The sequence below is a fragment of the Camarhynchus parvulus genome, chromosome 1A (genome assembly GCF_901933205.1).
Source record: "Camarhynchus parvulus chromosome 1A, STF_HiC, whole genome shotgun sequence".
NCBI classification, from domain to species: domain Eukaryota; kingdom Metazoa; phylum Chordata; class Aves; order Passeriformes; family Thraupidae; genus Camarhynchus; species Camarhynchus parvulus.
The window spans coordinates 38,742,175-38,886,353 of NC_044586.1; the positions used below are offsets into that span (position 1 = coordinate 38,742,175).

Genomic DNA, 144,179 nt, shown 5'->3' on the forward strand with positions numbered 1-144,179 from the left:
CATTAAACACTGCATGTCTTGAGTTGTTTATTTCTGTTGACTTTATTTTTATTACACAGATGCAAATTCAAGTTAGAATTCATTCAAAATATCAAATACCTAACAAAATAGTTTTTAATCATTGCTGAAGTATGACTAAAGTACAGATGTATCATAATCCATTTGGTGAATATGCAGTGTAATTCAATATTCAGTATTTCTTCTACTTAACTCTGCACCGTGACCTCTGCGTAAATACATGACTGTCTTTTGTCTGTGGAAGTTGCTAGACACTTTTGCAGCACTCTATATGCTTTTGCACCCCAGTTGTTTGAAACACCTTTTCCAGAACAAAACTGGAAAAGGAGGCATCTGACAAATCTTTCCCCTAGAAAGGTTAGAAACCTATATTTGTTCAATTTTCTTAGCGTGCCTTGTCCTGACTGCATTGGGCAAATGGTTCTTACCAGCTCCAGGGTGCCCGAGTGACAAAACGATATACCTAGGCTTAATCTTTTTTCTTATTATGGAACAGTTATAGCTGTTGTACAGTTAAAGTTGAAGTTTACTTCCATTACAAGCCTGATCTACACCTCCCATCAACCACTTATCCCCAAAACAAGCCATTACCTCTGCAATTTCACATCATATCTCATGCAGAGTTGTATATTTCTATGAAGGCTAAAGAAAGAATACAGAAAAGGGCTCTTAAAGTTCCAAAGCTTGATTCTCTGCTGCCATGAACTAGTTTTAGTCATCATAAACAATGAATGTGTCATACAATGTGTATGTGTATATTTTATTAGAGGGATTACTACCACTGCTTATTGTCAGAATCCCTAATAAGTCCTGTCATAGGGCCCTATTTTCACTTTCTTATAGCTTTGATGAATGTTTACTGTCTTGAGATTTTATTTCAGCTTGATGTTTGTGTTTATGCATGAAGGTATGTGTAAAATATCAGCCAGCTCAATGCAGTTATTGAGAAGCAAGACAATTGCACAACAGATCACTCCTTTCTTCATGTAAACACCATGTTGTAGCTTATGAAAAGAAATATAAAAAAACTAAAAAATTCCAAAATGAGATATCAGTTGCTGGTTTAGCACAGGACAAAAAAATTTCTCAATAACACCCTGCCAGTTGGCACTGGCAGACAATAAACCTTATATTCCACTTGGCGAAGCTGGCATTAGATTTAAAAAGTCCCAAATACTTACCTGGAATTAAATTCGCTTCAATAAATATCCAAATTATTCAAAACATTTTAGTAGTTTTCTGTTTAATCTCACAGTTTTGTGGTATGATAAAAAGTGGCAGAAAAGTATATGTGCTACTCCCTCCCTATAGTATGCATTATCATTGTTAAACTACATTTTTCTATTATTTGATAAAATTATTATTTTAATTTGGTTAGGAACCAGTTGCGCTAATTTAAAAATGTAGTCCAATGTAAAAAAAAAAGTCCTTGAAATTCTTGTGTTTTTTTATCAAACAATTTGCTTTTGAAGAATAATCAAGACTTATATCTTGAACAAAAAAAATTCAATATCCATGTTAATAAGCTTTGCTTTTTTATAATGACAGGATCTAAATATAGAAGGGACAGAACAATATTAATTCTTGTCACATTTTAAAATGAATATGTAAAGATGTTAGACCAGTTCATTTGATCCTAGGTGCCTTACAACATTTTTTACTTCCTTCTGTAACTCATTAGACAGACCCTGTGGCATTTGAAGGTGTTTTTTGTATAGGAGTTTCACCATGTAACTGAAAGTTTTTCCCTGGAATAACCTTCTTTTATTTCACTAAGATATATCTGTAGAACTGGCTATCAGTTGTGACAAATTGATATTTTTTTCTTCTGGAACTCACTGACTTCCTTTGGATTAGGTGTATGAGAAGAGTAAATCTCATTTCCAGTCCTGACTTAAACTCAGTGCCAAAGAGCTTTTGCACTTAACCCTCTGTGTCACCTATCTTCTCATGAACAAAGTGAACATATGAATAAAACTCTCAGCTTTGTTCTTTAAAATCTATTCCATGTTGAGTTAGCAGAGATACCAACTTTTAGCTATTTAAGAAAGATGAAATATCTATAACCATCTTATTTTAGTAGCACATGTAGTTATTTTTCACTGAAGACTGAAATAAATTGCATGTTATCTTGTAGTACTAATGAAAACAAATAGCAGAAGTTATGTCTTCTGTTGTGCTTGCTATGGATATGTCATGCAAATTATCTAAAACAAGTCACAATACACACCAAAGAGGGTTCTTTATACAACTCAATATATGGTTTTGCTGCAGAAATCTAATTAATGTGATTGATAATAGTCACCATATTTATTGCATAGAACTGCTCTACTATGCTCTAGTGCATGAATTTTGGTTGCCATATTAATTATTAACTAGACTTCTTACTGATTCCTTTGAACTGTTCTATTTTACAATTGATGGTGTGAAAGGAGATGGTCTTATCTGAACAGAGATAAAATTGAGGGTCATAACTGTTTTAAAAACCATAAGGTGTAACAGACTGTGATCTTCTTGGGATGAGACCTCTCTCAAATAAATGTCAAACTGTAGTTCCTTGCCTGGAAAATTAAGAGACTTGACTTTTTCTTCATTAACTTTACCGTTCATGTGCATTAGAGTGGTGTGGTGTGTGTTTAATCTTTTTTTTTTTAATCTTAAGTCTTTATGTTTATTTAAGTTATATATTAAGAAATGTTTTACCTGAAAATTTCTTATTCCACTATTAAGCTGAATTGCAAGGATATAATAAAAGATGTGTGGGAGTATGGATCTTGATTTCTTTCAGTGCATTCAGAAATCAATGTGTCTTTCTCAAGTTTTAAACGTTTAAATTAATTCAGTATTTTCTTATAAATTGTAATTTTGGATAATTTACTGTCCTGCATTTTTCTTGCTATTTGTAGCAGATAGTCCAAGTAAAGCAGATTGGTGTGTGACATGGACATGTAAAAATCCAACAATAGCCTTAATTTATTTGACAGCATCTTCAAATAATCTACACATTTCCTTTCACAATATTCAGTACTTTAACGGTAGGGCCGCAGAAGCCTCTTGGGCAAAGGATTAATTTGCAACCTTGGAACAAAAAACCGCCTCTGTCTCTGTGTGTGTCAAGGCTATGCAGCTCTTTTGTTAACTGGGAAATTTTTACTGCAGTGTCTGTCTGCAGCAGTATACTTGCAGATGATTCTGCAGTGAAGGTGCATTCCTCTCCTTAGAGTACAGATCTGAAGGATTTGAAAGATTTTTTTCAGACTCTCCAGGAGGTGATAAAGAGAAGTTTTTAAAATATCTTTCTAAAACAGAACTCAGGGTGTTTATTTTTCACGGTTTGGGGGATCTCTCATGGTCTTTGGTAAGACATTTTCTCCAAGGGAAGCTGAAAAAGAAGGGGGTGATGTAGAGCCATCGAAGAATGACATAAATTCAGCTAGTTCCCTCTTTGGGCAGGGAGAACATATAGTGACTTTCTATTCTGGTCTTTTCTGTGAAAAATTGAACATTTCCCAGTGGGATCTGGGTCAAGATTTGTGTTTGTAATGCTTGAGGTTTTGACTTTGGTGTTTAGACAAGAATATTTCAGCAGTGTTTCGGAAAGGAAAATAAAAACAAGGCTGTCATTGATTTTGGTTTAGAGAAAGCTGTAGTTGCTGGCTTGAGAGCTATCCAAATGAATCATCTTGATGGGTCTACACAGGAAAGCAGTGTAAAGGGTAAAGAATAAATTAAAGGATATTCCTTTACATGTAGGATTTTTTTCCCGTATCTACAAAGCTGGAAACAACATATGAACTGCCCTAATTTTAACTGATTCTTAAGTTCCTGAAGGCATAAAATAGAGAGAATATATATGTATAGATAAATATAGGCATATATACATGGGTATATATTCATAAAGATGTTTGAAAATCTGTGAATATAGACTAATGTTAGCATCTCAGCTTTTTTTTAGGTATATAAACCACACCTTTTTCTATGATTCTTTTTTATTGCAGCTTTTATTTAAGTTTTCCATACCTATCTAACAAAAAGTACCTTTAAATTAATTCATTCAGCAGAGTTCAGCTACTCAGTGCCAGAGGAGATTGGTCCTAAAACATGATCCCAAAATAATGAGGGCTAGATTTAGCTGCCCTTTTGCTACTTTTTCTCTTTTCTCCTTTGGAAAAGAAGAAATGCTAATGCTGACTTAGTTTTTCCACACTTAAAAAATAGAAGACAGCTTCTATTAGTCAGTTCATAATGCCATGCACAAGAATGCACTAGAGATTGCTAGATTGCTGCTTGATCCATCTCTGGGACTGTCATGCTAATGCAACATGCAAGTGCTCTGATGAAGAGAAACATAGTGCCACAAATGGATTGAAAAGATACCCTCCAAAATCTCCCGATCTTTGGGTCCTCCAGTGTTTTTGTTTGAGAAAAACAGTGGCAAGGAAAAGCTCCCCAGCTGGGACAAGTCAACTGACAGCAGTATACAGAGCCACAGTAACAAATTGTGAGGACTATGAAGAACACAATTAGAATTTTCGTGACATACCTAGTTAAAATACTTGGAAAAGCATTATGCTGGAAACATAATGGGCTTGTATGACTTAGAAAAAATAACATCAGGGATGAGATTACTGCAGAAGCATCGTTACCTAGTAATATTATTTTCATGTAATTTTCTCAAATCCCTGTATTCTGTGCTGCTTAATATGGGTTTTAAATGGATGGCTGTCAAAATGAAGTATTTGGGAAAAAAAAATATCCAGGGTAGTACAACTTTTTTTTTTTTTCCTAGTTGTTTGAAAATGTTTGGGTGGCATTAATCTAGAAAAAGTGTGTGGGAATTGCCTGTTTTGGATAAAATTCTAAGCGAAGTAAGAGTTTTTCACATATGAGCTTCATATCTAAAGCCAGGGATTTCTTATTTTTCTTTTGTTGTGTCTACATTCTGTTGTTAAAAATATTTATATCACACTTCAAACTGATCAACGGAAAGCCATTTGTTGTTAAAAAAAATTTTCTCTATTCACAATATAAAGGTAATGTGATAACAGTAGTATCACATTCACAAGCATACAAGATGCCACTGAAATTCACTTGTTTTCTCTGGGGCTTCTTCACTTGTTTTCTCTGGGGCTTCTTCATCTTCCCTTTTAAAATGATATCAATTTATGCTAATATGTATCCTATCCTATCTATCTTAATGTCTTCCAGGACATTATCCTAATAAATATCTCCAAAATATTCACGGCAGTTATTTATATATAAAAGCCGTTTATTTATATGTAAATTTTGATTAACTTTAATTTTTGGTTTGAAAATGCTGATATCTCTCCAAGCAGTATTAAAAGTTGTGGAGCAAAATTGCAAAGTGCAGCTCCTGTGAGCACAGTGGTGGCACCATGGCACCATGAACAGCAGCACTTGCTGGGGGTCCCAGCGCAGGAGGGAGGAAAGCTGGTGCTGGCATGAGGTGCCCTGGCTGCTGCTTCCCTGGCCCTGCAGAGCTTCTGACATGGCCTAAGAGCCAGGGAGGAGCAAACTGGAAGCTGGAAAGGCTGTGAGTCAATTCTGAGCTCTTACATGACCGCCCCTGCCAGCAGCACACGAGTGTCTGTTGCCGCAGCTGAGGTTTGAAAATGCAAATTATCTGAAGTGCAATCTGTAATTATTATTTTTGTTGATAAGTAAAAGGACCTTACTGCATAGCTGTGACACATTCAATTTAGTATGACATTCTAGTTCTTGAATTATTTTGCAGTATTTTAACATCTATTTTTTAAAAAATTAACTAGTAATAATAGTTTAAAATATTATACATAGACTGTAAAGAGAAAGAATAACTTGATTTTTTTTTACAAGGCTTACAAATTATTCAATGTTCCCTGCCTTTGGTTGGATGGCTGAGGTTCCTTGAGCTTATCAAAGCAGAAGGTTTTTACCAAATAAGTAAAGAGGTGGTACCTAATTTGTACTATGCAGAGAATGGGAAGTGCTTGCACGAGGTGTGCTCTTGACTGTCCAGGGCTACTGAGAACATAAAATGTGTTGGAATATGTGTGTTTTAACTAAAAATTAGAAACTATTGTGTTTTGAATCAAAGGTAAATACTTTTGAATGTTTTAAACTTAAGATGGTTTTTGAATCAAAATACTCTTAAAAAATTAGGTTTTGAAGCAGATTTTTTAAAAAATATTTTGATTTATTCAAGTTGAATTCATTAATTGGTTGTGTATTTGCTTATTGGTTTCTCTGCAAAAAACCCCTGAACAACGCTCCTGTAAAGTTTCACGGAGCTGCAGCTCTGCTACAACACATTTTTTATCCTGTGTACAGCACATATAGCTGTCACCTTCCAAAGCTCATAGTAAGGATAGACCCAGTCTAAATAAAGTGATGAGGTTTTATAGCTGCCATTAATTTTTGTGAACCCTTTTTGCAGTTGAATGGCCAAATATTTATTTCTGTCTCGACATGTGCAGACAATCTTAATAAGCTGACCAGTACAGGATACTAAAGGATGTGTGAAAATGTGTTCTTCAGTCTGGGTTGTGTTATTGCCTTGGTTTATACAACTCCCCAGGGTCCTTAAGGTGAGAGAATAGATTGTTTAGTAACACACTAACAGGATTTGAAGTGTTTCACCTCTAGGACATTGATTTATGTCCCAGGCTAGGTTGGCACTGTCTGAGTGTAGTTGTCACCTGAGAGCTTTTGTTTGGCCTATGTGAAATGAAATGCTTAAATTCATAGTGGACAGATCCAAATCATGAAATTATCCTCTTGTTTTGTGCTAATTATGGCCTTTCAAATTTCAATAAAGAGACAAGGATTAAGTAGACATCAAAACTTCCCTCATATCCCTGGTGAGTAATCTTCGTTAAGGCACTTTGTCAGGTTATCCTTGACAGTCAGGTACTGCTGTCACCATGCCAAATACCCTTTAATCAGTAATGAAAAAACCTTCAAGAACAGAAAAACTCCAACACTACCTTAAAAAATCCATAGAAAATGTTCAAGATGAGAATTCCTACTGTTTAGAAAACTGCTATTCCTCAAAGACTTGGAGTCTAGCAATCTCAAACTCTCAGTCATCTGAAATGGTTGATTATCGTGTGTCTAATTTCAGTGAAGAAACAGGGAAAAGCTGCATGCATGAATCACATTTCTATTTTTATATCTACTGCACTACAGATGCAGAATAGTGTGTTCACTGACTAGAAGCAATTCATGCTGAAATATGGGGAAAGTTCTAATCCTAATTGACCAAGCATGATATTAAATACCAGAATAGTACCTGCCTGCTGAAGAAAGTGTGTGAGTCCTATAACTTAGTGGAATGAATATTAAAACTTTATTCTGGATTTGCTGTGGATGAACAAGGTTGGGGAGAAATTTGACTTAGATAGGAGATTTTTATATTGTTGTATTTTTTTGCCCCAGAAGTATGGTCAAACAGTCCAACACATGCCTGAGCAATGGGTGATTTCAAATGCCAGGGCATCCCCAAACAAAAGGATAATGATCCTTAAAGCCCAGCTGCTACAAGAGTAGGAAGCACCCAGGTCCACAAGGATGTGCAGCTTGAGGATACCCATAAGAGAATGTCTCCATGGGAGAACATAGCTCAGATCTTGTGTCTGAGGGCTTGGGAATGACTAACGTATCTTCCAGGAACGAGAAGATGCTTTGAAATACATTAAATCAGAGAGGAGACTCCTTGACTTTGGATTTCCAAAGCATCGTCTGACAAACACAGAATACTTTACATAATTAAAGGCTAATAAATTTATGTTATGTTATTTTATGTTATTTTATTTTTAAGGACTAGAGCATGGCTGCTCTAGTCCTTCCTTAATACCTTCTGGTAAATTAGATGCCAGCCTGCAGCCATGTAACTGCACAGTCCCCTTTGTTAGTGGAAAATTGGTAAGACTTGGTGTGAGATCCCATGGAAGAAGAAAATGGCTTTATTCCAAACAATGATTTCATTCACAGAATCACAGAATGTTTTGAGTTAGAAGGGATCTTCAATATATTATTTCAGTCCAGGGCACATCAACTTTGTCAGGCAAGAAGGCAAAATAGAGGAAAAGCTTAGAAAATACAGAGTTTTGATAGGTCTAACTTGAAATTTTATATGAGCCTGCTGTATGTGGAGAGGAATTCTTACATTATGAATAGTGAGCATTTACTGAATACATGTCTGGGTCAAAAAACTTAGCACTCTGCGAGGTGAATTGATTGCATATTTGGGACTTGGCAGACTTTCAGTACACATTGCTGACATTTTGTCACTAGAATGGGAGCAGAAGAACAACAATATTTTGCATTAAACCAGTAAGGAGATCTTCTCCATAAACTTAGAAAATCCTGGATTTTTTACAGTCATTTCTCTAGTTGATTCATTCTGCCAATTAAATCAAATTTCTAGATGCAGCTACACAATATTTGTCACCATCTCTTTTTATTATGTAAGCTACTACATTCATGATGGGTTCTTTGAAAGCAATTGTTTATTACCTTGTTTGTGTACTTTTTCTTCATGTTTTTAATTTGCCAAGTTAACCAATTGCCTCATTTTTATGAAAGCCAGCTTTTAGCATAGACTGGTTTGTTGGTATCATTAAATAAAAGACATTAAATGATTACTGCAGTTGTAGGGAGTCGTGTAGTGTCGTTTAAACCTTTAGTGAGTAAAACTTACACATATGCAAAATTTTTCTACTGAAATCTGTTACTAGCTTTGTCAGCTGGCACAGCAATATATAGAAAGAAAATAAACTAATTCTTTTGGAATAGTGCAGGGATAAAGTACACGGCATTATCTTCTGGGGAAAAAAAAAGCTGAAAGGGGAACGTCCTGTGGTTTGTGTTGCCCTTGATTTTCTTTTCCTTTCTGGTTTCTTCCAGGCTGAATGTGGAACGCTCAAGTGGTTGTTCATTGAAAAATGTCTTTCTGATCTTTTTGGCTATACAGTTTGTATAGATCCAAATGGATTTTTTCCCCCACAGATTTCCTTTTCTATAGGAGCTTTTCTCTTCTCATTCTCCCCTACCAAGAAATCTCTTTTTAGAGCCAATGGAGGAGGTGTCAAGGCCAAGTGGGGCCAGAAAAAATGGTTGCTGCAGCAACAAAATAAATTTGGCCAGGCATCTGGAGCTGCTGTGAATTGTGTTTCAGAAGCAGCTGGGCTGGGTGAGCTCCCCAGGGCCCTGGTTTGCAGAGGTGGGAGGCAGCTCAGTGCTGCTGCCACTCTTGTGGAGGTGCCTCCTTATGAGGCTGTGTCCTTCTTCCACCCAAGGTCTGGGCTGTCCTGGAGTGTTCTGGGAGGGAGCAATGGAGAAAAGCAAGGTTCAGGGCTGCAGACCTATGGCTGAATAAAAGCTGCCTATCTGCTGCCTATCTGCTGCTTGCTGAGCAGCAGGAGCTGCTCTGTGTGGGTATGTGAAGGGTGTAACACTAAATCTGAACCAGCATGTTCACTTCTTCATAGGGAAAGTTAGGAAATTTATCACTAGAACAACTCCAACCACAGCTTCTGGCTGCAGAGCCAGTGTAGAGCATGAGCAGGGATGGCTCTTGCCTCTTTGCAAAACAGGTGTTTTCTTTACTGAGCTTTTTGAAGGGAGACTTACCTATTTTTCAGGCAGAGAAAAGACCTTAATCTCCTTCTGGAGTTGTTGTCAGAGCATTTCCTGATTACACAGGGGTACCTTAGAATAACTGTTAATCATGTTCAGCTCTCAGGATGGGTTCTGAGCTGCTTTTGTCAGATTAAAGGCTAACAAGAAGATTGCTTTTTCCCTGAGCAGCTCATTGGACTTTGCTCATTGAGACTGTGACTGGCACTTCATTTGATATCCTTAAGCAAGCCTTTGAGTTACTGTCTGTAAGCATCTTTGGTTTCCTGGGCCAGTAGGCATAGGGGTGGCGATTGGACCTGATTCTGTGGCACTGCTGCTATGCCTGCAGCAGAGCCAGTGATGCTCCGACAGGCACAGTGGCTGCTCGTGCTGCTCTGGCCCTGCTCAGGCTGGAAATGAGTGGTTTTGTTGGGCAGACAATTACTGTAGGAGCTTCAGTTCCTTCTCTTGCTGGTAATCTCGGTTATCCATTTCAGTAAAGTGTTTGGACATGTATTAACTCAAGGAATAAGTGCCATCACTGGCCCTAGGAGGGAAGTCCCTGGCAGCAGCCCAGGCTGTGGGATTGTTGCTGGCTGGGGAGCAGCTCTCTGGGGCTCTGGTGGGCAGCTGAGCATGGGCAGCCCTGTGCCCTGGCCCCAAGGATGGCCAGTGGGCTTCTGGGCTGCACAAATAGAGGCACTAGTGGTAGATTGAAAGAAGGGATTCTTCTCCCTTACTCAGCCGTCATTGGACCTTGTCTCACTGAGCTCAGTTTTGGTACCCCAAAAGACAGACACAAACTGGAGTGTGTGCAGCAGAGGGCTCAAGATTTGAGCATTTGCGCTGTAAGGGGAGTCTGAAGGACTTACTGCCTCCTGGAGTCCTAACTAGAGTTTATTGATGCTTATATTGTGATTAATGAGGAGATGGAGACATGTTCTTTGGGAGGCTGAACAATAATGTGCGTGAGCTGAAAGAGGAGAGGTACAGAACAGAAGGAAAAGTTTGTTTTTTTTTTTTTTTTTTTTTTTACTGTCCAGCACAGTTGTGCTCTCTGTCCTTGGGGGTTTATTGGACTCAACAGGATACAGCTCTGAGCAGCCTGGTCACAGCTCAAAGGTGACCCTGCTTGAGCAGGTGGCTACAGTACAGACCTCCTGCCTCCTGATGTTGCTTCCAGCCTTTGCTGGTGGAAAAGAAGTGAACAAAGGAGACAAAGAGAGACCCTGTCCTTGTATATCCCATTTTTTTTGTGCAGACCACCAAGTATAGCTTTGACATAGTATTGCTATTGCTTCTGTCTTGTCCTATTCTGTAGTCTACCAGACCAATGCATTCCTGAGGGATTAACCCTGTGACTGGTTTTGTGAAAGTCCATTTCTCAGAGGATTACTGACATTCCAGAGGAAACCAGACACTAATGGACTAATATAAAACATGATGTGATTTTTTTTCTTGTACCTTTATCAGTGTGTATTGCAGCTCTCAGGTCAAAGAGCATGTCTGGCAGAGGCTGGTTGTTCTCATGCCTGAGACTGACAGTCTCTGCAGCTTTGAAACCACCAATGAATGTGGTGGCTTTTCTGTGCAAGAATTCACCTCCAACTCAGACTATGCTTTTGTTTTGTCATTGGAGGGAGAACCTGAATGTGTTGTATTTTATTCATAAGAAACATTTTTGTTCTTCAGTATATTCTTTTGCGCGCCTCCTTTTACCTGATCAAATACTTCTTAGCAGTTCCTTTAATGCTTATGTGTCATGGAACATTAGGCACCAAATAAGGGCTGTATCTAATAGTGCAGAATGAATGGTTCTCCTGCTGCAAGGCCTCACTTATCACTGTCATAAAAGAAGGAAAACAATGTAGCACAGTGGGCACTGGTTTTTGCTGCTTAGAGACATCAGTAGGGCACTTGAGGAGATCCTTGCAGCTGTGTCACAGGTGTTATGGACAACTATGTGAGCAACTGCAGCTCCTTCGGCAGGGAAACGTAAGTACAAGGCTTTGGCACCTGTATCCTTATGAAACCTCACCTGCTGTTGCTAGAGGCCAGGATGAAAACCAAGAGGCTAGGAAAGGAGGTGGCTTTATTTTTTATTACATAGAATTTGTCTGTTCAGGAGCCTTTTGGTTTTAATGAAAGGAAATCTCATCACATGTAGATTGCAGTTCTGAAATTCAGAAAACAAAGTAATAGGTTAAATTTATTTGGGCGGCTTTTAATTTAGTAAAGTTTTTCAACAATCTTAGGAAACACGTTATGCCATCACATGGATTTGCACTAGAGGATACTGAGTTTATTTGCTCGTGTTCCAGATGTCTAGCCTGTCGATAGCATTCTCTAGTTTTAACACTCAACATACAGAGCAGAGGAGAAAACCAGCTAAAACGGTAAGCTTGCATTTCAGTATGGAGACTGATTCAATTTTTTAGTGGTCAATTGACCACATTAACTCATAAGCAGCCAGCAACATCTACCTGTGTACTGTAGCTCTATTTCCTTCACATTGCTTTCATATTGTTTCAAATTAACTTAATTTGAAAAATGTTTTGTCAATAGACATCAAGTCAAGTGCAAATGGTTTTGCATACTTACCATTTTTTACTGAATTTAAGTAAATTTTATTAAAGGTTGCATAATTTTATCAATATCTGTGTTGGCAATTTTTTAATGTCTCCCTTCAATTAAAGATAAACTAGTCTGTTCTTAATGTAAGAAAACCTAGGATTCATTATATAAATCAACAACCATATTCCCTTATCTCAGCAAAAATGCTATTCTTAATTAAATGAAATTTCAGCAATTAAAGGGTTTGTTGGAATTGCTGCTTGCTTAGCCAGAAAGATTTTCACATGTTCACACATACACAGTTTATATATTCTGTCAGACTCTCTTTGAAAGATTTTACAATCTGAAGATGTGATATAGAATGGTCCTGTCTTTCTGAATTGTCTGTATTTGAAGTTGATCGCTTTGTAGGATTGGATTTTCAGAAAAACAGAGGTTAAAAAGCTCCATTTTAATTTATGTCTTAATTCTCCAAAGTACCAGTGTTAACCTGTCAATCTTTCACCAAACTTGTGATGTGAACTATAATAAAGAATGAATCTACTCTTTCTCAGAGTTTTTAAGTATAGAGCTCACAGTTTTTATGTAAGAGGTAAGGTTTGAAAATGTGGGAGCTGTTTGAACATCACCTGATCTTGGTGGAATTATGCAATCAGAAACCTGATATGAGATCCATATTGTTTAGTAATGCATTTTTAATATGAGGTTTTAATAAATAATAATAATAATTTAATAAATAAATGATAAATAATAAAGTTTTTAGAACAACCAAACTAAAGAAAAAATACTTAGTAAAAATTAATTAGGAGTACAACATCAATAATGTACAAGATAGAGTAGATCAAAGTAACTTTTGATTAAACCATTTTTAGTTGGAAAACATTGACAGAACTGAACTTGAACTGCTTCTGGGAGATCCTTTTTGATTAGTTTCCTGGCTTAAATTAGTTTTGAAAAAGTTTTAAAATTGTGGAAACAACCCATTTTGCCATTTTCCAAATGAAGATTTTAGTTTTTCTCAATTGAAACAATTGTTTTGAAACATGTATTGATTTTATAGTAACATCAGCAATGGAATGAGAATTTTAAACTTAATATCTTCTGTAGATAGCATTCTCAAGTTGCAAAAGTTTGGCCAATTTGACCTTTGTTTTCCTCTCAATGGGAAGGAGAAGTGGTTGAATATTTTTGTGTGCTGAGAAGTTACTGTCCTGTTGAGGAGATCTGTTCCAGCGCATGGGAAGGGATAGGATGTAACTACACTAAGGAATCTGCTGAGGACACAAGAGTAGAGCTTGAGGAATATCTGCCAAGGCAGATGGCCTTCCCACCCTGCTTGAGCCTTCCTGTATTAATGTTCCTAATTAATCTCTTGAGCAAGCATAGAGTGAATAGTCAACTGATGATGGGTAACGACCAAGGGAAAGAAAAAGAAAAATAAAAAGAAAGGTTTAGAGGGTCAAGGGCTGAAAAATGGGTTGAGTGAGTTCAAGAAAAAGGCATGGACCAGAGCATGTCTGCGAGAGCCCACTGCTTTCAGAAACATCTGCTGGTGATTTGCTCAGAGAGGTGTGCCAATAAAGGATGCTTACCATTATTTTCTTCCTTCTGCTGGTGTTGATGCCTAGGAAGCCAGAGCCAGGAGGACAAGGTGGTGTAATGAGATTGTAGGGCTTCAGTGAGAAAACATATGGAAAAGGTGAGGAGAACTATGTATCCAGAGTATCAGCAAGAGAGCCTGGAGGACCTGAAAAGGGACTGGTGACCTGGAGCTCTTGGGGCACACATGTTCCTCTCACTAGTGAAGGCACATGAATCAGGGATTGATGAACAGCTTCACAAATAACATGTCTCTGCCCACTGCCTTCAGAAGATTTGCCAGATGATGACCTGGCATGCTGTGGGAAGTGGTTTGACCACAGACTAGCCCGTCCAGGGAATAACAAGTACTCTGATAGTAGAGAGGGAAACAAAGTATGAACTTTGCTAAATCAATGTATTTAGGGAGATAAGAAGGGACAGAAATGCAGAAAGTTAGGAATCACCAAGTGAAGTAAGCTAGAGGATATGCCAGGAGACAAATGTTGCATATAAAAGTAAGGAACATAGAGAAGGTGAGGACACTGTAGTTGTGAAGAGAGATGAAAAATGAGAAATACAGGTATTTCAGGTAGGGTAGAGGCCTCTACTTACTTAAGTATAGAATAACTGAAAATAAGAACCAAAAGAAGCCTCCTAACCCAAACCCCAGCTCCAGTGAAAGGTCACTACTTAACCATGCATACTTGAATCATTTACTCTATTTCTGGTAGGTTTTCATGAGAATCATTTAGCATCATTTTAACAAGTATGCTATTGCCTCAGGGATATTATCCTTGGGGAAGCACGAAAAAACTACCTTCAGACGCTGGCTTTTGCTTGTCTTGCAGCAGCCTCCTAAATTATCTCTCCAAGTGAAAGTGAAATTAAATCAAAGAGATATCAAATTCCTTTACTGAAAATCTTGAGAAAAAAATACTTGTTCAATATAGTACCTGGAGAATTTGAGCTGTGTAAGTGATCTGAGTGAATAACTGAGAGAGCAAAGAGGATTATAACACCACAACGGGAGTGTAAGCGCCAAAACTGTTTAGAATGGTTTCTGCTCTGGCAGAGTATTACTGTTTGTTGCAAGATAAAAACTTTTTCTCCTTTCTGCTTTTTATTTTCTTTTGAGTATTTTGACTTTCTAGTTTTGATCTTTGTCGAATGAATTATTATAGGCTTTATAAAGAAATAGGGAGTATCAAGTTGCATTGTTATATATGCCAGAGAGATGGATCAATGGTTATTACAATTTCCAGATTTATTTGCATGCTTCCACTGACTCGGTCTTTGGAGGAACAGCAGATTAGCCCTTGATTACTGGGGGGTGAACAATTCACAGTGAATAATTTATTTGGCAAATTACTTATGACTTAGAATAATTTATTTAACTAAATGAATTCATTTGAGGTTGCACAGACTTTTTAGGTGAACAGCTTTCATTCTATAGATTATTCATAATTGGTTATGCAATTTCCATAATTACATAAGTTTGTATACTGAAAACAAGATAACAGATCTCAGTCTCTTTACCCTGACACAGATGCCCTGCTATGGTAGAGGCTTAGCAAAACTGGAAATCTGCAAGGATCTGTAAGAGTTCTGCAATTTGAGGCTAAATGACGCATTTTTCATTGACTTCTTGCTATTCCAGGTATGTATTTTTGCTAGCAAACATTGCTTATATCTGCTCAGCATGGAAAAATGGCTATTACAACTCTGAAACTATCTGTTTGATGCATTTGCTGCTCATCTGCAGATGCTTCAAGTACAATGTCTACTGCCAGTATTGAACAGATTTTCCAGTAGTTTTGGCAGCGGCTTGTAGTGAGTGAAGCAACAGGAGAGTGTTGGAGAGCATGGACAGCGTGAGGAAGAGGAGCACACAGAACAATATCTGAAATACTGTCTGTTACATGACTTTTATTTAAGACAAAAATATATGGAGGCAAGCCCAGACTGATGATTGAAAATAATGGTCTAGATCTGGAATGATTAGCAGTCTACAAAGTCTACTCTGAGGTTTATGGATCTCATCATGAAGTGAGATTCCACTATGAGTGTCCTTAGACAATTTAGCAGTATGTGCTAACACTGCCCAGAATTGCTACCATCTCGAGGTAGCAGCTAAAGTTCAGGTAGATAGACTTTAAGCTCGTGGAATGGATATATGTATACTGATGAAGAACCTAGTAATCTGCCTCTGGCTCAGGAATTTGGGGATCTGATAATGTGGGATTGCAGAATTATAAAGGTGCTGATAAAATTAATACTTATTTTTGCTTCTGCCCTAGACACCTGAGCCTGTTAACACAAAGAAATAATTTTCCATTGGACTAAAAAGTCCAGCTGATCACAGCAGAAGACCGAATGGTCTGATTTTTTTATTTTTTTCCCTTAATTTGTCTTTTTTTTTTTTTTTTTAAGGAATTCAGTGCTTTGCTTTGTGGATATTGAAGTTGTGTGATTATTGGTGCTGTCCTGGGAAACTCAGTTGATCTTTCAATCTTTCACTATCTTAATGAGTGGCTTTATTGTTACCCAGTTGGTTGAGGCAGGGTCATGATGTAGCTATTACCTGCATTGGGAGCAGCTGTACACTTTGGAGACTGCAAGGGAAATGGTGCTGTCTCTTGACAAAGAAGGGATTTACTGAACAATATTTCTGAGAACTATGGCTATCTGATGTCTGCTGAAAGCAAATAGTTTGCAGAGAAAGCCTTACTACACTTTGAAAAATTGTATTTGGAGACTTTCCAAGATTTACAAATGACCAATGAGATGCTGATCCAAAGTCTCCAGGGATATCTCATCAGACATATTATGTGTTCTTATTTTGGAAAAAAAAATGATACTTTAAAAAATTAAGTAAAATTTATTTCATTGATATTTCAGATTATTCAGAAATTAATGAATGAGTTCATGAGGGCTTCCTGGACTACATCATAAACTTCTAATAGACATAAATAGATGCAGTTGTCTTATGTAATCACTAGATGCCATTCCTTGATGTCACCCAAATATGATTGCAGCATGCTACAAAGCTGAATTTTTCTTTTCTTTTCTTTTATTGACTATCACTTTTAGTCCCAATATTAATACAGTGAAGACTTGATCATAAATAAAATAGAGTCTGCAGGGAAGGGTTGCAACAACATTAACAGTTAAATCATTACTATTTTTGAAATGACATCTTGAAATTAACAGAAGAAAATATTTTCTGATTTGATATAAAGCTGTGTTAAGTACTTGTGTGTGCTTTAGGGCAAAATAAACCCAAAAAATTCTTAAGGAAAACTCAACTTTTTTCCTTGTAAAGGGGAATTCAGTTTCTTCTGCTGTTGTGCACAATGTGATGATTTAAAGCCTAAAGGATTTTCTCCCTAAATCATCTATTCAAATTTGTATGATGGAAACATATTTAAATATAAAATTTTTCATCTTGCTTTTCATTTGAACTTTTAAATACTTTTTCAGGAAAGCAAGTGTCTCATTAGTCCTTTTTGGCATTCCACTATACTGATCTGCAAGCAGATGACCATCACCACCTTATCGTTCTTTTTTTAAAAAAACGAATAACATCTAATTACTTTTTAAACCCAATATACATCTAGTCTCATTGAATCTTACCACTTTTAAAATGTTATACAATAATTCCGTCCTCGTAATGTGTATTGGAATTTGTCCATTCTGTGGCTGGACTCTGTGATCTTAAATGTCATTCCAACATAAAGGATGCTATGACTTTTTGAAAATGTTCAATTTTCAGTGCAATATTTAAGTTACAGCACAATGATAGAATGGGAGATGGCATAGTTGACCCTTGGCTGTATTCGTACAATTCTCTTTACCCTTTACAGGTGTTGAGAAAGAGCCAAAGATGATCATGCTATGTTGCACAGTTTGGGATAAGAGATAATCTTCCTACTTGAAACTGTGTTTATTTTTAGAATGTTTTGTATAATTTTCTTACTTTAATAATGACTATTAAATAAAAATAATCAAAGGAGATTTCACATACTTTTAAATAATTTTAAATGAAAATTATTTTACATGGGATTTTATTTTCTTTCCTGGGGATTTTTTATGGCTTTTAACAGATTTTATGAAAGCTTTACTAGGTTTTTATTCTTTAAATTCAGATTTAAACCAAAAGCAAAAATTAAAATACTTTATTGCCTTAGAAACCTATGAAAATGTACTGCCTTAGAATAGGAAGAGAAAAAAATGTGACAAGAATTACAACTTTAAAAACAAATATCTACTAAAAAGTTTGAAATTAGCAGTTGGACAATCAGAAGCAGAATTGAATGCACAGGGCTGAAGACTTTCAGTTAACAGCAAAGTGCTGTCATATGCTCCATGCTTGACTGCCCCTGGAGAAAGGGAATGTCCAAAACACGTTTGAGATGTTGCTTATGCTGGGGCATGTTGCTTGGAGGGGTCTGCACAGGTTACTGACTATGTTTTGGGAAGTTCCCTGCATTCAGCAGTGCAGGATCTGAAAGCGCTACTGGGACAAAGCAGAACATTGAAATATAGTCATACAGTTTCCTTCAATCCATGACAAAACTTTCTAAATTTTCTTTGCTGCATTTCCTGCTTTTGCTTCCTCGTCCCTGACACCCTGTCCCCCCATGCCTGCCTCTCTGTGCTTCAGTGTAGTCTAGCCTTGTTTATCTGGGTGTTTGAGGAGTTCTCCTATTTTCATTCCTTATTTTTCTCTTTCATTCCGAAAATTGACCAGACACTGGGTGTTCTTGCTAACTTTGCTGCCGTATTTGTGGAAAAAAAGAGAAACAGAAAGGAAACAAGTCTCCTCCCTGTTCTGTTCCATGTAATAAAAAATATCCCCTTCCCCCCTTTTTTTTTGAGTGTATGCCCTCAGTCTCCACTGTCTACATAATTTTGAATGTAGCTCATGTGAGTTACTACTATTTCTTTCTGAACAAAAGTACCCTGAGGTGCATGTTTCCTTTTTATATTGAGAAAATGGAACAGTCAAGGTAATTGCTGGTTTGAAGGGTTTGGTTTGTATTTTGGACAATGTGTAGCTCCTGTGGTCTGAAAGCAGCAAAGGTGGTGCAACCGTAGGAAAGCAAAAGGAAGCTTGGACATTGATGCTGTTAAACAGAACAGTTCTTCCAGATTCCCTTTTTAGCTGGAAAGATTATCTGTTCTGGACTGAGTGCCAAGGTTAGTTTGCCCTGCAGTTGTTGGAGCACTACAGAATAATTTCTATTGCTAAAACTCCTGAATTTACTGTGAAGGAGCAGTCTTGTAGGAAGTGCTGAAGTGGGATATTTTCCTCATCACGACAATGGCAGGAGAGCAAGCTGACCGAGCTCAATTTGTTTATTGATTAGGATTATAAAGGCTGTGACCAAGCAGAGATATAAACTTGTACTTCCAATTTATCTTTCTTTTCTGGTGCTTCAGTGACTGAAACAGAGAAATCTCTGCATCTCCTTTTACAAATAACATTGATACCTTGTTAATAAAATGTAGCACTACAATTTCCAGCCTTCTTCAGCAGCTTATCTGAAAAGTAAAACCACAAAGTATAACATTCACAAATCATCCATGTTTGGTATCTGCTTGGCAAATTTGAGGTGGTTAATATAAAAGCACAAGATGTCGAAATCATCTGACAGTACAAAACGGAAAAACTAAACAATCGTGAAAAACTCTATAAGAATAATGGTCAGAGAAAGTTCAGCTAAATCTCTTGATATAAATTCTTTAGTTGTGGCATGCATGTTCATATTGTGCCAGTATACTCATATTAAAAATTACACTGAATTAAAGTCAAATCAGCATAGAACACCCTGAAGATAAGTCATAGAAACTAATATTAACCTGTGCTTCGGTTTGTTTTAGCAGATTACTAAACTGATTGCTTTAAGCAGATTTCATTAAGCAGATTTCTTGCATTTCACAAACAATTTATCTATTGTTAAGGTTTACTTCAGGTCATGAAAAAAAAAATTGAGTACCACTGCTTTGAGAATCTGAAATATTAAGATGGGTAGTAAATAGTCTTTTGGGTGGGTATTGAAGAAGATGATAATCTCATTATGGAGAGTTAATTTGGAAACTGACTGCTAGCACCTTGATAACATCCTAAATATCTAACACAAGAAGTGCACATGAAATTTTGGGACAAGGAAGAGAGACCTATAAATTATATGTTTTCAATAGCTAAGTGACCCATAAGCCAATAATAGTTAATAACAGATCTCCTGTGTAGCAGAATTGCCATTTTAGAAGATAATAGGTATATTTAAACTTTACCAGGCTTGACTTCTAGCAATATCCACCATGAATGAAGAGCCAGAGTTATGTTAAGAGTCCAGAGGGGAATAACTGCTGTCTGTGTCTCTTTTCCAGAGCTACTGTGGTCTATGCATATGCCATCCTTTTACATGTCCAGCATTTCCTTGGATTCTCATGCAGTGAAGGTGCCTCACTTTCTTAGTGATACCTTTTGATTTTTTTGATTCCATCTGGTACTGGAATCCTGTGACCCTCTGCTGGCTTGGCACTTTCTCCAGTAAGCTGTAGCTTGCAGCAGTATCCCGGGGAAAAAAATTGTGATATGCTTCCTGTTATAGAGGCCAGTGCCATGAACATTGCTGGTTTTAGAACTTAGCTAACTTAGCTAAAGGTAAAGCTTGTAAGCTGTTTTTCATTCTTTGGTCCTAAATTGGTACTTCTAGATATCCTGGGATTTGACCATGACATGTATCATGTATTTTTCTTTGGGTAAAGTTTAAAAGGCCTTCTGAACTATGATCTAACACCTCACCAGTGTTATAAAAAATAACTTATAAAAAATAATACTCTATAAACTGTGATTATTTCAGTGTGTAGAAACTGAAAGCAGACAGAACTTCTACCCACTGCCATTTAGGAAACCTCATATTTTGGTTTTAATTACCACAATCACAGCTTGTCCTGATGTCTTAAAAAGTCATTCTTGTGAAGTACTTTTTGAAGCTCTTAATTGTATAGAGCCACTTACATAAAGTTAAGATCCTTGCCAAATGAAGACTGCTGTTCCACAATGCACAGAACTGTAACAGAAAATCATTCTGAGATGGCAAATAAAAAGAAAGCAGAAATGAAAATTATTAAAAACATATTTAATCAACAACATACATATTTTTATGGAAAATTAGTTTGGTCAAAAATCAGAAAATCAGAAATGAATAAATCTATTTTCATCAAAATAACAGTAAATATTTGCAAATTATTTTTCACTTGTACTCTGAAGAGAGGTTTCTAAGAAGATTGTTCATCAAAACTAGTGATAAATAAAGCTGAAATGAGACATGAGAGAAGTTCTTCTCTTAGACTAATAAATAGTTACATGTTAGGAAAAATATAATAATTTTTTTTTTTTTTCAGTGGAAAAAGATTGGTGGAGTCCAGAAGAAACTGCTACGCCTATCTGTTCAAGATGTTCATAAATGATCTAGAAAAAGAGATGAATAGGGAGATGACAAATTGTGCTGATGCTACATTTTCAGTGAAGTAAAAATGCAAAGTAACTGATGAGATTTGTGAAAGATCTCAAAATATAAAGGGTTGGTGTGAGAAAGTGCCAGATGAAATTCAGTGTTGATAGTGATGCACATTGGAAGAAAAGCTAACTTTGCATTCCTAATGATGGGCTCTGAATTATTATTTCCACTCAAGGTAGAAATCTTGGAATTATAATAGATTGTTCTATGATAAAGTCAGCCCAGTGCTTAGAAATAGCCACTGATTCAACAGTGCACAAAAATGCCAAATACAATGGAAAGAAGTTCTGGAAAGGCATAGAGAACAAAGCAGGCAACATCATCATGGCATTGTACAAATGTCTGGCCTGTCTTCATTCTTGAGAATTGTCACGCTTCTAGGGTTCTAGTCCTAAAACCCATATAGCATATATAGTAGGATTAGACAAGATAAAGAGTATGTGACTCTTGAAAGGTGTGTAATGGCTTCCTTAAATGAAGAGTGACTTTCTGTGCCAGTGTACTTCAAACTCAAAAAGAGGCTTTAACCAGCTCTGTCTTGGAGTATTCAAAGCAGAGTTTATAATGGCATTGCCACGATGTGCTTTATTCTCTGTTGTTCCTTAGGTGTCATTGTTCACCATTGCCAAGGACAGGATGCTGAGTTATACAAATGTTTGGTCTGAGATCCTGCTTCTCCTTTTATTCTCCCTTTTTCCTATGGAGAGAAAGAAGAAGAAATATTTTCTTGTGATTTCATGTTCACTTGTTAACTAATAGTAGACTAGAATTTTGGGACTGAAGAAATGTTCTAAGCCTTTCTGTCTGTCTGTCTGTCATGTCTGCACAAGTATGACGCGGTAATATCACATACTAGGAACTGAAAGCCAATGAAGTGCCTAGATAATTTTATATTTTACTCAACTTCTTGAAGACACTTTGAAATGTTTAGGTTGGAAAAGACTCCTAAGATCACTGATCTAACATTAACCCAGCACTACCAAGTGCTCCACTCAACCACATCTCTAAGTGCCACATCTGCCCTTCCATTTTATTTGCCTCCATTTCACCATTTTATATATTAGTTTTGGTTTGGCCACTTCACACTTATCATTGCAATTTGCATTTGAGATTTCCATTCAATTGGAAGATTAAAAATAAAATATTATTGTAGAATTTGACTTGGGAAGAGAAGTCAGACTTAATTTTTTGAAAGCACACAGCAGTCTATTTTAGTGTTGGTAGAGAGTCATATGACATGAACAACATTGTGTTTATTTTGTATAAATTTTTAGATAAAAGTAAGACCACCTGTCACTAAATACAACTTAGGAAAATGAACAATTTAGTTGATGAGAGATTTCTGAAAAGTTGTTTGCAGTAGAGTCTTCTGATTAATGTTATTTATATGTACATACACTTTTGGAAATAAACTGTTTTGAAGTAAGTCTTTCTTGTTTTACAATGAGAAGATCCACACATGGAATTAATATGATGTAGTTAGTATCTCGTAAATAACCATATTTTCCTAGTTAATGTTTGTTTCTAGCTGTTGGAGTAACTGTTAAGCAATCCTGCACTTAACTTGATCAGTGGTATTCCATATAACTCCCTGTGTATGTCTTCTGTGTCCAGATCCATCTTAGCATTTTAAGTCTAAACCCCAAATTTAGAAATGAAAATGGTAAGCTTTAAATTTTATTGGTATAAAAGGCATCTCTGGAATAATATGGAGAGAAGATAATGAGGGAGACATGCATTGGTAGAGTGGAAAGTAAATAGAAATGACACGGCAGGACACAATGGAGATTGGTAGGAGTATTAATTCTTATATGGTATCTGTTAAAAATAAATCACAGATTTTTATGGAGGTTGCTATGGCATGCCTAAAGAGGGAAACATTTATCCTGTTTTGTTGAGCACCTAGCCTAAATCTGACAATGAATTCCATAGTTGGAAGAAATAGTGGATGAAAAGTGTCCTTTCCATTGCTTGTTGTCAATTTTCTATTTTAAAATTTCACGTAGATATCTGTAATTCCTTTACTGAAAGAGATAGTAAATGAAGATTCCCCAGATGGATAATCAGAGACTAAAGCAGAAAACACATAATGTTTAGATATTTCCAATGCCTGCAAATATGTTTTACAAAAGAAATCTAAAAAGCTCCATTGTACATTTTAACACTAAAAAAGTGGATTGTGAGAAAGATGAAGCTTAAAGAAACCAATGGAAGGAAGCAACAACATGGATAAAAATGCTTGCAGGTAAATTTGATACATTTAAATAAACTGTAAACTTAAGGGCGAATCGTACAATACTTTCAAAATACTGGAATCATGTTAAATAAGAATCAGAGAGAAACTGTTAGAACTCGCAGACTAGCATTCAAAGGAGGAAATAAATGTAAACTTGGCAGCTCAAATGTAAAACTGCAATGAAATGAGACAAAACTGTTTTGAGGGACAGCTTGCTGAGGGAAGCCTACAATTAAAAGACACTTCCCCTCACTCCCCCAACAGAAATGGGAAATTTGCAAGAAAATGCTGAAAATAGGGACATAAACAAAGGCATTGAGTATAATAAGGCCATTCTGCAGTAAATCTGATTGGTTGTGTGCATTTATGTATTATGCAGAAAAGGCTAGGAAAATAACTTCTTCAAAGTCATTGTTTATGGATGATCTATCTGAGGGACTTTCTCAAATTAATGTGTCAATAAAAGACATTTTTTAGCAGGTCAATAAAATTAATAGTAACAGTTCACCATTATCTGATAGTTTTCATCCAAGTGTTCTAAGGAATTTAAATATAAAACTGGTGGCCTGCTAATAGTAATAAGCAACCTACAATTTTGAATGAGTGGGAGGTGGAAAATATGATACTAGTGTTTGAAATGGGGGTTCTCAGGATGAGAATTACATACCAGTAAATTTGAAGTTTGCATTAAACAATTTGGTAGACATTATTATCAAGAGTAAAATTGGTGGATGCATAGATAGATTCAGTAATCACTAATATGGCTTGGAAACTAGAAGGATGTCATGAATCAAAAATCTAGAGTTCTTTGAATGTGTCAGTAAACATTGGCTAAAGAATGATATAATGATATAATCTAGTTAGAACTGTAAAAGAGATTATATTAAATTCCCCTAAAAAGGACCCATATTGCTGCCTTATTAAAAGACTACTAGATAGAAATCAATGATTTGTTCTTATAATGGAGTGTAGTTATGAAAAAATCCTGCAGAAGTCTGTGCTGAGCCTGGGCTGTTCAACATGCCCACAGATTTGAATATCACAGACTCATAAATTATTCAGAAAATGAGATGAGCATTATAGCAACAAAGTTTGCAGACAAAACAAAGTAATGCCTGGTATTTAAAATAGTCTGTGATGAGATTCTGATGGTACAATACTGGGTTACTGGGTAATAAAATGGCAAATGAAACTCAATGTCAATAAATACCAAGTGATGCATGCAGAGGAAATGGTCTTAACTGCACATACAGAATAATAACCTCAAAATTTCCATTGTTATTATCATTTAGCAATATTAGAATCACAGCATATATTTAATACATAATGTCACTTCAATGGTAAAGACTGAAAAGGAGAAGTGGGTGTTGAAAATGTAAAGGTAATGTTTTGAGAACAAACAGCAGAACTTCATTAAACTAATACAATTCCATGCTGCAGAGTTTTTTTGAATACTACATGCAAGGTAAACTCATTCCAGCACAGAAAGGTGTAGAAGAACTAGGAAGGGTACAGTGAATTTAGCCAGATATGAACCAGAGGCATGGAGCACCTGTGCTATTAGAAAAGACAATGTAATCTAGGACTATTTCCTTTGAAAAACAGGCGTGATGAAATGTGAAAAAAAGTACAAAATCATAATTCTCATTCTTTCTGATTGCACTATAACTAAGGAGCAGCATCTTAAGCAGTCTAAGATGAATAAATGGAAGTGCTTTTTCCTACAACTGAATAGTAAATTCTAAAATTTATCACGAAACGATATTTTGAAAGGCAAACACAGAGAGAGTTTCTGAAAGTGATGTAACCAAATTATGGAAAATAAGGCATTCATAGTTATTATTTCAATGGTGTTTGTACAGCATAACATCCATGAGTCCTTATATTGCTGACTGCTGTATGAGGAGTCGTGCTGTTTGAGCTCTGTCCTGGGTTGATGATTTTTAAATATAGGGCGGAGGTCAGAGAGCAGCTCTAACATTGACTTGTCTCAGAGTTTGCAAATGAACATGGAAGACCTCATTCTAAACAGCCTTTTGCACCCTTCCCCATACAGTCATCAGCACTTAGGCAAAGAGCATCTGATATAGTGCCCCTATTCCCTGGAAATGTTTTTTTCTTTGTGCTGGAAACAGGGATGTTTTAGGTACTGCTGAGCAGCGCTGTCACAGCACCAAGGCTTTGGGCCTCTCCTGCTGCTCAGTCAGTGAGCTGGCTAGAATGCACAGGAAGCTGGGAGGGGACACAGAGAGCTGACCCCAACTGACCAAAGGGATAATGCAGACCAGTATTGTGTTCAACAATAAAAGCTGGGGGAAAGACAGAACAAGGGAGGACATTCAAAGTGAAGGCATTTTTCTTCCTGAGTCACCATTATGTGATGGAGCTCTGCTTGCCTGAAGATGGCTGAGCACCTGCCTGACCAAGGGAAGTACTGGAATTTGATCCTTGTTTTGATTTGCTTGAATGCATGGCTTTTGCTTTACCTATTAAACTTCCTTTATCTCAACCCATGAGTTTCTGCCTTTTAGCCACCTGATTCTCTTATCCATCCTTCTGGAGGGAGAGTGACCTGGGTGGTGCTGAGCTGCTGGCTGGGGTTAAGCCATCACAGGCAGTTTTACAGTGTGGACTCGCAGGTAATGATGTCTCCTAACAGCAGTCTTGTGTCCAGTATCTTCTTTTATGTGACAATTTGCGTCATTTAGACACACTGTTCACTGTATAGGAATCCCTGCAATAATGAATACTTCTAGCATTGTGCAAATTATTTTTTAATGGTTCATTGTACTGAAGAGTGAACAAATTCATTTTAACAAAAAATATCTGACAGTATAGTATGGCTCCTGATTCAGCATGCAATTTGCAATTTTACTTCAGTGAACAGCATGTGTACAAGGCAAAGCTTTCTTGCCCATTGCAGAGATATCATGTACGTATTGTTTACTTATAGGGTAATATTAATATTTAATTAAGTGTGAAGCAGCGACAAAGCTGGGTAATTATGCTGAAAGGACAATGTTATTATCCAGGCTCAGCCCTCTTCTCCCTTTGAGGAAAGGAATGGAATAGAAAAATTGGAAAGTTTATAGGCTGTACTTTATCTACAAGGAATTTCCTCTGTGCTTGGACATTCTTTAAAGTTACCAAGGGACTTGGCCTTCAGTCTTCTTTGTGCAATGCTGAGGTACTTAATCTCCTGGTAAATGAACTAAATGGAGTAACAGAAACATTCCAGCTGCAGTGGCATGGAACTGTACTTAGGCTGGCTGCTCCATTGCTAACAATGTACAGGTCTATCACAAGTACTGGGATTTTTAGTTTCAGTTATATCAGTAAGACAGTAGGAAAGGTAATGATCTTTTCCTGAGTGCTCCTTCAGCAGTGCTAGGCTTTCACTATGTTACTTTTTAATTAGAGGAATAAAGGCTGAAATACATATTTGGAAATAAATGGCATTTAAAAGGGAAAGATTATGTTTAAAACCAGTTGCATTTAAATGAAAGGATTTACTTCTTTTATACTTAAATGTGTCCAAAGCATTGGCATTCTGGAGCTCTCCTGGGACGATATCTAAATTTGCAGGAGAAATGCTTCAGGTCATCATCACTATATGGTGTTCTGTCCATTAGAAGTCAAATATGCTGTCTGTGTCTATGTGCAGATAGTTAGGATAATTTGAATAGAAATTTTGTAAGGAAGATTATATGAAAAAGACTTCCCTGAATGTTATTTAGAATTACTCTTTTTGTTCTGTCACTGCATGCACTTTTTTAATGAGGGCATATAGTGATTGAACAAGAGGGAATGGCTTTAAACTGGCAAAGAATAGGTTTAGATTGGATATTAGGAAGAAATTCATTACTCTGAAGGTGATGAGACTATGCAATAGGTTGTCCAGAGAAGTGCTTTTGCTGCCCCTATAAGTGTTCAAAGTCAGGTTGGATGAGGCTTGGAGCAAACTGATGTATGAAAGGTGTCTGTGCCCAGGGCAGGGGGTTGGAACTAGATGATCTTGAAGGTTCCTTCCAACCCAAACCATTCTGTGATTCTGTGGCTTGTTTTTTCCTGATAATAATTTCAGAATAAATTTTTCAATTCACATACATTGGTGAAAAAAAAAAGCTTAACATCTGAAACCTAACTGAAATAAAAACTGCATCTGCATCTGTCAGGGCTACAAATTGTCATAAAATAATTAGGAACCAGGACTGATTTCCATGTGCTATTTTGCTTTGCTTCTGTGATGGAGTGAGAGGGAAAGTGAATTAATTGAATACTGTTCTTGAAAAAAACAGAATTGTTCATAGTAACAAATAAACCTCTTCTAGATAATGAAATCTGATGTATTTTTAAATTATAGTGTTATCTGAACCAAAAACTGGGAAGAGTATTACAAGAAGAGTAATACAGTATTACAGACTATTTTTCCTATTGGATTAGGTTCAGGTGTATATTCCTGGGTGGAGTGTCTCAGTCTCTAGAACTTAATGGTTGTGGCAATTTACTCCTCATGGATTTTGTCACAGAAGAATCAGTAATAATTACTTATTTAGGGATTAAGATTGACTATGTTCTTATAGAGAAAAATACATCCCTCTTCATTATCCTGAACATATTTGCAAAAATTAAAAAGTCAGCATTTAAACAAAGCAATGTGTAAGTCAGCAAAGTCTTCCTCTAGAAGTGTCTGGTTTGTGTCCCAAATGATATTTTCAGCTCCTGTAGACAGATCTTCTTGGACTGTGAGCATTTGTATTGGGATCATGATTATAGGAAATACAGCATTGTGTGCCAGGTTGCCTCCATCGATAGTCACGAGTAAAAGACAAGAGTCCTGGCTGGTCTGCATATTCTCCGAGTGTCCTTCAGATGGCAAGAGAGAAGGCTGACTATATAACTGATATAACTGAATTTCTGGGGACACTGGATTGTGTTCCCAAAGTTTTTTGTATGTAGAGGTTTTGACCTTCCAGGAGAGAATGGTCCAGACTAACTGAAATATTTGGATTTACTGGCCAGACCTAGGACTGATCCACATCCATTAAAGTTCCATTGCAGGGTTACTGTGGTACATAAAGAACGATACTAAAATGAGAATGTAATTTGTCCTGTAAGACCAAAATGTTGTCATAGGAGTTCTCAGAACTGTAAACTGAAATCTGACATAATGGACAAATTTCCATATTGTGTCTCATTATGGGCAGCTTCGATTTCTGTGCAACTGAAGTCTAGGCAGAAGTTACACTTTTGTTTACTTTTCAGGCTTCAAAGGTAAACATTTCACATATTGAACTGGAGATGGTGTGTTTTGGGCCTGTATCAACCTGTATGCATTTCTTTGCACTTAATTATTTAGGTAGTGTCTTTGATTATTTCTTTCCTGTAGTTTTAATGTTGCCATTTCATTCAAATTTCACTGAGTTTGGTACTTTCCTTCTTGATACTAGTTCTTACTTTTGACTGTTTCATTCCTAAGGCAGGAGCAGTGCATTAAATTATGTATTAAAATCAAGGATATTTGCTTTTTTTGAAGTAACTGTCAAAAGTGTTTTTCTGTGAAACCTTTTCATTTTTTATAACGTCTAGTTGGTTACAATTTTTGAGCCACAAGTCCAAAGTACCATTCTAGGCACGAAGAAAGGAGCTAAGGCATTCTTTTCACTAATTTGTTCTGCCTTTTTTTTTATAATGGCCCAGCTTTAGGCATCTGCTTATCTTTGTGCCCAATGTATATTTTCAGTGAAGCTGCTAGGAATAAGTTATTTAAATCTGTCTCATAGGTTGAAACTTTTATGACAGTTCCCTCAAATGTAGAAGAAACCAACTTCGGTATTGCTCCACTGAAATGCTGATGGATTTGACATGTCACAAATGTTGCCAACCTCTGCTGCCCAAATGGAGCAGGTACCACTTTGTGGAAGTTTAATAAATACTAGATGTTGATGAATTTTGACTTTGTAGATAATGAGCTTATACTGTTCTTGTGGTTAATAGATGGATGGAAGCACATATCACTCCACTGGAAATCCATACCTGCCAGTCTTGGAAACTGCAAGTCTTTTTCAGGAAAATTATGATATCCTATTCCCTCTAGATGTTCATATGTAAAGGCATGCCATAGTTATGATGGAATTGTTCTCTGGACATAGAGGTTGTGGCCATATTCTGGCAGCCATCAGGTCTTTGACAGGCTTATGCATGGCTGTTTGCTCTTAAAGGACCCAATGCATTCTGGACGTGTAATTGGCTATGAGGATATTCTACATTATTTTGTATACAGCTTTCAGTTTGAAAGAAAATTGCTATTGTAACTGCAAGGGAAGCTAGCCCGTAATAGCAGATGCTGTTACCAGGCAGTTAATTTGCAAAAGGCCAAGAATTAACAGTTTTGCTATTTATGTGGTACACTAATTTTTCTGCAAAAGGAAATCCGCATTGATGAATAATTTAAATCCCAGTCTCCCTGTGAGTCTATAATCACGTGCCCCACAGAGACTGGAGTACATTCTACTGTGAGCATTGTGCAAAAGATTAGTAGCTCTGTGGTGGCAGTGCTGCTGTAACAGTGTGAATTGCACTTTTAATTTGTCTTCCCATCTGACAGAGCATCTCATTATACTTACAAAATCTATTTTAAATTATACTTTTTAAATTCTCAGTTGAAGGATATTTACATAAAAAAGGTGAAGATTAAATAAATTGTTTTAAGTCGTATCAGCAAATCATTTTAATGAGAACATCCTTTCTTCTTGCATTTGGAAAAGAATGTGTATTTTATTCCCATCATGTTTAGTTCCAGTCAGTCAAACCCAGCAATGACTGGATCCAATTTTTTACATTACAGTCTAGATGTGAAATGTGTGATAAGCCCTACTTTGTGTCATAAAATTATGCAGGATCTCTAATAGCTAGCTATCTTGAGCTGAGAAGTATTTTATACAAAGTCTTACATAAGATGAAAACTTGTTTTTTTTTCCCATAAGTAGTACTGAGCTGAAAATTATTGCATTTTGTTAATCAGATTAAATTGTGAGGGAATATACACATAAGGTCCTTAGGCACACATTTTTAATAACAACATTACATTTCTTTCACTCCTTCTTTTTGCCCTATTTGCTCTTCCTTAACTACATTATTGAAATCTAGGAAGCATAATAGCTGATCTATTTAATGCCACATCATTATCTTCCCACAGCATAATGCATACTATTCATTCTCTCATATTATTCATTAATCCATTATATTTATTCTAGCCTAGCCTTTGTGTAACAATGTAAGGAATCAGACTTTTGCTGTACAAATGAATAATATTTTGCAGTATTCAAAGATCCCAATTTATATCAGTGACCTGCTAATTTGATGGTTCATTTGTTGGTAGGATTTCGTGTTATTTGGACGCCACTTGTTGTAGCTCTTGTTTATTTTTCTGGACATTTGCTGCTGGAGTTAGTCCTGTGCTGAGTGCGGTGGGAAAGCTGCGGCCATTTATATGTGGCTTCAGTGTGAATAGGACTGTACTTATGTGAAACAATTGTATTTAATACTTTCTCTTATAAAATATATGGGCCAGGTCCTTTGAGGTAAGGGGAGGTTTAGGAGGCTGTTGCAGTGCTCTTGGCTGCTGGCAATTGTTTTCCAGCAGAGTGCGGCTCTTGGGCTGTGGCTGCCACTGTCGCTGTGGCCGAGGGCTGCTGTGACTGGCTGGGGACACGAGCACCCCTTGCTGTGGCACAGAGCTCTGAGGTCACATCGGGGCAGACAGGCTGCTCCAATGCATGTCCCTAGCTGTATTCCTGTGCTTTGTGGGGCATGTCAAGAGGTGGTTTTACTGCTTTTAAGTTTCTTATTTTGTCTTTTTTGCACACAAGTTATTCTCAGATATTACAATTCTTAATGATTGGTGAGGCATGGGCTTTGGGTTCAGATCCAGATTTGAACTTCAAAGGCTGCTGGGAGATATTAGGACCTACAGTTCTAACTCATGTTACCTACTGTTGTTTTTGTACTTTTTATTTGCCAAGAAGAGTTCATGTAAACTCTTCGTTTTTATACCATTGTTCTAGATCACTTTTGATTTTGCAGCACCCATAGATTTAACTTGGAAATTAAAGTAGAAATTAATTTAAAAATTAATTTTTGTTATATGTCTATTTGACTTGTACAGCTGTAAATTGCCTACATTTAAAATTAATAAAAGAGTAGATATATAATGAAGGGGTAAATAATGTCCAGAATGGACACCAGGGTTAATTAAGATCTTGTGTCTCCCAGGACTTGAAGGTGTAGCCCCAGCTTCGCAGAAAATGGAACATGTGCTGGCTTGTAAATACTAAAATACTAAAACTTTTCCCAGTGCAGAGTTCCAGGCTAGAGAGCTCAACACCTTGCATATTTGGCCTCTAACTGCATACACGCTCATGAGCTGATATTTCATGTGCATACCAAACAGCAATTACACTTCATAAAGCTATGCAAGCATTTTGGAAAACAAGTCTCGCTACAGTGTTAAAATCAACTTTCACCATCTGTTTGGGAGAAGCAGTGGGCTGGTTTCTTGTGAACTTGGCAATTATATATGCTAAAATATAATAGTGGCAGGATACAATATTTGCCATACCTATTAAGAACAAAAGCTAAAAGCCAGCTAAGTAACACCAAACCTCAGACCAAGAGTCACCATCTGGCTACCAGGTTCATCAAAACTCTTGATACTAGTCAAACTCTCTCAACTGGAATACATTTTTAGTGATGAATTTTAAAGCAACAGGAGTTAAATTCTGATTAGAAAAGCAAAGTCCTTATTTCAAGGATTTAAAAAGCTGTAAAGCATATAAGCGTGTATATTATGGGGTCTTATATTCTGATAATTTTTCTGGCTTTTGTTTTTAGATTTTTTAAAATTATTTTTTGAGGACAACAAAAAATGCAGAAATTTTAGCAGTTCTCTAATTCTAGAGAGATTAAGGCCAGCACAAGAACATAGTAGACTACTGTTCCAGTTTTCAAAATAATGAAATCACAGCTTTTTCTGGGTGAAATATCATCTATGCTCTTTTCAGTAATAAAGGAAGCTAACAAACACAGAATACCTTTTAAGGGTATGTCAGGACTTCTGGTATTCTGGAAAATTATGTAAAAGAATAGAGTTTTTCTAAATCTCATTTGGGTGTTTAATTTCCAGAACCAGTGCCCTGGAGTATTCTATGAACAATAACTTAAGTGGAGAACTCTGCATGACAGAAGACTAGAGTGAACAAAATGCTCTCAAACAAACACACTTCAGTACCTGGCATAAGTGTGCAATTGGTGCTGCTCCTACCAGGAGGGGATAGTTGTCATAACTGTGAAAAGAGGAAATTGCAGCTGTTTAATACACTCTTGGTGGATAAGTCAAGAACTCCATTGAGTGGGTTTCATCTCATCCATCCCTGCTTTTCAAATTATTAATTCATATATACCTACTGGCATCACTCAAGCGATAATAATACATAGCATTTTCATTTTTAGTTAGTATTTGACAAATATAATACTTTGAGGAACAGGCCACAATAGAAAAAATTATGGTGAGACTTAAAGACTAACTTTTTTTTTCTTATACTGCCTGTAGATGAGTATTTCTGAATTACAGCCATCATGACAAATGTCCCATTTATCTTTTACCTCATGTAAAAGATTTTCATTATAGCTGAGCAAGGAATTGGTATTTGATGAGCTTAATCTGGCTGGCAGTGCACTGGAAATATATAGTGGTTTGTATTTATGGGAACAATACATATTGGAGAATTGCTTTCCCACTTCATTCCATTATTTGTTCATGTAAATACTTTGCACATCTTGCAGTTAATGAGATGACAAGCAGTTTGAGATGACTGCTAAACTTTGAGGTCATAGCATACAGTTTATGTTCATCAGCTGTATGCTATCTTAGGTGAAATACAATGGGAACATAGGATTGGATAAAGACATTGCTCTTACTGTGCAGAGAAGTGTCCTCTAGATACTTTCTTCCAACCTCATTTTAGTCCTCCTTTTTTCTGTTGAAGAAACATGAATTGCCACCAGCAAATAAAATATATTAGACTGGACATACAGGAGAAAGTCAGCCACTGGAAATACCTGAAGACAATATATTTACACATTCATGGCACTTCTTGTTTCCAGATTTATTTCTGAGATGTGAATTCATCCTCATTCCTGCCATTCACAGGAGATTTAGCAGCATTTGGGTTAGCCAGTGAAAACCAAACATGCATTGCTGTGATACCAGTAAAAGAGGAAGATGTATATGCTATTAACTATTACAAGAAACAGAAAAAAATCCAAACCAGAAGTCTTAATCAGAATTTTACTTCCATCTACCTTAGTAGCTTTTAGTTAAATATATGCATTTCTGTGGTAAGTAATTTTCATTATTTAGGCAGCATTTTTTAAACCACTAACACACCTTGACCTTGAAATTTCAATTTCATTTTTCTCTGAAATTTCCAAGTTTACGTAAGGAAATTATGGGAAAATTCCCCTTTCCAAAATTTGTGACTTACGTTATGCAAATGGTTTATATTCCTGGTTCAGCATTTATATTAATGAAACATGAACAATAGCAATATAAGTGAAATGATTATGCTTAATATAGCTATCCAGAATAAATTTCCATGCAGCATCTGTAAATAATTTGGAAAAGGGGGCATAAAATAAATATGTGACTCCACTGATTATTTCCAAATCAAAAATTTGGCAGTACTTGCCAAATCTGATTGTCTGGAAATTTAAGTTAATCTTTTTTCAAGTTCTTAAGGTTTTAATACATGAAAATGGATCCTTTTGTTTCATTGCCTTTAGAAACCCCATTTTCTGTGAAACTGCAAAAGATAATTACAATTGAAGTTCTTGTCTAATTATTGGACTTTGGGAGCTTTCAGAGAAACACTGAATATCAGAGACTCCAGAGAAGCACTGGGGAAAATGTTCTTCCTTCACTGTGCAGCTGAAATGGAGGCCCATTGCCAGCAGCTGCAACTGCAAATTATGCAAGGAGCAACATAAAACCAGAGAATTCCTGGTTTGAGGAAGTCCTTTCTTGAGTCAGTGCTGTAAGAAGAGCTTTCACCTTTAACGAGCAAGGATTTTGGGAAGAGCGAAGCAGATAGCTGTTAAAATGAAATAAAATTAACTGATGCAGGAGGAAATACACTTTGGCTTATATTGTATTTTGTTTCTCTTTAAATTTTGAGAGCAGTGGTGATTTTCCAAAATTAAAAGAATATATTATGAACTGCTGATCTCAGTATTGTACATATAGTCTCCTACAAGTCTGGCAAACTCATAATCATTTCCTTTAATGGTGATGGTACTGCAATAGCTATATTTGTGACTGAAATGATATGGAAATATTATTATACCATTTTTTCTTAGTAAGTAATATATGAACAGTATTATAACTGTACTCTTGCAAAATATAACATTCCCTTATTAAAATTTAGTCATAATTTCATTGAAATAGCATTCTAAACCTTTCTATCTCACCATTTATCTTTAGAAGTTTTGGTAATTTTCTAACATCTTTCATTTATGGCCATTCCTATGTCATACTAGCTAATTCTATTTCTTACCTAAAGACCCTTTTCTGGTCTTGTACATTTAGAGAGTAATGCTCTCTTATTAATGGAGTCTCATAAAATACAGCACTAAAAGGATCCTAGTTGACTGTACTACTCTTGTATGTTACCAAATTTAGATTATTACTGGCAGCAAATTAGACATTACTTGGTTGAGTTCCTATACAGTTCCAATTAATTATTATAAAATGAAGAATGAAAAGGAAAAAAACCAACCCACTCTTTAATCATGAATACTACAAACACTGACTGTAACCTCTTGCTTAGGAGCAAGTTGCATGAAATTCTGCATATCCTTGTCTCTAATACTGGTGCTGCTAATGTAATTGTTACGAAAGTATAATGACAGAGCTCTCTTTAATAATAATATGCAAATAAAAGTAAATAATTTTTGTTGTTCCACTAAGCATGCATAAGAATGCAAATGCAGAATTTGTTAGGAACATTTAAACCTGCTGTAAATATGGTAATATCTGAGTATTTTCTGAGCCAAGGCTGCATTAGGAAGAAAAATAATCTTTATTGAAATTTAGTTCACTCTTATAAACTTCTAATTCAAGGACATTTCACATTGTTAGGCTGGAATAAAAGGATCTTGATCTAATTATGAATAATGACATTTATATTTTATTGATAAAGTCAACAAAATTGTTCTTGGGCTCAGTTCTTTACACAAGTCCTGTCTGCCAGGGCAACATGAAGCCAGTGCCTTCCCTATGGGCTGGAAGATGTAGATGGTGAGCAGGGCAGGTCGTTGCTATCCAGTGTCTGTCCCACTGCCACTCAGTAATTTCTTAGGCTTTCCATTTTAGCATGTCATTTTCTGTATATTATTCACCTAAAAGTGTCAACCAGCTCAGCAGCGTCACTATCGGTAGCTTGGCTACCAGACTCAGGGAGAAACTGTCTATATTCTGATGGCTGAAAATGGCAGGTATGGAGCCAGTAAAGCATCCAGTTTGGCAGTTTTACAATCAGTTGTGCTTTTCTTAACAGTAGAGCTACTTGTAGATTAGGTAATACTTCCCGTGGAAAAAAAAAAGACAGAAAGGCTCTTGTTGTTAATTGCATTAAAAGATAAGGGTTTTGCTGTTTCACAAAAGGGAACAATTCACTGGGTAATTTGAAGTAATTTATTCTTCATTCTATGCTCTAAATTAGGGGGATGTACTGCAGGTAACTGTTCCCTGACTTTGGTACACAAGCTGTCTTTTCCCTATGCTGTGGTGTCACAGTAGGAATAATGGCCCTAAAATGCAGATCAGAACTTGTCTGAGGGCCTCCTGAGTGACAGGTCCCTTTCAACATGCCATTGAGGTTTTCTGAGGATCTGAAAAGCTTTTCAGATTAATCACAACCTAAAGGGCATCTTGTACAAGTATAAAATAATTATAATAATTATCTCCTTCCTCATGAGATTATAGGGTTGCATCTACATTAGCAAACAGTTTATCCCTGCAGAAGTGATTTTGTAGACCCAAACTGTTGTTGCTGAGGGCATGATGTCCACATGATATTAATTTAGTGGAGAAAGTTTTATTTGACAAGCCCTCATGCCCTGAAGGGAACACCCCTAAACTGTAGGAATGCATTAGATTCACTCTTGGGCTCATTTTTTGCTTAATTTTCATCTAAAAGGGATTAATTTGCTGTGAAACATTCCAGAATCATTCCATGATATGATACAGACCATAGCAAATGGAGAAAATTTGAAAAATTGTTTGAAAATCAAAGTCCAGCTCCAAATTGAAATGCAGATATAAGTGCCCCTTGTAAGAGTCCAAGGAACTAGAGGAACAAAACACTATTTATTGACTTGTTTTGTCATTAATTCTCCTGTTGTACACTACCTACAAGTCTCAAACTACATATCATGCAGCAGGAAGCTGGGTATAGAAATTTAAGAGGGGCGTTATGACTGGTTACTTAGTGAGCTCCTGGCCATAATAAAATGCCATTTCAAGGCAGGCATAGTACATGCCAAAGAGAGTGCATCATTTCTTGAGGTAGACTCACTTGGATGAAAATCAGGGTTGAAGCTCCATATGACTCTTACACAGCTGCTGTTACCTTCCAAAAGAGGATATTTGAAAAGGAGGTGGGAAAGAGATTTTATTTTTCAAGGAAAACTGGGAGCCATTTAGATACTTCAGCTATCATTAAGCAATGACCTAGCTTGAATTAATTCCTAGCAAGCCATCACAAGAATACCCTGAATTTTCTGTTTTCAGTATGAGCTGGTATTAATAATATCTTATTGTTTTAGAATATTGACAAGGAAGTAGAGACCGAGAGCATATTGGGTGATTCTAAAGACAGCATTAATTATTACAGTCTATGCAACAGATTAGGTAAAGTGCCAGGGCCAAAACCCCACTAGTATTTGATAAAGCCCTGTGCAGAGAGAAAAAACCCCATTTTTCATTTGTATGAGTAGAAAATTCATATTTTCTTCTATGTGGGCATACCTCTGCTGAGTACAAGACACTGTATCTGGATTACCTGCCAGACTTCACGTTCTACTCCCCAGCTGGTGGCTGAAGGTTGTTTGTGCCTTCCTTTAGCATCTCTCAGAGTAAAAAAGGTCTTCTTCTATGCATATCCTCAGGAATAGAGATTTGCATTGTGTACCAGATCCATATTTTGGAAAAGTCAGGTCTAACTTTGATCTCACTTTTTTTCTCTGAAGGTTGTGCCTGTGCTGGCTGTGACAAATGAGCATGGGTTAGGACTTGACATTAAAAGAGTGGAGGAACACATTCCAGCTGTGTTTCAACTAGTTTTACTCCCAGTTGACAATTCCCTGCTCTTCTTAGTGTGTTATGTCAACTGTTAGAACTATTTTTGGTCATTGCACAAGCAAGCTTCATATTTTTCTGTGATTTGAGCAACCTGTCATTTTTATTTACACTTGAACCCTTACTTTCAAGCGTGGCCCAAAATGTGTAGGAGTCAGGTATAAAACATAGATTAGGCTCAAACCTACAATTATTTGTCAGAAATGCTACAATGCCTATTGACAGATATAATTGCCATGAAAGTAGCAGGGTAGAGCTTAGTCAGAGTCCTGCTTCCCTGTTCATCTGCAGAGGTCTCTCATAGTGTTATCTGCCAGAAGAGTTCTTCAGGGAAAAAAAAAATAGAATTAACTTTCACTTGAATATTCATGCAATAGAATCTGAACATAAAAATTTCAGGTCTGACAAGATTGTGTAATATAATGATGGCCTCCATCTATACTCATATCCACGTAAGAATTCCAGAATTAGTCTTCCACTATTGATTGAAAGATTTTATGTTTAAGACAGTAGTCACTTTAAATAGATGTAATAACAACAGAGATTTTTAAATTCCTGTATCCAAACTTTCAAAATACATCTAATATATATAGTATATATAGAAGCTGTATAGATAACAGCTTCTTCTGTTATCTAAAAATATTTGCACTTGAAAGTACATAATTTTTAGGTTCTACATCTCTACATTTTCTACATATTTTCTGCATTTTCTTTGTTTCTGCTCTTGTGGGAAACAAGACTTCTTTATATCTTGACAATTGTTACGCTTGCCAGTTTTACATTTCCATGTTGTCATTGTTAAAAAACAGGATGACAATACAACAAAGATTTTAAATTTAAAACGTAAGTGGTACAAAAGAGAGTGAATTTTAAATAAAGTGAGGGAGCCTTAATTATGGAATACTCACTCATGCTCAACAGTTTGACTTTAGCTCACTAAAGTTAGTAAAAAAGTGGTTTTGGTACTGAATAATTCACCTGTGACTTTTTGGGTCAACTTAAATGTTTTGACACCGAGATGTCAATTATGCCTTGAAGATGTTAAAATAATAAGAAGGAATATTTGTCTTAATCTAATCTTCATCAGTGTGATTAGTTTTGGAGTGGAGCACAATGTGGGTTCAGGAAATTAGTGAGAACACTCACAGTTTTTTTTTTTTTACTGTGAAATGCTGAACTTGCTTATAGTTTTCTACTTGAAAAAACTTAGTTCTTGTGTTCCTGTACTAGAGTGCAAGAAAGGAATCGTCGTATTGACATAGAGACAAGACCCCAGAATCACTGAGCTGTGTCCTGATCCTGCCTGCTGGCAAGATACCATCTGATGAACTTCTTATGGATATGTTTTTTTTGCCTGCAATGTGTTTATTTCCTTTTGATTTCTCCGTTTCCCTTCAGCCTTTCCTTTGCTTCACAAGCCAAGCTCTTCAAAACTCCTCCTGTGGTAGAGACTTTATTCCTCTGACTGGAAGACAGTCCCCATATTTTTTGTGGATTCAGTTTCACTTTCATAAAGATGACTGGCCAGAATTGTGTAGATAATTCTGAATGATAGTTTAAGAAACTTCATACTTATCCTTCTGTGTCTTTATTAGAAATATATAAATTAATAATTTATAGGATTTGCCTTTTTTTACAGCCATCTTGTGTCATATTAATAATGATGTGCTCTTGATGATCAGCTTAAAGAAACAAATTGGTTTTACACATGTTGTTTCAGATGATAAGTTCCTAATTTACAGCACAAATGCTATTAATCCCCGATATTCCCTTTCTGTACTACATGCTGGTACTGCACCTGGATTCAATCCACCTTTCAATTCTTGTAATCCACAGCATCTTCTGCTTAATGTAGAAGTCCTGTAGTGACACTGTAGAAAATACTTTATCTAAAACTAGACAAATTATATCTACCTCATTTCTTTGTCTGGAAAATGAGTTATCAAAAAGAGCTGTCAAGTTAGTCTGGCATGAGCTACCTTTGGTAACACTGCTTCATTTTATCCTGTGTTCTATTTACTTCCCTGTCTTTAATTTGTCTTTTTCTTCAAAGCTTTCATAGCTCTTGCAAACTGAAGAGGTCACACTAATAGGCTTACACTTGCCCAGATCATTTTTGTCCTTGCTTTTAAATATGAGCACTTCAGTTCCCATTCTCACTAATATTTGATGCTTTCTTTGCCTTAGATTTGGAGGCTTATCTCTGCCACTGCATGGCCTTTATGAAATCACAGTACACCTAGTGATTCAGATCTTAGTGAGACATTTTGTTCAAAGCTCATTGCACAGTTATTTTTTTTTTCATGGTTAAGCTTTTGATTGGTTAGTGAGATATGAATAAAGAAAATTTAAATAACCATCTGCAGGAGGATCACATGTAAGATATAAGCAAATATTGCTGCCTTGATGATTAAGTGAATAGCTCATACCTTCTGCAACTTAAAGCTCCCTTAAGCATAGAAACAGGGAGAAAAATAGTTTAAAGTGGCATGATAATATCAGAGAAAATGATGAGAACTGGAGCCTAAGTACCCTCTAATACTGAGCACTTCATGGTCAGAGATTACTTCACAAAGCTGTTGGACATCATTGGGCAGCTTAAAGATGTTTTAATACTTTGGATGTTTAAATATTCCGTAATGTTTTATGCTAGTACTTAAAAAGTCAGTGAATGGAAAGTGTAGGTTTAAGGCTAGATTATTACTTTTTTATTTTCATAAATACATAGAAGCATAAAACCTAACCTCCCAAAAATTCATGGGATTTTCTTTCTCCATACTGAGTAACATGTCAGCATTGACATTCATCAGGTGAACATTTTTTTGCTGGTCCTCATGAAATGACCAAGAAAAAAATTTAGTCAGGTAAATACATCTGTATTGTTTGAGTTGAAGCTGGCTAGAAGGGCTGTGCATTTCTTGTTTACAATTTCTTTGCTTTCTTCATTGCTTTCAATTAGGTGTTGTATTGGAAAATTAATGAAGATGAAAATTACTATCAACTGTGTGTACAGAGAACTGGGGTTAATCTGGAATCAGGGGACATTAACATTGATAGCAGTTTAGAGGGAAGAACATTATCACAATCATACATAAGCTTTTGGAAGAAATAAGTTCTTTCCATCATCTCTCAATGTTTCTAGCTGGGAGATGGAATGCAGCTAGGTGCCTAAAGCATTTCATACCTCTGGCAATTTGAGCATTCATGCTTATCAGATTTTGGAAACAATAATATATATGTAAATTTCTCATCCAAGTGCTAAGAGACTGTTGGCAAATGTAATTACCTGTATGTGCATCTGTCTACAGTTTCCCTCTGCTGGGAAACTAATTGAAGTATGCAAAGAAGATTTTTTTTTTGTTTATTGCATGTTTTCATATATTCCGTAATTTTTATTTTTCAGATATTTGAGATATTTTCTTTTCTTGAAACTGTCTCTTATAAAAGCTCACTTGCTAATCTGTTTCCAAGAACTCATGTTGTGTACATACATTTCTGCATGTGCTTAAATTTAAGCATGTGCTTAAGTTACACTGATTTAAATAAAAGAAATAAATGAGCATACCTATCAATCATATGCTAAAGGACTTCTGTCAAGATTTAATTTGCCTCAGAGTCCTAAGTTTCAGCACAGTAGCCTTTCAAAAGTCCTCTTTATGGCATTAAATCCTCAAAATCTTCCGTCTGCTTCCACTGCTACACTTAACAAAGTAACAGTGACAAGACTGGTGTATCCATCTGCCCAGAGTGCTTTAACTATTTCTGAATGCTTCTTAGTAAGGGGGCTAAGCTCTCTATCACTACTTTTTCTGGCTATTGAAATATCCACACTGTTAAACAACTTTAAAAAACCAAAAAAAACAACAAACCCACCCCTTCTGCTTTGCATGCAGGGATTTCCCACATCTCCTGTGAGACACTGGTGTGCATTGCTAGGCTAAATGCCTCTTCCCTTTCTTTCATTGCCCATCTGGATCAAAGAAAGTGAGAACGTGTCCATGTCTATCCCCAGCTTCCTTTTGGAATCAGAGTGCCCTTTGTGTCTGTTACAGGCTGTGTTGTATGAAGCAGAAGGAAGATTGATTTTCACAAGCTACCATGTACCTGAAGTAATGAAAGTGGCAAATTGCTTGTTCCCTGAGCAAACATGACAGGAATGTCATAGAGGGAATTTATATATATGCAAATGCACAGGGGTCACATTGGTGTTATTTTTACAAAGCGACCTTATTCACCAGGGGGGCATTTTTAAATCTGCATTAGTCTACACTGTAAAGGCTGAATAAAACTGCAAATACCTGCATTGTGTGGGATGTAGCAACTAACACAACTAATAAATAATGTACGATTCAACACCGTAGAGAAGATAATTTAAATGGCTGCGTTATTTCTGTACAAGGGATGTGGGGTCTCAAGTGATTTCTACTACTCATTTAGGCTTTTTCTGAAATAGCAAATAAAATATTTGTCATAAAAACTAAACTAAAAGGATGTGGGACTAATTTTCTACCAGATTTTTGTCTCTTAAGGATTTTGTCAGGATTCAGTAGAAAAATAGGCTTATGTATCTCTTTGTGAACCCTTGCATTCACAGGGTCTGTGTATTTGCAAAAGGCAAATGAACTTTACTGACAGTGAAACTTCCCACATATGTAAAGCAGGAATGAATGAATTTTGAACAACTTCAAAAAAACTGTGAGAGTTTTTTTTGAGAATCTGTTTTATGTAAAGAAAAGAAAAACAAGGAACAACAGAGAAGAATGCTGTTACTCGTAGGAAACATGAAAATTTTATTTGTGTATAAGCTTTTAAAGGAAGAATAAAACCTATTTTTTTCCTTTTAGTTTTTACTCCTCAAAAACAAAGATAACATGAGTTTTTACTTCACCTAAAATCAGACAGCAAGGCAGTTTAGCACTGGTCATACAATATAAGGTAATTCCCATGTGATTCGCCTTTAATTCTGAACTGTTGGCAAGGTGGCTGACCTCAAGTCCCGAAACAAAGAAGGAAGAAAGTAGAATCACAAAATCTTATGGATGCTACATTGAAAATACACATCTGTGCATGGCATTTTCAGTACAGCTGAATGGTTGGAGCCCATCTACTCTTGAAAGTGGGCTGACAGCAAGGTGGAGCAGTGACAAGGGGAGCCTGTGCAACACAAGTGTATTCACAGTTTGCTGTTGTTGAGCCACAGAGGGCAGGGGGAGGGATTTCTGCTGATGTGGCCGCTTGTGAAACTCCTCTGCAGCGTCAGATACGGTTTCTCCCTGAGAAAAAGTCCTGCACTTTTTTTGTCACTAATCACTAAAACAGTCTATTCTTGAGTTCGTGATACCACACTGATGTTGGTCTCATGGAGTGTGCTTCAGGCAAAAGAAATCTTAGGGAGCAAAAGTAACAAATCCTATGAAGGAATCCTTGTGTTATGGTGTCAGTGAAGAGCTGGGCACAACAGAGCCATCTCACACTCAGCCACTGCCTGTTTGGATTACGTGGGTGACATATTTTTGTTATATTTTGAATGCATTCCTGAACCACAAAAGGAGCTATCTTTCTTTTTTCTTGCTTCAAAGCACATTGAAAAATGAACTCAAACACGGCAGACTTTCATGTCCTCTTTTGTGTGAAAGTGCAGAGAATTCCTTGGGTTTATTTCCAATATGTTAGGTTAGAAACTGAAGGAAATTCTTTGTTATACATAAAGCTCATGTGAAAAATTGATTTTCACGTGTAGGTTTTTCCTATTCTCTGTTTTGATCACATTTGGCTTATGTGGCATTATTGAAAGCTGGATGGATCACAGTGAGGGAGAGGTTCTGAAGAAAAGAAAATAAATAAAAGTATAAATGTCTCAAAAAGAAAACTATTCCGGTTAATATCAATGGTTTGTCTGTGGAGCTCTGCGTCACCTCTAGTAAAAGCAGACATCATTTCAGAGCTTATTTGTCCTACTTATCACAGCCAGTTATGTTAGTGTAATGACAGTACTGAAATGGACCCAGTTTTATTTCCTGGATGTGCTTACCCGACATAGATGAGGGTTGCAAGAGGCTAATAGTTATTTCAGAGCTGAGGTCAAATGCTACCTAGTCCCAGTGTCTTCTCAGTGCCCTATCATGGGCTGTTTTGTGAATCCATAACAAAATAACCAGCATCAGGGTTTCAGAGCCCAGGTGATAATGCGTGCAGTGAGATACTGAGCATATCTCATGGCCTCTCTGTCCCCTCCTTCTTTTGTAGCTCCTGACTCACTTTGTCAATAATGTGCCTCCATCCCAACCTCAGCTTCTTGGACTACAAACCCTTCAGTTTTTGTTTCTAGGGCTGTGTTGCTACAGTGTGGTCCTTGTGTGCAGTCCTAGCAGGACTTCTCCTAGCAGAAAGCTTCACATCTTTTTTGTGCTTATGCAGCCTTTTGCCTGTCCTTGGACTGACCAGTGGGAGTGACAATGCAACAATCACGGGTCTGGGTCTAGGGTTGCATAGCATAATTACTTTGAAAGTTAACATCATCTTCCAGCTTTTTCTATTTGAACAGCTGTATGTTATGAATGCTTTAACTGATCAGGGTTATTTTCTGTAGTTCTTCTGATGGCCTCTGAACTATGAGTCCCAAACTGCTCCTTGCACTGATTTTTCTGTTAATTATGTTTATTATGAAACTATGATTAGACACAGTTTAGATTTTAGTCCTTCTAAAGGTGAATACCACTAATAACTAGTGCAGAAAAATGTAATAGGCTTGTGGTGCAGAAAGTGATGAATAGTTTTTCTCATGACTGGGGAACCTAGCAATGGCAATGAGCCCAGATTTTCTGTGTCAAAGCTGAAACCCTTCCCTGGCTTTGCGGAAAACATTCTCAGTGCTAGCTTACCCCTTTTTGGTGTGCTCAGCTGTGTGCAGGGGTTTGCATCGTCACTCTGCCATGCATCCTGAGGGCTGCTGTTCTCAGGCAGGTTTTTTTCTGAGGTTTTTCTGAGGCTGGTTTTCTCTCTTTCCCCTGCCACTACTCTTTTTCCTGAGGCATTTGCATTTTCTGATGTACATTTGCTGCCAGACTCACAGCACAGTGAGGGAATCTGGCATCAGCAGAATACAGGGAGAAACTGTATTAGATTCAACCTTGCTTTAATGGTGCAAGTCCCACTGGGTTTTGAGCAATGTTATGTAGGTGAGGAAGAAATATTTGATTTTAATGAGAGATGACTTGGCACCAGCAGCATAACAGGTGCAGTATGAGAATCTAGAGTGAAAGAGTTAATTCATATTCTTTTCACAGAGATAGCTGTGAAAGAGCATATGCTGAATGTGCATTCTAGTCTCATTTTTTTTTTTCTTATTTACAGTGACACATAATGTATTTCCCTTTAGCTTTGAGTGCTTCATAAACCTGGAGCTGATGATGAATATGCAGTTTATACTCCAAAGGCACTGGAATCAGTGCAAGAAGGAAGACCTTAGAGTGGTTCACAGCACACTGTGATCTCTGCTGTGATTATTAATCAGTCAGGCTTTCAGGGGCACATGCAGCATCCTGGCTGCAGCCCTTGCTTACTCCTCTCTCCTTTTGCTTAATAAATGTGATATCTAAACCTCTGGGAAACACATAATAAATGTGTGACTTCTGTAAAAGAATGCTGAGTTCTGTTTGCTCTGAATTCATGTTTAAAAGGGTTTGGTGCACACTTCAGTGGGTTGTTAGTTTCAGTCTTGTTTTCTTACACACAGCCTGCTCATCAATCTCCTGGGGAGCAAGATTGGCAGTTCTGGGGGAGGTGGTCTGGTTTCAAGTCTGGAAGACATAAGTGGAGTTGTGGGGTGTGTGTTGCCTTATCAGCGTGTGGTGTTATACTGGAAAGAAATTTACTGAAAGGAGAGGAATTGTTTTGAAGAAGTGGAAAATGAGTTAGGACTTTCAACATATTACTGGTTAAATCTGTATTACAGCAGTCTGCATTTCAGAGTTGTGGTTGCCCAAGACAGCACTGTACACAAGCAGAGGAGAAGAGATGCACTTGAATTCCTTTGGGTTTCTAAGGAATACAATAGGAGACAAATGTGCAACCATAATGAAGCAATGCATTTCTAGGCATTACAATACAGCAACAATTTTGTCCAAGTGATCAAATTTTCAACTTTTCTAGCATAAATGGTTTGATATCATTGTAAATGGTTTTTATCATCATAAATGGTTTAATTATCATTGTTCTATTGAGCTATCAGCAGAAACATGACCATTGTGTAGAGCTGTTTCATAGCCAGCTCCCTAGGGTTCTTCCACTGGGAAGAAGTGAGAGAAGGACTCATTACTGTACCTCTTGCCACTCTCTGCACAACTGTAATCCTTAAGCACTAGAGCCTACATGCCTGAACTTGTCTTTTTGGCAGGTGGAGGGGTATTTGTCTTTGGAGGAGGTTACTGAGAAATAAGTCATGTGCTATCTTGTGCTTGAACCACTGTGGTGGCTTGTTGTCACAGTGAAAACATCACTGAGAAGATGAGGGGAGCTCTGTGCAATTTCCCTTGGTGCAGTAAATCAGATCTTTTCATTACCCAGAGGTAGTGAGGGAGAGGGTAGTGAATCTGCCCTGCTCTACTTCAGGTTTCCAAACCCCTCAAGTCTTCTTAACAGGATTTCTCTGCAGGAGGATTGAGACATGAACTGAAGGTTTATTCAGATCTGTTATTGCCTTGGGACTCGTTGCACTATCCAAAAAGAGCTGCAATCCCAAAAGTTAAAAACACCACTGTATGATCAGAGACAACTGCAGGACCATGACTGGCTGCAGACATAGCCGTGGAACTGCTCAGGTTGTCAAGACCTGCTCAGAGATGCATTGGTTCATCCTTCTGCCAGCTTTGGAGTCTGCTGTGGTTATGAACACTGTGCCCTGAGAGAAATTATGATGATGCTGAATTCTCCTGGTACTGACTGGAGTCGAGGAGTGCTGTCAGACCAGGGTGGGAGGTTGTGTTGCTACTTTATGTACCTCATTTAGAGCTCAGCAGAATTTAAGACTTATATGTATCTTTAAGAAATCTTAAGATAAATATTTAATTTTGTGTATTTTTGTTTTCAGGATGAATAAGAGATACTTACAGAAAGCAACAAAAGGAAAACTGCTAATAATAATATTTGTTGTAACGCTGTGGGGGAAATTAGCATCTGGGGCAAATCATCATAAAGGTAAGGAATTCTGTTCTGTTCTATCATGCTGTTGTGTCTGTGGCCTCCATCAACAAATTCAGAAAGTCTGGTCTATGCAACCTTTCCTCCTCATGCATATTTGTGTCTCCTGATACTGGTTCACTAATCAGTGAATTAGCATTTCACTAAATGCTAAAAAAGAGTAATTAAATTAAAAAAATTGTGAGAACATTTTGTCTCATGAAAATAGTTTTCAGCAGATATATATGATGCAAATGAATTCCTGGAAAGAAACAATTTTTAGTAGCTTATATGATGCTTCTGTGTGCAGTTATCTACCAAGATTAACTTCATGGGTAATGTATATTGAATGAGATTGTTTCATCATCAAAAAAAGAATGCGACTTTACAGTATTGTCTGGTTTCTATGCTTTGCTCTTAACACCTGAGCAGGAACTTTTTGTGACAATGTGAGATTTGTTTCCTCTTGGTCATTCCAGGCCTTAATATGTATGTATTCATACCAGCACAACATGTGATGGATTATTTAATTTTGTAAAAAGGTCTTTCTTTTGCATGTGTGTTTCTGTTAATCCTAACACAAGGATCAAGCTCTCCAGATTCACAAACAAGTGTCTTCTTACAGGCTAATAGGACTTGAAATGTGATCTGCAGTATAACAGGATTTTGGACTCCATTTCTCATTGTCATATAGCATCTATTGGCTGTTTATCTGCTTATACAAGATCAGAATGAGCTCTAACAACCTGGATAAAACAAGGATGGGACATGAACATTACCACAAGCTAAGAAGTTAAACCCAGAGGAAGGATTAAAAAAAATCCCAGTTAGTTAGTTTCTCTGGTTCCATGTACATTTTATGGTGTTCACTCTGATGAAAGGATTTTATGAGCAGGTATTTTTATATATCAAGGTGCTAGTTATTTTTCTGCTGTGTGAAGACACCTTTCTTCAAAATGACCCTCTGATTAAGGACTTCAGGATACAGAGACACTTATGCGAAGTGTTATACAAGTTGTAATTTGACTGCGGACAAAACAGAATCTGATGTGGTCCAGCAGGCCACCAAGTGGGCGTCATGCCAGAGAAGAACTGTGCTGATACCCTTTCCTCAGCCTTGTTCCCCCTCCAAACCAAAACACAGATTTCTGCTGTGGCTTCCCAGTTTAGTTGTCTATTGGAAAAGATCCATGATGTCCTTGCCTGCATTCAGAATTCTTTTGCTTTGATTATTTCTCTTTAAGCATCCAAAAAGCCAATATCCAGACCATTTTGATTCCATGTGCAAGGGCTGGTCGAGCTGTGTTTACTTCTGTGGAATTCAAATTTTGCCAAAGTATGCTTGCTGTACTTTTTGGAAAACTGATGAGTAAAACCTATCACCATGGATTACATAGAAACAAATTATAACCATAAGGACTATTTTGGGATTTAGAGCTTCATAATTGAGAAAAAAAAATCCACCACTAATTGTAACTTAGCTGTGTGAGAGGAACCCCATCAGAACTCTACATTGATTATCTGGGCAGTGTTTGTTGTTTAAACCTCAGCCTTAGAGCAGAGATAATTTAAGGAATATTTAATTTAATTTTTATAGATAGAAAAATGCATGGCCCCCCTTAAAAATGAGATTATTAGCTGTAGGGGCTTTATATTCCCGCAAGCTAACAACAAGCTTCTTCTTCTTTAATTTGTATCTTTTCATGTCTTTAACAAAATATATGAAGTTTTGGAAGAAAAAATAACAACGAGAAGCATGACTTGAGTATTTAATTTGGAAAAGCAGCTACTTTACCTGTTCAATTTATTTTGGAAAGAAAATATATTCAGAAATATTTTGGCTTGTGGATTTAGTAAATCAGCTGCACTCACTATACTGGGGATTTTTAGAAAAAGCAAAACTCAGAGTTATGCAGCTCAATTACCATTGATTTCCAAAGGTACTGGGAGTTTGAATTCCCATTGTGTCATAGAAAATCTTCCCCCTGCTCTCATGGCAAAAATGGACCTAAGGTATATTGAAGGAGAATTTGAAGCTGTTCACCTTTGCATGGAGTTTCCAAATACTGAGAAACATGAGGTTTTTTCAGCCCTAATTATCGCTAGCATCATTAATCTTCATTTATAGAAGTCCTTACTAACATATTGACATGACAAACCCTTAATGACTTTGAAGGAGCCCCTACAATTCCAAAAATCAATAATCTGCATTTTAAAAAAATCTTTACTTTCCTATTGACTTACTCATATTATTCACTAGTTGCACTAACTTTCAAACCCATCTCTTTTTCAGAAAGCTATTGTTAAAGAAAAGAAAAAGTACAAGAAGAAAAAGATCATCAGTGTGTGAAAAATTGTTTAATGAGCATTCTGCTCTCCAGGCAGACTTCAGGAGGAATATAAACAGATGACTCTGACAGGCTATGACTACACTTGTTGTGCTTATATCTGGGATATGGCAGAAATGAAAACTCCCAAGTCAGCAGCCAGAAAAATAGAGGCCAAGGCAGGGCATGGGAAACAAGGCTCTGAGGACCAATTGAGCAACAGGGTTACAAGCTGGGATTTCAGATTACATCTTTTCAGTGTGATGTGTGTGGGTGCCAAATCCACCCCTCTTTCTCTTGAGAAGTCTGGTTTGAAGAGATTTCTGCTCTCATTATCTTGACTGATGGCTGGATTTTCATCATTCTGGACAGTAAGTCCAAGAGCTAAGAATGTTAAACAGTGTTTAAAACAACACAAATCTTGCTCTTTTTTTTTTTTTTTTCTGCACACAGGAGTTCTTCAGTGTGATTCCTGGCTGTGCACATGCTTATATTCCATTTATCCTGTCTTCTGTAAAAAAAAAACCCAGTAACTTTGCTTTTTTTTTCCTTCATTTTGCTGGAACCTGGTACCATGGTGATGGGTGCCTTACCCAAACACGTGCACCTGAGAATCAGCTTGCAGCACCAGAAGCATTTGTGCTGCAGTAGCTACATATGAGGAGAGAGGCATATCAGTCTCCAAAAGGATGTTGTCAAGTGTATGAGTCGAAAAACTGATAAAGACTAATCCTGATCCTCCTACACATTGCTAGCCCTTGGAAAACAAACAAACCTGTACAAACATACAGTGTTTGCTGGCAGATGTGGCAGGCAGGCATCAGTTCAGCATCACTGCCTTTTTGCTATTTCTGTCATAGGGAGCATGAACTGATTTGATGACCATTGTATCACAGCCCATGTTTAAGGTGTCAAGTGTTGAACTGGTCCTTTTGAGAAAAAAATGTGCTGATACCCAATTACAAGCACTCCCTTCTAGAGAAGAGACTACTGTGGCACAAAATTTCTACTCTAAAATTAAAAACTCTTTCAAAATACATAAATCTATAAACTTTATCACTAAGGGTTTTTTAAATTGATAATGTAATAAAATATTCTAATTAAATGAAGAGTGCTTTTGAATCTAAGTATAGTTTAATATTTCTCAAAATTCAAAACAATAAGTTTAACATTAGTTTTAAATCCTGGAAAAAATAAGAAGTAACTTAAAAATATGGCTAATGATGAATGTTTACATGCCAGAAGGAATTTTTTACAGAACCAGAATCTACTAGGTAGATAAGTAATTGAATATTTTTTGACTTATCATGAAAAGACATGATAATTTATTTTGATTTTAAAAGAGTCACTCAGAAGCTGAACTATTATATAGATAAACTAGATCGTACGAGATGCAGAATTGCCGCTCCTACTTGTCTGTGAATTTGCACTACATTAGAAGTCTGAGGGAATGTCTTTCTACTCACAAGGAGAAAATGAATTTTGGTTTCTCCTTGCAGAGGAGGAGCTGTTCCAAAATCCAGCTGAATGAAGGAGCCCCTAAAGCTTGTGGTTAGGTCACCCTTCTTGGGTGGGTCTGCCTTCCTGAGCCCCCTTGCTGAGGCAGGAACACTGCTGGCGCCAGTGCTGTGAGGTAGCCTGTGCCACACGTGCCTGGAGTTTGGGAATGGGTATGACCATGAGAACCAAGAAACTACATTCCTGATGTTTAGAGACTCTGTCTAGGTAAGACTAGAGAATAGCCCTAATGGTTACATAGGAGGTCTCTGAAGTATTCAAACTTTCTGTAGAAACACCTTCATCATGAGATTATAGTGGTTTAGTATGGGTTTACATTTGTCCTTTCTGTTGAGGATTTTACACTGTGTAGAAGACAGCATTCATAATGCAGAAATAGAGGACATTTGTATTTAATGTAAAAACAGAAAGTGGTCTCAGTGCAGAGTACAGAAACCAGATATAAGACATTTCTTCTTCCACCTAAGTAACCACTAGAGAGCTGCATGCTCCCTCTTGTTTCCCTCGAATGGGCTGAGTGATCCTGATTGGAGGTGATGCCATTCTTTGGGGACAAAAGATACATGGTTTGAGTGAGCTACAGAGGGCACCAAATTCAGGTCTCCCATTTCCACTATGGGGGCTCTAATATAAGGGGTAAGCAGATGCAGTACTGTTTTTTCCTCAGTTTGCACTTCTTTGAAGTACCTGTGCTGTAACATTTGTTGAGGGGTCTGACCCTGCTGATAAATTCACCTTCTGGTTGTGTGGACCTGTCAGAGGACAGAAGAGTTGTTCTGCATATTCCCAGGTTCTTTACTGGAATAAGAAAATAATATGTCCAGTATTTAAATGAGGGAAGTCGTAGACATGAAGAGGAATTTGTGTGGATGCCTTAGGAGCTGCCAGGTGAGGCTGGAAACTGGTGGGTAGGGTCTGTCAAAATATTAGATGGACACATCCACTCATGTATTATTTTTCTGTCAGTCCTGCTTCATTGAAAAACTCTTTTGTGATATTCGCTGTCTCAAACATGGACCATCTTATCTCTTGTAGAAGTTTGGCCCAGAGATAAATTCTTTTAAATGAGAGCGCTTTGTGTGCAGCTTTCACTAACCTAATTCTAACTGTAATTAATGTTTAAATATAGAAACAAAGGAAGATGATAGTTATTTTAGCAGGCATCGGGAAGAGAGATATTAGATGTTCTTATCTAACTTGAGCCTGATTTGAGAGTTTCAGTCATCAGGATCAGAACCTAATCCAAAAATTGCCATTTCCTTGAAGATAAAATAGAACAGTCAGTCAAAAACTTTTGTATCAGTATCTGTCACTGCAATCTAAAATGTTAATACCGTATCTGTTAGAATTCAGGAGATAACGTTCCTTGGCCTTCTGCCAGGATCAAAAGGGAAGAAGAATCTCTTATTGCTAAGGTGCCAGTAGTTCTGGTGGTTCACTAGGACATGGGTGCAGAAATCATTGCAATAGCAGAGTTGTGCCTATTTCTTCCCTGTGCTGCCAGCTCCATCACAGCAAATGTCTGCCTCCATTTTTACCCCATTCCCACCATCACCTTGGCTGTGAATATTGTCTGTCCTTGAAGCAGCCATGGATGGACAAGTTCCAGCATTGCAATGATGCATCATGCATTTTCACTTATACTGATCATTAAAAATATTTCTATTTATATTAATTATTTATTATTCCTATTTATATTTGGCAAGTAGTATGGCTTCTTGAGGTTTTTCTGGGAAAAGGAAAAGGACAGGGTTTTTTTGGGCCTGGTCTTGTAACCCCTATGCCAAATTTTTACTAACTTGCCACAAGTAAGTACCCAGGGTAATTTTCTTAAATACAGTCAGATTTTTAAATTGTGGAGTAAAGAAGATGATGGCAAAAAAATATTCTTGTAAAAGTTGTAGAGTTGATTTTACAGTTTCAAATTTCAAACTTTTAATATTTTCATTTATAGTAATGCTATCTTCCTTTAGATAACTGTCTTACCTACTCTTACGCTTAGGAAAACAGAGTGATCACATTTGCATGCCGCAGTTTTTACTAAAATCATAAAAATAGTATGAAATAAATTGTTACGCAGTATACTCTCTTGAATCTGTTTATCAGAATTTTTATTTTTTTGTTAACTTTTTAAGTGCTTAATTAATGTAGCACATAGTAATGTATATTTTTGTTAACCTTTCCATATTTAAAATATTACTTTCTGGGCTTGCAGTTATATTCTGAATTTTTTGTTTGCCTAAATGTATATCGTGTCATAGAGAATGTCTTAAATAAAGATGTTAGATGCAGATGTGATCAGGAAGAAAGAGAAGTGAACTATTTAGTGAACTGGAGACACCTGTCGTACATCATGGAGCAGGATGCTGTGCCACAGCAAGCCATGGCATTGCTGCACTTGCTTGTGCCCACTCTCTAGACCCTTCCCTCTTTCTGAAAACAGTTTTACTCATTGAGTGTAGTGGCTACGCTGTCTATTAAGAGGCTCCTTCCCGTACAGATATATAATATAGGAGTTGTAAAACAGGACAATTGTTATAAAAATTTAAAGGTAAATATCAGATGAGTTTACACAAGTAAACCTTTGGAGGAAATGTCATTTTCTGTCTCTATAGAAATATTTAATTCTGGTAACAAAAGTCTACTGAGTTACTCTGAGAATGTGAATCCTTATGTGCAGGAAAGCTCTGCATGTACTTATGGCTGAAGTTTCCAGCCTTGGAATTGAACATGAGATGTAGAAACGGCAGTGTTTGGATCTTCTGATGGCTTTGGAGCCAATGGTTGGATTATCTTGAGATATATTGGATGGTCATGACAAGTTTATATCCAAGACCCTGAAATCAGCTTTCTGTGGTAGAGAAATCAAGCAGATTTTTCTCCACTAGTATGACAATTTAATTTTTTCCTGTCGTTTTTCCTTGAAGAAATATGTCTGGGACTATCCAACAAGAAAATAATTGAAAAGAAAATCTGATTAGTTTACAGTTTCCTTTACATTATATTTTCTCAAAATTTAACATTTTAAGATCATATAATTCTTATAAATCAAATATAATGAGTCAATATCGTGTTACAATTTCAGTCTGATCCTTAACAGTGTGTGTGTGGAACTAGATGATCTTTAAGGTCCCTTATACCACAAACCACACTTGTAAAATTGCTGTAATGGCAGGATCAGAACCAGTTCTATCTTCAAAGTCAACATCTGCTTTCCTGTATGGAGGACATATATATTGTAATGCCAGTATTAAGTTTTTTGCATTGTCCTTTAGACTTTCCAACACACATTCCATACAATCAGCAATGACTGTCCCATGTGTGTGCTGGTGCCTGCTGCATACCCCATAATCCAACTCAAAGGATTTCACATACTCAGATTGTTTGGTTGTGCCTGAAAAAGCATATCCCATGTAGGGATTATTTCTATAACATTCAGGGCATATGCTAATCTGATTTTGATTTGTATTAATTTTCTGCTGCTGATGTATAAAGACTGTGCCCTTCTCTCTTGACACTCTTCACTGAATTTACTCAACAACAGCGTTAGTAATTGCTTGTACAATGTCATATTTTAGAACAGCTGTTCTTTAGTCACACAGGTGCCAAGGAAACATTCAGAAGCAGTCAGCTGTTCTGGGAAGTATCCATAGAAAAATATTTTCTTTGTTTTGGTTTGCAGTTTATTTATGAGAAAGTTTATTTCTGAACAAAAAATTGAGTTGTGTTCACTGTGGGGCCGAGGGAATTTACTCTTTTAAGGTTCACTGGGGCAGTCTTCCTCTGCAATAGAGAGTTAGAATTATAAAAGGATAGAAATTTTTAGGTGAGAAAAGACCCTTGAGATTGGGAGTCCAGCCATAAAGGACTCAGTGCAAATCTGTAAAATTTGTAATCATTTTAGAAGACAATGTATATATGTATGCATATGTGTGTAAGAGGTATGAGAGACTTGGATGAAAGAGGAAAATGCAAGGTCATCAGTGCTGAAATAGCTTAGGCAGACCATTTTAGTTTTTTAAGTGCTTATAATTTATTTATGGGAGTTTCACAAAATAGTGATGATTTTCAAAACTAACTGAAAACTCAGGGAATTTTCCACAACATCTAGTTTTAGGCATCTCTTCTAGATTCTTTGAAACAGCCTTTAGAGCTCATTCCTTTTGAAAAGTGAGAACTCCAGCTCTAAGTGTAAGTGTGAATTCCTCCCTGAATGCCTATATCAAATAATTTACAAACTGTTGGACACCTTCTGGAACTTTTGGAATGTCTCTTAGCAGGAGGACTCGGTTTGGGTGTTTTTCCTTCATCTGCCTAAAAGCTCTTCCCCTCTATCAGGGTCATACTGTCTGAATAAAATTCTAAAGGTCTTATTTTATTTCTAATTTTCAAAAAGAGTCTCATTTTGCAGTTCAGAAGCCAGGGAAATCTGGTCTGTGACAGATTTATTTCGATCTGTGTATCATTCTGCATATGTCGTTCTATTGTTTAAAAAAAAAGTTTAGCAGTTAAACTTGGATTTTATATTTGTTCAATTTTTCCTTGTTGAGCAAAAATACACAGAATCAGAGAATTGTTGATATAGGAAGGGACCTCTGGAGATCATCTAAGTTCACCTGGAGCAGGTTACACAGGATAGTGTCCAGACAGGTCTTGAATGAGAAGGAGGCTCCACAATCTCTCTGCACAGCCTATTCCAATGGTCTGATTTAATTAAAACTTTTAGAGAGATGCTTCTGCCTGAATCAAGGTACAAATGAGATCATACCTTGAAGTCAATAGTATGGATTTTATTTAACAGTAAATATGAGGTAGAGACAGAGAGATAGAAAGAAATAGGAAAAGGTGGGGGAGCAGGGGGAGGGGTGTGAGAGAAAAATAGTGACAGAGGGACAGATTAAGTAGAAAATGTCACAATTCCGTGGTACCTGATGGTGCCATTGAGCCTCTTTGGTTTTCTTGGTGGTGAGGGTCCCCTAAAACAGAGTTCAGTGGATTAATACCTGTTCAGGCAAGGTGGGAACCCCCAGGTGACTCTCCTGGGGGAGCCAAGTTTGCCACTGTCTCTTGCAACAGACTTTGGATCTGTTGTGCCACTTTGATCATGTGTTGTCCCCTGGTGCAAAAAAATCCTTCGTAACAATGTTTAAGTCATTAACCCTAACACTTCAGTCTCTCACACACTCTCACTGGAAAGAAGTTTTTCATCAGATTCAGACTGAATTTCCTGTTTCAGTTTCTGTTTGTTGCCCCTTTTCCTGGCACTGGGCACCACTGAACAGTCTGGCCCCATCCACCTGGCAGCAGCCCTTAAGAAATTTGTGTGCATGCAGAGAAAGTCTGGAAGAACTGTTAAATTTGCAAAGAAATAGTGAAATTCTGACCATCCCTTTGGGAGTGTGAAAGTACCATGTAACTGTGGCCAAGAAAAACCCACTTCTCTACTTAGATGGGAGCAAACCCATGGCATGCTTACTGAGGGATGGGTGCTGGCATGGGGGTTCAGATGACAGGAAGCAGGAAAATCATAAAAGAGCAGTCTGCCTTGTGCAGCTCTCTTTTACAAGGCTGAGCAAGAATTCTGTCTATAACGATGAGGAGGCTGAGGCAGGAGCTGCCAAATCTGTCTTGTTCTTTTTTCCCCATAGATTTGTATAACTCTTGTACTCAAATTGTTCTCAGAAAGACTTAGAATTCCTTTCTGCAAAATACTTCTGGCTTCAATATCAAGTGCCCTTGAATGACTAAAGTATAAACCTGAATGTCTGTGTTATTTTGGGTGAATGCAGAGATGCAGAAAGGATATACACAATAAAAGTATTCTGTTAAGACCAACACAAATCTTGGGTGCATTGTGCCATTGTATTTTTAGGTGCAAGTTATTAGAATTGCTTCAGCTGAGTCTATGCTCCAGAGCTGTGTGTGAGAGGAGAGCTGCCTGAATTACTGGGAAGGTCAGAATTGTTCTGGATCCAGGTTTTGAACCCAAAGCTATGTATGTGTCTGATGAGTGGGGAGCGAGCATGAACCACTTCAGCCTGTAATTCTATCTCAGTGAACAGAACTGGTCACAGAAAAGACCAAAACCATCATTAGATTCCTTCAGTGAGCTGAAAGACTGAGGAAAAAGCAAAGTTTTAAAAATCAGACAGATAGCAGAAAGTATTGTACCTGTGAAAAACACAATGAAGGTATTTCTTATGTAAACTCTTACTTAAAACTTTGTTCAGTTTTGTTCTATTATGTAAATATGCTACTGATAGAAAAAAAATATTACTAGTGCTAAACTTTCATTTAAGATCCATTGGTATGTGTCAGATTAACTGCGGAAATTTTGTGAAATGGAACTCAGAAGGTATGCTAACTGCTACACACTGCAGTGTGGAAAGTAAATATATATCCAGTGAGTGAATATTAAGAAAAGAAGCATCTGGAAGAAATGGGAATTTTGGATTCTTAATTGCCTCATTCACCCCAGAACATCTGCCAGAGATATTAAGAGCAAAAACGACTATATCTGGGAGAAGATAAAAGTTTAAATAAGGAAGGAGGAAGAGTAATTTTGTGCCATCTTGGTACATTGCTGCACACTGTGCAAATGAAAGCTGTTTAAATAGCTTTTTCCCTGCTAGTTTTGGTTAAAAATTGTCTTAGGAGAGTTAAAATACTGTTTCCTCTGTCTGTGTTTATGTTTTAAAAACCTGTGAAAATCCAGAATATCTCAGTTATGAAAAGTAAATGGTCCATATTTTCTCCTTTACTGTAACAAAATATTGCATGCTAGAAAGGTGTGTTGCAGAAGACAAAGGGCATCCTAGGGAGGTTGTGCCCTGGAAACATATGAGAATAGAATTCACCTTTTATCCTCCTTAGGCCACTCCTGTTTCATCTATTAACCTTTTATCCTCCTTAGGCCACTCCTGTTTCATCTATTGTTTAGATGATTACCAGCCGTGGAAATATCTCCTGGGGGATTGCAGGAATGAAGTGAACTCAGGCCCTCTGGCTAATATTAGAGAAGAAGGTGGGATTGGACAAAAACCAGCTAAAAGTGGGGAAATAGGAGGAGCCCCGTTACACAGGGCTCAGTGGTCTTAGCTCATGACTTTCATGACTTTTCTGTTTTTGCCCTGCAAATTGCAAGATGCATTTTTCTGCAAAGAGATTTGAGGACAGAACCCACATTTTCTACCCTTCTGTCACAACAACACTGTCATTAGATTTTCATGGGTTTATTCTGAAAGACTTCTCACAAAGCGTAACATGACTGAAGGAAAGAGCATAGCCACCAGATTGGGGGGGTTGTATATTCTCCTTCACAAGTGTGCAATAAAGTAAATTGTTCAGTACTTTTCTCCAAGTGCTAGAGAAAAAAAAAAGAATTTTTAAACTGATGCAATTTTAAATTTTCTTTCAAAAAAACTTGAAAAAGCGAACTAAAAGAATCACTGTGTATTGTTGATTATAAAAATGCCGTACTCTAGAACAGCTGTTTCTTAGTTGTAGAAGTATCAAAAAATGTTCAGAATCAGTCAGCTATTATTGGAAACAGAAAAGCACAAAAATATTTTGATTAGTTTGGACTAAGACCTACATTGATAGGATATACACAACTTTGGTTTCTGTTAAAGGCCTTTAGAACTTAAGTGCTTCATATTTTTTCTGAAAGTGAGAACAGAACTACATTAAAATTCTCTGAATGGCCTATGAAAATCATACTCTTATTTTTGCAGTACATGTGATTTATTTCATCACAGGCAATATTTTAGCCTCATTATTTCTTCATCTTTCTGAAATAAACAGTGCTAGTCTGTTTAGACAATAGGACACTATTGACAGTAATTACTGAAAGTATTTTTAAAAATAATGATTTTGCTGGAGGAAATATATCTCTCATCTGTAATTCTTGTTTCTATTTCCAAATACGAATTAGCCTAATGAACATTTTTAACCTAGATATGCAATAAATCCTGTGAAGAGCTCCCATTTAAAACTGTCATACTAAATAATGGTGTATGGGAAAAAAAAAATAAAAGGTCCCACTAATCAGACTATTTTTGCCTGCCAGAAAAGCTCTCCTAAAATCTATCTTTAGAACAGATCTGTAGGAGTGATTATAAACTAATTTGCTTTTCTGCTGGGTGCTAGGACTACAACAGTCTACACTTAAGCAGCATTATGACCCACACTAAAAATGTAGGAAAATGCCAAATTATGGCTTATCCCAATAGAGTCATTGTAAGAGAGGGGTGTTAAACCATAAAATATCACTCAATTTTTCATAACAATAATCATTAGGGGGTAACAATTTCAGTATTTTTAATGGAGTTTTTATGCTTTTTTTGGATTTATTTTTTACTTTATTTTATTGAAAAGTCTCCTAGGTTTATGCATAGTAATTATGAATAATTAAAGGAAAGATAGATGGGAAAATGAAATTTCTTTCTTACAGACAACATGGAGAAAAATGCAGATATGTTACTTTAGAGCTGGGATTTAAATCTCCAGATTTTCTGTATTTTTGTGTCCCTTTATTAACACAATGAAGAAATAAATTGATGTATTTTAAATCCAGGATGTCTGAGTCCTCTAAGTTTATCTCTCTCATTTTCTTTTTTCTTTGAAGGAGGAAGTTTGCTCTTTAAACAGAACTTTGAAAATCAGTCTTGATATGCTACTACCATAACTAGTGAAGTTTTAAGAGCTCCTAAAATAAAAATTAGGGGGGTGTGTTTCTTCCTCTGACTCAAGTGGTTTTTTTTTGACCTGCACATGAGTCCTCTGCTGCATTCTGGCAAATGTCATAGGTCTTAAAATCCAACTTTACAGAGGACAATAAATCAGTGGATATATTTTAGCTTGGTTTAGTGATACACATATATTATGATTGTTAGAGCAGACATGGTCATTACAGAGCACTGAGCTCTGCTAGGCCTGTTTCAGTATTGTGGCAATGTCAGATTCCAATGAGGGCAGTCTCACAGATGAAATGACTAACCAGGGATCAAGTAATATCTTTCCTGATGTAGCTGTTTCCCTTAAGGAGGGATCTAATCTTGCACCCTTAAGATTTGGGTGATACCTTCTGGAGGTGCTTCTTTCTCTAGCTGCATTGATCATACAGGGATGTCCAGCTCAGATTAGGCACTGTAGACATCCAGTGTGTGGTGATGTGTCTTTGGTTTTGTAGAGAACAGTTGAAACCCCATTCTCATTATTGCAATAATAATATGGTAAATGATGCTATAAAGATCCAGAAAGTGAATGAAAATGTCAAGATGCTATGTTAAAACATTGGATGCTTCTACCTGGAGACCCTGGTATGTCCTTGATATGTATGTTTATCTCAGTATACTTATGTACAGTACTTGAGAAAAAATAATCAGGGACAAAATTCCAGCAAATTTTTCCAGTTTGCAGGTTTGAACACTGCTGTGCACTGCTTTTGGGACTCTGAACCATGCATGAACTGCAGAAACTTGGTTTCTGTTCTATCAGATGGCAATATATTCTTGTAATAGAAGTAGGTGTGCTGCGGCTGGACTCTAGAAACAGCTGTATGGGAAAGGAAAGGTGGATGAACATGTGGCTCCCTTGGAGAGACGAGGCAGAGGATCAGAAATAACCAGATTACATCTGTGTTATGCAGCATGTTCATTAACATAAGAATCCAAATGAAGAGCAAAACAAATATCAGAGTGGTTGTGGTGAAATAAAAGATTCACAGTACCTATGTTTATTTTTTTGTTTTTGCTTAGAAATTATAGGTGCCCAGTCAACATAGAATTCCTAGACAAGGCACCAGTTCCATGTAAAGAATTAGGTGTTAAAGCAAGACTGTCCCGCTGGAGTTGGGAAATGCTGGCTCATTCTGCTGCATCTCTTCAGTTTCTGATTTCTTCATATTTTTATTTTGTTTTACAATGATCTGCTAACTACAGCTGCACCTGAAGGATATGTGCTAGGATTATTCTGAAGATTTCCCTGACTTGTGAGCCCTGTAAAGATAAAACTCCTGCTAGATTTGTGCCTGTGATCAGACAAGGTGTCTCATGAATGGCATTTTGTCAAATCCTCTGGTGTATCCCCTTGCTGTTCAGCTTTTAAGGTGGTGAATTGAAGGGGAAGACAAATTTTTTTCGAGTTTTGTGACAGTCTTCCACAGGCTAAAGAAGATTACACTTGGCTCCCTTCACAGCATATCAGTGCTGTGGAACTGGATAGTTATTTAACAGTCATGTATTTTTTCTGGTGTGCATTTTAGAACTAAAGTGGTAAAAAATATTTTGTTGTGGAGCAGTGTAGATATTTTTAAGGAATTGTGGGAGTCAGTTATTTCCCCATTACAATTTCATCTAACCTTGGAAAGAGGCACAGCCCTATGGATATTTATAAACAGTCTGCTGTCATTTCTGACATATTTTTAGACCCTGGCAGACAAATACACTGCACTACAATGTATTGTGTGTGGCATTCAGCTTTGCACTTGGGACTTTGAAAGACTCAAACCAGCCCACAGATAACAACTGCTACCCAATCTCAGTTATTTCACTAAAAAATACACTTCAGTGCAACGTGAGGTCTGAGGTTTTGAGGTTCTAATGTTGACCTCTGTGGGGAAATTCCTACATTAAAGTAGCAAAAAGATCAAAGAATATCCACTCATAAAAATGTACGAAGCCAGTAGCGGATGCTGTAATTTTGTGCACAGTAGGTAATTTGTCTGTTTGTCTTCCTTGCAAGTTCCTATTGGCAAGAGTTGCATTGAAATTCGAGCATTATTTTTTTTTTCTTTTATATTTCATATCTCCCTGAAAGATAACCACTCTCCTTTTCCCCCTTTGCACTTTCACAATGGTGAGAAAGATGTGAATGATGTGGGTGCTTCTTTGGACTCTCCCTTTGGCATGACCAGTCTCTGGCACTGACATAACATCTTGGACAGGGCCTCATTCCTGGCACCTGCAGAAGCAAAGATCTGGCCCTTGTGGGAGAATGATGGATATGGGTGTTAGGTAGCGTGGGGAAAGAGGAACTGTGGGAGCTGGACCTGTCTGGAAGCTTGCCTTTAGCAGCAGCCCCTTCACCAGCCCTTTCAGCAGGAGCAGCACAGCACCACGGGCTTCTCTCTGCTCCACAGCAGGAGACAGAGTTGCTTGGCTGGTCACGAGTCTCATATTCAATGCAGGAGGCTTGACTTCTCTGGAGTAATAAAAAATTAGTTTACTAATAATTTACTTTTATTTTGCTCCAGGTGTGCAGTCCCAAAAACCTCATGTCCAAGAGCTGCCCAGCTTTTGTTCCATGATAGTTGTAAAAAACCACAATTCTGGAGTTCTGGGTTTGTTGCAGACATCTTTTTGTGAAAATCCTTTTCTTTAGGATTTTCCCTTCTGAGCAGCTGAGGCCTCAGAAACAGAATGTAAACAATGGTTATCTGCTGCTGTGGAATGCAACAGGTGGATCCATGATTGGTCTCAGGTGGATGTTTTAATTCAGTGACCAGTCATGGCAGAGCTGGCTCTCACTCTCTGTCTGAGCCAGCTGCTTTTGTTATCATTCTTTCCTATTCTGTTCTTAGCTTAGCTTAGCCTTCTGAGGAACCTTTCCTTCTATTTCTTTTTAGTATAGTTGTAACGTAATATATATATATATATCATAAAATAATAAATCAAGCCTTCTGAACATGGCGTCAACATTCTCCTCTCTTCCCTCATCCAAGAACCATTGTGACCACTGTCACATGGGTTCTGTGATATTTTTGCAGCTTCTGACTCTGGGTAGCTATTAGAGTGGTGTTTATGTTTGCTATCAACTGCCTTTGTTAACCAGAGTTCCTTCAGAAACAAATGCCAGGGAGTCTGCGAGGAGCATCTTAAAAGGTATGTTTTCAACAAGAGGACATGTCTGAAAGTATTATCTACTGGGAATGCTTGGGCAAAAATATTCTTCATAGCACTACTCTGAATGGCTCTCCTGGCAGTTTCTCCTCTTTTACTTGGCTTGTTGCAATGTGCTTTCTTTTCCTCTGTCTTGAAGAATAGCCAGCCTCTTCCCAGGCCATCCAGTTTCAATTCATAGACTCTGTCTAGATCCTTATTGATTAATCATACCCATGGCTCAGAGACTTGCTATTTATATGGAATCAGCAATGTAGAGGGAAGCCTGTAGCAGGGGAGATCACTCCAAAGGAAGACATTTCACTGTACTAGACGTGTGCCTTGTTAGCAGTTTTTTCCTAAAGGCCTGAGTTAAGTTTCCCTCCTGACTCTACACTTCAAAGAGCTTGCCTGGGGCTCTAAAGAAGCAAGCCAAGACTTAAAATTAAGATCTTTCTTTCAGACAGTGAACTGTGTACTGGGACATCCCATGGAGTTTCTCTTAATGCATATGGAGGAGTCTGAAGGATGGTGGTGAAGTCCTAGAAGGCAGGGGTGTAATAAAGGAAAAAGGAAAAAATAAAGAAGCAGTTATATAGTTGTCAGGAAGGTGAATGTGCATACATGTGCCTATGGTTTGTGGGAGGAATATTCCAAAGTGTATTTGATAATATTCTTTAGCTGACAGATTAAGTAAAAATACATTACAGAGCTGCAAGCTGGAATGCAATGTATCAAAAAAATACATTAGAGAATTAAAGAAACTTTAAATTAATGCATTCTATCCACTCATAAAAATAGATAAGGTGAAGAAAAGCAAAATCAAACCAAACATGAAACCAAAAAAATTTAACACAGCATCTAAAACTATGTGTAAAATAAAATGAGCCAACCAGATAATGATCAAGGCAAGCAAGCAAGCAAAAATCTTACAGAGCTTTTAAAAGGTGGAATTTCAAAAATTAAATGCTTTTTATAGATATGTTAAATGTCATCACATATTTGTGTGATGAATGTATACACACATGTAAGTGTTAAAAGGTATTTTCAGTACTTTGTGGTATGTTTTCATGCATATAGTGAGTGCAGAGCTGTACATAAATACCTTTCTGCATAGAAGAGGGATAGTGAGTGACTCACCATTCTGATTATCATCTTTGGAAAGATTTTGCACAATGGGAATCTTTAAATTTGCAGAATTTTCAGAACTTTACCTTGACTTCACTCTCTGGTTTCTATCAGGTCATCATTAAAATCCTGGAGTGCTTCTGTTATTGCAAGTTCATCAGATTGATAGATCTTCAATACAGATATTAAACAAGTGATGTTCTCATTTGCCATCAGGAAAAAAAAATTGGGCTGCTTAATTTGGAAACCGTGGCTTTCTCTTTACTCTTCTTTATTTGATAGGATTTATTCGATTTTCATCATAAATTTGGGGGACTGTTGCTTTTCAAAGCATGAAAAATCTTAGCATAGGCTGAATAAGGGGTGCTAAGCATAATTTTTTGAAAAGTGAAATAAATCATGAATACTTTGATAATGATACTCTTGTTGACATATTTAAATATGAATTGATCATCTTAAAACTGAGGTCTTTTAACTACAACAAAAGTGGAGAGGGTCTTTTTACAAGAAGATGTAGTGACAGGGGGAGATAGCTTCAAACAGAAAGAGAATAGATTTAGATTAGATATTAGGAAAATATTCTTTACCATGAGGGTGATGAGGCACTGGAACAGGTTGCTCAGAGAAGCTGTGGGTGTCCCATCTGTGGAAATGTTTAAGGATTGGATGGAGCTCTGAGCAACCTGGTCTAGGAGAAGGTGTCTCTGTCCACAGCAGAGAGGTTGGAACTAAATGATCTTTAAGGTCCCTTTCAACCCAGGCCATTTTAAGATTCTATGAAAGTAGCTTCTGGACCTTAATAAATGAAGATCTTAATTGCAGAGGAAAGATCACACATAAGCAGTTAGACGTGTGTTGCGATGGAACTATAATGCAAGGATACAGCTGCACCTTTCTTTGGGGAAATCATATTTCCCCTTCCCTGGGCTTTGGCTGCTGTCTCCATAGAGGCACCTCTAAGTGCTTGAGATACTTTTTAATAAGCACGAGAAGGCTTCAAGCAGGCAGTTCAAAAGCACTGCTGAATACACCTCTCCACCTTGTTGCACTAATCCTGTTCCACAGAAACTTCCACACACAGTATTTTTCTTAAGACACTGCTTAGGGTGATGTTGTGCCGGAGGGTCATGCAAATACAGGGCGGCAGAAACACTTTTTTTTTTTTTTTCTGATGTATACCTGAGAACATGTTAATTTGTCATCTATACAATGTGACCATTTGGGTCAGCTAGAAAGAAAAGAAAATCAATGATGAGAGTCATCTAGGGGAACAGGAAATATATTCCCCATAATTGTGTAAATGACCAGCTTCTGACTCTCTGAGGCTGGGAAGAAAATATGGGGGTTTTTGATTTCTGCCAAAGGCTGAAGGCTGCACTGAGACATGTGCTACTGCTTCTTGCTGAGTCGAGATATTTGGCAGAAGGCCCAAAGAGAGAGTATGAGAGAATAAAAAGTCTTTGTGCCAAATGTTCTTTTGAGTGCCTGAAATCTGGATTAGTCTTTTTTCTCAGTGAAATCATATAATTAGTAATCTCAAGCATCAGCCTGGTAATTTGCAAAATGTCTGCACACTTTAATATATCGTTTGCTTAACATGTTTGATAACAACCTCAGAGATACTGGGGCTTTTGACTTGTAGTATTTATAAACTGCACCTCATCCTGAGTGTTTTTCTACCAGTTCTACACAAACTTTCTCACAGATTGTGTCAGCTCACAGCTGCTGGAGATGTGGGAAGCATCCCATCTGCAAAAAGCAAAGTGGCTCCATTTCTGTCCCATAAAGAAACATGCAGCCTTTGCTGCTGTCATATCATCCTCTCATCCACTGCCTGGCAAATGGGGTGGCTGTGGTGGAGCAGCTCCTCGCTGGGCACCTGCAGTGGGAGGTGGGGTAGGACACAGCAGGCAGGCTGCAGTCAGGGAGCCCATCCTGAGGTGAGGACTGGGATAATGTGCAGAAGCTTCTTCGGCTCCTCTTCCAGTGGGTGGACATATGCAGAGCTGGAAACCCCCAAAATGATTGCTGCTTGTGATCTTGTCTCTGAATGCTTTGTGGTTTTGTGAACCTAGAGATTACTCAATTTCAAAATTAAAAAGTTGGTCCTAGGGAGGGCAGCACTCTAGGCTGAGTGGGGTCATATGGAGAAGAGGAAATTATCCTTCAGGCTACCTGAAAATCGGCTGTGTTTTGATTTCCTATTTCTTTGGCTAAAAGTTTGGTATGAAGTAATAATTTGTAGCCATTGCCATAAAAAGGCACTGACTTTTCTGAGAGGGAGGAGGTAAGATTATTTAAGACTGGCTCACTTCTGCCAGAGAACTGACTGAATACAATTAGCCTCAGAAAGGCTGGGAGATGGCTGTGGCCTCTCCAGGTCCAAGAGATCCTACATGAAGTGCTCCATCTGTAGTTTTTGTTTGTGAGAACAGCTGGGACTATGCCAGCTTGCTACTTTATTCCAGTAAGTCTTTTCCTCTCATAGTGGAGCTATCTCAGCAGTCCATTTCAGTGCATAGAATTTGCTATGGGAATATCTGAGGCTAAATCTCCCAGATTCATTAGTGAGCCCTTCTCAGGGGAATGCTTATATTGTAGTTTTATCTTGATGTTTTTCCAAAAGGGAAAATGTCTTCCCATACAGATGGCTGTAAATGACGGCTGGCAGACAAACTGATGGATGAAATTTTTCGTTGGCACCGTGCAGAAGATTATGCTTGGCAGTGTGACTGTGGCAAACCATTCATTAGTTCAGGTTTTAAAGGCTACTAGAGATGCTGTGTGCATAGCGTTGTCATATGAACTCTGCTCATCCTCCTTCACCCAAGTGGACTAATTGGGTTAATTGAGGGGTAGAGGAGCTGGGCCAGCATCTGCAGAATAAACACTTATCAAGAATGACTCTTGTTGTTTTAAAATGATTCTCTCAGGAGAGAAAAAATCATGTTGAATCCAAGAAGCCTGGGAGGAGCTGCAGTTAGCAGTATTTTCTCTGTGTGTGTTGCCTACAAGTGGCACTGCAAAATATTCCACGCAATCAGCTATGTGTTTTTTAGCAATTCACCTAAGAACTTATCCCAAGAGGCAAGAGATATCAGAGTACAAGAGAAATAAAAAACAGTGCTGTATTTTTAACCTAAAATTGATTCTCCGCTGGTCTAAGTAGAGTGTACTCTGTCTGGAATTTTCAGTGGCCAAAGTGAACAAGTGATTTTAACAACTGTAGCTGAGGTACAAAGCATGGGAATGTGAATACAGTAAATAGGACCTGTCAATAAGGTGTGCTTGTAGGGTTTTCAGAGATAATTGTATGGGAATATGTAATATATACACTGATGAGGGTTGGGTCTCAGTTGCCTCCTCTCAAAGCTGAACAGGCTCAGCTCCTCCAGCTTTTTCTTGTAAGAGAGATGCTCCAGTTCCTTAATCATCTTTGTATGACCCGCTCCAGGAGCTCTTGCACTGAGGAGCCCAGAGCTGGACACAGCACTCCAGATGTGCCTCAGTGGGGTGGAGTAGAGGGGCACCATCACCACCCTCAGCCTGGCAATGCACCCCAGGATGCCATTGGCCTTCTTGGCCCAAGGAAACGCAGCTGGCTCCTGACAGCTTGTATAGATATGATGTATATAAGTATATAGATACGATGTATATAAATATATATATACGATGTATATAACTGGAGGGAGGCTGTCAAAAGGACAGAGCCCCACTGTGGTCCCTTTCAACCTTACCCATTCTATGATTCTGAGATAGTGTAGAATAGGATAGCACAAAATTAGTATTTTTGTCTTGCTGTTACTATAGTACAACCTCACATGTCATCTGAAAATAAAGCAACACGAATGCCTTTCCTGAGATGCACCACAACTGTGTCATGCCTCATTGTCACCACTGAGGACACAGGAATTACTGCTGTGTCTGTAATTGATTTTTCTGTTCACTGGCCAAACAAGGAAAAAAAACAGCAAAGAAGAACACCAAGTAAGTTTTTAAAAATTAAAAAAAAGCTTTGTTTTTTCATAATTTTCCCACTTGAAAGATATCATAAGATTTACAAACCAGTTAAAAATGTGCAAAATAAATTTATAAAAAACTCCTTGTGGATACAATTCTCTTTGGTTTTGTTTTATTTAATAATCTTAATTTACCACAGTTTTCACGTCTTGGCTATATATCATCATTTGTTCAATCATTGCAAGAGGTGCTGCATATTCAATCATCAGAATAAATATCTCAGTTGCAAATCCAGATGTCATCTTTATTGGAAAAAAAAATTACTCTGTCATTGGCATTCTGATCCAAAAACCACCTATAAAACCAAAAACATTGAGTTCAAAGGGTTTTGAATTTGATCTTTAGAGGTAATGTTCACTAAGGTTGTTGTTGATGTACATCTACCAGTGCTGCTCTGGGAGTTAGGCGTCTCTTCCCAATGTCTGTGCTGCTAGTTCTCTCTTCAGCCCATGAAATGGAGCTGAAATGGAGTTGTGCTTTGTTTGGTGCTCACAAAAGCAAGCCGAAGCTTGTGTTCCCAAAATCTTGGCTGCTTTTTTCCCCAACTGCACTAATGGCAGGTCAAATCAAAGATTTCATCTCTAACAAAAAGTGTCACATTGCTTGTATTCTCGCATTACAGAACTGCAGTAATGTCAGAACCATTGCTGGTAGAGTAGAAATAAACTACGTTCAAGTTTTTCCCCTAACAGCTCTTACATGGATATTACAGAAAATATTGCAGAATGTTAAAATTAATTGAATGAAGAAATTAGATAGTGTATTTGTTTTCATATATCTTATTCTGACATTTAAAGATCAAGTTAGATGGAAATCCTGACTTGGCAGTGGTTATATAAGATTTTGATTGCTTAGAAATGGCAGCTACCAATACTTATTAAAATATTGAAAAATGCAACAATATTGTGTGAGTGTGTGTTTTGTGTGTGTGAAGGACATTTTGCAAGTTCGTTTGTATCCTTCCTCTCTACAGTGACACATTGAGACTGATATGACATGCTGAAATTGCTGAAGTGCAGCAGAAAAATAACCTACATTTGTTTTCCTTGTCAATCAGTATGACCAAAGCAAATAAACTATGTGAACAAGAAAACCCTCTTTCTTTTCTCTGTTCATTTAAGAGTAGGACAGTGATCTAGAGCCTGTTCTGAAAAATAATATATTATAACCACTAATTTTATTTATCTTACCAATAACATCCAATAGCACATTTGTTTGAATATTGTGGTATAGAATAGTGAACTAATCACTTAGGAAAATGGATGAAGTTACTTGACAATATCCTGAAATACTGCCTATTTTTCCTTACAGATGATAATTTAAAAGAGTCATTCCATTATAATCATTAATGTGGATATGCTCTACATGAATAAAAAGTGCATATGTACTTTGAAAGCATATGTACCTACTTTGAAAGACTGGGTTACTGTAGTACTTCATATGGGAAATCTTCCTGATCATACCCAAGATGACAAAAAGTCTAAAGTGTATAAAATATTAGATGCAATGTGGATTGAGACTCATGGCAAAGTGTAATTTCCATTTTTCTATTTATTGTTGATGCTTCTTTTCTCACCTAGAGCACAGACTCAAACAAACAAACAAAGCTTTGCAGATTTTAAATAGTTTTTGTGACCTCCAAAAAATTACCTGAAATAGAATAAAATAATATACATTTATTTCATGTAATATTACAGAGCTGCAGTTCCTGCAAGCTGATAAAGGAACTTGTTTCTGCAGAAGTTAATCAGGTATTTGTGGTTGCCATCTCCTTCCTCTTCCCTTTGGCTGAAAATGCTTCTCACTGGTCTCTGCACCCCGTTGTAGGAGCTAAACTGGTAGAGAACTAACCCTAAAAGAAGGGAAATTTTTCTTCCATTCCAAATCCCTGGCTTACCATCTTCATTATCAAATGACAATGTTCATGCAAGCAGGGGATGAAAGAATGCTGGACAAGAGACAAGGGATATCTTCTTTTGCTTCCAGTAGCTCTTAGTCATTAGATGGATTTAACTGTATCACCCAGCTGTGCTGCTGTCTTTGCAGAGAGCATACAATAGAGCCTTTTTGATTTTTTTTCCCCTGCTATTTGTATGTGCCTACTGCAACGATTTGGATCCTGAAGATAGAAACATAATAAAGCTGTGACTTCATTTTTTTAGTTCTTGGCAACATGATTTCTTTCTCTTTGCTAATGGCCAGTGTATGTGTTGATGCATGATCTGTGCAACTTTCAGGAAAGAAAAGATCCAAATGACTGAGCAGATGGGTGACAGAAATGAACATCAATGTTTAAGTGTTGAGGCTAGGAAAGGTGATCATGATGAATGATGCTATTCAGAAGATTTTCTTGATTTAATGCAAGGTTTGCATTCCTACACTAAATACCTTATATTCATATTTTTGAGTTGAATTACAAAATAGCAATCTAGAGTAGTAACTTCCATTCTTCCCTGGGGTAATCTTCCCACAGAAATAGAGGAGTAAGGGTCATAACTTAGAGCGAGATGCTTTGCCAGTGTAACTAGAATTTTATTCACCTGAAGGAAAGAAATAGAAAGGTTCCTTCCTACCACGAAGGAACAAGAAAAGTTTTATCTAAAATGAAGACTAGTAATTGTTTAGTTTTATTTTTTTCCAGGAACATGATACTGATCACTGAAGTTTCTAGTTCTGATTTGTGAGATAGGTATTGATGATTTCTCTACAAGAAAAAAGTCTATAAAAGTGGCAGGTTAATTACAGCATATGCCATTAATGGGTCAGATAGGGTTATTTCTGTTTTCCAAGCTCCAATCTCATGATACAGTGTTAGATCTTCTGGAACATAATTTATATGTATATTATGTTATGTACAATCATTAGGAAAACTTTGCAACTTGTACACATAGAGACCTCTGAGTCTCTTTCTTCAGTCCCTCTCCACACTGATTGCAGAAAGGACTTGCATTAGCAGCAAATGAAATACTTTTGCAGTGGTTTTGAATAACTAATTTCTGTGGGATTACAGAAATGACATTCAGTTCTTCAAACAATTTCTGCAAAGCAAGCAGCCTACTTTGAAATCTGTGCTAGGGTGAAAAGAAACAAAACCAAAATGTGAATCATCCAAAGTATTATCCTCCTTTTGTGGAATGATCCAGTGGCTTAATGAGGTTAATTTGTTTTAGATTGTGGGGAATTCATTATCTACTGTATAGAAGCTTTAATTTCACATGGACGTGACAGATCCTGTACTTGCTGCACTGGAACTTAATTATTTGATAGCATAAGGATCTGAAATCCCTACTTTTCCTCTCAAGGAATTTTCATGGCATTTTCTAGATGGCAAATAGAAACTAGAGGATGATTAGCTAAGATTTCTCAATGTTTGAAATATCTTTGTATATTTTCCTGAGATGTTTTTGCTTTATACCCAGAAAATTTCAAAGCATCTTTATTAAATACAATTGATAGTATGTGGTTATTTTTTGTTCTCTTCCATTTTTCAAATGTATTTTGACCCTTTGAAATGCTTTTCTTTATTGTACATGAATATGAATGCTTCATTTCATTGCACTCTTTTTTCAGAAGTCTTACAATGCTAATTACTACAAAGGAAGCATTCAAAATTTTTGTCTCTGTGTGAAAATTTCCCTCACAGAATTTTAAAATAGCTCTTTTAACTGGCTTCCATTCCTGATGGCTAATTTTGTACATGGTACTTTGTTTTCCCTTAGTGGTTGTATTATGGTGTTTGTGTAGACAAAGTAAAGCAATATAAAGTTATATGATAAGAGAGTGAGAACACAAATTTTAGATGAGTGATACACAGAATACAAATTAAAACTAGTGTAGTGAAAAAAAGTAAGTGGTTTGAAGTTCTTATCCTACCACTAAATTTACTTTCTTTTGTAGATTCAGTGTCTAGGGTTTTTTATGTACCTTTCATAAAATGAAATTTAGTGAATTTGTGTTAGGTTAAGTGGATGTAAGATATGTAATTCCTATCAAAATTAAAGTTAATGTGAGCCTGCAAAAGCTGGGTGTGTTTGTTCTACTATATATTATACATACCTAATAAATCCTGGGATATTTTTCCCTATTCACAAATAAAGAACTTTACAAGTGTTTTATTAAGAAAAAAATGAATGTATTTATTTAAATTGCTTTATTGGCATGTATACCAGTGGAATTGTTTGGAAAAGAATTAAAAGTAATTTTTGGGGCAGCCTGTGCTAGTAGCTGTAAAAATATTTGCTCAATGTCATTAAAGGTATAAAATAACAGAGATTGCAAAGTTCAGGCAGATAGTATGAATTACTTTCCTCATCCTCTACTGAATTAAAAATTATAGTTAAGTGAAGAAAATCAGTGTTTGTGTATAAAGGGATTTTTTTCCTCCTAGATTTTTGATTTAAATGTAACATTTCAGCATATCAAAATATGATGGATCATGGGTCAATTGCTTGCATTGTGTTATATAATTTCAGCTGTAGCACAGCATGATGTGATCGAGTATAATCAAGCTTGACATGGTACAATACATTGAGTGATGACAAAGACCACAGACTGTTCACTGGAATTTGTTATACTGAAAAATGCATGATTTCCCAATGAAATGTTTAGCAATTTATGTTTTGTTGATGAAGACCCAGAGTGTAACTTCTATCTGTGGGTTTTGCCTCTAGGAAATTCATGAGGTCTATAGCCTACATCAACTTTTGTTCCTTCCTCAGGCTTTTTAGGAGCTGACACTGTGAAATAACAACGGAGTGAATCCAGACATCAGTGTTGGGCTCCTGTTCTTAGGGCTTTTTCCTTGCAGAAGCTCTTGTTTATTGTTTGACATTAGTGATATTAAAGATAGCTCAAGCATTCTGTACACAACCTCTGCATAAAGCACACAAAAAATTAAATAGCAGCAGAATTAAGGGACACATATTGTTTCACATAATTAGTATTCCTGCCCATACAACGCTGTAGGTCAATATCAGCTAAAGTTCAAATTTTTTTCTCTTCTTCTTCTGATGGTAATGAGCTACCCCCAGGAATATCTGGCCTTGTAAAAGCAACTGCTGAAAGTTCAGTTAAAACATTTTCCAAACTCCAGATCCTTTGGTAACTGGCTGCTGAACCAGAAAAGGTGTTTTGGTAGCTCGCCTCTTATCAAATTGGTTCTCTTATTACACTCAGTTAGAGCAGCATGAATGGAAGTGATAGGTACAAATATGGAATAATGAGGATTGTCCTGTTGCCTCCATTGTTTGAAAGATTTGGGTCCCCATGTTCTCAAACTAACTTTGCGGTGCCAGGGAGAAAAATTTAGAGTGTGATTCTTTAGTAGATTTTATTTCTGGATTTTGTTTGAGTGTTTTCCCTGTATCCTGCCAGTTGTTCTCTGCCTGCCTGTAGGAAGGTTTTGGAATACCATGTCAAAGTCTCTTCTGGGCATAAAGTCTGGAGACATGGATTGTGAAAACATATGCATGTATCGGTATTTTAGCATTGATATACTTTCATTTTAAAGTTTCTGCCATAGAGAAAAAGAAAAAATAATACTGGTCGAGGTACACTTAGCTGTTTATGAGAGTCCAGAAATTAATGTAGTTTCTAGATTAGTTTTATGTTTCTGCTTCCCACTTCATTGGTACAGGCCCATATGGAGCCTTGTCCAAGTGTTCTTCTTTAGCCAGTGTTTTCTGCCTGAAATAGTTATACTGTGTTTGGAAAAGAGATCAACTGTCCATTCTAGTGTTAATTACATTGCAACTCTCATTTCATGTGTGGCAGATTGCCTTACAGAACCAAGTTTAATGCATTTCTAATTAAAAAAATCCAAATGAAACAATATGATGTTACTTCTAAAAGATATCAAATTGTTCATCTTCTTATTTTCACAGCTCACCATGTTAAAACTGGGACCTGTGAAGTGGTGGCACTTCACAGATGCTGCAATAAGAATAAGATAGAAGAAAGATCACAGACAGTGAAGTGTTCCTGCTTCCCTGGGCAGGTAGCAGGTACCACCCGGGCAGCTCCTTCTTGTGTTGATGGTGCGACTCCTTCTATTGCTTCCTTTCTTTGTGTTCCTGGGAGTTTTGCTGGCTTAAGGTCATTAATGAGACACACTTCATTACAGTTAACTATTTAAAATAAGTAGAAAAACTTCTCCATTTTGAAGGGAGTGTAGAAGGTGAATGAGAGAAAGATGGGAAAATTAATTATTTGCTATTGCTCTGTGGAAATGCTAAACAAAATTATTATGCCAGAGAAAGAGGACTCTTGAGAGGCTAAATTTGATCTAACTAAAAAGAGGACTTTTGGAATTGTATGAAATTCACTTAATTAAAAATATTTATGCAAAACCTACATAAGCATATAATTTTCATGTACTACAGTATTACATCTTTATATATTTATCTCACTGTAAAGAAACAAGCAAACAAACAGAACACAGTTCTGACATGTTTTAAATCTTTTTAGACCTACACTATTATTCCTATTCACAGTGCAATATTAGCGTCTTACTTAGCAATTCTGGTGTAGGCTCATATGTTTTATTTGGGAAAATACTAGCTGATTTTTCACATCTCTTTCTCTGAAAGAGTGGCAGGATTCACCCTTTTCATGATCTCTTTAATGTTGATTTGTTGTTGGCTGTCAGAGAAGCTGTAAATATGTCATCATTGGGGAATAAATTTAATCAAGCTATGCTAGGCTGTACTATAGACCAAGCAAAAGAAGAGATTCTACTTAAAACTTTGAAATCTGGCTGAGCAAGATAAAAATGAAGTTGGGAAGAAATGCTGTGAAGAGATTGACTTTGAAGCACATAGCACCTTTTGCAAATTGGAAACCTAATTTCTTCTGAAGGTTCTGAGGTGGCTGAAAATCACAGACTGGCTGTCAGTCAACGTGTTTCTCATATTTTCTTGGAAAAAAAAAGAAATGTTACAGCGTAATGACATCTTAAAGCATCCATTTCCACAAAATACAAATACATTTGTTTTCTTTTGTAGCTTCGATAGTGGAGCAGAAATGGTGGTGCCACATGCAACCATGTCTTGAAGGGGAGGAATGTAAAGTTCTTCCAGATCGTAAGGGATGGAGCTGTTCCTCTGGGAATAAAGTGAAAACAACTAGGGTAGGTATGATACCAACCTGACATGTTACCAACAAGTAAAAATAAGAAAGGTGCACAGGAAATTGGGTGCACAAAGAAGACCTAAGCTGAGAAGACTAAAGAAGCATGGGAAGAGAGTTATACTGGGATTGGACTTCCTGGTCCCTCACACTTTTCTCAGCATACTTTTCAATTGTTTGAACATAGTAAGCTGTGTACCAGACCTTCTCAGGTAAGCACTGGGGATAGTAGAGTTGATCCCTTCAACTAACAGTAATGATCAAATGCATTATAATCTAATATGTATTTCTCTCTGAAATCAGTTGCACTGTGTCTGTACACTTTTCTAATCTCTTCATTCAAAGGATATCAAACCAGCGTTTTTTTCAGTTGCATGGAATTACCACATTTCTACATAGAAACCACTGAGCATGGTAAGCATTTGAGGTGTCGTTACAGGATGATCTGGTTCTTTCCCTCTTGTATAACTGCGATTTACTAAAAAATTTTCACAGAGTTTCAGGGAGTTCCTTTTCTCCACTTGACACTTTTCGTATTATTGGTTAAAATTTATATTAACAGGAATATATTTAAAGGTCATATACAATGTCTGACAAAAAAGTAAACATGCTGTCAACTTTGCATTTTAGTGGCTAACAGAAACAGAAGAAAAACAAATTCTTCAGATAAGCATTAAACGCACAAACTTCCTAAAATTATGGCATTTTATCTTGCCATGGTCAACACAATTCTTCATCAACATATAAAAAATTAAAACGTACTCTAAAGACACATATGCATGTGTTTAACAGTGTTTATAAACACCTTCCTCCCTGCACCCCAGGACATGTCCTCATGACTGATTTCTCCTTTGTGTATTTAATAGTTTGTAGTGTCAGGCCATAATATGCTAGATTGGTGTTTGCTCTAAACAGATGTTTGAGTATCTATGTAATTTTACTGAAATATTCCTTACACAGGCACTAAATTTCTGGTACACATTGGCTGTGGTGAAATACAGCGTGTACCGACTGAATTATATTTCTTCTGTTCCACAGAGAACTCTATATGTCTCAGTTTCTGTATTTATAAGTCTCCAAAACATTTTGACATTCTTTGAAGGTAGTAGGCTTCCTAAATGTTTGCTTTAAAGTTCCCTTCCTGAATCCACTTTTAGATGTGTTTCTTCTGAAAACAACCTTGCTGGAATGCTGCCCACACTTAGCTTTATAAATGCCAATGCAAACCTGATTGTATGCATGTAAAATGTATGTGCATATGGAATATAATCAAAAGGAACTAGACTGATGTTAAAGAAATATAAATATAATATATAAATATATTTATATAAATATATAAACATAAAAATATATATAAACCTAAGCATAAGCAGAAATAGAAATAGAAATAGAAATAGAAATAGAAATAGAAATAGAAATAGAAATAGAAATAGAAATAGAAATAGAAATAGAAATAGAAATGTGTGGGTTTTGAAATTTTTCCTGGTTACTACTACATGACACAGTGTTACAGAATACTTGCCATTTTATATGTATTGAGAGAGTTTAATGAATTGTAAGTAAAAATGTGGACCTGAATTTTATTTCTGCTGGAAAAAAAGAGGTCACAAAAAGGGGAAAATCAATTATGATTGCCTTGATGAGATTTCTTCTTCAAAGTTTGTCAGATTATAAGTTTCTCTGCGTTGGTTGAGGTGATGAAGTTTTTCCGCTGTTAGGGATCTAAAGAAGCCCAAGGCTCCCGTCCCCAAGAGCTTATGCCTTTGTTGTTAGACTTTTACGTTTGTGTCTTTGCAGCAGCTGGAATTTTCTTGTTCTCCGTGGTGGGGGCAATCCTCAGGACTCATTTCATACCTCTTCCATAACGATGCTTTGGAAAAGCCAGTCTTTTTCTATATTTGCTGTCATAAACACTGATTCAGTACAATGGCCACCATAACCTGCTTACAGACCTAGCACCACTGAAAGGGCAATACTAGTTACCTTAAATCCCCCCTATTTGTTCTGCCTTCCAATTTGTCTAGATGCTGTGTGTTTTCCTCCTTTTCCTTTCATTTCCCACAGAGTTGCAAGGCTATTTTGAGACAATAGTAAACTTAATTCAAATTCTGACTGCAAGTTGACCTAAGTCATTGAAACCAGGTCAGTGACAGGTGAATGAAGGTCTCTCTTTCAGAATCAATGACCTGTGATTTCAAGAGACATCATTCTGATGGCCAGTAAAATACATATTGCTATTGGAAATATGTGTGGTTCTTTGTGTTAACAGAGTAGCTTATTATCAAAGGGCAAGTACTTTTCCCTAATATGTAGCCACTACCATATTTTTATAGCTCCTCTTTCTGCTCCCCAAGGTCTATAAAAATAAAAGGAAAAAATTTGAAATGGCTCTTTTTTTCCAAAATTCTCCCCCCTTTTTTTGAGAAAAATAAAAAATAACTATACAGAGAGCCAGTATTACGATGTTATGAATAGTAAGTTTCTGATTGTCAAATGAAATAACCCATATGTGATTATAATGTATAATGTAAAAGCATAAAGAAACAAAGAAAATGAAACAGCTTGGGTGATTTAAATAGATTACAGAAAAACCTTCTCAAGGCTTTCCTGAAAGGCCAAAAAAAAAAGTTTATCTTCACCTCCAAACATTTTCTGTAAGTTTGCCTTCTTCATGTGCCAAATCCTGACCCAATTACCTGCTGAAGCACTGTCTTCTACAGGATACCAAATTGAAAAGTAGCACCTGCATTTCCACATCATGAGCTGTTACTGGTTAACCTCTATGTTAGAAATAAAAACAGCGGAGGAAGGAGGTATTTTGCTTGTCCACCTCTGTTTACATATATAATCCCACTATTGTAAAAAATTGTGATACTGACTTCCTAATAGTTATGGTATTAGTCACTAAGCAAAAAAGGCCAGATAAAAAATGGCAGAAAACTAATTGATTTTTAAAAATGTGGTCTACTTGAGGTTTTGTATTTTGTTCAGCTATATAGATCTAATAAGGTCATACAAGAATAATGAATTAGAAGTACTCAGAATTCAAATGTTAAGAAATCAAATTTGGAAATTATTTACCTTTAGAATACAAATCCAGGTATTATTTTCCTAATTTGTTTACATATTAGTGGGAAAAGATTGATATTAAGAATTAACCATAGAAAATAACTGAATATGGGGAAAAAAATGTGTATGAGTAAGATGAGTACTGACTATTTTGGGTCTATGTAGCCTGCAGGAGAGGAGAGGAGAAAAAGCTACTGACAACTTAGGTAAATCAGTAAATTTTTTGACATAATATAAAGAAATATAGGCTTGTGTTCCCAGTCATAATACCACAACAAAAGAGGATGTTCATGAATACATTAGGAGAATTATGAGAGGATTATGAGCATAGTTGTGATTTTACCAGGCACGCTTGGGCATTCTCCTCTGGGCTAAGAAACTGTTGTGAAAGGAAACTATTGCATTTTTTCCCCCCACATGGCAAGTCTCAATTTTTGATACATAAACACATAAACACAAAAATTTTGTCACATTGCCCTCTCTAAATGATGAGAAAAGAGTTTCAAAAAAGTTAAAAATCCTTTTTTTTTTTAACATTTGCAGTACTCTTTCTTCTACAACCTCTTTCTAATATAATTATTCTAGTTCCAGAAGTTCTCCTTCTTGTTTTCTTTCTTTTTTTTTTGTGTTTCCTTTCTCTTCTTGCAATACAGGAAAGGGTCTGTATTAAAAAAAAAGTGACTTTCCCATCAGTTGAAAAATATATTGTTATTAGGTATAAAACTGAGAATGACATTTTAAAAATTCTCTGATTTTATATCAAACAGACAAGCTCTTTACAAAGAGTGAAAACTAACATTTTGCAGTCAGATAAAAACTGAAGAGAAAGAATTAAATATTTCTCTTAGCTATGGGGTATATTCCACATCAGAGGCTCTCTCTGGATAGGGCTTTTCCCTGGGGAGGTCTAGATGCCAGGCTTTATTTGTATTTCTAAAAAGAGTACATTGCCTACTACCTTTGTGATACAGGCAGGCTTTACATAAAGTGCCCCAGAGCTTCCTGGGGTCCCAGTTCTCCAGGCAACCACCCCGGGACTAGCTTGGAACATGTTATGGCTCCTGGCCAGCTCATAAATCTGTGTGCCTTTCCTGCAGAATTTAGAGAAAAAGAACAAGGTGAAGTGGTGTATCGTGGGTCTCATCTTGAGATTCTGGAAGTGGAAAATGACTGAAGAAATGTGTACTTGCTCTAGGCAGTGGGAGAGTGTTCCCAGGCTGATATTTTATGAACACGTAGAGAAATATGCTTTGATATTTTTCATGTGGAAAAGTATAAAAAAAAAGCTATTTCAGTTGAAAGGGACATACACATCACATCTGGCTACCTGAACAATTCAGGGCTGATCAAATTAAAACATGTAAATCACAACATTGTCTAAATGTCTCTGAAACACTTGTAGGCTTGGACACCTCTCTAGGAAGCCTGTTCCAATGTTTGACAATCGTCTTGGTCAAGAAAAGCTTCCTGGTGTTCAGTCTAAACCCTCCCTGGTGCAGTGTTGAGCCATTGCACAGTAATTTAACGGTACCTTGTTCTCAGTCTTTTAGCTTTATTTGGTAGAACTGCCTGTGGAATGAAGCTTAGTTTAACACTAAATTGTGGTTAAATTATGTGGGGTAGAATTTACAGGACTTTGCTTGGGTTAGGACTCTCTAGAGTGCGATAATTAGCCCAAGGTCTAGACTGTCTTTTTACTTTTAGATAGACTTGTTCCATTCCAGAGCACAGTTGATTTTGTTCTAAGTCTGATAAAGTCTTCTGGAGGTGCTTATGTTTCTCAAAAAATCTAGAGGAAAAGTACCATGACTAACTTAGCCCCTAATGTTTAGATATTTAATGTTAAATAGGAAGCAGCTAGCTTAGATAATTTAGTCACCTGGATGTGGTCTTCAGCAGGGAGATGACCATAAAGGCCCATTCATTCTTTGTCCGTTTGGGAAGCTTTGGACTTTGACACCTATCAAATACAATATATTATAATATAATAAGAGTTTAAAAAATGCTCTTATTCTGAAGGTACACAGCTGTGAGCTAAATTAGTGACTCATACTATGATGAGCAACATGTCCAGTATCTACTACTCACTAAAAATTGGCAACAGTGTGTGTTTCAGAATGTTGGTGTAATACTAATAATAATAATATAAATTAACAACAATGGAAAAATCAGATACATCGTAGATATTGATTATTAACCCCTGAATATCTCTAGAAATTGAAAGCGAATAATGTTTTCCTATAAACAAGGGAAAGAAGTATTTTCAGCCGGGTTATAAAGGGCTATGGTCTGGAAATGAGCATTCAGCTTCTGGAATAGCTGAGCACCTACACTTTTAAGAAGGGCTGAAGGAACTGCAATGTGGAGGAAAGCAAACTGCAGAACAGAAAGAAATCAATACCTAGTATATTACGATGTAAGTATATGCCAAACTAATAGCAGAAATAGAGTACTGCAATAAAATAAAATAAATATTACAAGGGCAGAGAGAAATAAAAGAGAAATATTACAGAGCCAAAAATAAATCCATAGTGAGCATATTTATCTACATTCCAAATCCAAATCTGCATTCCAAATCAATACCAGAGACAGACAACTGGTGTGAAAAGAACAGAAATATTGCCAGGATGCTGAGAAATCTATACTCATACTGAGAGCATCTATACCTTCAAAAACAATAGAGGAGAGAACCTGAACTCAGTTATGTGAAATATTCCAATTTGTCTAATTTTACATTATGGCTTCCAGAATTTAAAGAAAACTCAAAATTGAATAAGATCCTTGGAAAAATAGAAAATTTACTGTCTGAACACAACAACTGGCTTCATTTGAAGCCAAACTGTGTTCGGTATGTGCATCACACTGCTCTCAATCAATGCAGTTTTGTTGCTATTTGTAAATACTGCTTACATTTTTACTCTATCACCTCTTTCTCACTTGCAGATGCTGAGTTGTTGCTAAATGAATTACAACTGGTGAAATGAGAGACAGTAATCTTATTTATGTTTCAATTTATAAAGTATGCTGTTCATAACCCTTTCAGCATGAGGAATGGAAGGACCCTTGTTTGGTACCTTTACATTTTGGTGGGCTACTCAGATTCCCAGTATCAAGAGGTAGCATAAAATGGTGACTCAATTGCTATCAGTGCTGTCATAACTGCTGCTTGAGTAAGACAACAACAACAACAACAACAACAACAACAACATAATAATAATTACAAGAGAGCTAAAATGTGTCACTGGATATGAAAGGAGAATGGCATTTTTCTTGTAACTGAGCCTTACTTAGCGTTAGCAATGCAGCAATGTTAGTTGTTGGTCTGTACTTCAGACAAGAAACAGATCCATAGGTTCTTTAAGTGTTACTGTTTCTTCTGCCAAAGTTAAAAAATGTGGTAGCTTTTTCCTTCATGTCTTTGTTCCTCTTCCTCCTCCAGGTTTTTCAGAAACAGCAGTAGTAATGATATGGGATTAGAAAAAGCAGAAATTCATCATCTAAATACAATGTATAGGCTATTCCAGGATGTTTCTGGTAGGCAGAGTGTATGGTAGTTGTGCTCAGTGACTGCTAAAAAGCAGTGTATTTCTCACATGACGTGTTTTACAGTGTAAAAATGCTACTAACTTACATGACATAAAAAAATTTGACCACTGAGAAATGTGAAATAATTGTAGGATAGATGAATGATCTGCCATGTGTCAGGTACAGGAAGTACTTTTCCTACTATTATGCAAGGGGTTTTATAATTGAAGAAACCACGTCACTGTAAAACTACATTGCTCCTCTGCCTCACTTCAGAGCCTCTGTATAGACTCCTCAGCTCCTAGTTTAATTTAAAATGAAGATTTATTGGAACAATGTACATATATACAGTGACCAGCAATACCTGGAGGTTCATAAAAATGATGTGATTGCAATATAAGTGAGTGCACAAACTGTAGCAAAATATTACCCATGGAAAAGAGTGATTGCACTTGTGACAGCCTCTTTGTTGCTATGGTATCTCTTTCCATGCCTTTGGCTAATCTGTCACTAGAAGAAATTTGCAGCTGTCTCAGCATGTTTCTCTTTGCTAACTCAGAGACCACTGTATCTAATCTGTCATTAAAATAGCAATAAGTGGTATGCACATATTTTCTAAGAATAAATACAAGTTTTAGGGCACAAATAAGCTGGTAATGGAAATAGGATGACATTTTCTTAGGTCAAGCTGGACTTTTGTATTATTAATCAGTAATTATTGTTTTGATCTAGCCCCACAGTTCTTTCATTTTGAAACTTTGTATTTTTTGTAGGGCACCTAAACACTAATCTTTTGGAACACTTGGACATTTTTAAGGAAATAGTTATCATGCCAGCCAACACATGTTAAAAGGAGTCATCAGTATTTAGGGCTATGCAATTTGCTGATTTTCCTAAGAATAGCTTTTATTTAGCAAATTTGCTTCTTTAATGTGAAGTCATTGTGCCTAGCTCTACCCTAAGTAAAGTTGTGAGTCTCCATTTGGCAGGAGTCTAGGCCTACAGCTTGCTGATGTTCCTTTGTGGTCACAGAAATCTAGACATGTCATGGTGCTTTCTCCAGAAGCAAATGTACTCTGAAATATCTGCAAAAGAGCAATTATGGAATAAAAGATTAAAGGAAGAAGTGTTGTGGTGTGAAATGCAATAAGCAAAGTAACAGACTGAAAGGTCAGTAAAACTTGTTGGGCAGGTTAAGATAATCCAAGCATTGAAATCCCAAGCCATTTTCAATCTCAAATTTTGTTTAGTTCTGTTCTGAGTCCTATAGATACTGAAATGAAGAGGGAAAGTGAGTAACATCAAAAGAGAGAATGGATTAAAGGCAATATTCACAGATACAGATCTTTTGAAAAGAGGGAGCCTGATTATGAATTACCTTGTTATATCTCCCTGTGAATACACTGAGTGTAGTCTCAAGCTATTCATAAGAGGCAATATAATTTTTTTGGTGAGTAGACACACTATAGAAATAATGAAAAATGAAATGTTTTGCAATCCCTTCATCACATCCACAGCATAGTAGTATATGCTGTAGTTTATGCATTTTTGTCAGGAAATAGTTTTTCTGAAGGTAAGACTGCAGCTAGCATGCATTGTAAGGCACCATTTAAGCTTCTCTAGAACCTGAATACTGACAGAATTACACTCCAATCAAAGCAAACTATTCAATATTTAAAGAAAAATGCAATTAGATTTCAACTGCATGTCATTAATTACTAACCAGTGATTTTTGCAACCATTGCTTCCTTCCTTGTGAAAATCCTCCAATTAATCTGTCCAGCCAAGATGTTTTCTGCCTTTGTCCCAAAAGATTTAACTTGTGATTTACTTTTTTTATTCTTCTGCTTTGTCCTTTGCTGGCATGTTTGAGATATTGACCTCATGTCTGAAAAATAATTTTCTGCCTCTGTGATGGAAAATAAGAACAAGTTCTTAAGGCTGTTTGTTAATGACTGGTTTTCTTCAATTCATTCACCCCGTGAATTTCCACTTTTCCAATGTTCTGACACCAAAATCAAAGTGTTTCCACTTCCATTTGCAGCTTCATTCTGCCAGTCTCTTTGCCATTCACAGCTGTGCAAAAATGTCCCTTTTGAATATCTCTAGTCCTTTTAAATTTTCTTGGAAAGTTTTTGTCAGCTTCTAATACCTCAGAAATTACTGTTCAAGATGATATTCCAATGCCAGTATCATGTGAGTCATGCTGGAATGCTCTAAAACTAGTGCTTCTTTTTTGTCTCACCCTCCTTTTTAGCCTGTAGGGGCTTCTTTGGATCATTTCTGCAAGTCAGAAATGATATATTTCTGGTCAGAGAGACCAGGATATTCTGAAACCTCACATGATCTGCTGCCTAAATAGCTTCAGGCAGAATTTTTTCCTCTTTCCCTGGGTATTTGGCACAGGCTTCACAAACTCTGCATCACTGCTTAGTTACAGAAATGTACGAGGCTGACCCTCAATTGTTCAAAAGGTAATGCTTTCATTTCTTCAAAACAACATAGTTTTCTTGAGGTATTTCCTTACTCATTAGGACTAATTATAGAAAACATCAGAAACACCCCCTTGGTGCAGCTCTGCTTTTCTGCCTTCTTATAGGGAAGGAAATGAAAAATAACCACTATGAAGTGGAGAATCAGAGCATTCTGAGCCTACAGAGTCACAGAGTTGGAAGAGTGAACAACTCTCAAACCAACTGAAATGAGATTACTCAGACATTATTCCCTTCCATAGCAAAGTGAGCATGGTTGTAGATCTTAACTATTTCTCCCTAAGAATAATGAAGATAGTCCTATCCTTTGTTAAAACTCTTCTAAACAAAGAAAAAGTTCAGGCAGGAATAAGAGGAAGATTGCTGTCTATAGCTAAATTAATAAAGAAAACAACCAACATAGAGTTAATTTCCATGAGAATTTCAAAATTGCTCATTTTTTAAATGACTTGTAGTTTACTCTTCTACCACCCTGGTGAACACCAAGTCAGTTTCAGGAAAGACTACTGTAGTGTATAGAGAAAATACTCCAAAGGACTTTCCATGTTCTATAAACTCAGCTTTCTTCTACTTCATTATTAGAATACAAAGATGATCCCTTATTAGATATTACAGTCCTGATTATCATCCATCACCTTCCATATCTGCAGTGATAAACGCCATAGAACTCTGAAGTGCAGATTCTGGTTGAAGCAACAAAAGACCCCATCCACCAGGGCTTATTTCTATGATGAAACCTGTAAAATTATGTTGGCAAGAACAAACAAAAGTTTGACTCCAGTTTATGAAGATCAATTGGTTCTCAAGGAAATAATGCATTGTGTCTAATCAACATGTATCTACAAATTCAGTAGTAATAGGTCTGAGAATTTTAATAGAGCTGCAGTTTTGTCTCTTCAGATTGCAAAATGTTGGAAGATAAATTACTGATGCCATCCAGAAGAACTTGTTTCTTCATCCTGAATTCAAACTTTGTGGCTTAGGAACATGTTCCTGCCAAAGGAAGACCAAAGGACTGTATCTCTGCTCATGCTGTCTCCATTTCAGGCAAATGCACTCCAAAATCAGATTAGCTGTTCTAGAAATTTGACATCTGTCTGTCCTGATTCCTTGTTACCTTTTCAGAGTCACCTTGGAAAATACAAACTTCTCATCTTCAAGGCATCATTCCAATTCCACTTGCTAATAAGTTTTATTCCTCATTCATGAAGAACAAAAAGGGAGCAGGAGACTTTATCCTAGAATGCAACTTGACAAATTTGAAGCCTATTTCTTGGAAAGCCAATTACTTTTCAAAGCTCAATTGGGAAATTGCCAGAATCCTTTTTCTTTCTCGCAACCTTGAAGCACATTATTGGTATTTACATTCCTGAAATTTGAAGGCAACAACCTCTTCTGAGCCTTTTGGTCTTTCCCTCATTACATGAGATTTTAGAATTCCAGAGTCGAATTGCAATTAGCTACTTTGATTCATTCATACTTTGTCTTAGGTCACATTCTATTTAGAGAAGATAATGAGAAAATGCATATATGAAGACAACTGGACATGTTCTATAAGGAAGACAATTTAAATTGAATACCACAGTAGATTCTTAGTTGAAACTCCTAGCATTCATTTTTATCTTTGACAGAATACTTATTTTCTGTTCACTGTGAAGTTCAAAAATAATATCCAGATGATCCTGAGTACAGAAATGTTATAAGGTATTGTAACTTTCACCTGTATGTCTCCATAATGCTCAAGCAAGAAATCATTTACTTATTAAACTGACAGTACTTGTTCTTTTCATCTTTGACCAAGATGACTACAACTATTGGGAATCAGAAACCATAATCTTGACTATGTCTTAGTGAAAGAGGCTTTATATGTTGTTTTCCTGGGCAGCAAAACAACTTATTGTTCAGCCTCTGGGTGAAAAGCCATGTCTTCATTTTTCACAGTTCTATTAGGACTTGAGAAAAGATATCAAAGATTTTTCTGAAATCCTCCAGATCTGCCACCTTTCTTCTCTTTCTTGTCTTTCTTATCTGTTTTGGACTAATGGCATGATGGGTACTCATGCAGGAGAAGGTTAAAATTCAATTTCCTGAAATTAATTTTATATTCTCTGAAATGGTACCCACTACTCTGTCAGATCCCATTTTTAAGCCAAAATTTCTCCAAGCACAGAAGTCTTTTCTTCATGTGGAAATTCTAAATGGATGAAAAGAGAAAGGAAAATGATCAAAGGGATTCAAGTTGATGACTGATTCATTGTTTTTAAATAATTTTTCCTTCCTGGATATTGGTTCTGTTGTTTTCTAACTTGTTTTTTAGTTATCTTATATTCCCTCAGCTATGGCAGTATTCCTGGAGACAAATGTGAATGCACTTCCTCAAAATGCCAGCAGTGGAAGCTGGTAAGCAAGTGGGGAAAAATCACCAGAGAAATCTCTGAAGCTTGGGACAAAGGCAGAAAACACATCAGTACTACACTAACAGAACAGCAGGTACTCTTATAGAGAAGATAAAATTACAGGTAAGGAAATAATTTACATTTCTATTTTGAACTTGTCCAAATGGCTTGTTACTCTCCATTCAAAATACCAGGAAAAACCCTGCAGCGTAAAATTTGAAGATGAAAAAGATCTCAAATTTGATTAACTTGGACTACCTGATTTTTTAGTGGGGATAATTGGAAGTTCTGACCTAATTTCTAGAAAAATATATTAAAATATGAAAATTCTTCATGCCTATTAGACAGTTTAGAACCTCAGTCTAGTTTTAAAACAAGGCTGGATTTGAGTTTTTTAAATTCGTTTTGCTTTTTTGTATCTAGAATGTAAACACAGGAAAATGATTGTTATAGGTTTTCCTTTCCAATCAGAAGCCTTTTCCATAGGTAAGTGAAGTCAGATAAAGCCAAAGACAGAAGGACTCTGTTCCCATCTCTCCATTAACACTTACTTCCTGACAGGATAACATGACTCTTTTTTATGCTTCAGCTTCCTCATATGTTGAAAGGAAATAGGTTATTTTTATCTCCCAGTTGGGATGATTAGGCAGGATAAGTGGTGTAGAAGAGAAAAAAATTACATTTTTGTAATTAATTGTCTTGCAGTCTTTTATGCCGCCATGCTGCTGTCCCACTATGGAGTTATGAGCACCATAAAAACCTCAAGAGGATATATCCTTGTCTGAATTGCTGCAGTTATTATCTGTTACAGAAAGTAAAATAAGGTTTTTGTTTAAGTCTTCTTTTAATTTAAAATTGTTGTCTGTAAATGAAACATTGTGTTACATTAAATAATTCTACCATAAACTCTGTTCTACTGAGTTACAGAAACATTTAAGAAAATTAGGGTATGTTCAATACAGTGGCATAATCTTTTGGAAGACAGTAATAATGAGTACATAGGAAGGACTAATGAATTGGATTTAGCCTTGACGTAACTCATAAATCTTCATCAACGATTCTCCATCATAATTGTCCCAGTGAGTTGTACCAATTAATTGTATTTTGTAAACTATCCAGTTCAAGGAAGTCTGAACACAGGACAATATTAATTGATTTCATAGTATTCAAATATGTAGAGATTTTATTTAAGAAAGAAAGTTTTGAAATTTTGAGTTTAATCTTGTATATTTTCAATGATCTGCAGCATGATATTTAAGAGAAAAGGGTTAAGAAAATATAAGAAAAAAACTTCAAGAAATTTGAACATCTTGAGATCCTGAACAATTTGAGATCTTGAGATGTTGTGTGTCACATCAGAAGCAATTATTATTGGCAGGTTCAAAATCTATCTCAAATATCTATATAAAGAACTATCTGTCTGAATTGAATATTGTCTTTTGAAATGTGTCCTCTGTTATTTTAGAGTGTTTCCTGTAACCTTCTAATTTTTTTTTTTTACTTTAAACATATATGAGGAGAACACACTCAAGTCTTTCATTTTGAAGGAATTGTCTTCTGACTTCATGACTCCGTTCTGTGCCACAGGTCTATGTATGAACTTATTCTCAAAGAACTTTTCAATTACTGTTTTGTCATACTTAAATTTTGCTGATTACTTTCAGAAATGAGTATAATCTATCAGTTTCTATTGCTTTTTGGTTTGACTTTGAGTATGTTTGGGTATTTTAAAGACCATGCACTTTTCCTAAGAGAGTTTTCTCTGATCCTGAAATGTTTTAACCTGTCATTTTTTATTTATCCTTGTAAGTTAAAAAAATATTCCAACTATCCCAGTTTTGTTTTCTGTAACTAATTTCATGACAGTGTAGTACTTGACATGTGTTTGTTTCTTAGGCAAACGTGTAAAACTCCTCAAGTCCGAATGGAGAAGTAGAGAAAGGAGGTTTCTGCTGTGCCTGATGACAATTTTTGTTTTTTCCACACACAAAAAATATTCTGGCTCCACGTTGGGGCACTAGTTGTGATGAATCCTAGTCTTGGTCGGATTCTAAGGAAGGGCCAGAACGTTCGTTGAGGAATAAAGACTCAAACCACTCCAGAAAATGTGTTCCAGCCCCGGTTTATTACTCACAGAACAGCAGGTGTGTACAAATACAGGTTTACACAGTATTAAAAGGAATTATTGTACCTTACTCCTCATTGCAGTTGCTTAGTTTGCTGCGGACATTAAAGACTTGTGGCTCATTTGGGCAGAGTTTCTGGAGGGTGGTTGTAGAGATTCTGACTGTGCTACTAAGAAGCCTCAGAGCGTTACTTGAATGCTTCTGGGAGCCCTAAAATATCTTCACACTCTTGACTTTCAAAGATGGACTTAGTTGGTAAGCTTAAGTTACTCACTCTCATGGGAAAACAGCAGATGCTCTGGAGAACAGCACTTGGAAGAGAAGTCCATCTTAATACATCCAGTCTGGTGTGGCATCTGTAGTTGAAAGCTCAGTATCACATACTGAATTACTTAAATTTCATTAAAAACCCTAAGAAGTGGGTATTTTCATTATATTCCTAAGACAGGCTAGAAGCTGTCTATCTGTCTTAAAACTGTGTTAAAGGTGAAGACCCTTATCATTTACAGGAACATATGCCATGCTCTGAGATATTTTTCCATTACCTACTTTACTAGTCCTACCCTTCAGACTATTTGAAGTAAGTGGAAAGATCACTTTACATGGGAAAGGTTTCTAAAGACTTTTAGTTTCAATTAAAATTTTTAACACTGACTGTCTAGATCTTCACTTTACCACCAAAAATTTCCAGCTGAAATCCTTAAAAGCAGTGAGAAATAAAGGAGTACAGCTATATTTCAAATTTCATTGCATGAAATGCGTTTTCAGAATGTTTGTCTCTCTATAATGGAAGTCCTAAGTGCAGGAACTATCAAAAGTGCAGTTCTGATTAGTCACTATGCAATAAAAATATGAAAGAATTATAAGGTTTTAGAGTCTCATGGTTATCAAAGAACTGGGAGCCTTTTGAGTCATGTCCTGGGAAATACTCTTTTTAATTAATAAAATGAGCTACTCATAGCTCCTGAAGGACAAGCGTGAGGATCAAGAATTCTAAACTGCTTAGCAGGCTTGGGAACATGTTTAGATTAATACTTTTCATACTGCAGTGCCTAAAATAAAACTAAGGGAACAATTTGAAGCTCTTGAGTCCTTAAATAAAAAGTTAGGTAGGATCAAAATTTTATAAACAGGAATGAAACATTTGATGACTTGAAGTAGTGTCTTCCAATACATAACCTTCTCTGAAGGTAAGTGAATCTGTGTAGTTATCATTAAATATCTGCTTTCCAGACTGCTCAAAAAGTAACTCAAATTTTGCCTTTTGTCATTAGCCCAGTCAAAGGGCTGTCTGTAATACTAAAATAAGGGTCTGTGTCCTCATTAATGGTTTTCTCTTGCAGTTCCCTTAAAATGTGCTTGAGTCACCTTCATTTCTCAGCCTTTTGAAATGGTTCTTCCTCCCTCCAGAAACCCAGTTATCTAGCAATGAAGACCCAAATCCACATCTACCTACTGTAAAGGGTCTATACATATACGAGCCCTATTCCAAAAAGGTCCTTAACATCTTTTTTGTCCACTTTCCCCAGTACATTGGAACATAACTGACATGATTGTCCATCTGTGAGGAGACTGTGAACCTGTCCTTTATTAACATTTGCGAAAGTACTTAGGATTATCACTGGTACAAGATAATAGTGCTAGAACAGAAGCATTTTCCAAGCTTACAAGTTGAACTGTTTCAGTGAATGAACAGGCACAAGTGGCAATGCAAGCTGTCATTTGCTTTCACAAGCGATGTATGAATGATAGTGCATGGCAAACACACTGCATGGATTTTAAAGTTCCAGGAAATAGTGTGCTTCCATCTGTTCAAAAGATCCATTTCCAACCTCAACCTCATTCTCAGAGGGCATGAGTAGAGAAAATGCACTGGCAGATGTTTGTTTCTGGTTATATGGGCCCTGTTTCCACACTGTAGTATTTATATTAAGTTCTCGCTACCACAACAAAATTATTTATGTTCTAGAAAAAAAAAAGACTGATATAGCCCTCCTGAGTTCATTCCTTTTTAGAAAAGGTTTGCTAAAGAATCGCTTTGTTCGTAATTTTATTAAATTTTTTGTGGTGTTTTGCCTATAGTTTAAGAAAGGATACCGCAATAATGACACAAAATGGACAGATATATACTCCATACAAACAAGGGCTGTTTTGGTATGGGATCTTTGTCTTTTCTCCAGCACTTGGAGGACAATCCATTGTAGGCATTTCTTCAAGCCATTACTTATGGCTTTTGTCATTCCCTGTATTTAGCATATCTCATGTTGGTTATTAAATAAATTTGTGAGACCCCTTTTATTTTTGCTTGAAATCCCCATACCATTTTTGTTTCCCAGAGGCTTTTAATATTTTAGAGAAAAATGGCAGGGGTGCCAAGTCAGCTTTGTCTCATGAAATTACGTTTAGCTCAGGGTGAGCTATTAATTGCTTTCACAAAAAAATAATTTCCTTTCTGTGTCTTATGTATCTCAAGAAAAAAAGAAAAGAAAAAGACAGCCTGAGTATGCTTAGACGACATGACCTATGATCACACACAATCCTCTATAGTTGATGGAACAGCTCTAATTTAAAAGAAAAAATTCTCTATTAAGTACTTTCTGTTTCTTTGGAGAAAACCCAGAACAGAGGGCCCATCCATTCCATGTGGAATCATTTGTCAAGGCAAGAAACATTGGCTTAAAAATTTTACCTTTTCTGCATTTGCATTGATACACAGCCCTGTCTTCCACTCCAACTCTCCTCACACACTAAAATCACTTTACTGTGCATGATGGAAAAGAGAGTGAATTAAATTGCAAGGGGAGATATAAAAAGGCAAGTTGCTACCTTTCAAGTGCTTGACTTTGCAAACTTTAGAGTCAGTTTTCAATATGGATTTTGTGTATGGCTTATGATAAACACCGAAAAAAATTAAAAAAGCTGCCAGTCAAAAAATAGTAATGTATAAGTTGTGTTATGAAATTTTCCAGCACACACTTAATTTCAATAGACCATATATTGTTATCTGTTTTATTCTAACATTATTATATAATAATTAATTATGTGCCTAATTTTGGATGCAGAAGCTATTCTGTAGCTAGCTAATGATTTGTGATATATTTGCTTCTGTGAAGAAACAGAAGAATTTTACTATACCTAATTGGGTTCTGTAACTTTGATGCTCAGGTGCTTGACTTTAGGGAGAAGTGCTTTACTATTCAGGGGATATTCTCTCAGCCATTCTTTACATCCTACAGTCTTGATGTTTCTTCCTTTCTCTTCTAAGGCAGAAGAAAGTCCTGAGTAAAAGTATCAGACTTAGTTTTTATTGAAAATCTATTCTAATGGAATAAAAAATATTATCTGCTGTATTCATCCACTGTGTGGATTTCACAAATGAGGATATTTTTCACCCATTGTTGTTGTCCAGAAAAATCTCTTGAGGCTGGTAGCTTTTCTAATGTGATGTCATGAGATCTTTTAATGTCTGATCCATTCTGCATTATCCTGGCAAAAAGATTTTACCCAAAGACTCAGTTTGTTCTGAACATTTAGTAAGCAGAATAATGTAGAAATCTTCAGGTGAATTTAATTATATATTGTTGTGTTAAAATAAGACAAGGGAGTCCACATACAATTACAGCCAGTTTACAGCAGCCACTCACTAATTTAAATTAAAAAGTCTGCAACTGCACAGTAATTAAGCTTTAATTGCATATTTAGGACAAGAAAATGAAGAGAATCTAATGTGGTGTATTTATGATATAACAACAATGTGAGAAAATTTATTATTATAAAGAGAGTAATGGCATTCCAAGAATGAACAAATTAATTCAAATCAACACATAGGATGCTAAAGGTTTCGTGTACTTTTAAAATTTGTATTGTTAATTTTCCATACATATTAATTATTAGCTGAAAACTTGATTTGCATGCTTCGGGGTGTTATTGTTCTCTAAGGCTTTTAAAGATCAGACATGTATTGTTATTGGTCCCTCTTTTCCTATGAAGGTCTTTGGCACAATACCTTAATACCTTACTTCCCAGACACTTGAATCAAATAGCATTTACTATATCCAAAATGAAGCATTTCTGCGATTACCATCACTAGGTATTAGCTAAAATTTCATTGCTTCTGTATGAAACTGCCTTTAATATCCAAGAGGTTTATTCACTCCCTGATGTGTATGGTGTATGGATATATACCTTCCATTAATGTTGATGTGCAATCTATGCTTGAACACAAGAAGTATTAACATCATACATAGAGGCAAATGTGGACCACTAATATATGTATATGTGTGTGTGTGTGTGTGTGTGTGTGTGTGTGTGTGTGTGTGTGTGTGTGTGTGTGTGTATGTAGGGGAGTGACCTGATATAGAGCAGAAATCTGAATGGCTATCTGCTCTTTTTTTTTTCTTATTTTTATCACCTATCTAATTTATGTAACAGTGTATGTTACTTTCATGGGGATGTTTTCACCACAGGGTTGTAGTGCTAGGCGGCCTGCAGATTATGATTTTACTGACTTTTCTGTGATTGAAAGCACATTTGCACTTCAAAACAGCCATGTAACTGAGCAGTCAGGTGTGTGCAAAAATACCATTTTTGTTATTTGAAGTTTATCACCTTAGCCCGTGCATAGATCTGTGTGTAATAGAAATAACACATCACAGGATAGTTGAGATTGGAATGCAGCTCTGAAAGTGCCACCCCCTGGCTCAAGTAGAGACATCTAAAGCCTGTAAGGGCAAGACAGCTTTTGAATATCTTCAATAGTGGAGCCCACAATCTCCCTGGACAAAATGTGCTAGTACTCAGTCACCCTCACAGTAAAAAACTTTCTTCTGAGAGGAAGCCGTCTGTGTTGGCTTGTTCTCAGTTTCTTGCCTGCTGCTGGGCACCACTTTCTGGTTCCATTTTCTTGCCCCCCTTTCTTCACATATTTGTACACATTGATGTGTTTCCCCTGAGCCTTCTCTTTTTCAAGTTGAACAATTCCAGTGCTCTCAGCCTTTCCTCATATGAGATGCTCCTGTGTCTTATTGGCCTTAGTGGCTCTTTATTGGATAGACAGATAGGTAGAGATAGATATAGAGACATGTATCACAAATGAAGCCAGTAAAATTCCACCTGTGGATAGTATCAGAAGATGTGTATTTTACATTGTGTAGCTCAGTGGCACCTGGTTCTATGAGCAGAATTCCAGCTTGCTACAATAAAGCAAAAAAAAAAAATACAATAAGATGGTGCATCAGCCTTTTGAGCTTTGGTGCAGGGCACAGAAATATGTTGCCTGACTGTTAAATTAATTCTTTATTATTTTTTCGGGCAATCTTCCACTTTAGAAGGGACCACATGAGACTGTTTCCAACAGCAAGACCAAAGCAAAATAAAAGCAGTGTAATAAATAAACCTGTGTATCATAAAAATCACGAAGCACAATTTTATTATTGCCTCAAGTGCAGTTCCTAGAAACAACTCTGTGGAGAAGGCAAACCGAAGTAATGAACTCCTTGAACAGTCTGTTTAATATTCTGTTTGTTGTACGGTTATGCTCTGCAGAGCTGACAAGAGCTGTATGCAAACAGTTTTGCTGAGGGCAAAAGAATGTTTCATCATTAAGGAGCATGACCCTTCTCTCTGTGATCAAAATGAAAAGCATATGCCCCTTGATGTCATAAAGTGTTGTGACCATTCCAATGAGTTGTTCCTCAAGCCTTGGAATGTTTCCCCCGACAGAGTTTGATATTAAAAGATTACGTGATGATTAATTTTATCCACTGACACAGCAGAAATATTCCTCAAAGTTAAGTTTCTTTGATACAACACATTTTTTCTTTTAAAGTTTAAAATCCAAATCAGTTAGAGGGAAAGTCCAATTATTGTGAAATGCTTTGTCCTTTGTCCCCCACTCTTTCTTTGTGGTCCTTCTGTTTCCTTCTTGTTTCATGTTAGGCTGGGTGAAACCACTCTAAATTAAATCCTCTATAATTTTTTACTTTGTGAATAATAGGATTTCTATCTCTACTTAATTTTGGCATGATTTTTGTCCTGTTTCTCCACTAGGTGATTATTGCTTGCTAAGATACATTAAGCCTTTAAAAGGACATTGCCTTTTCCAACCTAAATGATTTTATGGTGTTATGATTGATTTGTAAAGATGCATGGAAAGAATGGAAGAATACAGCTCCAGTATCAGTCACTGTATACTCAGTAGCTAACATTTAAAAAGCATAGTTACTATATAGAACTTTTAACTGCAATAAAAAAAGAATAACAGAAAACATAAATTTGTGGGTTGGCAATTCATGATTTTATTGTATTTTTAAGCATGATCACATTTCAATTTTTCCTTGTCAAATCCTATTCTCACTAAACACTTAAAAACACAATTTAAGTTGGGGAGCAATGCCATTTAATATCATTGGGGTTTATTCCCTTATTTGAAAACAATTAAAAGACGTTTGCTGGACAGAGATCTTACACTTCAGACTCAGTTTCCAGTACTTCAGAAACAGATTCACTATGCCCAATTTCTGATTTTCTCATTTTCTTTTTCTTTACAGGTAACCCGATAGCTAAAGACAAATCAAGCCAGTCTCAAGGCTGATAACATTAAATACAACACATAGGAATTTCATTCATCCAGGCAATCCTTGAAGTGAAATTTTATACTGCTGGGGTGTATCCTTCAGAATCAACTGTTTCAATGAGAGCCTGGCTTGCAATCAGCAACAGCCTTGAGATCAAAACTACTGGAAAGTTATTTTGAACTTCTGTGTCACAAATATTTCAACTGATTGAACTGTGTACACTTGTAGAATTACACTTGCTGAGGAATTTGCAGCTGTAATCATGAGCTAATATTCTAAAGGTGCAGAAAAGCAGCAAACTTTTGGGTTCTCTGCGGCAGAACAGTGGCTTTTCATCTTGAAGTCAAACTCTGAAATGTATTGGATCCTTCACTCTGAAATGATCCTTGGTCCACTGTTTAGATTGCTGGTGGGACTGCACACTGCTTTAATTAAATTTCTGTTGCAGAAATTGTCCTCAAGCATGGCACAGTTTTAGACATTTTTATTTGTGTTCTAATCTTGCAGCTCTCAAAGGTACATATTTCAACATCTTGAAGTTGCTTTGTTATAGGAATGGAATTATATATCCATTGTTAATAATTATTGTTGACAAGTAATAGTTATCTGAATACATCAGTCATATTAGAATGTATAGTCAGGTTGACATGTTTCCCTAAGGCTAACCAACTACTGCAGCTTAACAGTTAAAGAAAATAGTGGTCAAAACTCAATTACCACTTCCATCATAAGGCATTTTATATCCTTAATATATGCATTTCGATTTAGTTTGAAGGAAATGGGTGTTCCCAATATGTACTTTACTTTCCTAACCTTTAATTCATTTAAATTGATGGTAAGAAGTCAATTACAGTATTTCATCCCTTTTTTACAAAGATAAGCAGGGATGTAAATGAGTTTTGCAGTTATGATATTGGATGGTAATCATTCAGAATTTTTGTCTTTTTATTAAAAAATAAAATCTCTTGCTTGAACCTAAATACTGATGGATGCTTATGTAGATGTCTGCTCAGTCTGTTTGCCATAAAGGAAAAAGTCCTAGTGCTCTCCCAGTTTTACACTTCATGGGTATTTTGCTTGCATACAGTCATCCAATTCAGATCTGTTTTGTTAGAAATTATTGAACTTTGAAATGTGTTGTTACATGAAAAAAAATCCTCAATATTTGAAGGCCTTAAGCATCTTTGAGCTTTTTTCTAAGTTATTACAGAATGTATAATTTTATACTCCATTTAATGTATATTGGACCATCTGTAATGTTGATACAAAAGAAATTTGGCAATTCCTTTTAGTGACACTGCATAAACACATTGACTAGAGGGAGTTCTGACTGTATGCTTTGGTGGATTGAAATGAAAGCCACATGCACTTAATGGCAGTCAAAAATACATAGAAGTAAGCTTGTTTAAGTCTGTGGTTATCAAACACAGCAAAAAAAAAAACAACCCAAAAATAGAAAAAAAACCTTAAATAGAAAGAAAAAAAAGGAATAGAAAGAAATGGTTTAATCATTACAAGCCATTGACATGGCTAGTTTAGTTATATATTAAGTTCTGTGGATGAACACCCTGGTGAGCTCTGCCTGTCGCTGTAGCCCCTGCTGTTCCAAAACCATTTCATTACCTCTGCTGTATTATTGCACAGGAGAGCTTAAATAAAATAAATGACTGCTGGGAATAAAACTGAGAAGTATATTCTATCATTTTGCTGGGAAATAATAAGAAATATGTTGACAGAAAAATATCTTATTTTCTGATTAAAATTTAATTAGAATAAACCGTTTGTAGCAGAAACTAAGTCTCTTGGTATTTTAGGATGGATTAGTATTATATGGATTTGTGCTAAGAGGTTCAGGATGGAAGGAACATCTTAAAGAGGTTGTCTGGGACAGTGCAAAGCGTAAGTGTGCTGTTTTGTAAAATCTAAATATGACCTCTATTTGGTCGAAAATCCACATCATGCTTCTCAATATTTGTTTTCTTTGTTTCCTTGTTCTTAAACAGCGCTGAAAATACTGTATTATATACAAGTGTAACACATGCATACCAATAAATGAAAATAAATGGATTTTCAAATATACTGAATAGATTCTCTGCAGTAGATTAATGTTGTGACTATTCATAGCAAGTGAATAAAATTGTAATATAAAATAGAGTTCCCTGTATGGATGTGTGCATTGGAGATCTGTTTACTCATGGAACAAAATAATTTTTTGGTGAATAAGAATCTCAAAGGTTTTATTAACTTTATATTTCCTGCCTCTTTGAAATGTCCTTTTTTGAAAGGAACTGATACCTATGGGAAATTCTGGTGGGTGTACTGTTTTCAGTTCAGATTGAATAAATTTTTTTCTTCACAAAATATGAATCCTGAAAAATTATCATTTAGGTGTTTTAAGTAGCAACAAAACATGGTAGACAATCCTGAAAAAGTAGTATTTCAGGTTAATTTGTGGAACTGTTTAAAAGAAAAGAAAAAAGCCAGTTACTCAGATCTGCTTGTGCACCTTGAAGCAAGCTGGGAGCCACAGTTCAGGTGTCCATAGTGCAGGTTTAATGCTCCTTTAAAAATGGAGTACAGGTGACGGGCTCAGCTATGTGCGTTCATGTAAGAATGTGAATTGCTTCAATTAATAATTTATTCATTTATATAATATTTTCTAGATTGTTTCATCTGATTGCAAAGTTATCAGGCATTAGGATCAGATCCATATTACTCTTTGAATTAAGTAATCATCAAGAATGCTGAACTGCAGAATATGAAGTTCTGCAGTTCCAAGTGGCAGTGCATTGAGAGAGGAAGAAAGATCACTGCTTTGTGGTACCTCTCACAGTTGGATGTATTGGATCAGTTCAGCAAAGCACAAAAGGAAGTCCTGATATGAATCTCAATGAAAAAAAAATCATATTGGATCAAATCTAAAATAAAGCTTAAAAAACCATTCAAGTCTACATCTTGGTTGTATGTGGTTTATTGGTCATAAAGAATGTTAACCTTTTGAAACAGCACTGCTCCAGATAACACTGTTACTACCTATAAATAAACCTATTGTGCTATATATTTTCAATTCCTGTATTTATCCTGTATCTTTTAGATCTTGACTCCTTCAGCTCTGCTTAGAATGTTACTGGTGTAGCATTTCAGTACTTCACCAAACGAATGCAGTTCTGTTTTGTTAGGAGTCTATATGCTTTAGGAGTACATCAGATGCATTTATTTTGAAAGTAAAGAATCTGATATAAAGTATTTAAGTTTTCTAGTTTTCATGAAAATATATGCAGGGATTTTTTGCTCATTATAATTGTACAGCTGGCTTTTATAATTTCTAGGTAATGCATGAAAGTCTGTAACAACAAAACAGAAATATGTGATTGGCATCCTTTTCTGTTGATTTACTGCCTCCTCCTTCATGCCTCAAATTTTACACATCTGTTGTTAACCAATCTATTGGCAAAGAAAAGGAGCACAGTTTTGATTTGCAAGAGAACTGTTGCCCTAATTTCTAGGTTTTTTTGCCAAACGTTATATAACTCTGCATCAAACCTGTCACACCTGAACAATCTCATGCCATTAAATGATTTCTCATGAATTCAGTGGTCTTAAATTAAAAAATAAGAATTTCCTAATCACTTTGTCTTTATAACAAAGTTTGTATCCTGAAAAACGTTTCTGTTTATTCTTTCACAGAATGAGTAAATATTTCCAGATTACATCTTTGGTCTTGTTTCTGTAAGAGCTTATTTAACTTTTGGACACTACTTCACAGACAGTCATTGCAAATATTTTAGCAAAAAATATGACTGGGTTTTTTGTACATTCTGTATTCATCTGTACTACAGAAGAGGTAGTACATGAAAAGGTTGAATTTCCCACAACTTTGCTTAATAGTTGAGATTACAAGTGTTGTCAATGTCTCATTATCCAAAACTAATTTAAGACCATCTGGCAGGAAGGCCACTGATGGTGGCACTGGAAACTCTTATGTAAGGGAGTGACAGTTCTTTATCAGACTGCTGTAAATAGGATGCTGGGAGAGTGAAACAACTGAAGCATGGTTTCATCACCACAGATGTAGGGTCTGGGGAAGGAGATCCAGCATGTGAGCACATGGGTACTTTCAGCAACCTGAACCTGTAGCTGTGGGGGTGACAGTAGGACCTTAGACCTATTCTCTGGGTTGTAGGAAAGGTCTGACTTCTGTCTCTGGGAATTTCTCCATAGTCAGATGACAGAAATGACAGGGCACCTGGGAATTTCTCCATAGTCAGATGACAGAAATGACAGGGCACCTGGGTGATTTCAGTGTGGTTTGTATAATGCCATCAGATGCAGATGAATGTTTAGCGTTTTGTTTAGAAAATTCTGATTGAGCAAATTCATTAAAGTTCACTTATTCATTAAAGTTCACATCTCTCTCTCCATTCAGGTAAATGGTTAAAGAAACTACTCTCTATTTTCACTCTTTCCTTGCAAGTATACAGGTAGCAATTGGAAGTGAAATCCAGTTATTCCTTGATAATAAATTCTCTTGATTAATGTCCCTAATCACATCGATATTAGCTATGACTGAAAGACTTGAAATATATCTGGATTTCAGTTCTGAAAACCAGTTTATTGCCCTACTAAATGAAATAAATGGTTTGCGTAACAGAAATATCATTGCATATATGTAACCCTAACAGTGAAACTTCTATATCAGCTCTTCAAATTATTTTTATGTTCATAACTGTGAAATGTAAAGTTTGGTTTAGATCCTTTATAACATCAGGGAAATTCTTTTTTTCTGCTAAAACACTGAGGTAACCTAAGGACACTGCAGTTTGGGATTTATGCCTTTCACACCTTCAACTGCACAGCTGGGAAAACAACATGTAAAAGTACTTATGTTACTCACATTGCTGAGACATTTTTCTTGAGTGTGAGGAATATGTAGAGTTGCAAGTTTACTCCGTATAAGCATAGTGGTTGAATCTCTTGAACCCTTTTCTTCTTACTGCCATAACAAACATCACAGAAACTGTACCTGAAAAATGTACTGCAGCCTTATGTCTTAATATTTAAATCGGAACTTGCAAAATGCACACTACTTTAATCACTCTATCTCCATATAAAGTAGTTTGTTTTTTTAGTCTCTTTCCTCCTTATGATTAATTACTGATGCCTTGTCATATTTGGGCACAGAGAATATAATTCCTACTATTACTGATTTAGAGTTTGTGCATCTTTTTGTTACTTTTATTTTTCATTGGCCATTTTTTCATGTCCTGCAATCCAGTCAGTTCTTTCAAAACTCCGGTAATGATGAGAAAAGTTTTTTAGTAAGTAGTGGCCTGGAAATGAACACAGGGGAGAAGAGAGAGAGAGAGATATGTGTTTCTATAATTTTATTTTACCTTCCAGTTTGAACTATTCTTTCTAAAAAGAAGCTTTTTTTTTCTAACTATAAATGGACTGTGTTTCAATATGCTCCCTGATCATAAAGCTGATGAAATGGTCCTCTCTGTATGTCAGATTACCTCAGCAGAATTTACAAATGGAAGATGATGATTTTGCTAATGTCCATGGGCAGGTAGACATAATTTGGTCCCAGATGCTCTGCGGAACGTTCATGGCAAAAGTGACTCAAAAACAATGCCTCCATATGCCATAATTACTGGAATTATTTCTCAGGCATATTCCCTTGTCATCCCTCATATGTAGAACTCATTAGATTCCTAGTGGGAGAACATATGGAGAAGAGAGTTGATGGAAAACATTATAAAACAGATTGTGTATTTAAATTTATATTATAAAAGACCTCTGTGCACAGACAAACTTAGCAGAGAAAGTTCAAACTCTTTCTTTCCACTTCATAAGGAAATTGACATTTATGGAGCTGTTTGTGCATTCAAATCTACTTCTAGATGGTAGGTTAAAACCTGGCTTTACAGGTAACAGTGGTAATTTTGCTGCTAATTTGAGGTCAATTCTGTATTTCCTACATTTTCCCATTAAGATCTTTTCACTAATAGGAATGACCAGAAGTTCTACCTATACAAATCTGTTGGCAGGATCAGGCCTTTGGCTATGGGTTTGTGATTTCAGTGTCAACATAATATTTTTGATGAATAACATGTTTCTGTTTCACAAAAAAAAAAAATATTTCTTTCATCCATCTCAGCTGACTAATGGATGGGGATTGCATTCAGCGCAGAGATGTTTTAATGACTATTATTAGATAATTATTTATCCTCTACAGCAGTTAAATACAGCAAAAAATAAGTTAATCATACTTTTATTCAAAGTATTATACACAGATGTTTGTGATGCCTTTTTTGTTACACTTAGGACTCTTCTTGTTTTAAGGTAATTTATTTTCTGTTATTTTTTACTCAAGACTGACCATGAAACTGGTTTCAATAGGGAGCACTTGGGGTATCATAAAGTGTCCCTCCCTGTAGTGGAGGTGGACACTAGCAGGAGCTACCTGTCAGACAGGTGGGGGTGGACAGACTGATGTCTGTGACCTTGCTGCAGTGGCTGGTAAAATATGGTCTATCACCAAGAGAAAGTGTAGAAAGTGCTTCTAGAGAAACACATCTGCCCAGCTCCTCAAGGAACAATTCTGACAGGGCGTCTCTCATTACATGGAGCTGAATCAAATGTTATACCCAAATCAGTAGAGGAGGACACAGGGAAACTGTAGGGCATCTGTGGCTCGATAGGCCTTAAAAATGTCTGATATGTCCACAGGATGTCCATTTAGCTCCTTGCCTCTTTAAAAGAAGACAAAACATAGGTCTTTCAATAGTATCTGCAGTGGAGTTGTGTGTGTATTTGCTGGCCAATATGCCATCCTAAAACCAAGATTTGTCATGTTATGAGAGACAGAAGTTCAGATCCACACCTCCTCCTTTGCTGCTGGAAATGGACTGTGTTATTATATTGTTCTTCTAAACCAGAGTCACACAGTACACTGTTGGCAAGGGCCCTGAACCCTTCAGAGCAAAATAGTTACTCTGACAAGCCTCAGCAGGAAGCAAAATGTGCATTACCACAAATGCTTCAATACTGACAACCTTGATTGTTCTCTATGTGTAGATTTTTTCCTGACAGCTACAGGAAAAGTGTTTATTGTTAGGTGAAAATGTGAAATTTTTTATTTTGCACCTGTCTGAACATCACACTTAAAAGATATATTTTGCAGTTTCTTATATATTTATCCTATTATGATTTATTAATTTGTGCTATATATGTATTAGCCTCTCTGTCAGATGCCGGTGGCACCTTTTAAAATAGTGTCATCTATTACTGATTTTTTTAATCGCTGCAGAAAAATGGTCATTGGGTGGTAAAGTCTTTCATCAGCATTTTGTGGTTTTTCTATTCTCTCAGTATCTGCATGAGAAACCAGATGATGAAGTAGTGAAAGAGCCTTGAAGACGTACTGATTTAATTAATTTCAGGCAAATAGACTTTGATTAGTGAAGAAAGTTATAGCTCCTCTGTGTAAGATTGTGTTCCATCATTCAGAATGTCCAGCCCTCTGCCTTGATTCAAATTTGATTTTAAGAAATTGGGGCAGTAGTAATATTGATATAAAAGATTAATAGCAACTTGAAAGATGAATCCTTAAGTATTGATGTATGCGATCAAGTATCCAGCACATTTTAAATCCTGGGCTTTACCTAATGCTCCTAATGGCTAAGGAAAACAGCAAGTATGTTCCACTTTTTTATGTCCTTGGAAGGAAATACAGACATACCAGAAGACTGGCAGCAGAAGTGCTCACTGTACTTCAGTTAATGATGTGTTTATTGCTCAAGTCCATATAGCTCAGATCTTACCTCACCTTTTGTTAAAGCATGTAACATAAGGACCTTAAACCAATCGATTTCTGCAATTAGCAGTTCTGAAAGGAAGCACAAAAGCAAGTTCAAGGCTGTTTATGCCTGGGTTAACTCCACTGTCTTTAGTGAAGTTATTCTCCAGTTAAATCTAATCTTAACTTTCTAGATAAATAGTTCAAAAAATTAAGCTGCAGTTAATTTGAAGACCTACATTAAAGGGTATGTGAAACTCCAAGGGCTTGGGTAAGAATAAAATAAAGATGACAGAAAATTTAGGTTTCTTTTACTGTTTCACCGGATATCACATTGTTATATAATTGTGGGAATTATGGTTCTGGTCCCATCTCCAAGAGAGAAATATGTGAAATTCAGTCCTGATCTTATTCCTGCCATAAAATTCATACCAAAGGCAGTTTATGAATGTTATTTGCCACAAAACTTTTTTTTCTCAAAATCCCAGTGTGAGGTCTCTGTTCCGTGCCTGTGCACTTTTTATCCTGAAAACAGAGCTTTCTGGGAACTTTGCTGGTGACTAAATCTCCTTATGGACTTCTGCTGGGGTTTGCATTTCATACTGACTACCTATGTGAGCTGTTCCAAAAATTGTGTCATTGGTTCATACTCCTGCATCTCCTCACTTTTTTGTTGATCAATATAGTAATAAATGCTTTATAAATAGTCTTTGAATTTGATGTATCTGATAATTTGCAGCAACCACGAAATGGTCTTTCTTACTTTATTTCAAAATTGTAAATGATTCAAATATCATGAACAGTAATAAACTCAGTCAACTCATTCAAAATAAAGAAATGTGATGCCTTAAGCTACTTAACCAGTCAGAGTATTGTCAAGGTGACCTTTCATGCTGTTTCAATTGCATAGCCTTGCCATTATTTAACTATTAGAATGATGGAAAGCTTGCACTTTGCTATTTGTGTGGCAACATTTCTAGACATGAGGACCTGAAGGAATGGAACCACTGAGAAGTTGTAATTAATGTGCCACATTAAGGAGTTAAGGACAATCAGACAAAGAAAGACTAAACCTGGTGGAGCAAAGCAACTGCAGTCTAGTCTTGAAAACTAAAAATTCAATTGCAATTATTCTAGAATCCTAATATCTGATGCTGGTATTTCAACCATCCACTGCTGAAATGTATATGAAAAATGCAGCTTCTGGATTCTATTAAAACTCTTAAATTTAAATATCAATGAGATAAATGCTGTTCCATATTATTACCTCTGATTTTAAAAGGACAACATTAATTTTTGTTTAACATTTTTTACATACATATTTATACAAATAGAAGTAACTAGAAAAAATAGTAGTAATAATAAAAATCTGTCCATTACAATGTTAAAATGTAATTGTTTCATGACTTTATGATTAGATGTATTCTGTCTACAAAGCTTGACTCGTGTTGACAGAAAGCAAAATCATCAGAAAGATGTGGCTGTTAAGAAACCTTTTGTCTTCACAAAGCTAATGGAGGAGGATGAGCATCACAGACTGTGGGAGCTGTGTAAAAAGCAGAACAGAAGATGGTTTCTTTTTCCGTCAGTGGTTAGGTGATTTATATACATGACTCTCATTAACATTAATGGAAGTTATCTGCCTCATTTTTTATGAGCCTGATGTGAAGTTAATGGCAGTCTTCCCATTGTCTCTAGTGGGCTGTGGATCAACCAGTAAGTGCACAAATGGGTTTGGTTGAAATATCGGTGCTTGCAGAATGGTGCTTGCTTAGAATTTCAACATGCTTCATTCACAGTTACAACAAAAAATGCTGTGTGAATGCCTAAGTGTCTGATCTGAGGAGTGTAATGGTGCAGAGTGTGCTGATCTGTGGCACCGTGGGGCATCCACGTGGCAGACTGAAGAGATGCCTGAGCCAGCTTGCAATGAGCTGGTGTGAGCAGGAGCAATAATCTGCCCAGAAGCATGAGCTGCCTCACTTTTCAGAGATTTGAACTGGAGTAGGTGTAATGGGGTTTGTGGTCCAGACTACAGGATGGGGGAGTTGCAGTGCCATGTGATGCTGTACTTCTATCAACAATCAGTAATGTACAAGCCCATTTTTTTGAAATCCAGCCTGAGATCTGCCTCTATGCTGAGTTCTCTTATGCTTTTTATTGTTTTTGTTGTGTTTTATTTTGGGGTTTTAATTTTTTTTTAACAGAGAAATAATATTTTCATTTTAGTAAATCCTTCACTGACTCACAAATGCTTTGCAGTTTTAACAAATCTAGACTCTGCTGCTTTTTCTTCTGTGAGGAAGGGAAGGAGACCTGATGTTATCAGCAGAATTTGAAGGACATCTGTTCACATCTGCCCTAGGATAGAGTTAATTTTCTTCTTAGTAGCTGGTACAGTGCTGTGTTTTGTATTTAGTATGAGAATAATTTGGAAAATGCACTGGTATTTTGCTTGTGTATAAGTGGTTTGTAAGTCAAGGGCTTTTCAATGCTCCATGCTCTGCCAGTGCAGAGCTGGGAGGGAGCGTGGCCAGGACAGCTAACCCTAAGTAGCCAAAGGGTTTATTCCATACCACAGAACGTCAAGCCCAGTATATTAACTGGGGGAATTTGGCTGGGAGGGGTGATCACCAGGATGAGCATTGGCAAGTGGATGGTGAGCAATTGTATTTTGGGCCAAAAATTTCTCTTGGGTTTCATTTTCCTCTCTCTTTTTTTAAAATTGCTATTATTGAAATTATTATCATTATTATCATTACCATAATCTATATTTGTTTCAATTATTAAACTGTTCTTATCTTAACCCACCTTTTTTTTGACTCTCATCCCAATTCACGGGGAAGGTAAGTGAGCAGCTGCATGGTACTCAGCTGCTGGCTGGGGTTGAATTGCAGCAGCATGCATCTTCCTTACTATGAGCCAATCACTACAGGGACAGGTGACCAGCATTGCTGTCAGTGAAGAGCCTTTCTCACCACACACAGACAAGCCAGTACATAATAGCTTTTCTGTGGATTGGGTACTTCTCTTACAGTTAAGCAAGTTCATGCTAAAGTATTCCCAGCTGTACCAGGTTTCTCCTTAATACAGTGTCACATTTGTGTCTACATAAAAAAACTGGCCTCTGGAAGAACTTGCATGTTGAAGCTGCGCCTCTAGTAAGAACAGGGGAAGCTGGATCCTGAGGGCTTTAACACACAAAAGGCTTCTGCTCCTACTCTGCCAGACATGGCCCCTGATGGTCTCAATCTCAGGTGCAGGCTGTAGCAAGGCTGCACTTTAAAGATGTAGATGTACACACAATGCAAACCAGACTGGCACAGGTGAGAGACTGGCACTGTTATCTGAACCCTTAAACACACACAGCTCGCACGGGGCCACGAGCAGCACGGACCGCACAATCACCTCCTCTCCTCCGGCTGCTCAGGATTAAAACCTGTGCATCAATGCTGTTTGCTGCAGCTGAAACGTGCAACAAAATGCAGTTAATTTCTGCTTCACACTGAGATTCTGCTATGGTCTTTTTCTCTGACTGACATCATGAAATACAGGCGCATTGGATTTTCTGCAGCTCTGGACTCCTCACAGTTTCAAAATAAGAGCTGAGAGAAACAGGGAACATGATATTGGCAATCCATCAGGTAGGGAACAAGCAAGTACCCAAATGTGGGATTTACTAGCCACATTCATGTATTTTAGGGGATGCACAGCTGGACTAATTGTGGGAAGAACAGAACAAATACTCCCTACTTGTTCAGCTGTGCTGCAGCTCTACCATGCATAACAGAAAAGGTAGGGTAGGGAAGAAAATAGAGATTAGCGTCATTCTATTTGCCTGTAGAATGCTTTACAATGTTATTTACAAGCTGCGGTTTGGTGCTTTAGTTTTAATTAATTTTTTATTTTATTTTATATTTTCTTATTTATTTTTAGATTAAGAATTGTTTGATAATTTAAAAAAAGGATTTTCATACCTTGTTGGCAATCACAAGTTGGACTGCATTGCTCTGGAATTTTTTTATTGTACATAAATCTAAGCCTAATAAAGTTCTGCATTTTTATTAAGGACTTGTTTTCTGCTTAATTGTAAGGAAATGAGAAACCACAGCAATGCCAAAGGGTTTTATTAAACTATCAAAAATCAGCAAGCAATACATGCAAGCCAATTAAATAGCACTCTACGTCCCTAAAGTAGAAGGCATAGATGCTTGCACTTAAATTAATACTTTCTTTGACAAAGAAATCAACCGTTATCGAGTCAAACACATAAAATTTATCAGATGCAATATACTAAGTGCAGATTAGCAGTCCTTTTACCACAGCAATAACAAAAAAAAAATTAAACCCACAATTCTTTAAAAATCTGATATCAATACTACAAGTTTTAAGTTATTTCCATTAAAATATATGCATTTGCAATCAATGATTACACCATGTGTGCTATAGATATCAGCACTGGGAGGAGTGCCAGAGTTTTCTTGCCTGCACTCATGCTGGGTCTGTACTGCTTCTAGGATTCACTGTAGGGGCTGTGAATCTGCTGTGGGGTACACTGAATTATGTGAAGCCCCCTCCATAAGAAAAATTGCTATCCTTGGTGATGCAGGTGCTTCTTTGGTGCCTAAGAACAGGTGCAGATCCTCTGAAGGGAGTTTGGATATGATTAACACTGCAGCTTCCAGAAAGATCTTCTTGCTTTGGATCCTGCTTTTGACAACAGAGGCACAGAACTGATGGGTGAGGTTAGCCAAGACAAAATCCCTATCACACTAACAGGAGTCCTTCCCCACTGTGCATCATGGAACTATTCTTTGTACAGTTCTATAAATTGTTGGCAAATCTGAGATGGTTCTGAAGGCATTCCTGCACACGACTCTGGTGAGAGTCAGGAGAGATATTTTGATGCAGGTACTCAGCACTATGGTTTTTTAGACAAATTTATGAGGAGGCAATAGAGGTATTTTGCTCACTGTCTGTGTGCTGGATGTAGTTCCAGTAAGCCTTTCCTGGGCCAGAGAAAATCCTAACATAGAGCTAGTAATGAATACAAATTAGACTAATTCCTTTTAGTTTGGTGCTAAATCAGGACGTGGTTTCCATTTCATGGGGATTTTTTCCCCCAGTGGATCTTACAAATCTATTCAGTCTTTCGCTCATTTCTATTGGATGAATGTTTGTATTTCAAAGTCATCACAATTGAACATGTTGTGTAGGCAGCTTTATCAAAAAGGATAAGGGTAGAGTGATCACAACATATTCAATCGTCACTTTCAAGATGACCCTTTATTGTAGGACAGGAGTATGCAGCATAATCTGTGGATACTATTTTTCAAGCACTTAATTTCACTTAGCTCCTTAGTGAATTGGGAGACCTTCTTAGATTCCAGAACTGTTAATAATCAGCTGTATAAATAAAAGCATGAGGTCAGAATTGCTTAAAATGTTCAGTAAAAAAAAATGGACATTTTTTTATGGTTACTTCATCACATGGTGATGGTTAATCTTATCCTTCATGGGACCATAAGAAATGAGGCTCAAAGTGGGTTCATTATTGCCCTTGCAATAATCTCCTCAGTCTACAAGAGGGAATTAATCAATGTAATCTAACATATGTTAGAAATGGAAAATAGTAGTAAAAGATATTAACCATTAGCACATTTGAGAGAAATAAAAAAGAAGAAAAAAGTGCCATTATTTGATACACTTTTATTAAATACAAATTTTACATTAGCTGAAGATTAGCTTCCAGAAATGTGAGTAGTTGTTTAATTTCACAATATTTGAGATATATGCAGCACATTGTGTTTGGACATTAGCATACAAAGTCCAGAAAACAGTGCAGAAAATAGACTCATGAACAACATCCACCTGTATTTAGTGTTTAATGTGTGTGTTCTAATATTTTTAGATCTCCATTCTGTATTTGTTTTTGAAAACCAAACTGTAGTAATATAAGATGTGTATAAATATATAATATGCTCAGAAGAAGAGAAATAAGAGACATTAGTATAAAAACATGAGTGTTTATACCATAATAACATTCTGTACCATAACAAGAAAAATCTTTAACACTCTAAACATCTTGCTGAGATGGCAACTAAGATTGCGTGGAAGAGTTTATACAAATTTTCATATGACTTTTCAAGTAAGATAGTATTTTTAGCTTTTCTTACTTCATGCATGTCTGCCATAGAGTAAAAAATGTTTCATAGTTGTTAATTGCCATGGGCATAACTTAAATGGAAAGAGCAACCTTGCTCTCAGGACAAATCTCCCACACCCATAAAACCCTGCTTAACACTATTTCCCTTTGAACATGTTTACTCTTCAATAGTTTCCTGCCCTCACAGAGCAAGCATGACATTTGAACAACCCACCAGTTGCTGCATGCTCAGCATAGTGAGAATTTCTCCCACTGTTATGAATGACTGCTTCTAAAGGGCACCAGTTACTCGCCTGAATGGAAATCAAAATGTTTTTCATAGTTAAGCTTTCTTGTTTTTCATGTCAACACTATTAACACTCAATTTATGAAAGAGACATTTCTTTTTCAATGATTGTTTTGATTTCTCCCAATTCTTGCATATTTTGTATCTTTTGCATTCTCTTCCATATTTACAGAAAACTTTAGGGTAGGGGTGAAGGAACTTGGAATGAAAATATGAACCGCTCGCAGGCAGTGAACCAAATTAAACAGGGACAGGAGGAAGAGAGTTTAAACTACATTTGAGCTTTATTCAAGTGAAATGAGATGTTTACAACTTCTAATTTTTGTGGTCTATTGCTGGGTTGGTTCTGTGCTTCCAAGCACATCTCCAGTTGGTATTTATCTGTTTTGAAACAGTGCATAAAGCTGACTTTATGCACTGTTTCAAAACCATAATTGTGACCTTTCCTTTCTATACATTAAATGAAACAGGGCACCATGAGGGGTGATAGTTCCACCTTCACATCTCTCTGCCAAAGTTTACTCCTTGGCAGAGGCATAATTCTCATCAGTTATCAATTATATCCTTCATGCAGCTAGCAAAGGGGAAAGTGGGTTTTGCTGACAGAAAAATCCATCTTGGAAAGTCACAATGAATTTAAAAAAAGAGTAATGTGAACATCATCCTGCAGCAACTCTGTTATGGCAACCTATAAAAACCAAGCACATCAAGAGCCTGCTTAGAGACAATTGTCAAGAAAGGAGCTACTGGTACAATTCCAAGATCTGTTGTCTCATCCCTGCAGGCTAAAGAGGCTGACAGCTCCTCTGAGTGGATGACTCCTCCCTGAAATTCACCTTCTTCTTGTGTCATAGTTTGATGATATTTATACTGACAGATGTCACAAAATGACATTCTAAGAAGATTTGGGTTCAAGCTCAATGGAATTTTTGGTTTGAACTCAAAAGTTTTTGAGGTAAAACCACGCCAGACTTCTATGCCATGCATTTATCTGCAGTTGAAACTGATAGCCTGCAGAAAGAGACATCTGCAGATATGACATGTTTACAAACTCATCAGAACATGCCCACTGCCTTGACTGCTTTCAGATATGCAAATGAGCTTTTTGGTGTACAAAGTTTCTTAGGATCGCAGAATCACAGAAAAATTCAGGCTGAAAGAAACTTCAGGAGCTAGTGCAACCTCTGATGCAAAGCAAGGCTGTGTCTCAGATCAGACCAGGTTATTCAGGGCTTCATCCCGATTAATTTAAAAAATCTCCAAGGATGGAGGCCCCACAATTGTTTGAATAAATCTTTGAGTGGTGTTTTTATAAGGAATCTAATTTGAAAAAAAAGGGGTATCTTAGTGCAGGGAAGATTAGTATTGGGAAAGTGTCTGACAAAATGGACTTGACATCTTTTCCCTATTCTGTTGCTCAAAATGTCCATTTCTATTACTCCTTCCTTTTGTTTGTGTTCCTCTTGTGCATTCCTTCTCTTCTATTACATACAAAATTCTGTGAAGGGCCATGGCATGAGGCTTGCATATATTGGCAAACATCTGGCAGGCTTTCTTTGTTACGAACTGTAGGATGTCTCCCCTGCTGTCAGCACATCACAGATATCACAGCCTTTTGGTTTCTTTGCAAGGTTGAAAAATTTTATTTTACCTAAAGTTGTTTTGCCAATCCAAATCAAATATGTGATAAGAGATACTTACAAGCACTAGTTTGAGCTTCTGCCCACTGTCCATTTTGTAAGTGTTTTATTCGATGTTTTTTTAGATATGAGGACAAAAATTTTTACTATGAGGGTAGTGAGACGCAGGAACAGATTTCCCAGAGAGTCTGTGGATGTTCCATCCCTGGAAGTGTTCAAGGCCTTGTTGCAATGGGCTTAGAACAATCTGGTCTAGTGCTGGAAAATATCTCTTCTTATGGCAGTGGAGTTGGAATTAGGTGACCTTTTAGGCTCTTTTCAACACTTAATATTCTTTTCTATGATTCTATAACTGTTCTCAGTGAGATACATTTTTCAGAATCAAACCAAGTTCCTACATATTCACTTGTCTTATGGTGTCATTGAAGAACCCTCTCCCACAATTTCAGGATCTGCCTCAGTTTTTTGTAGATTTCCCTTCTTACAATCCTGAATGGGCTTCTCTCCTGCCTAATTAACTACCTCCTTCCCATCTCTGAATGTAATATACAGTCACTGACTGCCTTGTCCTCGCTAAGCTGTGCAGTTAATGATGGGCTACGCAGCTGAAAGGAACACAGAAGGTCAAAGCACAGCAAGGTTGGCTGCAGGGGACCATGGGAGCCATGAATATCTCTCCCTGTCTCTCTCTCTCCCCTCTTCTGTCTGAAATAGAGAGGTGTATGAACTCTTTTACTATTGGTATTCTATTCCGCTCAGTCAGAGGTGGGAGCAGGACGAGGCTGTTGTGCTGCATGTGTTTGTGCGAGTGCTGTGTATGTTGTATACATTTCACAATATGCACAACGCACACCTGTGCTCTGTTTATGCCTGCTCGGGATCCACACTCAGCCTTGTTACTGACTGAACCTGGGTTTTGCTCATGCAGCATCCTCACAGCCCTTGATCTGCTGAATCTGGCCTGATTTCTCCTGACATATTGCCTTTACTCTGGGCTTAACTTGGGAGTTGATAATTGTGCATTTCTCTGAGACCTTTCTCAGAGATCTGATATTTCTTATAGAAATATTATAGATATTCTTATAGGAACATTTCTTATAGAAATATCAGGGCTATTTCTATAAATAGAACAAGCCCTGATATAAGGAAAGAAACAGTCTGATTTAGGAGCATTTGTAATCTCTGCCTTCTCTGCCACCACTCCCGCCCCCTCCATTAGAAGCAATTACCTTACTGCATTTCTCTCTCTATTTATCTATCCATCTATCTGTGAATCCTTAGTAAGTAATTAAGACCTTGTGCTGTCATGTCAGATTGCAGCCCAAAGTAAAAAAAAAAGTAGAAAAGAGAAATTCACTGCTAAATCTCCCAAGAAACATTCTAGTTCTTATTCATGAGTTTTAGTGGGTCATACTCTGTCCTAGTCAGATGTTAAGAGAGAATATATTAAAAAAATAATTTAAGAAGTAGAAATAATACCTATCTGCAATGGAAATATGCTATGAAATGTGGAAATGCTGTCTCCAGCAATGGAAAACTGAAATAGAGGAGGAAGTACAAGCTTATCCTAAAGTCTCTGAAAACACACCATTTTAAATGACTGAACAGTCAGCTTTGCAGGTTGTCTGTATCTGGTGGGGCTTGGGCTGAAAAATTTCCAACATTTATTTGATTCTTACTCAAAAAAGAAATTGACATTCTTTTGGCATTCTCTGCACTCAAATAAAGGTTCAGTGCTTCATGTAGTGTGTGGCACACAGGATGTATATATCCATATATGATGGATACATATCCATATGTGATGGATACCATTCCTCCAGCTTCATCTTCCAATGTAAACCAGGGTGTATGATCTTCCAGCTGAAATTCTCTACTTACTGAGGCAGCTGATAAAATCTAACTGTTATTGCCATCTACCTGAAGTCTTGTAAGAAACTTCACTCTACTCAAGTGCCACGTATGAGCTAAGTTTCTTCTGTGAGAATGCATCCCTTGTTTATGGTACTCTGGGAGCGAGGTAACACTACAAAAGCAGAAATCAGCTGAAAAGTATGATTTAAACTGATATGATTTTAAAGCTGATTTAGAATAGCTTCCTGATAACAGACAGGAATTTTTTTATCTGTATCTTGCATATGTTTTATATGTATCTGGCATATTTTAAGGATTATGCATATTACCAAGTATCTGGTCCTAAAAGTGGCAGATTGATTTATGCTCATAAATGTATCAGTGAACAAGTCATGCACTGAACTAAATCTAGTCAGTGATGTCTAGTTGTGCTTTTTCAAAGGCAGATTTATTTACATACTACAGTCGCAGAATTATTAAGAATCGTTGTAAGAAATCAGGATTTAGGTGGAGAAGTAGGCTGTTTCAGTTTTAATTTCCCCAGCTATTATTTTGCTGGTCATATGAAAGAATTTAGTCTAGATTTTTTTTTAACCAACTGTCAAGGAAAAGACCTACTCAGGACAAGTCAGCTGAGGCATGAAGATTGTGACAGACCATGGAGCAGCAATGACAGATTGGATCTTGAGTTTCCTTTTGATTTTTTCAACCTAAAAATACCCTGTTCTTTTATTTACTTTTATCTTCCTGAAAGTTTGCTACTGAAAACTGGACTCCAGTGCCTGCCACTCTAGTGCCTTGGACAGCAGGATGGTTGCCTTCTATTTCTTATATGCTAAACTCTTAATAATATAACCCTTCTTTGCAAGGACAGCGCACTGTTGACTTGTTTCCATTTTTATAGCCTTTATATACCTCAGACCCTTTTTTGCAGTGTAGCTATCTAGAAACTTGTTTGTCTTCTTCTATGTCTGCCCATGAGTTTCCTGGAGTACTTCATAGGGGCTGCTATTGAATTTTGTTGCACTGATCTGAGCCCATTTCATCAATTTATCAAAATTATTTTGAATTCTAAACCTACACTCCAAAGTGCTTGCAGCTCCCCTCAGTTCTGTTATCTACAAATATGAGGAGGTTTTCTACTATTGATATTGTTCATGAAAACACTGACTAGAATTATGTGTAGTGCAGCCTTACCTTCTTCCCACCAAATGTGATCTTACAGTGTGATGCAACCTCACAGTAATTATGTTAAAACTGGCTCTTTTACCTGCAAGGCAGCTGTGTTCAGCCAGAACCAAAATACTAGACACAGCTTTTTCTTCTGAGAGTGGCTGGGCCAAAGATATTTCCCAGTTTCATCACAGTTTGGCCTGGGCTTCTACTCTGTTGACTGAGGGAGAGACAGCCAGTAAAGACAAACAGGTTGGTCATTGGAAAGGTTTTGTTTCAAGAAATGGACAGTGGATGCTTAAAGCTACTTCATTGCTTTTAGGAGCTTAGAAATTGATTATTTAATAATTTACTTCAGCATCATTCTGCAAAGATAAAGTTATGTTTACTGATCTCTAATTCCCCAGGTGTTTATTTTTCTTTTTCCTAATGTTAAGATCAATATTTATCCTTCTCCATCCCTTTCAGATTTCATCTATTCTCCATGAAGTCTAGAAGATAATCACTAACAATTCAAAGATGGAATTGCTCTACAGTAAATTTTCTCAAGCCTTGTGACTTGAATATATATAACTTTCCTGAATGCCTAAGTATTCTTTGATTTATTTTTATTCTATTTTAGCCTATGTTCACATCCCTTTGTTGTTAACAGCAATCTTACCAATCATCTGATCACTATTAACCTTTTCGTGAAAACGGAAGTGAAAAACCCTGGGACATTTCTGCCTCTGATATGTTATCTGTTAATATCTCATTTCCTCCACAAGGCTCAAGACATTTTACTTCATTTTGCCATACCCTCTAAAGCTTTTATATATTGTGTCTATTTTTTGGGGGGAATATCATTTGCAAGTTTATTACCCATTGCTTGATTTTACACATTTACACTTATCAATCCTTGTTTTGTTTGTGCGTACGTCTGTACTGCTTTCTCAATCATCCTAAGTAATTTCCTCCCATTTATACTTTTGGACAATCCTTACTTGATTCTGAAACACTCAGAAAGCTCCATGCAGTCCCAAATTAGTCTTATCACATTTCATATGCAGAATAGTTTAACTTCAATATTGTTTGTTTTTGCATTGGTTGCAGTACCAAAATAATTTCCCCCATTATTACTTTGCCCAGGATTTTACCAAATACTGATTTTATTTGTTTGTTTTTGTTTTAGGCTCATCAGCAATAATTTCCTACTATTATTCTTGTCCACTCAGAAATCATGGATTCTAAATAAATGAAAGGTAAAGTTCCTGTTGCAGGAACTATGGTTTTGAAAAAGCTGGGATATCTTTTTTCCTATGTTCCTGCTGGAGCATCATGGCGCTGAACAGGACTAATCTGCCATGGTATTTTGTGATACCAAATATAAGAGAGAAAGAGGATATTTCAGAATGTGATAGTCTGCTGAAAAGTACTAATTTTGCATTATAAAGAATGGAGTGGAAAGGAGCTAATAATAAAAATGGTATTTTATTTATATGTTAGGGTTTTTTGGGCATATGAATTAGAAAGAATGTTATTTCAACTCCTATTGAAATGCAACCATTCCAGTGCAGGCAGAATACAACAATACTATGTATTATAAGACTGAAAGGGGTAGAGCCATTATCAGGAAGGATGAAATACTTTTTGTGAAAAAGTGTTATTTGAAATTCACAGATTACTATCTTTGAAACTGACCAGGAGTTCAGTTGCTCCTTCTGAAAAGGGATATTGTTTATTTATAATTCATATTAGAAAACTAGTTTTGCATTTGTATCTTCCATGATTATTATATGTTGAAAGCAGTGTCACTTCCTCTAAATATAGAGGAAGAATTCATCGCTGAGTCTATAAATAGGGGATTATTGCTGGATGGGAATTTATGAGCATCTGGAGAACTTCCAGAGCTTCACTCTGGGAATGAAAGGTCCATGTACCTTATGTCAATCTGTATGCCTTAGGATCTGACCAGGCTTTGTGTCTCACAATGCTCAAAATTCTGTTATGAGCAAATGATGTCATATATATGGAGATAAGAATTTGTTGCTAGCCCAGTTAATGTTTTAACAGGCTAATAATGCAAACTAACTCAGAGCATCTTCATCAATAGTATTAACATATTTATACTAAACCTTCCTAATATTTTTCCCTTTGCTCAATGCTGTTGTCCTCACCCTTTCAATATCCCTCTGAGTCCAAGACTGACCCTTCAATACTTCAGTAGAATGGAAAAGGGAACTATAAAAAGTCATCAGACTCCTGAGGCCTTTGTCAGACGGAACATGATGTTCGTGACACGGATTTTTTCAGTCTTGCATCTGCTTGGATTTACTTTTATGTATTTTCTTCACACAGACTTCTTATATGCTGGTTATTTTAATGGTCTTCAGATTATTCAGCTTTTCTGTTTGCTTTTTTCTTTACAACTAGTGCCACATTACTCATGAGGCTGCACTTGTATAGTGACCACCTGTTGGATTCTGGTCGATTGTCATTGGCATTTGCAGTCTGGTACCTCAGATAAACTTTTCAATTTTTGCTCTAGAGTTCTAGATTGTTTAACCCACTTGTTGTTATAAAATAAAACTTATGCCAAAACAAACTTATGGCAATAGTTGCCTCACTTCTAGACAATTGATATCATGGCTAAGCCATGCCAAGACAATCCCTGGTAAGTACTCAGGCCCTTGCACTGTAAGGGCAATATAAAGCCTTTTGTTAATAATAGCAAAAATGTATTTGCTGGGCTACTCTCTATCTCAACAAAGGGAGGGTGGTATGACTATACTTCTAGCTTGACACAGATAAATGCAGCTAAATGAATTTGTGTCACCATTTCTGTTTTTTATGGCTTCAATGTGATTTACCATTTATGTTTTGTCTAGTAGCATTTCTATTCCTCAATTTCCTCAGTTTAAAATGCAAATAATGTTATTTCCTGGACTGTCATTTGTAAAGTAATTTAATAGCCCTTTAGGATGTGCATCTCATTAAGTACTAATATTACCAAATTGTTAGTACCAGGAAAGTCCTAAAATAAGTTTGTTATTTCTGTTTTTGACAACTTAATTATTTGGTACAGTATTTAGAGGCATTAATATAACCTTTCCCTTTCCAGCAGCTACTCATGTTTAAGGTACAAAACAACTAATGGAGGTCTGAGAAGAACACCATACATTGCAACTGACTGATTTTATTTGGGAGTTCTGAAACAGGTAATAATAACAGAGCAAGTCTGTTGAATCACTTTGTCATAATGTACTAATTTATCTTGGGTAATGGAACTGCAAATTGTGTCTTGTGCTCTAATTTTTTGGCAGCTATAAAATGCATTTTATCTAAATATTCAGCAAAGAAAAGATGAGAAAAATCATCATCAAATCTTTAAATCTTCATCTTCTGTAGAATTAGTTACTACTTCTCATCTTGCCTTTGACCATGAAAATGAGTCAGGAGTTCAATGGGCACTGTTATATTGCTGCAGCATATATTTCTGATGAAATGTGTTTTATACCTTTCAATGGTACCGTGTGAACAGTTATGCAGGCATGCTACTGCCAAAAAAGGGGTTGAAAAGCTGTGATGAGATCATGGAGTTCTACCTCAATATACCAGTATGAAAATCAGACTTAAAGGAAGGAAAAGGAACACAGAAATCATGAGCAAGTGTAAAATGGGAGGGCATAGGCTGTTGCAGAGTTTGCTGTGCCTAGGGAGGACTGTGTACAGCTGTCTCTGTGGTGACTCTTTTCTTGTGAGCTCCTGCAGATAGAGGAGGGGCCCTGTGACCTGATCCATGTCTTGGGTGGAATGTTTCACCAGAGAATCAGAATCACAGAATTATAGAATAATTTAGGTTTGAAGGGAACTTAAATATCATCTGGTTCTAATCCCTCTGCCATGGGCAGGGACAACTTCCACTGGACCAGTTTGTTCAAAGCCCCATCCAGCCTGGCCTTGAACACTTCCAGGGATGGCATGTCCACAACTTCTCTGGGCAACACATTCCAATGCCTCACCACCCTCACCTTCTTCCTAATATCTAATCTTGCCTTCCTTTCATTTTAAGCTATTCCTCCTTGTCCTATCACTGCAAGTCCTTGTAATAGCTAAAGGACAAGAATTTCTAAGGGAAGAGTGTTACACTTTGTGTTTATTTCTACATCTGTTTTTCCTTCTGAACACTGACAAAACCAGAAAGGAAGGACTTCCATGTCAATAGCTAGAAGGCTGTTTCCAATGGTAAGGGTAGAGGACCTTCCCAAGGCTACAGACTCAGTTCTGGATGAAGGTAAAGCCTTTTTATACTTTTAAATTTTCAGGAGAGGAAACCAATGAGAGCCATGATACAATTTACAGTTAGTATGCAATTGGACTGGGAGCAAAAAATGACTGATTTTATTTATTAAAGCAACCACACGAAATACATTCATATTTTCTGTAGAAACAAAGGGGTTTTTGTTGGGGACTTCTAAAGGTTCCAAATTAGAGTCTGACCTAGTGTTACAATATATATAATTGCGCATACTTATATTATTTAGTATACATATGTTTATGAGCTATACTAGTTTTTCATTGTATCTGTAGTACTACACAGCTTCTGAATGGTTGCATGGAGTAATCCTCTTCAGTGTGGCACATACACAAGTACAGTAACATTTCTGACAGCGAACATCAACATTTTTAATAAAAGAAGCAATCTGAAAAGGGCACATGAAGACCTTTAAAAATATGCTTGAAATCAGACATGAAAAAAAATACCACCTCTGTAGCAATAAATGCTGGCTGAAATATGGTGTGATCTCCTTGCACCACTTCCTAGCCCCCCCAGTTATGGAGGCACTGCTACTTTTTCATTAAAAGAGAAGGGCTTAGCTTTTAGTTTCACAGTGGAAGTTTGTTAAAAGGAAGGGCTCAGCTAGTGTTCTTATACCAGTGTTTAATGAGCCGATATGTCTATAATCAGAGGAGAGAAAGGTACCAAATGTACCTGTAATGTCACGAGTGAGTTATTTGCCATTTTTAGCTACAGCGTTGGTACATCAGAGTAGAATCAGGGAGATGACATGCACTTAGCAGGAGGGCATTGTGAAAAGCAATCCTGAAATATAATTGGTAATAAAAAAAAGAATCCATTAATGTGCTCTAATATGTTAACAGGATCTTAACACTGAGTTGCTGAATGATGTAAGTAGAAGGTAATAACTAAGAAGTCAGAGGTTAGAATGTTATTAGCAGCTATATGCATGGATATGGAAACCCCCCAAAAAGTCTGACCGCTTGCCATAGGCCTACACATGCTGACTCAGGGTGAGAGGTAAATACTGTGTCATGTCATGGGAAATTTTAAAGCATATTCTCTATTTTATTCTCTACTTGCTGCAGCAATAGAGCCGAAAATTTTAGCTCATGCTGCAGTTTTTGGTGGCAGCAAAATACATTTCTGAAATATTCACTAAAGAGAATATGATGAGAAACCCTGAATCCTAATTTACTGAGGAGTTTCTCATGACTTTTCATTTTGCCTTTGGCCATGAAAATCATCCAAGAATAAGATAGCTACTTTGTTGTTTCCAATTCTATATATTTCTACTATAATTCTTTTATAAATGAATTGTATCCCATGCCAGGTCATGCAAAGCTCCTATCAATCAGCACAGAGTTAATAAGAAGCACTAATTGGTGTGCAGTGAGTTAACTCATGAGGCTGCAATACCTTAGCAAGCTCTGTGGTATCTGTAAATGCCAGGATGATTTCTAGCAAAAGTCAGTGTTACCACCAACTTTATCTATTGTAGCCTGAAGAATAAAGCAGGTGGTCACAGGGGTTGCTTTCAGTCCTTAACAGCTGCCAGTTACACCCTGGACTACACTGAAACCAGGATCACTGACAACCCTTGATTAAAACCAGAGTGCAGAGGAAGGGTTACTGCTGCTTTTTAAACTCACCATACCCATTTTAATTGAGGGAAGAACACAGTTCTCTGTTTGTCTTGACCTTTCCACCTCCTTTCTGGACAACGTTTAGGACAGAACTAAATGAAGCTTCACAAATGGCAGGCTGAATTTGCCCTTTTGCTACTAGGGGAATCTTTCTGGTTTAACAGGTCAAAAATTAATGCCCCAGACTGGAAGCAATTGTCACAACTGCAGTCAAAAACAAAAAACTAGTTCTTTGCCAATGTTGCTATCTAGTGAAGATGATTAATAAAAACAAGCACAGCAGCATTACTGGTTTTCTCAAACTACAGTTTAGAGTTCTTCTGGGACATTCTTGGTTCTTGTCAGGCTGGGACAGAAGGTTTAATTGTGGGGAACATATTGCAAAAATAATCCACTTGACTTTCATTAAGCCCCTAACGCAACCAGCCATAAATGAATGCTTTTTGAAATGTTGTCATATTTATAGTAACAAGCAATATATTTAAGTAGCAGAGGAGTCATAAAGGAAGCTCAGTATTAAGAGTTTTGAAGCAGAAACTAAATTAGGCTTAATTAAATTATTTCCTCCCATGATTTTTACATGACTCCCCATAACTGCCTCTTTTGACCAAGGAATGCATCTCAATCTCAGGATTATATGAATTAACCTACATAATCAAAATCATCCAAGGGAAGTTCAGGAATGATACTGATCCTGGGAATACAGAAAAAATCTCAATATGTATGACCGAAAAAGCCCTTTCCATCCATGCAATCCAGTTGGGGAAGATTTGAAAGTTTAAGAGTTGCTTTCTAGCGCCAGATGAATTTTCCTTTAGGAAAAATGAAAGGAAGAATTTTATCTGGATGCAGGCAAATTAATTCAGAAGCTACTGCTAGTGTGATCCATCATGTAATAGATTTAATTAACTCTAGAGTTTTCTGCCATAGCCCTGTACATTTTGACAGACTTTTTCTATTTTTTCTTTCCACCCTAAATTTCGTCAGAGTCACTTTGTACTAATTTGTTGTCCCTCTGTTCTGCTAATGCATATCATTATAAACTCTGTTGGGCTAAACAAGTCTCCTTTCCTCTCATCATCATAGAATCATGCTCTGCAACAGTTCTAGTTTGAGTGAATTTTTCTTAAGCACAACTGATTACAATTATATTGAGAATCCAGATTTCTATTTTAATTTGCTTTCCTTAATTAAAGTTTAACTGGCTCAATAGATCTAATCTTCTACAAGGTAATAATTTGGAGTCCTCCAAAATTTAGATAATGCAGCCTGAGAAACAGATCTTAAAGATATTTTCTTCAGGAAGCTTCAAGAATTTGCTCTGTGATATCTCAAAATGTTGTCAGCTTAAGTACTCAATGGCCTTCAGTTCCTGATACCCTGATACTCTAAGTTGCTGTGTCTGTTTAAATATTTATATAACTGATATATCTACCTCATTAATAGATTTTTGTTTTTAAATATATTCTCTTCTGGATAAAAAAAGGGAAACCTTTCTTTTTTAATAACATTATATAGCTTGAAACTTGGAAATAGCAAATAAAAAAAGAGGAACTCCATGTTTTGGAATGGTGTTAACTTATGGCTTAATGGCTTAAATCAAAACTGTGCTTTCTATCACATCACAATCACACTGTGAAATAAAAACCTTTGACCTTTTCTGACCTAAACTAGGATGGTGTCTCTCGGTAATTGCTGTAATTTTATTGCACCATGGTGACATAGTTGAGTGGTAAGATGAAGATGTAACTCTTGTTATAAGGAAATTTATATTCAAAACCTTTCTGGGATGGACAATGACTGTTTAAATGAGGGAAAAGGGAGCTGGACAACTGTGTTATGGACATGATGGAATTTGGCCCAGGAAAGTGCTTGCTCTTATGAGCGTTGAATTTGAGAACACCTAAGAGTAGAGTCAGATGTCTCTTTCTTTCCATAATATATATGATATAGATACACAAATATATATATATAATAACCCAAAAGGTTTATATACTATTATTTAATTATTATTTATGATGTTGTATGTTATGCTAATTTACTTTTCTGTGTTTCTTCATATGGAATTTATGCTACTAGCTATTAGACAACATGTTGGATCTGGTTTTGTAACATAAAATATAACATTATCCTTCATTCCTACACTTCATACACTTTCCTCATGTATTCTGTGAATTCTGCCTTTGTACCTCAATTAGAATAGAGGAGATTCTCTCTTAGTCCTGACTAATTGGGAGAGAGTTATGACAAAATCTACATGGGGACTTCTTAGTGAAATAAGTCCCGTAGGATAAGAAGCAGCCAAGATTGCTTTATTTGTTTATGGGGAAAAGGTAAAGACGGAAGACCTATGCTTCTTCTTCATATGCAATTAGTCCAACACTGTCTTCCCTTCTGAGCAGGGGAATTCGCAGAGCATACAACTGCAGTGGTTATGACAACTCTGAGTCATTTAAACCAAGTAAATTAATTACTATCCTCTATTATTCAAAATCGAATATCTGTAAAGAAGGTTTTTTATGAAAAATAGGAGCAAAAAACCATTTGAAAAATTCTTGGAAGATAAGTGGTACGCTGAGAAACTTGTTGACCATTATACTATCTCCCAAAGTGAGAAAACCATCCTGGGAGATATTTTACTTTGCAATGAAATATCAAGATCTGTGTTTAGTGATTTTTGATCCTTTTAAAACAATTTTCTCTGAAAGTTGCCTCCTTAGATGTAGAAGTAGCACAGTGTATGCTTTGAAGAATTGAAAAATAAATAAAAAAATAAAAGGTATCTTTGCTACATTATTTCAAAATCACCAAGATCGATATTGTAGGAAAGAATGAGAAAAAGCAGAAGGATGTGTTTTGAAATAGCAAGATGTCCTCTTGTAAGAGGAGAATAGCAGTAGTTGTTATTAAGGGTGAGCTAGTGAAGTGTAATCTTCATTGTTTTAGAAAAACTGACTGGACTAAATAGAGTTGAAGAAAGACAGGAGGAAAAAGAATTGGGGGGAAAGTAATTTTCCTTTCCTGCTTTTACACAGCCTCAGAATTTTCAAACTCAAAGCTGATGGTGTTCTCCCTTGTGCTCCGCCTTTTGTTTGGGCTTTGCTGGGTTGGATGTCCACCCTTGCATGTGGGTTTTGCTGGAATATTATTAATTCATAAAACAGAAATTCATTGGACATGGATGTGTGTCTTGCAGTGTGTGGTCTCTGTTGAACTAAGTCGTGTTCTCAGTAAGTGCCTGATGGCATGCAAGGGCACTGGGAGACAACAAATGCAGCACTTGAACTGATATTGACAAAGTTAATCTGAGTCTGTCACTGACAGTGTCTTCTCTGAAAAATATACCTCCACTGGCCTCAGAACAATAGTGCCAGTGCATACATCTTTGGAAAGGAACGTGACCCACCAGCCTGTGTTGTTCCTCCCTGTGCTGAATGACTGAGTACTTCATATTTCATCATTCAGCAATGCCCATGTCTTGTCACTTCTCAGTGCAGAGGCCTGATTTCAGGGAGAAAGTAGGTAAGATTTTTTCCTTCTCCTTCAGAGCTCCAAGAAAGAGCCTCAGTCCTTGAAGAATTGAGACTCATGTATTTGAAAACTGGTAATCATTGGATAACAACTGGTGAAAGAAGCCATCTCATTAAGTTTCTTGATAAATTGTGCACATATTAACTGCTTTCTTTCATGTTTCATTGTTGTCACTAGCCTTTGTACCCAAATCACAGTCCAGGTAAAGTTTCTGCTGGTTTCTTCTCATGAATTAATTTTCCAGAAAGAGCCTTTCCCCCTACATTTTCATTTCTTTTCCTGCTTTTAGAAGTCTGGTTGCAGGAACAAGGCAAAGCTGTCCAAATAGACTAGAAGGTCCACATTCCCTCTTTTGAGTTTGAAAGAAATTGTGTTTCGCTCTGGTTTTCCTCTCAATTTTCTAAAACTGAAGAATAAAAATGGAGAAGGGATATTTAGATTATGTAGATGCAGATGCAGATGCTGTTGTTTCCTACAAGAAGAGGAAAGGGGAGACCTTGCACTGTTCAGAAATGCTGGAGGAATGATGCCTATTGCTCTCCCTGTTTTTTTCACTGCAGGTGTAACCACATGATATAGAGATAAGGATCAATACAGCTTCAGATAAATTAATTGACTTAATTGAAGTGTGTCCTGGATTATGGCTCAAAGTTCCTACCCTCAGCTGGTCAAAACTGAAACCCAAGGAGATAGTGAATGGGGTGATGTGGAACTTAAATTAACTTCTCTATCCTCTGGAGGAAATAAAGCCACACAGCTAGTCAAAAAGGTAAAATGGTAACAAATCAGCAGAGGGCTTGCAAATTGCCACACAGCAGTGTCTCCAGAAAAGTCATCAAACTCAAAAAGGCTGTGAGAAAGCCTCTGTGTTCAACAAATGGATATAATATGGATATAGTTGGCAAAAAACCCCACGTTTAACAGGGTGAAGGTAAGTTTGCTCTGACCTTACTATTCATACTCTGCTTTTTAAAATGACTTAGCATGTTTTGGAGTAAACCAGGATCAAAGATAGAAACATATTAGAGACTGTGAACCTTTTTTTTTTCTTTTTTTTTCCCAAAGTTGCACTGTGAAAGGTGTGGCAATTTATAAAAATTTGTGATCCAACCTGGAAGATATTGAACTGTGAAACAGTTACCACCATGGGAAGGGGACTAACAAAAGGCAGATGAGGTGGGCCAGGACAGGAGGACTTCTGCTATGGAAACAGGTTAGCCACATGTCCACCACATGCTCTCTCAGGAGAGCAAAACAGGCGGCATTAGAGCCTTCAGCATTACCATCATGTCGGAAATCTTGCACAAGGGACTAAGAATCTGGAAGATTGTAAGTGTAAATCCTGAAAATCTGCTGTAACATTTTTAAAAAGTGCAATTCATTTAGAAACTGCCATTCTATGTTCCCCCTCCCTTGTGAAACTCCAAGTACTGTTCTTTTGAGAAGAAGCATAAACCTGAACTCCCTCTGCTGCCTGTCCACAGCCCTCTGCTGTGTTTTCCAGTGACCGACATATTATTAACTATTTAAAGGTGTTCCCCAGAGGACAGTAATAAAATGCTTGTTTGGTGTATACCTATCATTTGTTTGAGTATATTTCTCTGTGAATGTCAACATTTTATATTGTTTAAATAGTTACAAACTCAAGTAGAAGGATTTTGTTACTTCAATTGACATCAGACACTTTAATGTTTTCTTCTGCCTTTATGTGGAAAAAACATTCTTGATTGAATGAAACTCAAACTTTGTCAGTTTGTGTAAGTGAACAGATCATATTATATGTTGCTATGTTTAAAAATGTCATGGGAAGATATGATGCTGTCATTCTCCTGCACTGTTCTAAAAATGTAAATAGAATAACTTAACTAAATTATAAGAAAGAATGAAATTCTGTAACTATTTGTTCTAAAAGAATAAAATACATTTCTACCTGAAATGGAAAACACTAATTATTAAGAGTGAGCAATTTTCTCCTTTAATATATTACCAGACAGTTTTTTCATTCTTGCTCTTCTCTTTGAGTTTTCTAAAATGAAAATAAATATTACGACTTTATAGGTGCACCTATGTAAGTATCAATATCAGGAAAGTATAAATAAGATGCTCTTCTAGAAGGAAACAAAACATTTACAACCAATCTTAATACCACTTTTTCCAGACTGCTGGTTTTTCAGTTACATTCATTACTGGCCTGTTAGTTTTATGTTACCTAACACTGAATTAAGTTGTGGGATGAATCTTCCTAAGGGCTATCACAGCTCAGATGAAGAGCGTGACTGGGAAAAGCCAGCATGGATTCATCAAGGGCGAATCATTCTTGATAAACTTGATCATCTTCTAGGACAAATAACCTGCTCAGCTGATGTTGGGCGAGGGTGGCCCTTATCCACCTGGATTTCCTCAAGGCTTTCAATACAGGAACCATAATCCACGAGTGAAGCACAGACTAGGAATTACCTGACTGAGGAGCAGCTCTATGGGAAGGGACCTAGGGACCTTTGTAGACAACAAGCTCAGTATGAGTGCACAGTGTGCTCTGCAGCAGAGAACCCAACAGGATGCCAGGCTGCATTAAGAAGGATATCACCAAGAGATGAAGATGTTATCCCATCCAGCAACTATCAGGCCACACAGTGTTTAGTTTTGGTTTCTGCTACGCTAAAAGGGTGTGGACTGTCTGGAGAGGGTCCAGGCACGGGCCACAAACATGATCAATACACTAGAAATCCTGCCATATGAGGAAAGGCTGAGAAAACAGGATTTGTTCAGCTTGAGAAAAGAAGGCTTAAGGGAGACCTTATCACCATATTACAGTGTTTAAAGGATGACTATAAACAAAACAGAGACTCAAGTGGAGTCATACAGAAAAGAGGAAGAGTAATGGGTACAATTTAATGTTATCTAGAATAGGATTTTAGCAAGAAAAACTGAACCAGCAAATGTTTGAGGTCCCTTCCAACCTGGAATTCTATGATTCTATGAATGATAATCTTCACATAATGTTTAATGAAAATATGACAACTTTAATTAGAATGATATTTTGCTATTATGCGTGTAAGTTTGTTGTGCCTTTTAGTCATTTTGCCTTTAGAATAATTTATAATATTTTCACTTTGTTTTTAATGCTAAAGCAGCTCTATAAAAGCATCTTGTGCAAACTGGCCAAATGATTTATGCTTGCAAATTCTGATTTTTAAAAATAGACAGTATTTTATGTAGCTTCCAAAACTGTGAATATGGTTATATCAATGACAAATGATGAGACTGGTGAAGTGCTTTTCCAGATTGCATTAAACTAGAATTTCCTTGGACAGCCTTCCCTACCGGTTGTAATTTGTCCTGCTTCTGCTTAGGAACGAGCAGGGGTATTTCCCGCTCTTTTCATCTACAAAACATCCCCCTTTGGGATGTTTCCTTCCCCCTTTCTCTCTTTTTTTAGCATCAAGACTTCTGATCCCCAGTGTAGGGAATACTACTTGTCAGACTGCACAGGCACCAGCCTATGCTCATAATTTCTCAGGACAAAAAAAAAAAAAAAAAAATGCTGCTGATGGGTAATGCATTTTTAGCAGAGCTTTTCTTTGATTGGTAGCCCTGCTAGGAAATCTTCCCAAATGCTATACAGCACCAAATCTTCTCTACTGTTCTACAAGATACAAATGCTGAATGAAACATTGTTGTGCCTTAGTACCAAACATGAAATATCAGTGTGTAATAGGAGAACCTAACTGTATACAACTGCACTTATCACAGGAAGTGTAAAACTTGATATATCTGTAACACACTCCAGAAACCAGTGCAGAAAGTGTTTGTGGTGTTTGCAAACCAACACACTGGCCTCTGTGCTTAAATGGTTTCCCACACCTTCCACTCTCTGAAGCACTGTGTTTTGCATGAACTAGAAGATCTTTTAGGGAGGACTTCACTTGATCTTTGTTTGTAAAAATCTTGACCTGATATCATCCTTCTCTAATGATAAAAATTAATGTAGAATAATATGTAATGTAGATAATATTAATGTAGAAATAATATGAATGTTTCTGACTGCCCTGAATTTATCTCATAATGCCTTTGCTTCCTAATTCTGTCATGCATGACCAAAACCACCATTACCTGCTGACCTCTTTCTTAGTCTAGTTGTTTGCCATCATGCTGCTTAAATAGTTATCTTGAAATTCTACCATGGAAAAATATGGAAAGTAACTAAATTTTAGTACTGCAGCAGTCTCTCCCTTGCCAGACTCCAAAAATTTTAGCTGTAAGAAAAGCCCATGTGACTGAAATTCCTCAGTATCTCATTCATCAACATATGGCTCTTCCTGAGTCACAAAAAGGATAGCCAAGACTTCTACCCATAAGCATCAAATTAGAACAAACACAAATTGGTAGAAATGGTGTCACTGGAAATACAATCATGTTGCCTGATTTAGGCAGTCATACATGGGTCTCTCAAACAATGCCATTTAAAACTTAAAAATAATACATAAATTTCATTTTCTCTTCTTTTATGAGAGAGTGGATACTCCCTTAAGGGTATCTGGTCAAGGAATTTTTCAATACAAAAGGAATAAGAAAGGGAATAAGCCACAAAAAAGACACAAACCTGAGAGATGAAAATAAGGGAGGAAAGGAGCAGAACAAACCTCTTCAGATACATAATTGATTGACCATTATTAATTAGCTATGTCTGTGTCATCTCACTCTCTACCCCTTGTATTCTGCAAAGAGTAGGTGCCAATTACTGGGGCAGTCACTGTGACCAGATTTGCTGCCAGCCAGGGCCAGACTGTGGCTGGATACCCCACAGTCTGTGGTGTCAGCTACTGGAGCAAGCGGGATCTCAGCATCAACTACCTCAGTGGGTGGGGCATCTCTGCCTCTCTTCATTATGTGTTCCAAAAAAACCCAGCTACTGTGGGTCACCACTATGAATGAGATCACTGAGGGGCTCAGCGCTGGCAGCTGGAGTGGGACAGCCCATGTGCCTCATGCCAGCTTTAGGGGACCCAGCGTCTGCATCATCCCTAGACTGGGATGGGTGTGGTGTGACTGTGTCATTTGCCAGCAAACCTCAGGCTGGAGCAGGCAGCAGTCATGGGGGCCTCGGTTTAGGCAGGGGATCAGGCTGCTGGGGGTCTCTGCAGGTATTCAGGAGACCTGAAAATCTGTGTGTGTGTGTGTAACTCCAGAGAGTGCCCTGTGTGTACCTTCATGTGTGGGTGGGTGTGCCTGGGACATGTGCTCGCCTTCACTGCCTGTTGAACCTGAAAACCTGGGTGGAACCCCTGGGTCCACAGGCATACCAGGCTGGGGTCCAGTGGTCAAGCAGGAAGAGTCCTGGTCCACAGCTGCTGGAAAGAGCAGTTGCTCCTAATATTCCTCAATAAGAACCACCAAAAAAGCTTCTAAATAAGAGAAAAATATAGGAGCATTCCAGCTTGGAAAAGGTATATTGTGGAGTATTATAAACCCATGCATGGTTTAGAGAAGGTGAATGGGAGCTGGTAACTTTATCACAGAAGCAAGGAGCTTGGTGAAGACAGGTGTCTGTTCTTGACTTCTTTCGTATAATTCATAATGAAATTATTGTATTTGTTGTCACAAGAATCTGTGGAGGCCAGGAGTAAAAATGGATTCAAAGACAGGTAAGATAAGCTCATGGAAGGCAGTTCCCCTGGTAGCTATTAAATGTGATGGACAGATGCAATGTCCAGCTCATGAAACCCCTAAACACACATTGCTGGAAGCTATGAGGCTATGCTTGGATACTATTCCTACTCTTCCTGATATAATCTTTCCCAAAGCATCTATAAGCAAATTACTATTGGAAGCAGGACTGACCTAGTTTGGCAATTTTTATGCCCTTATGTTACTAAGGCCTGAGCATTAATCTTGATTTGCCCTGGGTACTGCTATAAAATCTTCAGCTACAGTCCTCCAGCACTGAAAAGAGATGTGTCCTCCAGGTCTTTTGTGAGGGGATAATGTTTACCTGGCTTGTGACATCCTGTGTTTAAACATCTTCCTTCACCATGTGCTGTATGTAATGTTGAATACATTGCTTTAAAGACAGTGATTTAGGAGAAGAGAGGAAGGCTGCCTTTTTGCTTTGTCAGGTGGAGTCCTTTCAAGGCAGAAGATGTGAGCTTTTATCTGGGCAGATGGGTATGAAGGAGAGCAGAGGGAGCTGGCAGAGAGAAAGGCATAATCTGCAGGATGCTCCAGTGACAGCCAGACTGGAAGGTTACTGAAAGGCAAGGTAGACTGAAGCATAGCCAAAGCTGCGATGGAAAGTAGCTTTTTTCACATGAATCAGAGAAAGATCCTAGAATGATAGAATGTTTTGGGTTGGAATGGACCTCTAAGGGTCACCTAGTCCAAACATCTGCAGTGAACAGAGACATCTTCAGCTAAAACAGGTTGCTCAGAGCCCTGTCCAGCCTGGCCTTGAGTGTTCCTGGGGATGGGGCAATGTATTGTAGAAAGCTTTTGCAAGCTGAACTGAGAACAAAACTGATCTAGGAAGTACACAAGACTAAAAGGATTTAGTTTTTGTTTTCTTTCCTCACTTAAAAGATCAGTTTTCCACTTTAAATTTCAGATTTTTCTAATACGAATTTAAGTAAAATGCATCTTTTAAGACTGAGATTTGTGAGACTTAAGTGTGTTTACTATAACATGTCGGAAATTAATCTCAAAGCTTTGGCTCCATTGGAGTCCTGTCACATGGTCCAATGTCTTTTGGATATTATACAAAAGATTTGCTGAAAGAAGCAGACTTAGACCACAGTGAAGATGAGATTTATTAAAACTGCTGTTGTCTGATCTAATTTTCCTTTCCACTGGCTTGAGCTTCATTCACAGCACTATCTTTTTATAGTAAATCACTGTTCAAGATGCATTACGCTGAAACTATGAATGACAGGCTCTTGGTGGTGGCATAATATCATTTCGCTCAGCTTGGTAGGTAAATTCTAACATAACATTTCTTTGGAGACAAAACCCACCTTGTTTTTGCCTTTGTGGTCTTAATTTCTAGCAAGAGTGGGACTAGAAATAGATCGCTTTTGTACTTAATGGTGACTTAAAGTAGGGAAAATATTGCTAGAAGCTAGATTTTGGAAAAGGAAGATAAAGCTAATATGTTCATGCACAGGTTGAATACTGGCTGCAATTACAGCAAATCATTCTCATACTAGGGAGTCAGTTTAGATTAGGAGACCTTTTCCTTGATTAGTCTGCATGTGTATGAAATGTAGCAACAGTCAGTCAAAGGAGACTCACAGCAGAGGAGAGAGAGGTGTGAGAGGAAACAGCAGCTACAAACAGAACAAGCCTGCATCAATGGAGGAATGATATTTTGGAAAAGACAGATTTCTGGACAGAAATTATTATCCACATAAATTATTAAACAATAGAAGCAAAACCCATCAATTTTCAGAACTGACCATTGGAAATAAAGGAGAGGAAAAAAGCAAGTTATTGTGGCAGGGACAATGCTGCTGCTGTGGGAAAGGCTGATAGCAGAGTGTATTGGAATGAGACTGGAGAGAAAGGGAGGTTACTTTGACTTTCATTTATTTTAATCTGAAACTGGGAAGTAGAATAATGAATGAATGCATTGGAGAACTAAGCATTCTGGCATATCTAACTGCTCTGAAACCTCCTACTCTAATTCCCTAATTAGAAAGAGGCTCAATTGTGGAAAACTACATAAAGGTGTTCAGCTAAACCGGGGGAACTGACTCCAAGGAGGTTTTTGAACCCCTCGGTGAAAGGATTAGGGCAATGATAGCAAGGAGTGGAGATCCCTAGATCTCTTGAAAGAAACCTTGGATTCAGAGCAGGGAAAGACTATGATAATGTTATCACTGTGGTTTTTCATGAAAGGAACAAAGAGGAATACTATTGCCAGGATTATGGGATATAAACTCACTTTAATTTTATTCTCCCAGTATTACAGCAACTTCATAAAGAATAGAGGAAATTGATGAAATAACTGAGACAATGGCTTTTTTTACTGGAATTCTGTAGCTGCAGGGTGACTTGACAGATCCAAAGACTCATGAAATATGTGTGAGGCTTCTGGTCTTTATGCTGTGTTCATATGGTTCTTCATCTGCATTTTAAACGCCCTACTGAGAAGCTGAACCAGGTGGATTTACTGACCATCCATTAACTTGGGAATATTTGCACTGAGCTCTGCTGTGTGGTGCACACACATCCTATAGCTTGCTGGGTGGTGAAAAAGTCTTTATAGGGGAAGTAATTTAAATCTGTTGGAAAATAAAGTACTAATTAAGGAATAAAGGCAGGAAAATAGAAACATAAGTGGACTTCTTTTTATTTAGTGGTAAGGATATTTTTTTCTGGAATATGATGGCTTGCTTATCATGGAAAATTTTTGGATCAAAATTCAGCATCTTTCTAAGGTAAAGGTACCAGCTGTAAAGGTACAGGAACCAGCTTGCCTGGGGTTTCTGATTTGATGCAGGAAAGGATGGGTGGAATTCAGTGACATATATTATGCAGGTCAGATTATGTTAGCCCATTAATGCCTGTTGGCTTTAATACCCTTGAATCTATAGAACTTTGTGCACTAGAGTAGCTAACAATGCTGACATTTTAAATTGTCATCTTCAGATTTCAGAGCTGGAAAAAATGGGGCAGTTCATCCATGTGTTTGCTGTTTTCTTAGCAAGCATGAAGGTCAGAAACTTTTCTTCTCAAATCTAAAATCTTTCATTGTACAGCAAAAGGTCCTTGTTCTGGGGGCGGGGGGGGAACTCTTACCCTAGTATTGTTAAGTCTGATATGACATAAAAATTCATCCCTTTTTTTTGTGGGAAAAGACTTTTATGAGAGTATTGCTTGTCAGCTGTACAAAAGTCTATTAAGCCTGTTAACTCTGGTCTATTAGGGTTTTGTAGCAAGCTAACTCCATCCTGGAATGCTATAAGCTGTTGAATGTGGCTCCCAATTGGTGAACGACCTGTGCAACTATGGGGCTCCTCCCCAAAAAGTGTGTGGCCCTGTGCAGTGATAATTCCCTTACCTTTGATGGATCATTGGAAAGAAATAAAGACATCAATTGGAGATCAAATAATTCCAGCCAACCTCATTGTGAACAAATTTAATGAGGGCTTGGTAGTTGGAAACAGACAGGAGCAATCCAACACATCAGTCCTTTCTGTATGGAGGGCGACAGAAGCCAGAGTGCCTCAGCCAGGCCAGCAGGGTTGGCTGGGTGAAGATGCTCTTCTCAAACGTGGCTCTTAATTAATACAAAGCAGAGGAAGCTTTAATAGAATTTAAATTTAATAGAATTAAATTTTAAAAAGGAACATGAACTTCAATTGATTCTCCATTGGAAAACCCCCTCATACACTTCAGTTTAAATCAACTAAAGCAAATATCTTTTCCAAATTATGGAGACTTTACATTAGCCTAAAATTACTGTAAAATGTGCCTCCTCAAATTGTGCTCTCTTGTGCCTCTTTGTACACATATGAAAAGCATTGTGCTTGTTTTGGAGCTCTGGTCTCCATTTGAACATAGCTGACCATGACTGAAGGTGATTGAATTAGTGTGGCTTAATGAGTCAGCTGAGCCTACAGAGCTGATGGTGAGCCTGTTGTTACAGGCACCTGCTGGGCTTGTAAAATAAAACCTGCTAAGTTCTGACATCTTTCTGGTGGACGTGAGGACCAGAAGAGAAAGGAAGGATTGAAATGTGCTTAACTTTTTAGAAATTTGTTTGACTTTGGCATTTTACTGCCTGTATTTTCCTTGAATATTTCCTTATTTAGAGTATGAATGTTCAGTTGTTATAGTATAATGAACTCCTGCTAACTTTGTTTGCATCCTAAACTGCAATGAAAATTTTAAGACTCTCAACCACGAAGTGTAATGCATGCTAATATCTCAACTTTATCTTGATGTTTTCAGAAAAATGTGGTTTTGCTGGTTTATGAACATAAAACATCTTAATTTACATTGAGCTTCAAATGCAATAATTGCACAAAATTAATAATTCTCTTGGAAAACATAATAAAATGCATACTTTACAAATTAAATGTACCTAAATAGCATCTTATCTGAAACTCTTGCTTATTGCAGTAGACATGCAATAGGTTTATTGTTCAAAGTACCATTTCTGACATAGTATGACAAACAGAAACAATGTAACAAAACCAAGTTCTGTAAGTTTTAAAATTGCAAGATATTATGAAAAATTGAAAGAGAGAATTTCTGGAATTGGGCCTATAGACTAGCTCATGGATAATTAAAAACAAAAAAAAAGGAAAAAGGTTTTTTCTGCTGAAAGATCAATATTGGTTCAGCATGATGAGTTTGTGATCTTTTTGTCAAGTCAGTCTGTAAGTCTGTAGTATGGGTGTCTGCATTTTTATGTGAAATAGTGCTACAAAAAAGTGATAAAAGAGGTGAAGCTTCTTATGTAAAGAAAACCAAACCAATTCAGCTTTTTAGGGCAATAATTTTCAAGATACATATAGGGAGCCAAAGAGGCTACTTAAATTACTTTTTATAGCAAGTAAGATGAAGGCCCTTGAACTCAATGGCCATTATTAGATCTTTGCAAATCTAGTACTGTAGCTAGACATTCAGTTACTTCCACTTCTTTCTCTTACGGTTTTCTGCTTGGCTGCCCTTTCTTGGTTTTTTTTTTTTTTTTTTTTTGAAGGCTATGGAGAAAATGCTCAGTGTGGGTGGATTTAGATAGGAGGTAACAAGCAATTAACATCTTGGCAAAACTAAGATGGTCTCCAACAATTGATTTTCTAAACTTCAGCGAGGGTTTCCAACAAAACCCAACCTGAATGGTCTCATTTCTTCCAAAAATTCCTTTAAACACTTGTAACCCAACCTACCTATTTTGCTTAGTTTGACCTCAATAAGTTCTCAACTCATTTAACTTATTTAAGCATTTTCTCTTAATCAATCTATAGATATTTCATGCTCTAAGTATTTTCTGTTAAATTGTTCTCTCCACACACTCTTATTGCCTTCATGCTTTTGGTTCCCTCAGCTTTTCAATGTCTATTGGGCTGTGCTTAGAATTGAATAGATTAGTCTAAATTCTACTGACTTTGTAGAATGGAATATTTTTTCTTTCCTATAATTAAAGGTAGTTCTGTATGGGCTCCTCAAAGTCACACTGTCATTTATGGGCAATCTGCTATTGTGAAATTCACACTTTATTGTTCTGAAGTAGCATTGGTGGTCCAGTTCCTTTTCTCATTGTTTTGAAAAAGAACTTCATCTAGTTTCTCCATCTTCTACATATTTAGTAGAATCTAAGGAAATTCTAAACTGCATTTATGTGCCTTTGCTGTAGAAAGGCCATTTACTACACTTCCCAATTTATTATCATCTGCTAATTTAATTATTGTGCTGTTTAACCTCTTCCTGTTTGCTAATGAAGATTAATGTGTGACATTTTTTCCATTTTCAATGCTGATGAAAAATGGTATGTTAAAAGAGTACAAATCCAACACTTACAGATCTTGCAAAAAACCCTCTAGTTAATTTTACTGCTATTTATTATTATATTATTACTTTATCGCTTGTGTTTCTTAATTTGGTTTTCTAATGATGACCTGTTGATTTCCCGGATAGATTGGTTGAACATCAATAGATAGCCCAGAAATATCTGCAAGACTTTTGTAAAGTTGAAAATTGCCTCCATGTGTTTGTATTCCCATATCATACTAATTTCATCCAATATGATAGACTTTTGATAAAGCAAGAATTTGTTAAGTTCAATTAGTATCTGGAACACAGGCATTTTTAGGTTACCTACTTCATTTTCTCAACCTGCAGTGAAGTTTGCTAGGCAGTAACTTTTGGGTTCATGCGTATATTTTTGAACATTGGTTTTCTATTAGCTATATCTCAGACTACACAGCACTTGCAGTTTTCTACACATGTCCTCCAATACCTAGTAGGAGAGGGTATTCATTTGCTAACTGGGTAACTCATGGGTTTGCTAATTGACCATCTTCCTGTTATCTTGTATTCCTGTTCCATATTTGTCAATATACTTTGCCATTGTCAGTTTTCTCTTAATAAGTAAGTCAAGGAGGATGCTTAGAAGGTAGTTCAGCTTTTCTATTCCAAAGCTCAGTTTTTGATTCCCTCACTAAGACATGCCTTTGGAGTATTTTGGTGGTGTCAGTCCATGGCACTGTGAATTCTCTTGCAGTAACTAACCACTGCTCTGGGGTGTTTCCTTTACATCTTTATCCTCTCTCCTGTGAAGCTTCCCCCTTGGAGATTTCTTTCATGAGAAAACTAGTGTACTAATTATATGTGCCAAAAAAGATGAGAAACTGCTAGCCTAAGTTCTCTGTTGGACATAGAATATAAGAAATTAGAAGACTCTGTTCCTAAGCAGCCTGCTGCACACAGTGAACCTAGAGGGGAAGGATAAATGTAAAGAGTTTGCTGTCTTTCTGACAATCAGAGATAACAGAAGCTGATAAAAAATGCTTCAAATGCTTTTCCAAATTCATCTGGCCCATGCTGAGATTTGAGATCATGGCCATTTCCTGCAGACACTTACCGGTCAAGGTTCCTGAGCTGAATGCCTGTTCTTGTTTTTGTTATTGGGAAGGGATGCAGGTCATTACATGTATTGTCTAGGTTTCTGTGTCTACCCAAGGCACTTTTAGTCTTAGCACAGAAAATCAAGGTTTTTCACAGTGCTATTCAAAACTGGACTGTATCTAAGATGCTATCTTTAAAGTGCCCTTTTTGTTTTTATAGTGGGCATAAAGTCTAGCAGCTATAGTAAATGGTGTATAAATTGCACTATACCTCTAGCAAACACTGGATTCTACAATTTACCTAGACTCACAGTAAATTAATGAGATTTAAAAAATGCAATATAAGATTAGCTCTCAGATTCAGTGTCAAAGCAGGTTCAACTTATGAAAAAGTATGAGCATTAACTAGCTGTGGGAAGGCTCTCAGTTAAAGTAATCCAGAGAACAGAAAATGATAGTTGAATCTACAAATGGATTCACATCAGAAACAAAGTGATGAAGTTCTTAACACTGAAAAATCCAGTAACTTCAAAGATGAAGCCCAGAAGGACTGGTTTATTCAAATGTTACATTGATGCTGGCAATAAAGATTGTTATTGAAATGCCTTACAGAGCTTCATTTATGAGGATAAAAGTCATAGAAGATAAGTGGAATCAAATGTTAAAAGGGGGCATTGTGACTGTTGCAGGTTGTTCTTGGGCATCTCCACTCTTATTAGTACATTTGCTCTGGTGAAATTTTAGATGGACTATGGGAAGTTGAACACTGCCACTCAGTGAGAACAGTATCTGCTGTCTGAGGTTTATGAGTCCTTTGGTTTTTGAAGTGAAGTTTGGTCCAGTAACATCCAAGACACATATAAGGATAACAGTCCTGTAGATGTTTCTGAACCTAAGTGGAAAAACAGCATTCCATAGTAGGAGGATGCTGGATCATTTTCAAATCTTGTTCCTTAATTCACCTGCAATGTTGCAGAGATTAGAGAGTAAAGTTACGGCAGCTTTAATTTTCAAAATGTATGTTTCTCTTTAGATGATTTAGCAGAAGCACCATCTATTGTCCAAAAGCATCCTCAACATCAGCTTTTGCAAGCATAGAAGCATTTAACAGAATATGAAAAGCAGGGATTACATGTATATTAGAGAAATGTCAATTACATTTCTGTTTGGAATAGCGGGTAAGGATTAAGAACAGATTTTTGCAAATACTAAAGTGGGATTGAAAATGCAATCTGATAGTCAGTTAAAAGAAATTAGGTTATTTTGAGGCACCATCAAGTGCCACTGAAACTACATGCCTGACTGTTCTGTTCAAGCTTCCCCTTCAAACATCTCACAGCATATGCCTTTTGAACAGACTTGGATATGCTAATAAACATTTCAGCTTAAAAGTGTTTGTCAGCAGTTTTAAAATATTCCCAATTCAATTCATCGAAATGGCTTTCCTAAGATTTAGTGGCATGCTTGGGAGGATCCATCACAAAGCTTTTCCACAAAGGATCACATAGTGTGGTAGCTTATTCTCTATTTCAAGAGATAAAGAAATACAATAAATAGTATGAGGTAGGGTGATTTCACATTCATTTCTGCTGCTGAACACTTCTTCCTACAGAAGCAGTTACTCTGGTATTCAGCCACAGAAAGCAATGGTCCAACTTCCCAGTTGCTGTAAATTGGCAGAGATTCACTGACTGCAAATCCATTCAAAGTCCAGTGTAGTTCATAGAATCCTAAAGGTGTGATGCAGTAAGAGGGTCCACACAGTGAAACATATTCAGAACTAATTTTTAAGGTCTCCTCATAGTATTGTCCTTCACAATATCTAACCTTGTATTCATTACTTTCAATAGGTAACCAAAGTAATACCTCAGTTTTCAAAAAGTTTTGGAATTATATGAAGATGAGAACTATAATTTACCCTTCTCTGCACACAGGTTCAGATTAAAACCTGGAACGCAATTACCTTTTCAAAGTTTGTTCAGTCATTTCAAATTGTAAGGAAAGAATATAAGTACTATAAGAATAGTAAAAAAACTTATAGAAAGATATAGAAGAAAAATATTTTTCTTCCTGTCCTTGCATTTCAGCAAGATAGTTTAGAGAGACTTTTAGCCACTTCCTTTGCAAATGGGGTAACAATGTTAAGAACTGTAAAGTAATTTATTTTATATTTCTAGAAGCCTCCAAATTGATCAGAAATACTATAAAATGAACTGGATGAATGGCAACTGAATGTGGGACCAGAAGTTATGTGTACTTTAAGAATCCAACATTAGAGTAAGTAAAGGCTAGTTGTCCTCTGCTGGGCTGCAACCTTGGAAAGGGGGTGTGAGTTTGATGGTTAATGACACCCTGGTGTAGAGTAGTCTAAAAATAGAGTGTAGCTGGTGAACAGTGAAAGAAATGAGAGTGAAGAGCAAATCACCCCTTTTCCAGTGTGGAAGTCCTCTCTCCACACAGGGGAGGGGGAGCATACATTTCTGTCCTTCATCTCTAATCCACACAGATAGTGCACTGTGCCTGTCTGTGATAGAGTCAAATTTTTTCATACAGTGCTGGTTTGGATTTGTGATTAAACCACCTGGTGTTTGGCTGCTGCTGAACAGTGCCTGCAGAGCACTGGAGGCTTTTCTTTTTTTCCTCTACATTCCCTCCTATGTCAGTGAGTAGCTGGGAGTGGGCAAGAAACTGGGAGGAGACGCAGCTGGAACAGATGGTCCCAACTACTGAATAGATACTCCTTGCCATAAGATTTCAGGCTCAGCAGTAAAATTGTAGGAAGAAATTGTGGGATTTATTTTACAATTGTTGCTCAGAAACTGCCTGGACATCGATCTGCTTGTGAGTTGTCGAGAGCTGCCTTTGCATCATTTGTTTTTTCTCCTCCTTTCTTCACTTCTTAAACCGTCTTTGTCTCAACTAATAACTTTTGTTGCTGTTGTCCTTCCTATTTTCTCCTAGTCCTGCTGGGGGCATGAATAGCTGAGTGCATGCTTACCTGCTACCTGGGGTCAAACCACAACAGACAGCAAGCTGCAATAATATTGAAAATGTCGTTCTGACTTAGTTCCTAATAAAACTTGTAAATAGGAAATGGCTAAAGAAACATGCTAGGGTTCCTCCTGCCTCACCAACAGGTCTCAAACTATTCCACCTTCTCATCATGCGCTTTGTCTCTACTGTTTTTCAGTAGAGATCTAGTTCTGAAAACTGCAATTGATTCCTTTCATTTGTCTGATCTCTTTTAAAATCAATCTGTGTAAAAATACTGATCTGGAATTTAGATATTTTCATGCAGTTCCTTTGCTGTTGGTGAGAACAGACAATCAGGCTTGTGAATGGTCCCTATTGGTCTCAGCACAGGAAAATTTGGCTTTTACTCTCCTGGTGTCACTAGTCTGCATTGACCAAGTGTAACACATTTTCACCTCAGACATCAAACATGGTGGCAGGTTCAGGACTGAAGGGCATGTTACTTTACATGGTCTAAAAAAACATTGTCTTGAAGCATAGGCTGGTGCCTCTGCATTGTGGGTGGGGTTTTTGTTTTGTTTTTAGGAGAAAAACAGACATGGAGGGGACGGGTGGTAACACAGAGAGAATTGAGACTGGTCTGATAAAGATATTTAGATAGGAGCAACAATAAGGAGATCTCATTTCAAATGGCCTAAGTCCAAAGTCATGTTGAACTCAAAGATATAACTGATTTTATTCTTAGAGCATGTAAGAGATACCTTTATGAACTCAGTTGAGCAAAAAAGGCACAGGTTGTCTTTGTTGCTCTATCAAGGTCAAAACAAGAGGATGTAATAAGCACAATAGAAAAAAAAATCTTCTTTATTTCTTCTTTATTATAACTTTCTTCTGTAATAGAACTTTCTGTGTTTCACAAGTAATTTGATCTGTACCAAAACAAGAAGTAACCAGTATCTGCTGTTGTATAAACCAAGAGTCTTCTGTGGCTTCTTAAAAAGCCCCTTTTATTCCAGCCCATGCTACTCTTCTCTGCTACAGTAACCCCTTGGGGGAAGCTGTGTAGTGTAAGAATGTATTTATTCAATCTCCAAAACCAGCAAAATACTTTGACATTTGGTCAGGTCCTTTTGGATTGATTGGCGACATTTACAGTCCTGTTTAGAACATGCACAATTTGACCTTGAGGCAAAAAGCTAATCGTATGCTGCTCTCAAGACAGCATCAGTCTTGAGATCTGAGATGGGGTGCTCCTGTTTGTCTTCTGGAATGGAATCCTAGGTGTGTCCAGCAGGCTGCAATCACATCAGCCGTGAGAAGAGCCACAGCAGCTGCTGTGCAGGCTGCAGAGGACAACACTTGCACATCTGCCTGCATCTGCCACAAGATGCAGGGGACACTCAGGCTGCAGGATCTAAGCTGAGTGATACCTGCTTGTGCTAGGGCTGGATCAATCTTGGGAGCAGCATGAGCATCAATGACTTATATAGTTGTAGCTGTGTTTCAGTTTCTTTGTGGTTCAAAATTTGTCTGGCATAGACTTTAACTGACATGTATCTGTGCTGGGAGCCCCTCAGAAAGAGCCAGTGTCATGGGCAAACACTGTTCTTCCAGAATCACTTATGTTTTTGGAAATAGAGTTTAGGCTTTGAGATTATTTGTTGGCCACTGGATAAGTCAATTATTACTATCTCCTCTTGGCAATTGGATAATTGCAGTGTATGTGTCTGGTGTATTTTCCAATTTCACTGTTTAAGTTGTTTTAAACTTGTTTCTGGGCAGTTTTCATTGTCCTCAAATAGGAAATACTGTTTCTGCAACTGCATAAAACTACAGTAGCACTTCAAATATAGAGATAGCAGCAAAATAGTTGTAGGTTAACCTTAGATACCTCTCTGATGTCTTTGCAAACTTAACAGACCAACAGCTCTAAAACACAAAAAATAAACAGTAAACCCTGAAGTCAGCAAGGTCAGACTGGGGCAGATCACTATAATGAGTCCCACAGCTAGCTGCTGATGAAAACTGAGCAAAAACCGGATAGCCAGATCACCCAAATGCATCTGTGATAAAATATTTAAGAAAAGGGAAGAAAACCCCAACTAACCAAATTATTTTGCATACACATTTGTGGCCAGAGAAGAAAGGAGTGAGAATTTGTGAGAGAAAGAGTTCTGCAGATACCAAGTGAAGAAGGAGGGGGAGGAGATGCTCCATATACTGGAGCTGAGATTCCCCTGTAGCCCATGGTGCAGACCATGGTGGGGCAGCTGTGCCTGTGCAGCCCCTTGAGGGCCATGTGGGAGCAGACATTCACCTGCTGGCTCTGGAGGAGACCCATTCTGGAGCAGGTGTTGCCTGACAGGCATCTGTGACACTGTGGGAAGCCCACAGTGAAGCAGGCTCCTGTGAGGGACCTGTGGACCCACGGAGAGAGGGGCCCACACTGCAGCAAATTGGTTGATAGAATTTGTGATGCTGCGGGGGATCCACACTGAAGCAGCCTGTTCCTGAAGGAATGGAAAGGACCCACCCTGAAAGAGCTGCAGCCTGTGGGAGCGACTTATTGGAGAAGTTTCTGGAGGACTGGCTCCTGTGGGAGAGGCCCCTGGAACAGAGGAAGGACTCCTCTCTCTGAAGACAAAGCAGCAGTAGAAACAATGTATGATGAGCTAACTGCAATGCCCATTCCATATTTGCCTGCACCAGTGGGGTGAAAAAGGTAGGGAGTTGGGAACAAAATTAAGCCTGGGAAGGAGGGAGAGGTATGGTGAAGATGTTTTTAGGATTTGTTTTGTTTCTCACTGTCCTGCTCTCATCTTAATTGGTAATAAATTCAACCAGTTTCCCTAAGTGGAGACTGTTTTGACTCTAATCGTAGTTGGTGAGTATTCTCTCCCTGCCCCTAATTCATGAAGATTTTGTGATATTTTCCCTCCCCCACTCACTCGAGGAGAGGAATGATAGAGTAGCTTTGGTGGGTACCTGGCATCCAGCCAGGGTCAAACTGCCACAAGAGCTACTTGGTGTTAAAGGAGTGTGGAGGAGGAAAAGGTAAACCAGATATACATATTCCTGTGGGAAACTTTCTTAAAAATCAAATTATAAAGCACATGCCCAACTGTGATGTTACCCTGTCCGAAGATTGGTCTGAAGAGTTATTTATAGACCTGTTACATGAGGGCTTTGCTTGTTTACTTTGCACTCTTTTAGGGATTTGCATTTAGACTTCCAAAGATGGATTTTTCATTGTGACTGGTGCATACCAGAAAGCAAATTTTAATTTTTAAATTTAGCAGTAGTTTTCATTAGCAGAGCAACTCATATGTCCCTTAAAATGTGGATTTATTATTCTTAGGTGCTTCTTGTGAGAGGATTTATTTCAGTGGTTTTGGGTGCATTAGAATCAGATATAGGTGCAGGTAAAGTGCTTTCAAATGTGATTTCTGTTTCTTTCTTTCCCTCTGTCTCTTTCTGCTCTTTCCCATTCCTGTAGCTCAAATTCTAATTTTTTTTGCTCACCTTGAACAGTGCTCAGCACTCTACTTGATGTTTGTTGGCCTGCTCAAGGTACAGGACTTTATTGTGAGCTGAGTTTTCATGGTAGTTCCCTCCATGTTGCAAGAGAGATTTTATTTACTAGATTAACTAGATTTACTAGATTGATTTACTAGATTGTGTGCCCCCCCTTTTTTTAATAGACTAACAGGTATACTCTATATATGAAAAGCGGTAAAAATAGCACTTCTCTACTTTCTCAGAATGAGGTTTGTGTAACAAAGTAAGTGGAACGTTTGAAAGTGCTGACCTTTAATATGAAACATACTCCAGCTGTAACAGAGGACTAGTGTGCCCTTCAACATGAATCTTTGTCACCACCATGTAGACATATCTTTCTCTGAACACCAAATTGTTATGTACAAGCTCACCTTGAAAGGTGCAGGCTGCCTTTGCTCCTGAGTTAATTCTGCAAACTGCCCTATGGTTTCTGAGATGTCACCTGAACCTTTGTCTACTTTTTTCTGCTTTATGCAAACTGTTTCTAACTGACCCTGATTATTTTAATTTCCTGTAAATTTTTCCATCATAATAAACTGAGGATGTCCAATCCACATGTTCTTAACAGGACTGAGAAATAAATCAGGTTCTGGTCAACCTTTGGTATGGATCCTGTGGGTCCCTAAATTTTAAAGTGTTAGGAGAGACCTGCGTCTATATGAACCGGTGCTTTCAACTGGAAGAACTGGTGTGAGATTAAAATTAGAGATTAAGACCCTTAAAATTCTGGGTATATTGGTCAGGGAGGTCCATACTTCTGCCATGGCAAACAACTACCCAGTCAAGCCAACCAGTGGAGTCTAGGAAGACAATTAGGTCAGGGTGACAGGTCACCATATGCTAAATAAGAACTTCATGATGAGCTGAAGTGTTCCACTTGTTGTATCTATTAAAGTGGGAGTTTAGACATTAAATTTGTAGAGATTAACATGTATATCTTTTAACTTGGAGTTATTTCAGCATACAGATATGTTGCCTACATATAGAGTCTTAGCGTCATTAGAGATGACCCAAGGTAACCAAGGCATCTGCACAGCTCTGTCATGTCATTGTCCCCATGTCCACTGCCTGCTACACTGCACTGTACAACTCTTTCCCTGCACAGTTAGCCAGTGAGTAATATTTAGTTTTCAATGGGGTATTTTGTTGTCTTTGTTTTGTATTCACTCTGAATTAGAACAAATAAGAAAAATTTTCAAACTCCTCTGAATCTTTGAAGTTCTCCTCTCTTCTGGGAAACTGGAGTGATTATTCAGTATCAAGGTCAATGTCATGCTGTTTTCCCAGGAAGGTTTGGTGGTCTGAGGAGCCCCTGGTGTACTCTGCATATTTTGAAATTTTTTGATTTTTTTGACAAAGTAATATAGGAGGTTT

General features: G+C 37.0%; 1 protein-coding gene across 4 annotated transcripts; it reads left to right on the top strand.

Moving 5' to 3' along the window:
* The first annotated feature begins 15,308 nt into the window (after window positions 1-15,308).
* TAFA2 (TAFA chemokine like family member 2) lies at window positions 15,309-116,455 on the top strand. Of its 4 annotated transcripts, XR_004061175.1 has the most exons (8): window positions 15,309-15,451; window positions 47,064-47,170; window positions 73,907-74,059; window positions 75,026-75,150; window positions 86,572-86,754; window positions 87,337-88,224; window positions 88,528-88,775; window positions 95,306-97,416. XR_004061175.1 is itself a non-coding variant. In XM_030959434.1 (7 exons), the coding sequence occupies exons 1-7, from the start codon at window positions 15,417-15,419 to the stop codon at window positions 116,453-116,455; spliced, it is 576 nt and encodes a 191-aa protein (XP_030815294.1). In that variant the 5' UTR covers window positions 15,309-15,416. The 4 variants fall into 4 exon arrangements, 1 of the variants encoding a protein (XP_030815294.1); XR_004061174.1 differs by having other exon boundaries at window positions 86,572-88,224; XM_030959434.1 differs by lacking the exons at window positions 86,572-86,754; window positions 87,337-88,224; window positions 88,528-88,775; window positions 95,306-97,416 and adding exons at window positions 94,695-94,699; window positions 114,872-114,979; window positions 116,413-116,455.
* The last annotated feature ends 27,724 nt before the right edge of the window (window positions 116,456-144,179 follow it).

Bases quoted from the DNA above. Each gene is read 5' to 3' on its own strand.
- TAFA2 (XM_030959434.1), top strand. From the start codon at position 15,417: ATGACGCATTTTTCATTGACTTCTTGCTATTCCAG. The intron at 47,171-73,906 runs GTAAGGAATTCT...TTATTTTCACAG, and splicing joins TGGGGCAAATCATCATAAAG to CTCACCATGTTAAAACTGGG. The intron at 114,980-116,412 runs GATATGTTATCT...CTCACCCTTTCA, and splicing joins CCTGGGACATTTCTGCCTCT to ATATCCCTCTGAGTCCAAGA.